Source organism: Calypte anna, chromosome 24 (genome assembly GCF_003957555.1).
Source record: "Calypte anna isolate BGI_N300 chromosome 24, bCalAnn1_v1.p, whole genome shotgun sequence".
Lineage (NCBI taxonomy): Eukaryota > Metazoa > Chordata > Aves > Apodiformes > Trochilidae > Calypte > Calypte anna.
The window spans coordinates 4,635,329-4,769,213 of record NC_044269.1 but is presented as its reverse complement, the minus strand read 5'-3'; the positions used below and the strand labels follow the sequence as shown (position 1 = coordinate 4,769,213).

Sequence of the window (133,885 nt, the reverse complement as noted above, 5' to 3'; positions counted from 1 at the left end):
GTGGGTACCCACCTTTGGGAAGGGCCTGTTTCATGGGAAGGGTTGACATGGAGAGCTGGGGGCAGCCAAAGGACTCAAAATCTGCTCTTCTTGCTCTCCTTACAGCTTCCTCTGGGTAGAGCTAGGCTGCCCAGGGCTGTGGCCAAAGGAGGCTTCCACCCTGGCTGTCTGCTTCCCTTTGCCATCTGTCTGCATCCCTGTGCTCCTTCCAGAAGCTCTGTCACTCCCAAGGCTGTCAACTGAGAGATGTTCTGGACTCTGTCTCGAGGCTGCCTTCCTGCCTGGCCCCATCTTGTGATTCTCCAGTGGCAGGGAAGGCTCTGCTCTCCCTGGTGAGCTCACTGTGCTTTCCCTGGTGAGCAGCAGCAGGCACCAGGGAGCTGCATGTGTTTCCTGCAGTTTGCTCTCAGGAGCTCCCAATCCAGCCCCAAGCTGTTAAGAAAGCTTTGAGCATCCAGGGGGTTCAGTCCCAGCACCAGGGCTGCTTTGTGCTGTGCAGAGTGGGCCTGGGCTGAACCCCCTGGGGATGGGAGTCAACATGCTGAATGATGCAGAGCAAGCTGGCTGTGTCCAGCATGCCTTGTGATCTGGGAGGAGATGACTTAAAGCCTCCATGTGGAACTTGGCTCCATGATTGCCTCCTCTCCCTGCCCCACAGCCTCTCCTCTGGCTGGATCCTCCTCTTCCAAGGAGCAAATCCCTGAGATCCGTCCCAGTCCAACGCTGGCTGTGGGAGGAGAAAGCTCTCCTTAGCTCAGCAGATGGTTTTTTAATTAATACTTTTGTCGGTGCCACTCATTTCCATATGGCTTTCATGTTTAAGTGCAGTGGTGGGTGAGAGGTGTGAGTAACAGGGAGGATGGAGCCAGGCACGGTGCTGCAGGAGGATGGCAGATCCCCCACGGGGAGCTGGGTGTGTGAGGAGTGGGTGCTGGGGACAAAGCTCCAGGAGGGCACCCTCCTATCAGGGCCCTTTGTGGTCAGCTCTGACCCCCCCAGCCCTGGCTCTGGAAGGTTAATATGGGCTCCCCAGGCAGTGCTCAGTGGTGCAGCCCTGGTTTAACCCAGCTTGTGCCCACACAAGGTTGTCCCAGGTTGGGACAGGGCTCAGTAGGAGCCGACTTAGGGGGCATCGGGCTCAGGGGTCTTTGGGCTGGGGTGGCAGCAGAGGGAGCCGCGTTGGGCTCTGCCCTGTGGTTCACAGATTGAGCTGGGTCACCTTACAGCTCTGTTCCTGCCTGCAAGATCCTCTGGGTGAGCAGGCAGGGGGAGGGTGCTGCGGAAGCAGGGTTGGCACTCCCCGGGCTTCTGCGCTGGGGATGCTCAAGGCCTCCTGGTTTGCGGGGAGAGGGAAATAAGGGCCGGTCCCTTTAAGAGGATTTTTTTTTTTCCTCTGCTTGGCAGCGCTGCCTGCCTGGGCTGCCCATCCTGCCACCCCGGGAGGAGGCAGCAGCAGCGGGGACAAAGCTGGCGGAGAAGGGCAGCGCCGGGCAGCCGGGCCCGGGGGGCTGATAGCCACTGCTGGGGTGGCAGAGCCCCCCGCCCTCTCCCTCCGGACAGCTCCCGCCTGGCCCTGCCCTGCCCGCCCACCGCCCAGCCCAGCCCAGCCGAGGGATGGGGAGGAGACCCCGGCTGGGGACCCGCGGGGGCAGCACCCGGCCCGGTTCCGGGCTCTGAGCACCGGACGGGTCTTTCCGAGCCGCTCCCTGCCCGGCGCCGTCCCGCAGCCCCCGCTGCGGGCATCGCCCTTTTGTCTGCGGAGGAAGAAGAGGAGGAGGAAGAGGAGGAGGAGGAGAGGAACCGCCGCTCCCGCAGCTTTCCAGGTGAGCCCGGAGAGGCTGAAGGGGGGTGGTGGAGGGGTCCGGCGGGGAGATGGGGTGATGGAAGAACATCCCCGGCGAGGCTGCCTTCCCCAGCCCTCTTCTCGGGGACGGGCTCAGCCGCGGGATGCAGCGCTCCCTGTACCGCCCAGCCCGGGGGGTCAAGGTGAGCCCGAGGACGCTTCGCTGCCTGGAGCCCCCCGAACCTCCCCGTGGGGATAGGTCTCACGGCGGAGCCGCTGTGCCCAGCGTGTCCCAGCCCTCGCTGATGCTGGGAGGGGGATGTGAGAGCTGGGGTCCCGCAGCCCTTCTTTCCACCTCTCCTTCCCCAGGGTTTGGGGCTGGCTTTCTGCCAGCCCTGTAAAGGATCTCTCCGCAACGGGGTGAGGGTTGGGAAGATCTCGGCGCAGCTCTTGGCGAGGCCGAGCTCCCCTTGCAGGGAAATTTATGTGTGTGTGTGTGTGTGTGTGTGTATGCATTGCAGCTGTGGCAAGGAGCTGCCTGCATCCTGCGCCTCGGCAAGATGGGGATGAGCAAAACGTTTGGAGCCCAGCCCCCCAGGGGTGATGGGCCCTGCCCTGCCTGCTCCGGCACAGCTCAGGCTCCTTTTGACCGTGCTTAGGGGATCCCCTACCCCCCTTCCAGTCTTTGGTGCTAGAGTGGGACCCGGGGTTAGCATGCTCCCCACCCTGCTTGGCTTTAACATCACCCCCAGAACTGCAGAGAGTCCTCAAGCCAAGCAGAGACGCCAGGAGCTTGGCTGTGCTGCAGGCAGCTGTGGGGAGGGCTGCAGGCAGAAGGCACTGCCCAGAAAGAGAGCATTTGGGAAGATGTGTGTATTAGCATCATGCAATGGCCCCAGTTAAGTATTGGCCTGGTTTCTCAGGCTGTGCAGGTAAGAGCAGGAGGGTGAAATGAGCCAAGGGAGGCAGAGAAGGAGTGGCATTAGCAGGACCACTTCCCAGTTCTATTAAATCTGAGGGTCTCATCCAGCCAGAAGTGTTCTGCCCCAGGAGCTGTGGTGAGGCCCAACATGCTTCACCCAAGAAACTGGAATGGTGTTTGCTTTGCACCCCAAACATGTGTCCCCCATGCTCCAGCCTGATCAGGCAGGGATAATTCCTGGTGAGCCCTTGGGGACATCAAGGCACAGCTGGGTGTCCCCCACTGAGGGCAAAAAATTGGCTCTTCCACCTCCCATCCTGCACCCACCATGGTGAACAGGGACCCCAGCAGCAGCAGGGTCTGGGGAGGTGAGCATCCTGCCAGCTTTGCTGCCAGAGCTGGACCCAGCTGCTGGAGGTGCATGAATTATTGACTGTGGAGCTGATCAGCTGCTCCTTGCTGTGAGCCCCTTGGTGCAGGCTCAGCTGTCACATCCAGGTCCATCCTTCCCTCCAGCTGTGGGTGTTAGACTGCAGTTGGGCAATGTCACAGGGCAGAGAGGGGCAGTGAGACCTGAAGCCAGCAGGAAAGGTCTGAAATGACAGCCTTGCTGTGTTCTGGTCCCTGGCCTCTGCAGTCCCTGCTCCTGAGAGAGTGGCCTGAGTCCTGAGTCAATCCCTCTGCCTTTCCTACAGAGCAGCAGGATGGCGGAGAAGGGCATGGATCCTGCCTGTGTCTCCATTGCCCTGGAGGACACGGTGTGCCACGCCAGCCCCCCGGATGCCCCTCTTCTCACCACCCATTTGAAGAAGGTGGAGAACCACATCACAGAGGCTCAGAGGTTTTCCCACCTCCCGAAGCGCTCGGCAGTCAACATTGAGTTCATTGACCTCTCCTACTCTGTGCGGGAAGGCTCCTGGTGGAGGAAGAGAGGTAGGAGCTGCCAGCTGGGGAAAGGCTGGAGGGGACCTCGAGGGATAGCTCAGTCCTTACCCTTTCTGCATGCCATGATCCCACCCAGGTCCCCAGCATCTTCCTCTGTGCTGGGATTCATTGTTTTTCTGCAGATTCCTCTCCCAGGCAGTCCCAACTTCTGCAGCCTCAGCTCTCTGCCTTGCTGGTGGGAGCTTGCCTTGCTGCATGGCAGCAGGGAGCCACAGCAGGAGATGCTGGAGCTGCTCCCTCTGCACTTGCCCTGCTGTCCCCTGCAGCAGTGGGGGCTGGCTGGGTGATCCATCTGTCCAGCCCCGGGGTCTGCTGGAGCTCCGGGTGCAGTTTGCAGCCGTGCTCTGGCTCTCTGTCCTTGCTGGGTAACCGTGGTTGGAGGGCAAGCTCATGTCCTGCAGCAGTTGCTGCTATGCAACACTGGAGGAAAGCAGAGGGTGTCCCGGGAAGGTCTCTGGCCAGGGCTGCATGAGGGAAGTCAGGCAGATTTCCTGGCTCAGGAGCAACCAGGATGGATGGATTTCCTCGGTGCTCTTGTTTGGGGTATGAAGGTTGTGTGGGGCATGTTGGCTGCAGGAGACCCCAAGTGGGGCCTCAGCTCAGAGCCTGGCAAGAGGAGTATGTGTGGTTTGCAGGGGATTTCCTCTCCAGTGACTCCCTGTGCAGCTGAGGCCACGGCCCCTTTGCTGTGTGGGACTCTGGCCGAGAGCTTAGGGAGTGGAGAGGGGATGCAGATGGCAGCTGGTGGGTGGTAGTCTCTTTTAATTAGCTCTCTCAGTTAATGGGATGCCAATCAGGCATCCCTATGAGATGGAAGGGAAGCTGATCTGTAGAAGCTGGAGGCAGGCAGGGATGAGCAGGAACCTGGGGTGAGCAGTCGGAGGGTGCAGGGCTGCTCAGTGGGGTGCCCTGCCAGCCAGCAGTGCTGGATGAGGCCTCTGACTCTGTCCCCAGCCATGCTCTGCAGCTGGGGAAACTGAGGCACTGACAGACAGTGGGAGCAGCCCTGACATCCCCCAGTTTGAGGTGTGCTGGTTAGTTTGGGCTGCTGAGGAAGCACCCCAGGAGGAACCACGGGTTCCCCAGGGCAGAGTTTGCTGTAGCACCCAGGAATCCTGGGGATGGGCTACATGACAGTGCTCTGCAGGGAGGGAGGGAGGGGAAAAGGGTCAGAGAGCCACGTCCCCAGGGGTGCCAGGATGCTGGGGTGACAGAGGGAGAGGCTCCTCACCCCCTGGCCAGGCAGAGGAGCTGGCAGGCTGCTTTAAAAAAAAAAAATTAAATAAATAACTCGGGAGGTTACTGGCAGTCAATGAACGCGAGTAACCGCTGCGCAAGCTGCAGTGGCGCCGACGTGAGCAGCATGCGCGGTGCTGGAGCGGGGTGTGCGGTGCCGGGGGGGCTGCCAGGCATCTCTGCTCTGCTGTCACCATGCACAGCCCCCTGCCCGACCCTCCTGGTCCTCACTGCCCCTGTGCCGAGGAGAAGCTCTCCTGGATGCGGGGTGCCTGACTCGGAGGGGTGCAGAGGAGGGACCGGGGGGTTGCGGTGCTGGAGCCGCTGTCCCGGGACAAACTGGAGGGGCTGCACCATAAACTGGGCTGGTCCTGAGGTTTGCCCCAGCCTGTGACAGGGGAAGGATGTGTTCCCCTCGCCCAACACAGAGTGCCACGGTGGAGTGCAGGGAGGGCGTGTTTCCAGCAGGAAGATGCTGAGGTTTGGTCCGTGGATCAGCGTTGTCCTAGCACCCTGCATACCGCTGCTCGCCTGCCAGGGATGTGTTTTGGGAGCGACTCCTGAGAGCCTGAGGCTGTGCCTGTTCCCTGTCCTGAACACATCATGTTTCTTCTTTGGGAAAATGCTAATCAGCTCCGTTTAAAGCAGAGATAATTCCTGGTCTGATTAGCGCTGCTTGTTGCCAAGTGTCACAGCATGAATGCCAAAGATGGCAACAGCCAGGCAGTCAGTGGGCTTGGGGACTCTGCCTGCCCTTCCCTGCTGGCCCTAGGGATTGGGATCTGACAACGTGGCCAGGACCTGTGTCATAGCCTGGTAATCTTCCTCAGCAGATGATCCTGGTCTTATCCATGATCCAGAGCATGTGCCTCTTTGGTGCATCCAAGTCATCCTAGGAGCAGGGTCAGGGATCATGCTGGAAATGACATCTGCTGTGGCTACAGACCTGGGGGTGCTGACAGACACAGCCTTCAGGCATATGCAGACCTAGATCAGCATGATGCACGAAGGTCCTGAGGTCCCCCAGGGGCTGGGAGAGCATCTCAGTCCCTGGAGTGCTGCTGGTCTGGAAATCTGAACCCGTGATGCTCTGTCCCTCCAGGCTACAAGACTCTCCTCAAATGCCTCTCAGGGAAGTTCTGCCAGAGGGAGCTCATTGGGATCATGGGGCCCTCAGGTGCTGGGAAATCCACCCTCATGAACATCCTGGCTGGCTACAGGTGAGGCTGGGGGGACACCAGCAGGTCTGGGGGGGGGCAGGGGGGGAGGACTGGGGGTCCTGTGCTACAACCCTCCCTCCACACCTCTCCCCTGCAGGGAGACTGGCATGAAGGGACAGATCCTGGTGAACGGCCGCCCCCGGGACCTCCGCACCTTCCGTAAGATGTCCTGTTACATCATGCAGGATGACATGCTCCTGCCACACCTCACCGTGCTGGAGGCTATGATGGTGAGTGAGCTGGGAGCCAGGAAGCCTGCAGGGCACCCTGTGTCCTTGTACACTGAGCCATCAGCCATTTCCAAGGGTTCTGAGCCTGTTGGTTCTGCTCCCTTCATCCTAAGCCATGGATCCCAGTCCTCTGCCAGACAGGGATGGGGTGGAGCTGATTCTGTTCCCTGCATCTGATAGTTGTGTCTCCCTGCCTGTCCTCTCCCTGCAGGTCTCTGCTAACCTGAAGCTGAGTGAGAAGCAGGAGGTGAAGAAGGAGCTGGTAAGTGCAGAGGAAGGTGGTCCCAGGCCCCCTCATCTGTTCACAAGAGAGGGACAGCACAAGTCCTGTGAGGAAGGGCTGAGGGAGCTGGGGGTGTTGAGGCTGGAGAAGAGGAGGCTCAGGGGAGACCTCATCACTCTCTACAACTCCCTGAAAGGAGGTTGGAGCTGGGGGGGGTTGGGCTCTGTCAGTCAGACAAGAGGCCATGGGCTTCAGCTCTGCCCTGGAAGGGTTAGGTTGGAGATTAGGAAGAAATCCTTTCCAGAGAGGGTGCTGAGGCATTGGAATGGGCTGCCCAGGGAGGGGGTGGATTCTCCATCTCTGGAGGTTTTTAAGGAGAGACTGAATGTGGCACTGAGTGCCATGGGCTGGGAACCATGGGGGGAGTAGATCAAGGGTTGGATTTGATGCTCCCAGAGGTCCTTTCCAACCCAGATGGTTCTGGGATTCTGTGTGATTCTGCGACAGTAGGGAAGGGAGAACCCGGGTGGGACCAGGGGATGCTGAAGGGCTCCTGGCGATGGAGGGATCTGAAGGGATGGGGTTGGAGGTCTGTGGGAGCCCGTGGTGAATGATGTTGTCTCACAGGTGAACGAGATCCTGACAGCCCTGGGGCTGCTGGAGTGCTCCTACACCCGCACCATCTCCCTGTCCGGGGGCCAACGCAAGCGCTTGGCCATCGCCCTGGAGCTGGTCAACAACCCTCCGGTCATGTTCTTTGATGAGCCCACCAGGTGAGCCCACAGGGGGGCCAGGACTTCCCCTCCAGCACTGCCTGCCCTTTCCTTGCTGGGGGACACTGAGGTGTAGCCAGCAGCATCTGGAGGGCTGTGAAAGCTGAGGGTGGGATGTGACTCTGCTCACCGGGTCCCCAGGAGGGCTGGGGCTGTGTGGGGATGCTCTCCTTCATTGATCTTCTCATTCTCAGCTCTCCCCTTCTCTCTCTGCTGTCTCTTTTCTCCTCCACCCCATCCTGCGTGGCCACAGTGGTCTGGACAGTGCTTCCTGCTTCCAGGTGGTTTCCCTGATGAGGTCCCTGGCTCAGGGTGGGCGCACCATCATCTGCACCATCCACCAGCCCAGTGCCAAGCTCTTCGAGATGTTCGACAAGGTTTGGGCTGGGACAGAGGATTCTTCAGGGCTTGCAGGGTCCTCCTGGCCCCAAGAGCCAGAAGAGAGGTCATGGGAGGGATGGGCTGCAGTTGTTTGACCTGAGGCTTGTGTGGAACACAGCCCTGACAGCTGAGGTCTGTGAGGGTGCTCGGTGCCACCCTAAGGGCAGGGAGGTGGGTAGGGGCAGGGGAGGGTGCCCCTGGTTGCTCTGCACCTGCATATCTTGGCTTTTTCTTGCAGCTCTACATCCTCAGCCAGGGCCAGTGCATCTTCAAAGGCATCGTAACCAACCTCATCCCCTATCTGAAGGGTCTTGGACTCTACTGCCCCACATACCACAACCCTGCTGACTTCAGTGAGTGTCCCTGCCCCAGCTGGACCTGTGGGTGCAAGCAGAGGGTGGCTTGGAGCTGGTTTGGAGCTGTGAGGTGCAACATCACAGGGTGGGGGTTTTGTTAGGCTCCCCTGCTCCACGGGGTCATGGTATGGACAGGCAGAGTGAAGTGATGCCCAGGGCTTGCTCAGCACCTCTCAAGGGTCCTGTTTCTCTCCACAGTTATCGAGGTGGCCTCAGGAGAGTACGGGGACCTCAACCCTGTCCTGTTCCGTGCTGTCCAGAATGGGATGTGCACCATGGCTGAGAAGAAGAGCAGCCCTGACAAGGCAGATCCATCCTGCCCAGCACACTGCGTGACGGTGAGTGGGGTGGGAGAGGCCTCCTCTGGTGACAGGGAGTAGCAGGGTGACAGGGTGCCCACCCAGGTACACCCCTGCCCCACAGTGCACAGATGTCCTATGATGCCCAAGAACCCCTTGGACACAGGGAGTGCTTGTGACAAACATGTGCGTGTGGCTGGCAGTGCCTGTTCTCACCAGGATGCTCACAAAGGGCACCCTGGGAGCATTTGGGTGCCATCCTAGTAGGGAGCCCATGTTGTGAGCATGACCCCATGTCCCTGACTTGCCCTGTGGCCTTACAGGATGTGGACCACATCGAGAGCCACACGTTTGCCACCAGCACTTCAACTCAGTTCTGCATCCTCTTCAAGAGAACCTTCATCTGCATCCTCAGGGACACGGTGAGGGGATGGGGCCTGGGGGCTGGCAGAGACAAGAGTGGGATAGAATCACCCTTGAGGAGCAAGCAGAGTGTCCTCTGCTCCCCGGGGTGCTCATGGGGTGCAGCTCTGTCTCTCTGAGCCCCTGTACCCTCTCTGCCTGCAGGTGCTGACCCACCTGCGGTTCATGTCCCACATCTGCATCGGGGTGCTGATCGGGCTGCTCTACCTCCACATTGGCAACGATGCAGGCAAAGTCTTCAACAACACTGGCTTTCTCTTCTTCTCCATGCTCTTCCTCATGTTTGCTGCCCTGATGCCCACCATCCTCACCTGTAAGGAGCTCCTGCCCCCAAATCCCATCCGCTGCTCCCAACCCTTGGGGATGCTCCAGCTGGGTGGGAGTGTGTGTTCAGGGCAGTGTGTGGTGGAGCCAGATGAATTCAACAAAAGGGAGGGGGGAAATCAGCAAGGAGAGGGAAAAAATCAAATTAAATGGTGTGAAAACTTCTGTTTGGGTATATTGCAGTTTTGCCCTTTAGTTAATGCTTTTATTTAATTTAATAAGGTACTTGCTGGTTCAAAACAGGATGCTGGATTTTTTTTATTTTTTTTTTTTTGGTGAGGAAAATTTCTGTAAAGCTGAAGCTGCTTCACCTCTCACTTCCTCAAAAAGTTTGCCCCAGCCCAGCTGACATTTCCATGCAGAAAGTTTCTACTGAAATTTCACCAACTCTTTTTTTTTCCTGCTGAAGATTTGAGCTTGTGGGGCAGGCAGGAGGCTGCCTGGTGGTCCGTGCTGGGAGGGGCAGGTGGGAGCAGCTCAGGCCAGGGCACTGCTGGCTGCTAATTCCTTCCTCCCACACAGTCCCCCAGGAGATGTCTGTATTCCTACGAGAACACTTGAACTACTGGTACAGCCTGAAAGCCTATTATCTGGCAAAAACCATGGCAGATGTGCCCTTCCAGGTGAGCTTTTGGCTGGTCCTACTGCTGATATGCCTTCCTTGGCACAGCCAGTGCCCTGCTCTGGCTTTGGAGGGGGCTTCCTGCATCTCCCCATCCCCCAGGCAGGGTCAGCGGGGTGGGGATGCTCAGGGCTGCAGCAGAGCAGTGTCTTTGCTTACCCCTCTGCAGGTGATCTGCCCCATTGCATACTGCAGCATCGTGTACTGGATGACAGGACAGCCACCCGAAGCCACACGCTTCCTCCTCTTCTCTGCTCTGGCCACAGCCACAGCCCTGGTGGCCCAGTCCCTTGGGCTTCTCATTGGAGCTGCTTCCACTTCCCTGCAGGTCAGATGTGGCCCCAGCTTCACCTCTCATGTGGAGACTGAAGGAAAGGGTCAGGGGGTGCATGGCAAGGGGGGCTGGAGGGCAGTGTTGCCCACTGAGAGTGCCTGGGACAGGGATGTGACACCCTGCCAATGCTCCCCAGGTGGCCACCTTTGTGGGACCAGTCACTGCCATCCCTGTCCTGCTCTTCTCGGGCTTCTTTGTCAGCTTCAAGACCATCCCCACCTACCTGCAGTGGAGCTCCTACGTCTCCTATGTCAGGTTTGTAGGGAACCCCTGCTCTGGCCAGAAGCTCCCTGCCCTGGGCTGCCAGGAGCACAGAGTGACTTGTGATGTGCTCTGCCCCAGGTATGGCTTTGAAGGTGTCATCCTCACCATCTATGCCATGGAGCGTGAGGACCTGGAGTGCCTGGAGGACTTCTGCCCTTTCCAAAAACCCATCAAGATTCTGCAGGAGCTGGACGTGGAGGAGGCCAAGCTCTACCTGGACTTCCTCATCCTGGGCATCTTCTTCGTCATCCTGCGGCTCCTGGCTTACCTGGTCCTCAGGTACAAAGTCAAATCAGAGAGATAAAAGGTGCCAGGGGGCCCCGGTGCCATTCCTGGGCCCGACCTGCTGTGAGAGACCATCCTGCAGCTGGACACAGTGCTCCCAGCAGGTCATGGACCACATCGGAGGCGTCGGGAGGTGCCAGCCAGGCCTGGCTCAGTCGAGAAGGGATTTGAGACATCTCGGAACTGTTTTAACCTTTCCACACACTCGTCATTGCGGGAGTTTTGTACAGCCCTGCCGTGTGCCACCCTCTCTTTGAGGACTGCCAAACCCCACTGAGCTTGGGGGTCACCTCCTGTCACCTCTGCATGGCACTGCCCTTCTCCTACTAAACACGTTGGGACACCCAGGACAGTCCCATGGAGGTGGCTGTGTGCTGGGCAAGGAGAGCAGAGCCCTGGGGCTGGAACTGGGAGGAGGCAGAGCAGGGATGGGTGGAGCAGGGATGGGTGGAGCAGGGATGGGAGGAACAGGGATGGGAAGAGCAGGGATGGGCAGTGCAGGGATGGGCAGAGCAGGGATGGGCAGAGCAGGGATAGGAGGAGCAGAGATGGGAAGAGCAAGGATGGGCAGTGCAAGGCTGGATGGAGCAGGGATGGGTGGAACAGGGATGGGTGGAGCAGGGATGGGAAGAGCAGAGATGCGTGGAGCAGTGATGGGAACAGCAGAGCAGGGATGGGAGGAACAGGGATGGGTGGAGCAGAGCAGGGATGAGCAGTGCAGAGCAGAGAGTGGTAGTGCAGAGCACTGCCCCATTGCTTGCCCTGGCCAGCAGCACGTGTGTCAGTGCTAAGAAGAGCCCAAAGATGCAGTAGGCCAAATTGCACAAGGCTTTAGGGTTTCCTGTTGCTGTAGCCACAGAAATTGCTGCATCCCCTTTTTCTTTCTGCAGAATCCTCCCTCTTTTTTCCCTTATTTTTTTTATAAACCCCACTGCTTCCCAGTCTGTGTGGAGGGGAAGGGAGCCAGCAGGCAGAGAAGGACCTGGAGCTCTGTCTCACACTTCTGCTCATCCTCAGAGATGGGATCTTTAGACGTGGGGGTGCAGCAGGGTTTGTGGGAATGGGACAGTGTTCTTGGACCTTAGGGAGTCTCATACTCAGTCCCTGTTGGTCTGAGCCAAGAAGATAACATCAACCAGCATGGAGAAAAGCGCCTGGTCCCTTCAAGTGCTGCGTGGAGAGGGGAGGATTTAGGTTCCTATGCCCTCCCAGTGCCAGATGTCTGCCAAGCAGGGCTGGGCTCAGCCATGCCACCACTGGAACCTCTCCTGCAGAAGAGCTGTCCCTGAGCCCTTCCCTTGCACTGTCTCACTCCTCCTCCCCAGCACAACCGTGGTTGTCTCAGCAGGACAGGGAGGATGAGCACCAGGTCTGCAAGGAGATGCCAGCCCCAGGGATGCTCATCCTCATCCTCCTCACTGTGCAACCTTCCCAGGGTAATGCTGTGCAGAAGGGGATCCCAGCAGTGCCAGAACTGGAGGGCAGCTGAGATCTGAGTGGTTTGGTGTTTGTTTGCACTGGGAAGGGCTTGGTGCTTGGTGACTGGTGTCAGGAAAAGGTCCCTGTTGGAAGGTGTCCCTGGTGGCTCCTCTGAACTCCTCCACTTCTCCACAGCCCTTGCAGGGTGAAGGCGTTTGGGGACTTTGCTGACCCTCCAAATGAACAGAGCTGAGGCTGGAGCCTCATCCTGCTGTGCTGGGAACACAGCACACTGCTCAGCTCCATAGCACAGGGCTGGCACTGGTGTTGCTGGGCTGCACTGGTCACCCATGCACAGGAGAAACTGTATGGGGGTTTGTTTGTTTGTTTGTTTGTTTAGTGAGCATGGACATGGGGAGGGCAGCTCTGCCCCATCCTGGTGTGCTGGACACTGGTTCAAGTGCAGTCTGAGAGATGCTGCTACTGACACTCTCTGAGCAGCAGGGATTGGAGGGCAAATGCCAGAATTCAGCAAAATCTTTTGAGACTGTTCTTTGCTTGTGCTGGCTTGTGTTGAGGCTGCTCCCCAGAGCAGTGTCTGGCTGGCCTGCTGGTGGTGGCACAGGACTGGTGCAGGGCTCTCAGCAAGGCTGGTTTTCCCCTGCCTGGCCAGCAGTGCTGTGGTTGCACATGGGGCTCTTCTGCAGAGCAGCTGGAAGCAGGATGAGCCCTGATTCCCTTTCCATGCTGAGCATTGGGGTTTGCCACAGGCACTCTTGTATGATTGCAGCTCTCCCTCACAGTATTCTCCTCTGCTTCTGGATCATCCTTCCTGGGCAGCCCTGTGCCATGCTCTGGAAGCCATGCCAGCCTGAGGGGCTGCAGTCTCCTGGGCAGGGTGATGCCAACCACAGCTGCAAGGAAGAGCACAGTCGAGAGGGAATGGTCCCCATGTCTCCTCTGTCACAAGGTGGATGGATTTCAAGGGGAGCAGTGGAGCTGTCACCCTTCCCTGTCTCACTGTCACATTGTTGGGACTGATGCCCTTCTTCTGTCTTGCTCCTGGGCTGTGGCTCTTTCAGCCTTGTCCAGGGCAGAGTGTGCACTGCTGGGCTGGGGAGTTTTCCCTGGATGGATCCCCAGGAGTTGGCAGTGGTGCAGCTTTGCTCCATGGCAGGGGGTGGCATAAAGGGTTTGGGTCTGGCAGACCCTGCCCCAGGCTAAGGCACCCTCTGTGGTGGCCGAGGAGTGCCCAAGGAGTGAACTGATCCAAGGTGCCAGAACCAGGCCATCCATTGCCCCTCCCCTCTCAGTGGGGACAATCCCAGAGGTGGTGGAAGGCACAGGGAAATGTGATGGGACTGAGCACGTTGGCATTGAGCCCCAGAGGCTGGCATGGCTGGGCTGAGCACTCAGGGTCTGTTGCTCCTCTCCTGCCCAGGTGTCCCTGCCCCACAGCACTGGGTGAGAGGGGTTGTCTCTGCCTTGTCACGACAGAGGGATGGGGTCTTTAGTGGAGCAAAGCTTGGCTGCTCCAGCCCAGCAGCTCTCTTCAGATGCTGCGTGTCAGAGTGAGCCAGGGCTGTCTGTGCAGGACCCCTTGGCAATAACACTGTCAGGTGTAGGGTCTCGTGAGTGGGTAGTGAGCACCCACGTGCTGGGCTGGCACACAGCAGTGAGGATGCACTTTACCAGAGCAAGGCAGTGGGGCTGTGGGTGCCTCTGGCTACAGGAACCCCACAGGGAAACTTGTCTGGATAATCTGGAGGAGTGTGATGGAGGAGAGCAGGCTTCTTCCTCCACACCTCCTCTGCTCTCCTGCCCCCTGCCTTCCCTTGCAATGCACTTTGAATGGATGAGGATGTGGTTCACACCGTGGCTCCGGCTTACTGGGAGCACTGGTGGGACCTCTAGCCATCTAAAACTGCTTCAGACCCATAGCCTGGCTCTTTCAGTCCACAGGCCTCCCCCTCTGTGCTCTGAATGCTGGCAGGGAAGCAGGGACGTGGCTTCTCACCTCCATGCATGTCCAGGCCACCTTTGTCACACGCACAAGAAAAGCAGAATTCATTGTGACCCAGCTGGTGCCAGGGTTTGCTGGAGGGGAGGTTGGCTGAGTGCAGGGAGGGGATGAGGCTTCTCCCAGGGTTTCACTTCTCTCTCTAATCAGGCAATAAAACAGTGTTTCATTCTCAACGGTGTGTGGACACCATTTATCCTGTTCCTCTGCCCTGGGAGCTCCTGGTGCCAGGGGCAGAGGGGCTGCTTGGGATCTCTTGGTGTGTCCCTGCCACGCTGGACCTCGTGGCTTCCCAGCCTTGCCCCCAGAGGAGGTTGTGCTGTGTCCTGCACACAGGAGACAGGGCAGGGATGGACCATGCAGTGAGATGCAGCTGTTGGGACCTGTGCTCCCACACGACCTGAGCTGAGCTGGGACTTTTTTTTCCTGTGACTCTTTGCTGGAATGAGATGCAGGTAACAGCTCCATGGCTAAGGGATTTTGCTCACCCTTGCCCAGGTCCATCTGCCTTGCCCCCAGCTGCAGCCTGGCAGGAACCAGGCAGGGCAGGGGTGAGTCCCTGGGCTCTGGGGACAGCACAAGGCTGCTGGCAGAGTCCTGCTGGCTCTGGGCTGTGCTGCACAGGTAGGTAAGTGCCCCGCAGGGACAGGGTGCCCTGGTCACAGCTGGCTGCTGGTGTGTCCAGAGCAGGTGTCCAGGAGCTTTTTGAGCAGGTGGAGATGCTGTGGCTTATTTCAGTTGTTCTGAGATGCCAGCTGTACTTGTTGGATGTCACACATCAATAAAACTTATATTTATAGTGTACTGCCCGGGTGCCTTCCATCCCTGAGTGACCAGAGGGCATGCATGCCCAGGGAGATGCATGGGAGGACAACCCCGGGGTGGGTGCTGGGAGGGCTGGGGGCTGCACAGAGAGCAGGAGGAGGGTGCCAAGAGCATGGGAAGGTGTGCAGGTACCCGGGAGCTCTGTGCAGGTACCCGGGAGCTCTGTGCAGGACGTTGTGTGGGCTCTGGGATTATCGGGGTGCAAACCTTTGGGCCCAGCACCCCTGGCTCAGCATCACCTGTGGCTGGCTGGAGGGGGTCAGCACTTGCTGGGACAGCCCCCAGGACCCTGCAGGGCGCACGCAGCCTCGCAGACCCCCCCTGGGTCTGGTTGTTGGGGCAGATCTGCAAGCAGCAAGAGGGGAGGTTTGGTCTGTGTGCCTGCACATGGCCAGGGACGGGTGGTACACAGCAAAACCAGGCGGTGCTGAGCTGCCCTGCCAGCACAGCTCCCTCCAGGCTCTTATCCCTCCGGGATTGCTGTTCTCTCCTTCCCTGCACCGTGCTGGGGGGGGGAGGAGGGGGGTCAGTGGCAGCTGAGCACCGGGGGAGGAGGGATTTTATTCCGGAGGGATTTCATTCTGGAGGAGGGGGCTCTTCCTTCTGCAGAGGCTCCAGCTGGGGATGCGGAGCCGCCAGACGTGTCCAGAGGAAAACCTCTCCTTGCAGCACTGCTGGTAAGACCCCAGGGCTTTCCCCCTCCCCCTCATTACCATTTGTGTCTCTCTCTATATGGGGTACCGGTGTTTTCCTTGAGGGCAGAGCTGTGCGCAGGACAGGATGGGAGAGGACGGCGTTGCAGGAAGTTACAGCTGCGAAACAGCCGCCCCCGAAAAAAAAAAAAAAAAAAAAAAAAAGGAGCTTGTTGCCAAGATAGGGATGGAAGGAGGTGGCTGAGCAGCATCAGGGACACCTCTCCGGACACACAACCCCCCCAGGGCTCAGCGCCTGGCAGCAAGAACACCGGGAGCTAGGGCTGAGCCTCCCCGGCACGGAGTCCCTGCTGGAGGTAACCCCGCGGCTTTCGGGGCAGCCACCCCTCTTGTGGTGACAGCTTCCAGGTCCCTGTGCTGCCAGGGCCGGGGCCACCGTGTCCCTCCGGGCACGGGAGCTGGGAGGAGGGAGGCAGCAGCAAGGAAAAACAAGGGCATCTGAGCCCGGAGTGCACTGGGGGTCCCTGGAGGGGATCCGCAGCAATTGGGCAGCATGGGACGTGTCAGGGTTCACTTGGTGCAAAGGTCCGGAGGTCAGGACACTGCCCTCACCCCCGTGCCTCAGTTTCTCCGTCTGGGTATCACGATGAGGGGCTGCAGGAGGGGTCAGCAAGATGTTGCCCTGCAAACCCTCTCCCGGGTGAAGCCAGATGCAGAGATTTTCTTCCCCTCCCTTCCTGTCTGCTGGGGTTGCTTACACCCTCCCTCTTCTGTGCCTCAGTTTCCCGGGATGTTGGAGAGCTGTGAGCACAAGCTGTTTTCCTGAAGGATCAGCCTGCTGATCTGGGGCGGGAGCCTGAGTCACTCCAGCACAGCTGGTTCTGCTGGACCAGATCAGAACAGGTAAGGCTGGGCAGGGCACTGCTCTGCTGCATCCCTGGGAAGCAGGGCTACTGACCCTGTCCTGCTCTTCTCTCCTGAGCCACATCCAAGCAGGACAGCTGCCCAAGCACTGGGGGGCTGCTGAGCCCCTCATCCATCTCTGGAGATGGGCACTTTTCCCAGGAAATATCACCCTGGGCTGGGGGCAAGTGGCAGATCCAGCACCCAGCCTGCTGACCCAGCCAGCACCCTGACTTACGGGCTGTCCCCTCTCTTTCAGGCAGGGTCCCAGGCCATGCAATGCCAGAGCTGCCTGCCCTGGAGCAGCTGGACACAGCTGCATCGATCCCTGCCAGGGGTCAGGGGGACCCGGAATGTGGTGTATCTGTGTGCTGCTTCAGTGCCAGGTGAGGCTGGGCTCTGTGCCTGTGGGACTCTGACCCTGAATCTGTCCTGTCCCTGGTGGACATCCCTCCCCAGCTGCACAGTGGAGCTTGTGCAGTCTGCGGGTCACCTTTGCAGGACATGAAGCCAGTGAGCTAGATGGTGGTAGCTCTGCTGGGTTGGAGAAGGCCATCCCTGATCATACATGTTCTTTTTTCCTGCTCCATCCCAGGTGCTGCAGGCAGCTACTTCCTCAGGAAGATCCTTGGCACAAGCAGCATCTCCCTCCCCAGGTACAGTGCCATGTAGCTGGGGCCTGGACCTCTGGCTGTTGTCCACGGGACCTGGGTGGCTGAGCTTGGGAGCATCAGGGCTCTGTGGGGAGAGATGCTTCTTTGTTTCCACCTAGAAAACAACCCAGACCTAACTCCCTGCCTGCTCTGAATCCAGCCCAACTCCTCTGCCTTGCCGTGGGTTTGCTTGGGATGCACAGCACATGGCTTCCTCACCTGCCTTCAGTTCCCAGCCATGCCCCTGCCCCAGCCCTGTGTGCTCCCTTGGTGTGGGGTATGGAAGGGGTGAGCTTGGCACTTCTCACAGCACTCATTTGTCATCTGCCCACCCTGCCCCAGGCAGGGCTTGGAGCTGCTGGTCCCTGTCCTCCTTGTTACACTCTCCCTCCTCTTGCAGGGGCTGTGCTCGCTACCAGGGAGGCTCCCAGAGGCACTCTGTCCAGCCCAGCTCCCCTCGCCATGGGCTGTCCCAGCTGAGAAACATGGCCTATTCTGGTAAGCTTCCAGCCTTGTGCTGAAGAGGGTCCTACAGAGCAGGATGGAGGCAGTGAGAAGGTTGGAAAGAGCTGGGTTGGGTCCTTCTCTCTGCAGCCAACCTCACTGCAGTGACTTGGGGCAGGCAGCCTCCCCACTCTGCTGGCAGTGAGGAGCTCTTGACTTGACAAGCACCTTTCTCTTCCCAGATGCCATCAAGAAACACCAGGAGCGCCTGTCCGCCTGGTTCAGCCACCAGCCCAATGAAGAGAGGCAGTTTGGCCCTTCTTTCTCACTGGATGCTGTCCACGTGGACCCAGTGATCCGGGAGAGCTCCCTGGAGGAGGTCCTGAAGCCCTCACCTGACCTAACCATCCAGAATCAGCTCCAGCAGCCCTCCAGCCAGGTGATCACCCTCCAGAACCTTTTTGACGTGGATGCCTGCGGGCGGCAGGTGAAGAACGTGGTTCTGTATGGCACCGTGGGCACGGGGAAGAGCACCCTCATCAAGAAGATGGTGGTGGACTGGTGCCACGGTCTCCTACCCCGCTTTGAGCTGGTCATCCCCTTCTCCTGTGAGGATCTGTCCCATAGCCAAGCTCCCATTTCCCTGCGGCGCCTGATAACCAAGAAGTACCAACACCTCCGGGACGTGGTGCCGGTGCTGGGGGCTTCCAACCTCAAGGTGCTCTTCATCCTCAATGGCCTGGAACGCCTCAACTTGGACTTTCGTCTGGCTGGCACAGAGCTGTGCTGTGACCCCAACGAGGCCGTGCCTGCCTCTGCCATCGTGGTCAACCTGCTGCGAAAATACCTCCTGCCAGAGGTGAGTGTCTCCCTGCAGCTCCTTTGCTGCTAGGTGTGAACCATGGGGTCTTGCAGGCACGGCCATGGTGCTCTTTGTTTGTACCCAGCTTGGCTGTGAGTGAGCAGGTGGTCTCCATTCCTAGAGGGACTTCTCAAGGTCGTTTTGTGTCACTGTTACTGGGTTGTCTCTGAGAAGGCAGCCTGGTGGGCTGTGGTCTTCCAGACCAGGATGGGGAAAACTCTTCTGACCCTTCCACCTGAGACAAATTTGACCCAACACCCTTCGGGCTGCAGCTTCTTGACTGCCAGCCCTGGGTGGCGTGACCCTTGTGCTGTTACATGCTTGGGACCCTGCTGAGGTTCCACCAAAGCCCCAGAGGGAGCAGCTCTGGACTCACCCAGCTCTCTGCTTCCAGGCCAGCATCATCGTCACCACGCGCCCATCGGCGGTGCGCCGGATCCCCGGGAAGTACGTGGGCCGCTATGCTGAGATCTGTGGCTTCTCTGACACCAACCTGCAGAAGCTGTACTTCCAGATGCGCCTCAGCCAGCCCGGCTGCAGTGGAGAGGGCAGCGTGGGCAGAACCTCAGGCGAGAGGGAAAACTTGGTGGAGATGCTGTCGAGGAACCTGGAGCGCCACAACCAAATCGCCGCCGCCTGCTTCTTGCCCTCGTACTGCTGGCTGGTGTGCACCACGCTGCACTTCCTCTACTTCACCAGGACGGTGCCTCCCAGCCAGACCCTGACTGGCATCTACACCAGCTTCCTGAGGCTCAACTTCAGCGGGGAGGTTCTGGACAGCACCGACCCCAGCAACATCTCCATGATGAAGTACGTGGCCAAGATGGTGGGCAAGCTGGCCTACGAAGGGGTGATGTCCCGCAAGACCAGCTTCTCAGAGGATGACCTGCAGCAGTGCTTCGAGGTGGAGATGAAGACTGAAAGCGAGCTCAACCTCCTGGAGGTCTTCCGCAGCGACGTCTTCCGCTTCTTCCTCACTCCGTGTGTGCAGCCAGGCAAGGAGCACACCTTTGTCTTCACCATCCCTGCCATGCAGGAGTACCTGGCAGCCCTGTACGTGGTGCTGGGTGAGAAGAAGACCCTGGCACAGAGAGTGGGGAAGGAGCTGTCAGAAGTCATCGGGAAGGTGAGCGAAGACCTCGCTGTTGTTCTGAGCATCATCTCCAAGGTGCTGCCCTTGCGCTTCCTGCCCGTGCTTTTCAACCTCCTCAAAATCTTCCCTGGCTACTTCTCCCGGATGGGCAGTAAGGACCGGGGTGCTATCGCTCACACCATGGCAGAGGAGCTGTTCAAAGAGGAGGACTACTACAATGATGATGTCTTGGACCAGATCAACTCCAGCATCCTGGGTGTGGAGGGCCCCATGCGTCACCCTGATGAGGCTCCCGACGATGAGGTCTTCGAGCTCTTCCCCATCTTCATGGGTGGCATCCTCTCACGCCGTAACCGTGCCATCCTCGAGCAGCTGGGCTGCTCCATCAAGAACCTGGCGGCCTTTGAGATTGCCAAGGCCATGAAGAAGACAGTCATCAGGAAGAGCAGGAAGGGGCTGCCCCCCTCAGAGCTGCTGGACTACCTCTTCTTCCTCCACGAGTTCCAGAACGAGCGCTTCACAGCCGAGGCCATCCGCTCCCTCCGAGCTGTCAACCTCTCATCCGTCAGGATGACCCCCCTCAAGTGTGCTGTCCTGGCCTCTGTCATGGGGAGCACAAGCCACGAGGTGGAAGAGCTGAACCTGACCTCCTGCAACCTTGATGCAAACAGCTTGAGGATCCTCTTTCCTGTCCTGCTGCGATGCAAAGCCCTCCAGTAAGTGCCACCTTCTTCTGCTCCTGGGCAGTGCTTAAAAATGGGGCTCTCCCTCACCTCTGCCCATCACAGGGATGTCCTGGGAGCCTGAGCATGGCAAAGGCAGGGACAGCCATGTGTGCCCTTAAAGTTCATCCTCCCTGCAGACCCAGGGGACTTACTTCAGCTTTCAGGATGCAGTCCTCACTGGGACACTGCATGCTGGGATTTGCAGTCCACACCAACTGTAGGACTTTTGGGGCAGCTCTCAGCACCTGGTACCACAGCTCTCCTGGCAGACCCAGGGCCCTCCTGCTGCTTGGCCCCTGGAGCCACCCAGCATCCCCGTGTAGTTAGTTCTGGGCAAGAGGTGCACAGCAGCCCAAGGGTGGGAGTCTGGGCTGGGTGAAGGATGGCTTCTGCTCCATTCCTTTTGTGGAACTGCAGTCTTCCTGCTGCCCAGGGGGTGGCGAGCCCTGCTCAGCAGAGATGGACTGGGGTGTGCAGTGGTGTGGTGCAGCATCTCCTTCCTCCAGGTGCACAGGAGGGTCCTGATCCCTCCTCAGACCTTCCCCCACCCCCTGCAGACCCTGCATCCCCTTCCCCTCCCTTGCTTCTGCTGGCACTGGTTCTGCTGGCCGATGGTACCTGAGCCCCAGTGTGGCTTTAGTGCACTCCCCTGTGGAGAGGAAGCCTTGTGTGGCCATGTCTGAGGAGCCCAGGGAGGAAGGTGATGGAAAGGGCCAGGGAAAATGGAGAGAGCAGGGTCTCCAGCCCCACAGGTAACAGCCATTTCCATCCTGCCACCCCCATGACTCGCTCTGCATCAGTCTGCAGCTCAACAGCCTGGGCTCTGATGCCTGCAAGGAGATCCGTGACCTGCTCCTGCATGAGAAGTGTGTGGTGAGCAACCTGCGGTGAGTACTGCCCCTGCTCTGCCATGAATTGGTCTCTGCTGCCCTGGCCCTGGGCCCCCTGCCCACCCTTGGCATTACCCTGAGCTCCTGTGTCCACAGGCTGGCAAATAACCCCGTGGGTGAGCAGGGAGCACAGTACTTGGCTGAGGCACTGGCAGGCAACCACTCGCTGACCCATTTGTCCCTCCTGCACACTGCTCTGGGGGACCGGGGTGCTGAGGTCATTGCTCAGCACCTGGTAGAGAACCAGCACCTCCAGGAGCTCAACTTGGGCTACAACTCCCTGACAGACACAGCAGCCCTGCACGTGGTGGAGGTGGCTAAAAAGCACACGAAGCTGGACAAAGTACAGTGAGTTCACTCTGCCCCTTCCCCCTTGTAGGTGATGCTTCCATCCCCTCTGCAGTGAGCCTGGAGCCCCTCTCTGCCTCCTCTTCTTTTCCCCAGAGCCCTCACAGTCTCTCCTCCTCCTTTTCTCTCAACCTGCAGCCTCTACTTCAACGACATCAGTGAGGATGGCAAGCGGGTGCTTCACAGCCTGCGCATGGACAGGGATGGTGTCAGGGCTCTGGTCTTCCTTACAGTGGGCACCGATGTCTCTGAGTACTGGTCCAACATCCTAAACGTGGTGCAGAAGAATCTGCCTTTTTGGGACCGTGAGCGGGTCCGGCAGCACCTTGCCCTCTTCCTGCAGGACCTGGAGAGCAGCCGGAGACAGACTGCCAACCCCTGGAGGAAAGCCAAGTTCCTACGGGTTGAGAGCGAGGTCAAGAAAATGCTGGGGAAGCTGCAGGATGGGACCCTCTAAGCTGCTGTCCATCCAGATGGTCAGAGAGGTGGAGGAAACACTGGAATGTGCCCTACAGCACATCCACTGCACCTTTATCCAGCTGGAGATGCCCAGTGGTTGGGTGCTACCAAGGCTGTCCCAGGTGCTGGATACGTGGACAAGGCTGAACTGTCCAGAGACCAGCCCAGGAGCAAATGGGACTTGTTCTGGGCTTGTAAAAACCCAGCCCCTGCACACTTGCCTGCTGCTGGCCCAGCCACTATCCACAGCAGTGGCAGAGGAGCAGAACTCAGGCTTGGTTATGAAACCTTTGGTAGCATTAAAGTGCTCTGCTTTGTTTCCACTGAAGCACACTCCTGCCTGGACTCCACCTCCTCTCCAGAGCCATCACTGGGGAGGAATGCAGAGGTGCTGGTGCTGCTGTCCCTCCAGCAGATGGAGTGGGGAGCTCTGGCCCTTTCCCACCTGTCAGGGCTAGGATGGAGCAGCCCACTTCTCCTGCAGCCTGTGCTGGACAAGTTTGTCTTCACCACGGGGGGCTGTCCTTGGGAGCAGCTGGGAGCCAGGACTCCAGGATCTGTTCCCCAAAGTCTCAGGGTGTTGTTGTTGAGGGCTGGCAGTGCTGGGAGGGCAGGGGAGACTTCACACTGTTTAACCATTAAACCTGGGGCATCTTGGAAGAGGCGGGGACGCTGCCTTCCCTGCCACTTCACCCTGTACCTTGCTCCCTCTTGCATTCCCAGCAGCCATGAAGCAAACAAAAGGTAGGTGCCTGGGTAGTGGGGCTGTATCTTGCTGAGACCCTTTGTCACACACATCTCCAGTGCCAGAGCTCACTTAGGCCACAGAAAGGAGTTAGAGCCATCCAGGGAAGTGCAGATGGACATTGTGGGGGTACTTGGCAGGAATCCCCTCTCCTTGGGTTTGGGGGTCCTTGTGCTGGAAGAGATGGGGACTCTTCCCATCCCTCACTCAAAAGCCCTGCAAACCCCCAGGACTGATCTCCATCTGCACACCATTGCCTGCCCCTACTTTGCCCTGGAGCTGCAGGACACTGGGGCTGGGCAGTGGGTGCCCCTTGGACCTGCTGCTTCAAAATGCAAGAGGACACTGGTGGTGGGGCCAAATGCCAGGGGACAGGGGGTTGGGGGGGGCTGCATGGACTCAGCAAACCCACATCACATGGAGTGGCATGCTGAGCCTAGGAAGGGACAAGCCCTGAGTGCTTGAGAGTATGGGGTCTGCTCCAAGCCCACTGCCTTCTGCACTGACCTCTCCTCTCCCTCTGCAGGACTTCAGGGGGACAAGAAGTCCATCATGTAAGTGCTGAGCTCCCCTTGGCCAGGGACTTCCCAGGGCTCATAGCACATCCTCAGCTGAGGTGACGTGGGTCCTGGCTGCCAGTCTTGGCTGCGTGCCCCAGGAAGGTCTTCCCCGAGTTGTTAACTCAGGAGAGATGTGGGGGGACACTCCAACCCCTCCTGGTTTTCTCCAAAGAAAAGGAGGCACTGGAGCTGTGTCCCCAGCTGACCCTTTCTGGGAGGAACGGGAATCCCCATGGCAGGGATGGGGAAAGCAGAGGAAGGCTGTGCAGCTGCACCAATGTGTCCTCTCCTGCCCTTTATCATTTCAGAAAATTTGAATTTAACCCCAAAGATGGGATCGACAACCCTGCCTTGTCACTGGCTGAGGACGTGGGTAAATAACCTGATCTCCCCAGGGCACCCTGGTGTCAGCACAGGGATCTGGCAGATGGGCATTGCTGGGGTCCTGAGCTCCTGGGGAGTTTTTGGGAGGTGAATATGTGAGGCAGCAGGGATGGGGACACCCCAGGCCACCCTCTGTAACTATCTGAAAGGACATTGTAGAGAGGTTGGTGCTGGTCTCACAGGTAATTAGTGATAGAACAAGAGGGAATGGATTCAAGGTGCAACAGGGAAGATTTAGACTGGACATTAGGAAAAAGATTTTCACAGAGTGGTCAGACACTGGAACGGGCTGCCCAGGGAGGTGGTGGAGTCACCACCTCTGGATGTGTTCAGGGGTCATTTAGATGTGGTGTTGGGGGATGTGGTTTAGGGGAGAACTTCACTGTTAAGCAGGGATGGTGGTTGGACTCGATGATCCCAAGGGTCTTTTCCAACCTGCACGATTCTGTGATTCTGTGTTTCTGTGGCTGGGTAGGGGAAGTCATGCTGGGATTCCTGCAGAGCCCTGCTGATGGGCTGTGCCTCATGCAGGTGGCGAGGGCGTGGGGCAGCCCCGGTTCTGCCTCCTGAGCAAGGGCAGCACAGAGACCTTTGGCTTCTGCCTCCATGAGGAGCTGGGCTGCCCGGGCCATATCATCAGGCGGGTGGAACTGGGGGGCCTGGCCCAGCGCAGAGGGCTGCAGGATGGGGACCGGCTCCTCCAGGTCAATGGCCACTTTGTGGATCACATGGACCACCAGAGGGTAAGCCAGCTGGGAGCATCCCGGGGCTGTGGGAAAGCCGAGGATCACAGGGAGCATGTGATCCCTATCCCTGCTTTTCCCCGGGGCTCTGATCCCACAGGCTGCGTGTGGTTGGAGGGGGTGCCTTGCCCAGGGCTCCCAGCTTGGGTTTTTTTCCATCCAGGTGGTACAGAAGATCAAGTCCAGTGGGAACCAGGTCCTGCTGGCAGTGCTGGATGGGGAGTCCTACGAAGCAGCCAGAGCCCTGGGCAAGGACCTGTCCCAGATGCTGCCATCTGACATCCGCCCTCGGCTCTGCCACATCACCCGGGACAAAAGTGGCTTTGGCTTCAGTGTGTCGGGTCTGGAAGGTAAAGTGGGCAAGAGGGATGGCGGTGCCAAGAGCCACCCCGAGGCAGCCCCCGGCTCAGCCCAGACTCTCCCTTCCCTTCCTCTCCCTGCAGGCACCAAGGGGACCTTCCAGCTATCGGTGCGACAGGACGGGCCGGCAGAGAGAGCAGGGGTGCCACCGGGCTCCTGGCTCCTGGAGCTGAACGGAACCAGCGTGAGGAGCTACTCACACATACAGCTCGGCAGAAAGGTGCCTGCTCCCGGCACGGGGTGGCTGCGGGACCGGCACCGGGACCGGCACCGGGACCAGAGGGGTGTCTGAGCACCCTGCTTTCCCCACCCAGCTGAAGCAGAGTGGCAGCAAGGTGACGCTGTTGGTGGCATCCAGTGCTGTGGAGGAGTTTTATCGCCTTCGGGGTCTGCAGGTGCCGGCAGCCTTGGCAGATACCTCCTGGCTCCCTTTCAAGGTCCGAAAGCTGCACATGGTGAAGGGTCCGGCTGGTTATGGCTTTCTGCTGAAGGAGGATGACTGCAGATCAGGGGCCACAGGTGAGGGGGCTGAGGAGGGCAATGCACACCTGAGGAAGGCATCTCTGTGGGTGGGAAAGAGCTGTAAGTCCCGTGCCCACAGTGGGACCCTTTCCCCAGCTGTACCCAGGGCTCAGCAGTGCCAGGTCACCACGGGCTGGATGCCTCTGGGAGCATCTCCACAGCCTCTCCCTGTCTTGCTGGGCAGGCCAGTTCCTGTGGGACGTGGATGCAGGGATGCCAGCAGAGCAGGCAGGGATGAAGGAAGGGGACCGACTCCTGGCTGTGAACGGGGAGAGCATTGAGGGTCTGGATCACTACCAGACAGTGCTCAGGATCCGTGCCCGGGATGACCAAGTGACACTGCTGGTCATTGACCCTGCTGCTGATGAGTTCTACCACTCGGTAGGTTCTGGGGACTCAGAGTGGTCCTGGCTAGGAAGTCCTGGGGTGCTGTGGGGCTGGGATGTGTATCTTGCCTCCAGACCCTCACAGGGAGGTCCTTTCCAGGGGATCTGGAGCACCAGGAGCTGTTCAGCTCTCCCTCTTCTGTTCTTCCAGATTGGGCTGTCCCCTCCGTTGTCCTTTGAGGATGGTGACTCTGCCTCAGGCTCCTGCACACCTTCCCTGCCCTCCCCCAGTGACTCCCCTGGACTCTGTCACGTTGAGGTGGGACCCAAGGAACCTGGTTCCTGGCTGGTGGCTGTTGCCAACAGTATAGAGATCACAAAGGTAACCTCTCTCACGCCAGGCCCTTGGCAGTGCTTCTCACAGCTTGGCACTGCTCTGAGTCCTGCCACCCTCCTGCCCTGCCTGTCCTAACATTTCCCTGGCACCTGTGATGCTGGCAGGAGGGGGCTGTGGGTTCCTCTGGCCACGGGAGCCAGGCAGAAAGACCCCCATGGGGCATGGGTGGGGTGTGTGTGTGTGCTGCCTGTAGTGCCCCTGCTATGTCCCCACAGAGCCCATGCCAGGAGGAGCAGAAGAGGCTGTACCAGGCTTTCTAGTGGCCCAGGGGGGCCGTGCCTCCAGCCAGGATCCCCAGCACAGCACCTTGACCCAGGCCACATCCAGCACATCCTGCTCCCTGGATGCACACACAGCATCACACCTCCCAGGGACTCATCACTACTGGCTGAGGCTGCCTCCAACCTTTTTATTAACCATGGCAGTGCTTTCTTGTAACCTGAGGACAGACCTGTGTCTTTGCCTGCCCAGCTGCCTCCAGAGCTCTCCAGGGCCATTGCACTGATGCACAGCTCCAGGAACTCCAGGGAGAGCTGGGACACTGCCCTCCAAACTGTGGCCCAGGGGACTGGGGAGCTTGAGGCTTGGCTCTGCCTGGGGCTGAACTTCAGGCTGCTGTGAGAAGGAGAAAGGAAGCAGAAGAGGCTGACAGAGCCCCCCACCTCTCAGCCTCTTGGCCCAGGTCTACCCCTGCATGGATATTTCTATTGTGCTCCTCATCTCTTCCTCCCTAAGGAAGGAATCCTCAGGGATGCAGGCAGTGAGCATCCACCACCCAGCACAGCACTGTGCCTGTGTCCCCCATTAGGGGTGTGATTAAAGGACAAACCCAAACACACTGTTGATGTGGGTGATGTTACAGAGAGGACTGAGATTCAGCAGTGCTTCCCAAGGCCTGACAGGACCCATCCTCCTTTACCTATCCCAGGGGATAGTTGGGCAGTGGATGTCAGAAGCTCTCCTTGTGTGCTGCTGAGAGGGAGGTAAGGACTGAGAGCCTGGCAGGAAAGCCACCCACAGCCACGTCCCCACTCACGTGGAGCATCTTCTCATGCTCCCTCTCCTCTCAAGCCTGCAGGCATGGGGGGGCCATGCTGAGCTGCTTCTGCAGGCTTTGCACCTCCAAGTTCTTGCTGTGAGCTGCTCTCTGCAGAGTTCTGAGAGCCATGGAGGTCAGAGGGGGACAAGGTGACTAGAGGAGGGACAGGCAGGTCAGCTCTCTGCTCAGATCCCAGCAGCTGTGACCAGGTAGAGGCTCCAGCAAGGCCTGACCTGAGGGTCCCCCTTGCAGGGTGTCACATAAGAAGCAGCTGTGTGTGCACCCTCTCCTACCTGGCAGGGCTGTGACAGTGCCAGGGGCCCAGGACAGGGCCCTGGAGGGAAAGTTTTACCTCTCTATAGAGCGTGGGAGAGTGAAAATGAGCACCAAGTTTTGCATGTGGCAAAGACCACAAACCTCTGGCTGAGGTTTTACCTCTGCTCAGATCAGCCCCTTCTTGAGCACTAATGGAAACAGTGAGACTTTTGCAGTCTCTGCCTTTGCTTTCTACAGCCAGAGGGAAGAAGGAAGGGACAGAGTCAAGAGCAACACTTGAAAGGGGTTTGGCCCAGGGGCATCAAGAGGTGTGAAATGGCCCAGGGGAAGCCTGCCTGGGGATGCTTGCCCCAGGAATACTTGGCTGGGACACTCCTCCAGCTGGAGCACCAGCACCAGGGCAGGATTTGTGCAGACTCCTGTCAGACAGACAGTCAAGGTGTAGCTGGTTTTTCTTGAAGTGGCCGTGGCTGGAGAGACACACACTTATTTGTGGCTGAGGGCTGGGATTTTGCACGGAAGATGGGGCACCAGCCCTGGTGCACAGAGGCTTGGAACATGGTGAGGAGTGTGTGACTGTCCCAGGTCACAACCTGAAAAGACACCGTTGTCTTCTTTCCTTCCTGCCCTGGCTCTCCCCTCCTGCACACTGCGAGTTTTTCCCAGGGGACTGTGAGTGGATTTGGATCTTGATAAAATAGGAGAGGAATGGAGTGACTCTTCTTGGAGGGAAGAGTCCCAAGAGAAGGTAACCTGTGCTTGAAGTCTCACACATAAATACAGCTACGACTTGGAGTGAATCATGGCCAGAGAAGCAGATAGTTAGGAATGCAATTGCTGAAGCATGTTCCCTGATCTCTTTGGACTGGGGCCACAGTGATTTTTATATTTGGCTCTACAGAGCAGGTATAACCCTCCCCAGCCCTCTTCCCAGGTACTTGTGGTATCCTGGAGCTGGCCAGGGCACCCTCCGGTGGTCAATCCGGCTTGACTATTAGCCAGAATCCATTAACATCTAATGGGAAAAGCCTCAGGAACACGGCCTCAATAAATGTTGACATATTTGAGGTCAATGTAATCGTTAGGAAAATTTGCCCAGGTAATTAAAGCCAGACAAGGAGCTGCCTGTCCCAGAAATATTTACTAAGCTTTTTCTGAAGGCAGCACAATCAAAACCCAGTTTTATAACCAATCTGTGCAGGGCTCCCTTCCTACATCTGGTGCCCTGCTCACCTGATGCCTCAGCACATCGGGTACCCTGCAGGAACTCCTGAGACAGCCCTGGGCCCAGGCAGAACCTCATGGGTACCACGGGGAAGCAAAGGAGTGAGTTCTGCTGTGGATTTGGACCTCTGCTCCCCAGAGGCTGAAGCCCCAGACTCTGGGCACTCCTGCTCTCCAAAGTGATGCTGGCCAAACTGCAGCATTTGCTGTTTTCTTTTCTTTTCTTTCCTCCTTGAAGCTGCTGCTGTGAGACTGACACCGTGCAGCACCAACCTCAGCTCTATTTGGGTTTTTGTTTTGCAAGGGAAGTGTTGTTCTGCCCAGGAAAGGAGGCTGAAGAAAAAGATCTAAAGGCAGAGGAGAACCAGAGCTGAACTTACTTTCCTAGAATCATAGGAAGTCAGGGGTTGGAAGGGAAAGATTGAGTCCCAATCCCCCCCTTCCAGAGCAGGGTCACCTACACCAGGTCCCATAGGAACACATCCAGGTGGGTTCCTGGGGCTTCTGAGCCCCTGTTGCAATTCCTGAAGGTCTGGGTCTCTGCCAGAACATGGACCTACCCTCTGCTTCCTTCCCTCCTCATGTTCTGCCCACTCAGACCCCCAGGGAGCTGGGCTGCAGGTAACCAGCTCCAGAGGGCTCCTCCTTCCCTGTTTTTCCATGGGAAGAACCCTCAGAGACCCCCACAGCATCCTCGGTGCCTTCCACCTGCCCCCCAGCTCTGCCCAGGGAGCTTTTGGGTCGGATCCCTGTGCTGGCACCTCCTGCCCGGCACTGGGCATGCTCGGGGCTGGGGTTTGGGGTGGGTTCTGCTGCCTTGGGGAGGGGGATGCTCACATTTGGGGTTCTGTCCCCTTCCAGGGCCGGGATGAGTCCCCGCTTCTGCTTTCCCACGGCCGAACCCAACGCAGCCCAGCAGGGCGAGCCCAGGACCGGGGCGGAGGCCGCGGGGCAGTGTCCCCACGCGGTTACCGGGGCCGCTTCCCCGTTTTCGGGCTTCCCGTCGGCCTTTCCAAGAAAAGGGAAGCCGGCAGCCGGCAAGGGGAACCGAGCCCGTTTTGTAACCTCCGATACCACCGCGGCCTTGTCGGGAGGAGCCAACCGCGGCGTTCCCCGCTGGCCGGGCCCGGCTCCGTCCCGGGAAGGTGACAGCGGTACCGGTACCGGTACCGGGGGGAGGTGGTAGGGGGGTTCCGGAGCGGCCCTCGCCGTTGCCATGGTGACCCCGCCCCGCCCCTAGCATGGCCGCCGCGCCGCCCCCGCCTCCCCGTGCGCCTGCCCCAGCGCCAAGGGCGGGGCCGCTCCGCTCCCCCTTCCCGCGGGCTCTTGGCCAATCAGCGACGGAGCCGCCCCGGGGAAGGGGGCGTTCCCAGGCGCGCGGGGGGCGGAGCCCACCAATCAGCGCCCGGCGTGCCCGGGGCGGAGCGGAGCCGGAGCCGGGAGCCCCCAGCGCTGCCGCCGCCGCCACCGCCCGCGGCTCCCGCTGCCTGCCCGGTCCGGTCCGGTGCGGCCCGCTGGAGCGACCTGAAGCTCGGTTAACCTGCAGGCCCGTGGCTCGGTACCGGACGGGGGCGACGGAGTGGGCGAGAGCGCGCTCGCCGCCGCCCCCGCGCCGCCCTGATGTCGGCGCCGCTGAAGAAGGGCCCCGGGGGGCTGATCGGGCTGATGAAGGACGCGTTCCAACCCCACCACCATCACCTCGGCCCCCACCAGCCCGGCACCGTGGATAAGAAGATGGTGGAGAAGTGCTGGAAGCTCATGGACAAGGTGGGCCCGGCGGGAGGGAGGGAGGGAAGGGGGGGGCTGGGGCGGAAGCGGGGCTTGGGGGGGTCCGGGAGGGGCTGTGGGGTTAAAGACAGAGAAGGGAGATTTGGGGTGGAACAGGTTAAAGAAAAAGAGGGGGATTTAGAGGGGAGGGTGTGGAAGTGCGGTGGAGCATCTGGGGTTTGTAGGGGGGGGTTGGGGGGGGCTGCAGGGGTCGTGAGTGGATCTCCCACCCGTGTGGAATTGCAAAGGGAGGCACCTGGGAGCTGCGTGTCTGGAAGGTGGGACCTGGGCTGGGGTGGTGCAGGGTGTGTGAGGCAGAGCATCAGCTTTGTGGCAGTTCTGATGAGCAGGGACAGGGTCCTGAGCTCCTTTTCCTTAAAACTGGGAGCCTGGTAAAAAAAAAAAACAGGAGTCTTGAGGATAACCCTGTACACTAAATGCCTGTGTTTACAGAAGGATATGGAGGATGAATGTTGATGTTGCAGACAGAAAGCTGGGGTGTGGGAATGGGGAAGGGCATCTTCCAGTCCCATGCCACTCTTCAGGCCACTGCACTCTGGGGTCAGTAGGATCCTCCCCTCCTCCACCTTTAAAAACGCCAGGAAATGGCTTTTGCTGGAGGCAGGAGAGCAGAGACCCTGTGGCCTGATGGTGTGGTTGGGTATGGCAAGTGATTTACTGGCCCAGGTAGGTGAGTTGGTAAATCCATTGGTGTAAGAAATCCTGGTGAGTTGTTAGGGGATGCTGGCATTGCTTATGGAATGAGGGAGACACTGAGCACAGGCATCCAGAAGTGGGTATAAAGCAAACATGTAACACTTTTTCCTGGGATTTAGGTTGATTTTGTGATGTTGTTGATGTTCAGCTCTGAGAATCAAGAGCAGGCTTGATGTGGTGGGGTCTGCAATGTGCAGTGCATCTTATAATGTTGGGTTTGGGGCCCTAAAAGTAGTGCAGGGTAAGAGCATTGCCTGCAGTCCTTAGGGAGCATCACCTCACTCACTGCCTTCTTCCCTTCTGGGAGCTGATGGGCATCTCTCACCCAAGTGCCCTGCAGGCATCTGCATTTCAGCTTTTCTTTCTCTTTTCCCTGCATTGCTTATGCATGCAGTGTCTGCATCTCCTGCAGTAAATGCTAAAGCAGGCAGAGTAGGTGACTTTTTAAAAGATGTATTAAATTATCTCCCTGCCAAGAAATCACTTTGTGCTGGCTGGCTCAACAAAAGACATGCTTTGTAGTTGTGCTTGTGATGAGCTTAGATCACCTTCTGCAGAGCCTGGGATAAAGAGAAAAAAGTCCTTTGAGAAGTTCCAGTGGCTCCCTTACAAAGGTTGAGGGCATGCATAAGTGCAAGGAGTGGGAGAGGTGCTGCTTTTAGAAGATGAGTTTGACCCACAGACACAGCTTGTAAAAGTGCAGTTGTTCTTGTGGATGGGTTATAGATGTGTCTCTCAGCTGTGTTTGACCTCCTGACCTGGTCTGCTCCGAGGAGGACTTTGATTACCTTGGCATTTTGAATTGCAGTGGGATGGTGGTGTTGGTTGTGGGTTTGTTTTGGGGTGTTTTTTTTTTTTTTTGGGGGGGGGGTGGGTTCTTCCACATCTTCAGATTACAGGTGCAGGTTAAAAAACAAATAAAAATAGTTGTGTCCATGTTTAATAGATGATGTGTGGTTATAATAATGTGTGATTCTGTGTGTTTGCCTCTCAGAAATGTGTGTGCTGTGTCTGTGTGTGCACACAGAGCATCCAGGACCTGGTTTGTCAGGCTGCATAATCAGCTGCTGTTGTCATAGCATTGGTGCATTTCTGTTTTCAGATGTGACTGATGAATTTCCTATGCAAGCTGATTCTTGTCCAAATATTTTCCCCATAATGCTCTCCATAAGGTGCCTGACAGATTCCTCTCGTTTCAGATTCTTTTGCTTGAAGTTCTAATTCTTGTCAGCACTCCTCCTACAGCTGCACGTGGTCACACACAGTATGGACATAAAGCAGCTCTGTTCAGCACTGTGCAGCAGAATGTTCAGCTGAATTAGGTGACATTTTGGTGTTGATCTCCAGAGCAGAGGTTTAAGTGTGTCTTTGGAAGCTGCTCATGTTCTGAGGGGTCTTGTGAACCTGCAGGCTTGCAGTGAGGAACACCACAGGAAGCCACACACCAATTTTCTTGCATTTTCTCAAACCTAGTGAAGTGAATAGAATGGTTCCATTGGGAGGGGGCTGCTGGTGATGTGGATTCACCATGCTTGCTCATTTTATCAGTGTCTTGATTAAATAAAGCAGTGCTTAGTATGTGAAAATGTATTATTTGTTGGCTGGTGAAAGCAGTTTGTGTTTTTTCACACCAAGGGAATGAATGAATCAGTTCTGATGATGAATCAGTTCTTCCAGATGGGATCTGGGCAGCAGGTAATGCAGGCAGCCTGGGTTCCCTGCTGTGGATGGGGTTTGAAGAGGAGGTGGTGCAGGCATCAGCTGCTTAGGATGAAGTGTAAGGGATGCAGCAGAAGAATGGTAGAGTGCAGGGAGTAAGATATGGAGGAGGAAGGTGAGCTTTGAGATAAAGCCTCTCTGAACAGCATCCTGATGCCATTCAGCTTCTAAAACTGATAGAGGCAAATGCCACTCTAGGTCACCTTTGCTGGAGGTAGAAAGAGAAGCCAATACCAGCTCAGCAGGAGATAAGAGAAGTTTGAGGAGGCTTTCTTTTGCTGCTGATTTCAGTGAAGTTATCTATTCAGCTCTTACAGGAAGGAAGGGAGGAGCTGTGGCTTTTCAGAGCTACATTGGAGGTGGGCTGAGCTGAAAGGGAAAACCTGGTACCTGGCAGAGTAGCACCTGGGTGGTTTTGGAACTCTGAGCTGGGGACTTGGTGCCAGCACAAGAAGTGAGGTGCTGTAGCAGTGGCTGCAGCAGACAGGTTGGCATCAGCTGGTTTTGTGGGGATGAGCAGGATGAGAAAGTCATGGACCAAGAGGATGGGATGTGTAGAAAACTGAGAGAGGGGAAATTTGGGCTTCATTGGAGGAAAAAAGCTGCTATTTTGGCAGCTGGGGAGTCTGCCTTGAGGGGCTACAATTTGTACAGGTTTGTGTCCTCTTTGGCCTTCTTGACAAACAGTGTGTATTGTAAAAGGAGTGCATTTGCTTAGGTATTTAATTTTTTTTCTGAGTGCTTCTTCTTTGCTTCTGCTAACATACACCTAACCCAGCTATGTGACCTGACTGCAGCATTTCAAGAAGCTCACAGCTCCTGCTGTGTTTTTCCCAGGTTATCTCTGCATTGTGCCTGTGACAGCACTGTCACTGCTTTGCTATGCTTCTTACCCACTTCCTTTATTTGTGAAAGTTTAATGAAGCAGTGCTAAAGAGAAATAATATTTTACATCCAGAGATCAGCCAAGGCAAGCTGCAGAATCCTGGGGGAGGACATTCAGTTCAGGCCTTTTCCTCAAATGAGCAGGGAATAGATTCTTCCTTCGTAGAAGGAAACAGTTTTTATTTTCTGTACTCGAGTCTGGAAAAAGAAAAAATCTGTGGAGTCAATTTTAGGGTTATTCACAGGCCAAACTCTTTGTGCTCTGCTTGAACTGCTTTGGTTCTTCAGAAAAACCCCAAACCATCTATGTTGAAGGCTTATTTCTTAGAGTGGCATAAGCCAGGTAAACTTGGATGAGTTTGGGTGGTAGTTTAACAACACAGGTTGCTTGTGTTGGTTGCTGTCAGACCTACTAAAAAATATTTGCCACTTTTTATCCAGTTTCCCTCCCCATTGCTGGTCCCTGTGGAAGGCAGGGTAGCTTGCTGAGGGGCAGCTGTTCCCAGGGCTGGGAACATTCCTTTTGTGGTTGTCACCATGCTGCAAGTGCACATGGAAAGAAACAAGCAAAATGCAACTGCTTTTCTTGCTGCTGTCTTAGAAAATAACCGAGTTTGCTCAAGAGGCAGCAGTTCCTACTTGTGTAGCTTTGCTTAAATGCTTATCTTAACTAATTCCTGTCTACTCTGTAAATAAAGAAACCCATTTAATAATAAAATCACAGCGTTTTTGGCCTTTCTGTTAACTGTTTGAGGTATCTTTCCAAGTAATTTCTTGAGGAAGTGTTTTCCAGAGGCTGTGGGAATGGCTGTTTGCAGAACTTGCTTCTGCTGGGAGGAAATTTTTCCAAGTGATGTGAAGTTTGTTTCACTCCTGGCACCCAGTGGGTCTCTTGCTGGGTATGGAGTGACAGCCAAACTCTTTTCTACTACAGACAACTCAAAGAGGTGCATAATCTGATTTATATGCTTGCTTAATGTGGCTTCCTCAGAAGAGGTGACTTTTTATGAAGGTTTAAACCCAGTTTATAATAGACAATTTCTGTTGAGGAAAAGGTTTTGCTGTCTGTAGTACAAATCAGTTGTGCCTGAAAGCATATTTAGAACCTGCTCATTCTGCTTAGTGAAACTGGTTTTATTCAGAGGACAAACGTGCTGACTCAATTTGTTGATATGGTTCATTGTACAATTTTCACAGGCTCCAAGGAAGCAGCAGTTGAGGCATCAGAATCAATTGGATAAGTCAGTTGTCTGACCACCCATCTCCTTATCCAGACCTCATAATCCTTGGCAGCCTCTTCAAAATGGAGGGAGAAATTTGGTGCTTGTTTTCCTGTGTATTGCAGAGGTTTTTTTTAGGCATATGATGCTTTTAATTGCACAGATTTTTTATCTGTTTGAGTTTTGATACACTGGGTGCCTTTCAGTTCACTGGAACTGAGTCTTTCTCAGCTCTTATTTGAGGCATTACTGTAAGTCAGATATAGCTGGGGATCTCACTTAGATTTTTGCATAGACCCAGGGGCTGAGCTAAATGCTACAGCCCAGTTTCAGAATAAATGATTTTTACCTTCATAGTTCAAAGGAAGTAGGCATTTAAGTGTGCATTGCAGGAACTAGTTAATTCCTCTTGAAGGTTTCACAAAGTTTTCTAAACATGATGCACTGCAAAAGAAGGTGAGGTTGTTCTTTTATGTTTTCTTATCCTCTTTATTTAAGCTTTGTGTTCTGCAGTGCTGTGTTTGATACCTGTAATCAGGTATCACAGTCCATCACCTGGCAGTGTCATTAGTTTAGATCTCATATCTCAGCTTTGAGATAAATGGCAGAACCTGGAAGCTGTTAGCAAGAGGGCATTATGACCATACCAGCTGCTGAGATTGTAAACTTTGCTTGAGATTAATCTTGCCACCTCTGGTTTTGGCTGTTTTTATGACTGGACTTAAACCAACAAATTGATTTTGTGAATGCTTCGGTGTCTCGTGCTTGTAAGTTGCACTGCATTGTGTTTAAGGAAGTGATCATTACTTACTGGATTAAAAATGGTGCTTTCTTCATTAACCACAGGTGGTACGTTTGTGTCAGAACCCAAAACTGGCTTTGAAGAACAGCCCTCCCTACATCCTGGATCTGCTACCTGATACCTACCAGCACCTGAGGACCATCCTGTCGCGCTACGAAGGGAAGATGGAGACCTTGGGAGAGAACGAGTATTTCCGTGTGTTCATGGAGAACCTGATGAAGAAAACCAAGCAGACCATCAGCCTTTTCAAGGAGGGAAAGGAACGGATGTATGAGGAGAACTCTCAGCCTAGGTAATGGAGAGAAATGTTTTCAAATATTTATGATAGGAATTTGCTTTAGGGAACAGGAGCTTGAGCACACGTCTGCTGGTGGATGTGTTGCCTTGGCATGAAAACAAACTGAAGAGATGCAAGTCTGAGAGTTTTTTGGAAGATGCTGAACTCTGTGTGGTTTGGTTCACTGCTCTGGATGTGTTTAGGCTGTGTGGGAGTACAGCATAGATGCTGTTTGCAGCTTGAATTGTACAAAGTGAGGCTGCAGTTGCAGATTGAGCATTTCAAGGTGTGTTTGTCAAGAGAACACGAGCCTTGGTGTAGTCAGGGAGCAGAGATGCTGTGAACTTGGTTACAGGATGCTTGTGTGGAAACTTGATGTGCTTACCCATGGGGTGAGTGTTCTTTCAGTTCTAACCCAGTTGCAGTCCTAGAGCTGGGTCAGACCTTAACATCAGCGTGCAGGAAGCATCCTGCTGGTGTGGCTACACCACGGGTACTCTGACATCCAAGGCTCTGAGCACTCAGTGGCTTCCTTCTTAGGGCTGTAATGGCTGTTTTTTTCCCCTTGTAATGCTGTGGTTTAGATGTGTAGTCATTCAGATGAATTTTTTTACTCTCTTGCATAAAGTTATTCTGCGAATTTGTGAAGAGGACTCATTTTATTAGGAGAGCTTTAAAGCCACTCTTTAAATTCTGCTTTAGCTCACTTCCATTTCTGTTGAAAAATTAATGCTGCTGAAGATGTTTTTAAAGCTTTGTGTGCACTTCCTGACCAATCAGTACGTGCAATAACTTCTAGTTACTGTTTAAGACATGAGTTTTAGCAAGTAGATCTGATCCAGCTTGGTGACTTCTGAGTTGGTGTGGGGTTTTTTAGTGGAAATGCTATTTTTTTTACTGCTTAGGAGCTTATTTGGGTTGTCTCTGCTTAGTCGGTAGGTTGGTGTCTAAAACCAAATCATGAGTTTGAAACAATGATGGAAATATCTTCAGGCTTTGATCCTGGCACCAAATAGCATTTTCAGGAGTTCCTAATTCTGAATCTTTTGTCATACTGTGTCAGTAAGGTAAAGGGAAGTCAGTCAGGAATTCATTAGCTGTGCTACAATAATTAGCAGGTGTTCCTGAGGCTGTACACATTTCCAGAGCTGTTGCTCCTTATTCTTTATAGATCCACAGTGCTTTCTGATGCAAAAGGCACTGGAGACTTGTCACTTTAAATTTTAAAAACAAAACACAACCTTCACTCAGAGGTGAAGTTTGTGGCCTCCAGAGCTGAGACAGTGCAATAAAAGCAATTCTGTAGAGGGTACTCAGCAGGTCATTATGCAAAGGGAAAAGGTACAGCTGCCTATAGTGATAAATATATGACTTTTCTGACTGTAAATATTATTTATTGGGTTACTTTGTAACTAGTGATAACAAAAGCTGGTTAAACATATATTTTTTTTTTCTGCACTGTGGTTGTTCCACTGGTTGATAGTGCCAGTAATGCTGTCTCAGCTGCTCTGAACATGCCAAAGTTGCCTAAGCTCTTATTACAGTTTAATTTAGTGATTATGTTGGTGTATTTTTTGTTTCTGTAGCAGAAAGCTTTTCCTTCTCCTGACCCCCTACTTGCACAAAGGGGCTGCCATTCATCAGCCTTCCCTGCTACATAAATTACTTGTTGTAGCAGCTTTTTTGCTAGATTATTTTAACTAGATTGTGCTTCATTAAAAGATCCTGCTCATCAATAGGCAGGGACAGGAATTATCAGTTCCTTGGGAAAGGATGAATTAGGTTGAAGAGTCTCATTTTTCACCAGTGAATCAAATGTACTGGTTATGTTAAAACAGTCTGTTAAGAGGGAGAATTCAGAAGACTTAATTTCATAATAAAATCAGACCACTGCAAATGTTTCCACACTAGAATGCAGTTCTCTGGAGGGTGAGGATTAGGTGGAAGGCTGAAGAGAAATAATTTCTCAGGTTGGGGATTGGATGTGTAAGAAAAAGCACAAGTTATATTACCAGCTCAGCTTGCAAACTGTGGAAGAAGAACTCTTAACAAACCTGGCTAAGAAACCTGACAGTTCTCCTCCTCAGGTATGTGGTTAGGCTTATCATAAGCTTTCTTCATGTAACATGGAGTTGCAGAAAATGTCTGGGAAATGAGACCATATTTAACTGTCATCTCTCTGACAATACCCTTATGGGATGCTGGCTCAGCAGGATTTCAGATTATTCTCTAGCTCCAGAGTAAAGACTTACTGATTTACACAGGAAAACTGCCAATAATTAATGTCTACTGGAAATAACCATGCATATCTCTAAAGGGGAAGGAAATGCAGAAAGAATGACTTGGGGAAAAAAAAAAAAAGTTGGATTATAAAGAGGAAAAAGTTGGAAAACTCTTGTGCTATGAAGCAGAAGAGCCCATTGGGGGGGAGGAGGCAGTGTTCAGTGCTTTAATCTCATATTTTAGAGCTTGTACACACTCCTGTTCAGTGAAAAAAGAGAGTATAAAATGTGGAACTCAAATGGTGCATGTTATGTGTGAGTCCTCCTTCTGTCACTTCCTTCTACAGCTAAGACTTTTTTTTTTTAACAAAACCCACTAGTGTGAAGTCTACATCTGCATTTAAATTAGAACATCTTAAAGAAAAGAACAGGCTCCAAAGCTACCCACAAGAAAGGTTTCCTTGCCAGGCTCCAGCATATGAACACTAAGTAACTGCTTATTACCCAAGAAGAAATTCATTATCATTTAAATGTTGTTGGAGAGAAGAATGTGAATGATCTCTCTTTAATTTGGCTTTAAATTGCTAGTTTAGGTCTGAGTTGTGGAACTTCAGTAATGCTTAACACAGTTGGCAAGAGTTGCATTTATTTTAGCTTTTTGTCCAAAAGTGGAGTCTTGGAGCTGGCTTTAGAGATCTACAAAGATTGAAACAGTGAAGTATTTAATGGCAAAGCATGTTTGGAGCCAGCCTTTTATTCACAAGAGGGGCTAAACATGTTTCCTTTTTATCCAAAGAGTTCTGGGATGCAGGAGGCTACAAAACCAAGGCAGCATTACCTATAAAATCCTGTAGCACAAGCATTTAATTTGCTGGCCCTGAAATTGCTGCTACACGAGTCCTCCTGTGGAAACACTGAGTCTGTTAGAGAGCAGTGGCCCAGCACAGCTTCTGTAAGGTAACTTCTGTCGAGCCAGTAATAGTTAAATGGAATTTCATTCACTTCCTGTGCTGCAAGTTTCGTTGAAAGTAGTTCCGCTGTTTCTATTTTTAAAACTGATTACTGTGTGTAGAGGGCTCTGAAGCTGTCTCACACTCAGAACAGACATGCTGGAGTCACCTTCCACTTTCTGCCTATGTGCTGTGTGTTTTATGCTAAGAGACAGCACCCAGAACACTTCTGGTTAGTGTGGTGTAGCTGGTAAGATGCAGTTGTTCTTTCTGCAGAGGTTGCAGCTCACTCCTCATGTGGGGTGAATGTGAAAAGCACATTACATGCAAACCTCACATCTTTGTGGTTTCTGAAAGGTGCATTTTACATGTTGGAGGCTCAGGTTTGGTTTTCTTTTTTTTTTTTTGTTGTTTCTTTTTTTTTAAGCTCTTAAATCTTCAGTGCATCAGATTTTAAGACGTGAAGTTGTTACAGGAAAAAGATGTTTGCCTGTTAGCAGGACCCAAAAAACAGGTTTGGGGGTTGTTTTTTTTACTCTAAGCTTCTGTTCAGCTGTAGGGGATGCTAACCCTATCACCTAAATGTCATCTGGTTGAAAGTGGGGAATCCCAAAGTAACCACAGGGAGATGGTAAGAAATTTGTGTTTCTTTAGTTAGTATTTCTGGCAGTAGTGCCTAAGACCTGGACAGTATTCTGCAATAATGAGCATGAGATGAGGAATTAGAAGTTTCCAAACTGTAATTATAGTTTCCAGCATTTTGTCTCTCTGTCTTTTAGCTGACTCACCTGTAAAATGGGGTAAAAAAGGAAGTAATATGGTGTGCTTGTAGCTCTGCGTGTCAGAAACTAACATGGAGAGCCACTGGAGACATAAGGCTGCAATACCACAGAAGCCATTCTGGCCTGTGAGTTGTTTGAAAAAAATTTATTTGAAAAAATGCAAGTTTTCAGCAGTAGCAGTGAATAGATAGTGACTGGAGTGTGTTTTCCCTCTGTTGAGCTGAGCAGTCGTCTCACTTCCAAGCCACCAGTTTGTAATTCTTTCACCAAATAAACAGAATTTATGGAGAAAGGAAGTGGTACATCTGAGTTGTCCTGGGTGGATGTGGTGTTAATTGTGCAGTTCTGTGAGGACAGAAGGAATCAGAAACTCTGTCATCTGTTCCAGCAGCTTTCAGTCGATGAATATAGTGGTAAAGGTGTCAAATACTCACACATCACCTGTAATGCTTTTCCCCTAAATTTTCCATTAGAATAAATAGATACACTTCCAAAAATGCCCAGGTGGCCAAGAAGGCCAATGGCATCCTGGGCTGGCTCAGGAACAGCGTGGCCAGCAGGTCCAGGGAAGGGATTCTGCCCCTGTGCTCAGCCCTGGTGAGGCCACAGCTTGAGTCCTGTGTCCAGTTCTGGGCCCCTCAGCTCAGGAAGGAGATTGAGGTGCTGGAGCAGGTCCAGAGAAGAGCAAGGAGGCTGTGAAGGGATCCAGCAGAATTCCTGTGAGGAGAGGCTGAGGGAGCTGGGGGTGTTGAGGCTGGAGAAGAGGAGGCTCAGGGGAGACCTCATCACTCTCTGCAACTCCCTGAAAGGAGGTTGGAGCCAGGGGGGGGTTGGGCTCTTTTCCCAGGCAACTCTCAGCAAGACAAGAGGGCAGGGTCTCAAGTTGTGCCAGGGGAGGTTTAGGTTGGAGATGAGAAAGAATTTCTTTCTGGAGAGGGTGATCAGGCATTGGAATGGGCTGCCCAGGGAAGTAGTGGATTCTCCGTGTCTGGAGATCTTTCCAAAGAGCCTGGATGTGGCACTGAGTGCCATGGGCTGGGAACCACGGGGGGAGTGGATCAAGGGTTGGACTTGATGATCTCTGAGGTCCCTTCCAACCCAACCAATTCTATGATTCTATGATTCTTTGTAGTGTACTGAGATGGCATTCCTTGTTCTGAGCTACATTTTTAGGTCATGTTCCTTCAAAAGCCAAGTTGACAACTAGAGAGAGCCTTTCCATGAGCTTTGAGCAGGATGGGTTTACAGTAACTTAGGTTTCCTGATTTGAATTCTTTTTACCCTCTTCAGTCTTCATTGTTCCTTCAACATAAGAAGCTTTACATGTGTGACAGTGTGGATATGAAACTACAGCATTTGAGCACAATATTGTGACTAATCATCCAGTGGAGCACTCTTGTTATGTGAGGAACAAAATTACACTGTGTCAGATGCTTAGCTGTGAAGTAGTTGAGAAACATTGGAAGAAAATTAAAATTAAAAAAAAAAAATCTAGCTGGCAGTGTCAGAAATGGTGGTATTACATTAACATTGCCTTGGGGGAAGAAAAGCATTTTAGTTAGGAAGTGCAATAGGTGCTGTTTGAGTTTGTAACTTGGATTAATTCAATCGCATCCATGGAGCTGAAAGAGACAACGCTGGTTAAAATGTTAGGAAAAAAAAAAAAGTCTATAGGGTGGAAAAATCCTTTTGTCCAGCAAACAGGAAACTGGATAAGAAAAATCTGCCCTGGATCTGGAGCAGGCAGCAGCCCCAGAAAATCTCTCTGGGGCCCAGAGGGGCTGCAGCAAAGAGCCACAGAGCGACGGGAAGCGCCCGCTCGACCTCTTGGCTTCCCCCAAGATGCGTGGAGCAGAATCAGGTTTGGGGCAGGAAGGAAGCAGCACAGGCACAGCCAAGGGGGCAGGAGAGAGGAACATGTCTGCTCATCCCACAGAGCCTCTGGCAGGCCTGGCTCGACCTTGGGGAGCCAGCTGATGAATAAGCAGTGAGTAAGTGAAGAAGCAGGCTTGCCGCACGCTGGGTTTTGTTCCCCCCAAAAAGATTGCTTCAGACCTGTGTGCCCAGAGCCCTGCCAAGGTAGCAGAGTTTTACAGAGTTTAAGTGCAGCTAAACAGGCTCTGGTGATATTTCTGGATTGTTAAAGAAAGAGTTCTCTGCTCATATTGTGTCTGTGGAAGGAATAATGCCTCCACACTAGAGCTGAAGATGTTTCTTAATAAAATATTTGCTTACTGTCTAGAGTGGAACAACATTTGGCTTTCTGAGCTTTCCCTTTATTATGTTTGTCATTGATTTGCTATCTAACAATAATAAACAGAAGATTTCACATGTCTGAAGGCACTGGCAGGAACAGGAACTCCTACCTAACCTGTAGCTGTGGCTCTGTCTCTGGACCCAACCACCGAACAGAAACAGGCAGTGGGTTTTTGTTTGAAGCTGCCTTCAGCTCAGTTGCAGACAGGATGGTTTCTGTGGTCCCTGTGTGATGTTTCCAAAAGTGCTTGTATGAGAGGTGTTTAAATTCCACTGCCTGTCACTGGGATTTAGGAGCCAAAGTCAGCGATTCCCAAGCTGCAGTTGCCATCCCTCTGGTGCAACTCTTGGGAATGGTGTTTGTGTTCATTACCATGTTCAGCTAAAAGTTGGGAAGGGAGCCATAATAATCTACAAGAAACACAGAAGACTGTGGCCAAAAATCCTTGGGAATCTCTGGTTTAATTCACTTAAGTCTTCTTTGGCAATATTACCTTTCTTCTGGGAGATCCCTTGCTTCTGTGTAGTTGAAGCAGTGGAGATGGGGCAGTTGGTGATGTTACTAAAATATAATCACTAACCTGTGATATGCCCACCCAAGAAGTTCACTGGAACAGCAAGGATTTATTTGGTCTGTACTAATTTACAGATGTGTACCTTGGCTTGTTAAAATAAAGGAGTGCACTCCTGAAATGTTTGTTCCTTTCGTACAGGATCCAAAACCAGTTGCTGGATGTAAAAGCTGGTTGCTAAAATAAAATATTCTGCAATTTGGTACATCATAGGCACTTCCTGTGTTCTCCCTGTTACTTATCTGAGATACAGCTGAACTTGTGTAAAAAACAGTGATGAAGCCAGGGATTGAAAACGTTCAGGTATCAGAAACTTCTTTGGGAAAAAGAGCCTTTCAGTGTCTGTGTGTGGGGGTAAAATCATTTGTTTATCTCTCCCTAAGCCTGCGGAAGTTCTTGCTTCTCTCACTGCAATGATGAGCTTCCTGAAACTCCCCAAAGGGAAAAGGCTCTGAGGGAGCAGTGATGGGCAGCAGGACACAGGAAGATTCCTCGTCCCCTTGCACTGTGAATTGTCACTTTGCACGAGCAGTAGTTTTTGTTCAAGCCTCCGTTTTTGTAAACTTAATAAAAACAAAGAGCACCTCTTTTTGCCTGAGTGCTGGCTGGATTAAATGATTTGTAATAGCACAGTGTCACAGTGTGTTTGCTTTTTTTTTTTTTTTTTTGCCTTGCACTGCCATAAACCATCTTATTTTCTGTCATTTTGTGGAAGTGAGGGCTTTCAGAAGCCCTGGGGAACAAGGTCTTGCAGCTACAGCCTCTGATTTGTGGTTTTTCTAGTATTTGTCACCTTCTACAGGGATGTGGGGGGAACCTGCCCTCCCTAGGGACAGAGCTGGGGTGGGAGTGTGCAGTTAAATCATCACCTCTGTAGCATTGCCCAATGGCTGTGCCTCAAATCTGAGCTTTCCCCGGGTAAATGCAAGTGGTAAATGCAAGAAATGGACAAGTTTGACTTAGAGCAGAGGGGGGAGATGGACGAGCAGGTACTGATGTGGTAACAGCCTGGGTTTGCACTGCTGCAGCTACTCTCTGTAGCCACTCATCTTCATAAGTGTGATGGTGCTCATGTGGGGAGCCATGACTTGGCTGTTCTGAGACAGCTTTGTGTAAACTACTGAGGATCCTCTACAGTTTAAGACATGCTTCATAAACCTCCCTAAATGTAGGAGGTGAGGAGCAGCAGTAGCACTCCAAAGACAGCAAGGTGACTTGGAACTGTGATGCACTGACAAGGCAAGGGGACTTTCTGAGAGCCCCTCTCTGTGGAGGGCAATTAAATGACAAAGAGTCAAGACCAACAAAGGTTTCCAGTCTGTGGAGTTGTACACACAACCACATTGTATGGCTGCTTGAAAATACACAGAGTTTGAACGTGCAATGCACCCAGTAGACAGCTGCTAAATGAAAAAACCTCTGGAAGAGCATCTGGGTGGTTTTGCATCTGACAATCTGAAGCACCTGTTGTTATCAGCTATGTATGAAAACCAGAATCCTTTGCTGTACAGCTGGCATCTTCTCTAAATGCTTTCAGCAGCTTTCACTGCTGAGATGCAAATTAAAATGTTGTTGAATTAAATAGGGGTAAGAGAGAACTCTGTCCAAAGAAGTTTTATAGTTTTGAGTACCACAGACCTTCTGGTCTACCCAGACTATCCTGTTCTTTGAAACCTTTCACACCTTGACTTAACCAGGAAAATAACCTCTTCTCCTCTGCTCCAAGTTTCCAGTGTAGGAAAGGGCATATCCTGATGGACTAGAGCACTCCTGGTCCATGGATGTCAGCAGGCAGAGGGGGAAGCTGGGGTACCAAGATGTAGTTCAGACTGGATGGTTACACAGTGTGCCCTGACTGCCAAGTTATTACCATTTTAGAAAAAAACCTGCAGGTGTTTTGACTTCCCCTTCAGAGCTGGGCCTGATATTATTGGTTAGATGATCTCTGAATGAATCTGCTGTGTTGGAAACCTCTGGAGACTTGGAAATACATTCAGTTTACATGGTCTGAGGATTAATAGTTATGGGTGCTCTCGTCAGGAATTTTCAGACCCAAGAGCAAAGGAAGCTGAGGAGGGTTTGGCTCCAATTCTGCTGTTTCTTAAGAGTTCATGCCTGAAAGTTGGGTTTTGGACATCTGTGAATGCATTGCCTTCAGGGGTTTGCCTTGGAAACAACCTGCCCACCTCAGAGAGGTTATGCAGAGTTCATCAGTATGGAAAATGTCTTGACAAACGCTGCCCTTGCTGATAAGTGGTTGATGTATTCTGCATGCTGGGTAATACCCTTGAAAGGAAGTCCCAAATAAGAACAGGTTTTTAGGCTATGATACTTCTTGAATAGTGATAGGTACTGTTTGTGTTTTGTACTAAACCAGGTCTGTGGTTTCTAAAAGAAATGTTTGTTTTTGTGGTTCCTTGTAGGCGTAACCTGACAAAGTTATCCCTGATATTCAGCCACATGCTGGCAGAACTCAAAGGTATTTTCCCAAGTGGCCTCTTCCAGGGAGATACATTCCGGATCACCAAGGCAGATGCTGCAGAGTTTTGGAGAAAGGCTTTTGGTGAAAAGTAAGTTTCTAACTGTGCTTAAAAGTAGAGATGTGGGAACAAGTTGCATGCAGCACTGACTACAGTTCAGTCTTTGAATTTGATTCCTTCACACAATTTAAAAGTTCAGTTTTGCACTTCAAAAAGGTCTCTGTCAGGTTAAAATGAATGATAGGAGAGACCTGCTGATCATTTGCTCCATTCACTGGCTCAAAATACAGGATTGTTCCTACATTATTTTTCCCAGTTCTTTGTCCAGTGTGTGTTAAGTGTGTCAAGTGATGGGGCTTTCCCCACTTTTCCTAGGAGACTCTTGTGCTGTCACAGAGTTTCCTTGAATTGTTCAGCTTAAATTTTCCTCTCTGATTCCTTAACATGTAAGTAAACTCCACAGACTATCCATAATAATCTTTCTTATGAAGGTTACCATGCCCCTGGTATTAGTTGTCCTTCAGCTAAGCCATTATATTAAATTCTTTTCATCATCTTAAGTCTTCCCAGTCACTTAGTCACCTTTCTTCTGGCTTCTCTGAACTTTTGTCAGTTTGTGTGATGGTTTTGTTAAGATAGAATGAAGGAGAAAGTGAATTGCAATCTTTGTGTGTCAGTTTTAGGTTTTGTCTCTAATAGAATGTTTGCTAAATGAACTGTAGAGGTGTCCACAGCAACACTTGAGGGTTAAAGTTAATGGAATTGGGTGCTGCTTTCCAGCTAGGGTAACTAAGTTACTTCACCTAAAGAGTCTAATTAGTAGCTGTCAGACAAAAAGCAATAATATATTAGTTATGAATAACACAGTTGTCTGAATCCAGACACGTTCTTTCAGTGTTTCCATTCCACTTGATCTTTTAAAAGAAGGAAAATATTCCTTTAAACAGGATACTCTGTTTTTGGCTTCTGATTATCTTACCTTTCTAGGTCATTCCTCTTCAGAGAATTGTTTGCAGCTTTTTTGTAAAAAAAATACCTAACCCTCTATTATAAACTTGCTGCTAACTCCTTCTCTACCAGATTATGGAATTCTGACCAAGTGATGGTGTGGATATACAGCCCAAGGTACACACAAACATTGACATGACTGCAGAAAGAGGGAAAGGAGGAAGCAGAACTGAACTTTAGGTTCCAAAGGTTTGCATATGCAGTGAAAATTATCTGAAGTTCATTTGGCTGCTGATTTCCTTCAGTCCTAAGAAATTCAGTGCTTGCACAATGGGAACAAATATCTTGTGGCTCAGTGGGTTTTTCTCTCTGCCATTATATTTCTCACATACAAGAAAGAACGTGGAAGATCTGTAGATGGTAGTGGGCTTCAGACACTGCTTACAGGTGGTTTGGTTTTCCCTAGGACTATTGTTCCCTGGAAAAGCTTCCGTCAGGCCCTGCATGAAGTGCATCCCATCAGCTCAGGGCTGGAAGCCATGGCTCTGAAATCAACGATTGACTTGACTTGCAATGACTACATTTCAGTGTTTGAATTTGATATCTTCACACGACTTTTCCAGGTAAGGATTGAGGATCATCAATCACTTAAAATGTGTCCTAATGCTTCGAGTTAGACTCTTCTCCCAGGACAAACTAAAATGACATTATTTATGCTGTAAGGGATTTAATCATCTTGTCTTTCATCCTCTAAACATCTCTAGCAATACTTAGGACCCTGTATTGCAGTAAAACTGGGTGTTCCTTTTGGTTATAGAAGATTAAAATGCCTAAATATATACTGCAACTGTAAGGCACATTCAGTATTCTCAGTTTTTCCCTTTCAAAGGTCACTTTAAGTTCTGGCACAACTTCTGTTAGCCAGAAAATGTGAAGCTAAGTTTATCAGTCTTTCTTTCCATGTCAGATTTATTTTCCATAGGGGGGTTGTTCAGGATGAAGCAGAAGCATGGAAATTTGGGGTTCCTAGCTTTGAACTAACTCAGCCAGGACATTGTGGGCACGAGAAATAATTTGTTTTTGAAGTAGTATTAATAGTAGTTAAATTCTAACCCACAGTCTTTAGTACCAAACAGAAGAGCACAGCTTCTGATGGTGCAATTGGATATTTACAGGAACTAGCACTTACTTCTTTGGCTCTGACTTGTCTTTTCCCATGTGATAGGGTGGGCTGTAATTAAGATGTGTCTAGATGAAAAATTCCCATGTTTGGTGTTGCAGTGACTGATCTTATTCATCACTTTTCCCAATTATTGTACCTGAAGAGCAAGTTAAGAGCTGCTGCAGTTTCCAAGAGCTGCAGAGTACTCGGGGAGAACATTCAAATGGTTGTTATGCCTTTTTGTGCATAATTTTAAGGAATATTTAACATCTGTGTCCTGGCTGATTTATTCAACTCTTAGACTAGCCAGTAATCCTTGCCACACCCAAATGAGGTTAGGTGGCTGAGGAGTCACAAGCATCTTACACACAGTGAAACTGAGACAAAGAGGATAAGTCATTTTTCTGAGCCATGTAGGAAGCTGGTGTTAAGGATCAGATCAGTCCTGGTTCCTGGTCCTTCACATAATCTGTTTGAACTCCTGTCTTTATCCCAGGAATGAGTCATTTTCTCTGCAGAAGCAGCAAAAGTTGGTAGGTATTCTTGAGCTGTTTTTTAATGACCTCAGTGACTTCTCCCTTGGCATTTATTAAAGGAGCTTTGATTTAAGTCTCTCTTGTGTGGTGTTTTTATCACTGACAAGAAAGGAGCTCAAATGCTGAGGCCACTGCATGAGAATGGAGTTTTCAGCTCCTCTGCTGGATTTATGGTGGGATAAGAAACCTGCTGCTTAAACTGAAGAACCAAGCCCTTTGATTCTATGTGTTGCTACCTTTTAGAAGTGCCTGGTTAATCCATTTCTTTGTTGTCTCTCTAGCCATGGTCCTCTTTGCTCAGGAACTGGAATAGCCTAGCAGTGACTCACCCTGGTTATATGGCATTCCTGACCTATGATGAGGTGAAAGCCAGGCTTCAGAAGTTCATTCACAAACCTGGCAGGTCAGTGGCTTTTTTGGTTCTTCTTGCTAACATTGCTGATTGTTGCAATGACTATGGAGGTTCCATTTTGCCTTCTTCCTCCTTCCTCTGAGATTTAAAGTGTGGAAAAGCCATGTTTGCCCTGTATTTTGAGATGCCCCTCCCTGTGGTGACTTTCCTCCTGCCTACTCCCACAGCATCTCCCACTGGCATGAGCAGGATGCAGAGATGCTCACCCCCAGAGGGAGCCTATATACCACAGGCTCAGTTCAGGAAATTTGGACCACAAATAAGATGTATCTACAGGTCCCATCACTTTCTGGTACAGATACATAACAGCAGGAGAGCTGAGCAGATGGCAGTGTGTAGTTTGGGAGCCAGCTTCAGGCAGACAAGGCAGCTGAGCAGAATTTGCAGTGTCAGAAAGCAGAGCTGGCTGCAAGGGGATTCTGGATGGACTTCAGGGGTGGATGAGCACTTTTGGGCTACCTAATGTCCTCAGGTGGAGCCCAGTGCTACAGGGCTAACAGATTTCTCTTTATGCAGGAAGGACCAAGTGTTCATTCCTGCAGGTTGTTACTATGCTGCTAGCTCTGTGCTGGCTTTAAAAATGGAAGCCTTTTATAGCCTACTTGTTGGGTTTGTTGATTGGTGTTTTTTTTTAAAGTTTCATTTGAAAGAAATATTTTAATGGTGCTGACTTTTCTTGCTCTGGATTCTGGGTTTAATTGTACCTGGAGGCCAGTGCTTGGATGCTTTTCTCACTTATATCAAATTGCAAGGTTCTCCTTTGATCTGCCTGGGGGAAATTTGAGGGAAGCTGGTATAAATCATCTAGTTGTTCCTACAACTGCTTGCTGGCTTGAGATAGCCAGACAAAGACTGCCTACTTGAAATGTAATCTTTTCCCTCTGTTCCTGTCCAAGCTGAAGTTTCTTTTCCTTCCTGTTTTTAGTTACATTTTCCGACTGAGCTGCACACGACTGGGTCAGTGGGCCATTGGCTATGTCACTGCAGATGGGAACATTCTTCAGACAATCCCCCACAACAAACCTCTTTTTCAAGCACTGATTGATGGCTTCAGGGAAGGCTTGTAAGTAACTTCACCAAAATTAAGTTTTTTGCCCTTTTTCACCTTGTGTTTGTTTTACACATTTTGATCCTGTGGTGAGGTCTTAAAGAATGGTAAAACCTGCCCTCTGGGTCCTTCACACATTGTCTGCTTCACAGGAGAGGCAGCATGTTGCAGAGGTCAAGCAATCACACTTGACATCTCTCAACCCCTTTTGGACATCTCGCAGCTCTTCCTTTTTATTTAGACCTTGATTCAGCAAAGCAGCTCAATCATATGAATAGTCCCATTGATGTCAGTGGAATAATTCATATGCTTAACTGTTTTGGCACTTGAGACTCCTCAGATGGCTGTCTCTTGCACTGGAGAGCTGTGCAGTCCTTTGCAAAAGCAGATGATAAATGTGCATCAGTGTTTCCCTTCATAGGTTCTTTCCCAGTCAAGTCCTGAATTTGAACCACCACGACTGCTGTAATGACATCAGCTTTCTTTCTCTGGATTTTACAGTTTCACTACAGGATGATTTAAGAAGAGTGGTTTGGGACCATAGCATCCTATTTAAATAAAAATTGCTGCCAGGGTGAAAGACAAGCTTATTTTTCTTTTTAAGAATATGTTTAGGTTTTGTCTGATAGTAAACTTGTTCCAGAACTTCTTCTGAATTTGGAATACCTTGAATTTCCACCCCTCACTTCTCACCCTCTTCTTTCTTTCCACCACCATTGCCAAAGAAACATTTTACATGTGTTCATGTGTGTGTATGTATATGAACATATATAGAGAGAGGTCTTTTTTTTCCTTTTCCCCCAACTGCTTACAGTTATTTATTTCCTGATGGCCGGAATCAGAATCCTGACTTGACTGGCTTGTGTGAGCCCACACCTCAGGACCACATTAAAGTTACACAGGTGAGCAAAGTATTCCATCCCATCAAACTCACTTCCTTTCTTCCTAATTTCTAGCCTCCTTAGCTGTTTATACAATTCAGTCATACTTGGTGCCCCTAAGGCTTCTTTTTGAGGTCTATGCATTGTATTTTACAGGAGTTGCAGAACTCATTGAATTGGAGGAAGGGGCAGAGGAGAGTGCAAAGGTTAGGTACAGCTCTGTGCAGGGCTAGCAGATTTTAAGATAGATAATTTTTAGGATGTTGTGCCAAATATTCATTCTTTTACACCATCCAGCATGTTTTGAGCCCTGCTTTCCCAGGCTCTTCTTGGGACACCTGAATGGAAATTGAAGGCCACTTTTTTTCAGAGAAAATCTTTGCAGACTTCTGTTCTCCTTTGCACTGTGTTCTCACACTTGGAATTTATTTATTTCCTGCAAATCTTGTGCTGGGTTTCTTGTAGCTATGACAAATCATACTTCTTATTTCACAGTTATCAACCATCTCTGTCTGTTTCTCCCCAAGGAACAATATGAACTCTACTGTGAGATGGGCTCCACCTTTCAGCTGTGCAAAATCTGTGCTGAAAATGACAAGGATGTGAAGATTGAACCATGTGGCCATCTGATGTGCACGTCCTGTCTCACTGCATGGCAGGTGAGGGATTGCTTCTTGTTCATCTCACTGACTGGAGTGAGTTGCTCCTTTATGGAAGTGATATAATCTCTGCTTAAAACCATGCAGTTTCCTTCAGGTATGGAGATAAGAGGGCATAACTGAGGACATAGGTTCATAGTTCAGTGTTACCATGCCAGCTTCACAAGGAGCAGCTGGTTAGGTGCCTGATCTCTTTATTTGGGAACAGGCAAGAAGTGCAAGGACTTGCTAAAAATCTTCACAGGGAAAACAGTCCCCATTACTGCAGCACATGTTGCCTTCCAGTCTTCCCCTCTGTTGAAAGATACCTGCCAAAAAGCAGGGTTTAAAGCTCTTTGTATGTTAAGTCTGTGTTTAATTTCTGCATCCCAGTGACTATTATAACAGATCTCTTCTCTTCCCTGAAGGAATCAGAAGGCCAGGGGTGTCCTTTTTGCCGCTGTGAAATCAAAGGCACAGAGCCAATTGTAGTTGACCCCTTTGACCCCAGAGGAGGAGGAGGATTACCAAGGCAAGGGGCAGAAGGAACTCCCTCACCCAATTATGATGATGATGACGATGACAGAGCTGATGACTCCCTCTTCATGATGAAAGAACTCGCTGGTGCCAAAGTAAGGTCATGGGGAGATGTGGCAGTATGGACACAGACTGCATCTTCCCCATAGTTTTCTGTGGTCCCAATGGTTTGTGCATGTGAGGGTTGTCAGACCTCATAACAGGAAGGATTTTACTCAGGATGGAAAATGGGGATTTAGGTTCAGTTTGGTCAGTTCAGTTGACACTGTCAGTTTTACTAGGCAATGTTGGTCACGCTTTGAAATCCTTGATCTTTTGTGGATTGTCTTGAAAGAGTCCTTAGAAGGGTGAAAATGCTGTCTTGATCTGCTGGAATGTAAGGTTTGTAACACTTCTCTGCATGCTTAGCAATTCTGGTTTTGATTTACAGCCATACTTCACCCATATCAGCAAAAATTCACCCATTCTGCCCAGTGATCAATACAGCCAACCAGATAGAGTCTTCCCAAGGTCCTTGTGACTAACTGGGTAGAGGGCAGGTTATTTTGCTGAGGAAGTCAGTTTGACTGTGTTCTGATAAATTTGTATAATAAAGGTGTGGTAAATCTGCCAGGAGATGTGTACAAGACAGGCATTCTTTAAGGGGCTCTGCATATTTTCTTTTCTAAAAGCTCATTGCTGATCTTGCACATCAGGTTTTAATTTAGCTAACTTATAATAGTTGAATTCACTAAAAAATAATCTGCCTTTCCTGGTCAGAAAGAATCCTCTACACTGTTTGACCTGCAGTCATATTTCTCTTTAGCTTCCACCCTGTGAAACTGTGTTCTGAACCCTGTTCCTGAAGGAGGTTTCTGTACACATAGCTTGGGGAAGCAGAGGGTTTTCCTCAGTGTTCCATCCTGCCATGGGCTGTGGTAGGTTAGTACTGAGGAGCTTTTGGCATTAGTGAGTTCAGACCTGTATAAAGCTTTTTAAAGTAAGAGAACACTAAGCCTTACTTGCCAAATAAACTCTGTGAAAAAGAGAACAAGTGCTGGAATGATTTGTTAGGTTGGCAAACAGCTTTCCAGGGACAGAACCTGAGGTTTTGGTGCACACTGCCTGTAACACTGTAGTTCAGGCACTTTGCGGAGTGATCAGGAGGTTTTGCAGCAGATTGTGCCCTCTGGTGTTGAAAGGGAAACAAAGTTTGGTGCTGCAGAACAGAACAGCTTGGCTTTTCTGTTATGAATTGCATTTTTAGTTGTGTGCCTCAGCCCCTTGGTGATCTTCAGGGCTTCCTGGAAGCCAAATGATGTTGTGCTGTGAAAGTGCCTTCATTTAATCATTCGTTTACATTTGTAATTTGTGATCCTGAAGCCAGGGAGCTGGCAAGCCTCTCAGGTGGGAAGGAATTCTGTTGGATTTTACCATTTGGTGATTTTCCCATTGTTTTTTTCCCTTCAGGTTGAACGTCCTCCTTCCCCATTCTCAGTAGCTCCCCAAGCCACCCTTCCCCCTGTGCCACCACGACTGGACCTGCTGCAGCAGCGAGTGGCCAATCCTCCTGGAGCTTCCAGTCCTGGCACCACTTCAAAGGTCAGCATTTCAGTTCTGATCTTGGGGGGCAGATGGGAACCCAAAGTATTCGCTGTGACATCCCTAAGTACTTCCCCAGATTTTTTTCTTCTTCCTTTTCTGTAGTTTTTTTAGGTCAGTTTCTTTCCATTCTCCACACCAGTTGGTCCCAAAAGCAAATGGAATTCATGGGGTGAAAATCCCCTTTTTTGCTGTTTGAAGAGCTTGTCTTTTCTTCAGAATTGTCCATGCAGTTGCTAGAAAGAGGCTGGTCTTAAGGTGACTAACAGAGGCAGTGATCCTGGTGACATTTGGTCATTGGCTACTGAGATAATCAGAAGTTCTTCATCTGGTTTGGATGAAGTAATGAAATTATACTTGTATATTCAAGCAGAAGAAAATACTCATTTCTGTGAGTATTCATTCCTGGCTGGTGAATGTTACTTCTATTAAAAAAGCCAGAACTGAGTATTTTTTTTAAAATTATATGTAGCCTTTGTTTGGAATCCAATCCAATGCTGCTCTAAGCCTTTTTTTTTTTTTCCTCTGGTGTGTTTAGTGCCTTGCTGTAGCTCTGCAAGGCTGTAGAGAAGGCATTTTGGGAGGGTTAACTTGTGGAGACATGGGGAGTTATCTCCAGATGATTTATTGTCAAAACAAATAAAACTAAAACCACAACTCAACCCTTCTCCCACCTCCCTTCTCATGTTTTCATGGCCAGAATGCCTCTGTTAAGCAACATTTTGCATTCTTCTGCATTCCAGGCTGCACCTGGCACTCTTCACAAGGATAAACCTTTGCCGATCCCACCCACGCTCCGGGATCTCCCACCACCCCCTCCTCCAGACAGACCACATTCCATTGGGACTGAAGGGAGACCCCAGAGACGTCCCCTGCCCTGCACTCCAGGAGATTGTCCTGCCAGAGAAAAGCCACCCCCAGTGCCCTCCACCCGTCAGGGGGATCCGTGGCCATCCAGACCCATTCCTAAAGCCCCATCTGCAGCTGTCAGCCCTGCCGACCCTTGGGCTGGGAGGGAGCTGTCAAACAGGCACTCTCTGCCCTTTTCCTTGCCCTCCCAGATGGACTCCAGGGCTGACAGCCATCGGCTTGGGAGCACCCTCAGCCTGGACAACCCAGTGGTGAGTAGAGCTGTTGGAGAGGAAGGTAATCTGTAAGGAGTGAAGTCTCCCCAAGTGCCCTCTTCTTATCTCTGAATTGGGTGATCTGATGGAAAGGAGCTGGTGAGTGCCAGGCAGAGGGGAATTATGTGAGGACTTCTTCTTCCAGAAGGATTCCCAGGCCTCTTGGGAGCAAGGCTGAAATCCCACTTAGTGTAGTCATCAGCCACCATTTCATAACCCACTATTCACCATTAAAAACTGAGAATGGTTTTGTACTGGGAGCCACTATCCTGAAAAAGTGCAGTTGACTCTTCTCAGTCCTTTAAAACTCACACAGGAGCTTTAGTTATTTAAACACAGTAAAACCTGAGTTGAAGTTGGATCTGTTACTTTTACCAGTGTCATTATGTGTGACTCAGTAGTCCAACATACTGTGCTCTAAAAGAAATCACAGGCAATTTTGCTTTCTTTGATTCCATTTCCCTCATTTTTCCTTTTAAAACCTTCAGCCTTCTAGAATTGAAAACAAGTAAATTTTTAGCCAGATTGTCTAGGAAAACTATACTTGGGCAGTTGTCATTCTGTCTCCCTATGCATCTGCTTGTCTGCATCCTTCTTTTCTCTTGTTCCCCATTAACAGTTTGCCCAATTTTGGCTGAATTTACCAAAGCTGTTGTAGTCTCAAAAGATCTGAAATTCCTGCAGTTTTTGTAAACAGGCTACAGGAGAAAAACCTCACGGAGGGAAAATTGTCACAGAGCTCCTAAGGTGTCAATAAATGCTTTTTTGGTATAAATGCAGAGGCTTCATTCCCCAAGAGCACATGTGGAATGACTGACTGAAAGCTTTGCAACTGCAATATATATGTAGTGAGTGTTTCTGATTCCTGCTTTTGGAATTTTTTCTTTCAGAGCTTGAACAGTGTCCAACAACAACCTCAGAGTGTGAACACCCCAAAATTAAACCCTCCTCATCTGCCAATGCCATCTACTCCTTAGCTGCCAGGTCTGTTGTTTTCTAGCAAAAATGCTCTTTTATAACTTACAGGATGGTAATTGTAGGGCTCTCTTTGTGCTGGTGCCAGGGACAGAGTTTGACACAACTCTCGTCAGCCTTGGTTTCAGTCTCTGAGAGATTCAAAATACAGTCTTTGTGGGAAGTAGGTGATGTACAATGTGTGTGGTATTCACACCTTCCTTTTGCTTAATGGCCTTGTGCCAGTGTACCCTTGCAGCTGGTCTGCTGAGAATCCTCAAAGCCAGGTTATTTCTTTAGACAGAATCACTATAAAATAACTGCTTGTTACTTCCACTGTGGATTTGAAAGGTTTCTTTGATATTCATTAGATTTTGGCAGAAATGTTTTTCTGATGTTTGTATCTTGTTGCTTCTGCCCCAGACCTCTTGCCTGTACCTAAAACTGCCTACTGGGGAACAGTCTGAAAGTGATGAAGGACACTGAATACATGTCACCATCCCTCTCTGCCTGTGGTGCCTCCAGGTCCTGCTGTACAAAAACCAGAGATGAAATGCCTTTGGAAAATGACCCAGAGTTTACGGTGAGGCTCTGCTTGGGTGACCTGGGGTTCCTCCTCACAGCTCTGCGGGACAGCTTAGTTGTTTGTGAGGGTGGAGATTTTGCTTGTTGGGTTTGCTGAATTCCCCCAGTGATATTCCCCAGGTCTGGACTCACAAAGCTAACTGCAAATAAAATGTTATTTGTAGAATCTTTATTCAGTGTTAAAAGGACCAGGTAACCACCCCCCCCTCTTTCTGCTGGGACCTTTTGAGACTAGCAGCAGCAAACTGATGTTCAAAATTCTTTTTGAAGTTTAATATCAATTAAACTCTTTTTAATCTGGTGTCCTACATTGCAACAGACATTGCTAGAGAATTTGTGGAGCAAATATTCCTTCACAGAAACAGTGATGATTCACTTTGAAGCAGGGATCTGTGTAATACAGGGAGTAGGTGGTGGTTGTTGACCACTGTCACTTGTCTGAAGGGAAATATGTGTCTCTCCAACAGAGTTTTAGGACTGTGACCAGCAGATGGATGGCTGTATGTATGAAGCAATGTACAACATTCACTCCCAAGCAGCAATCCTCTGCTTCTGAGACTGCCAACACTTCTGGTGAGTGGGTGTGCTAAAAAAAAAAACCACTGCGAGAAACTGAGGTACAATGAACTGGTCACAGCTCCAGTTGAAACAGCATTTTAGGCTAAAACTGAATGTTACTTGCTTTCACTGTTAAAATAAACTAGGATGTATGTGGAAATATCTGGGTCTGTCTTACTGCAGGCTGCATGTAGGGATCTTCATGGAGAAGCCTAGTTTGGAATGCACTGCACAAATACTCCTGGTTAAAAAATCTTGCTGTTTTGAAGACTGTAAGCCCACCTCTATCATAAGTATTTTAATCTATTACTACCTCCTGGGAAAGAGCTTTCACTGAATGTTGGGGGTTTGGCAGCAAAACCTTAGCTCTGTGGTGTCCTGTCAGTTTGTGGGCTAACAGGGGCACTGAGGCTCTGTTCAGCCCCAGAGCTCAGACTGTGAATCTCTTTCCTCTAGATGAAGGGGATCTGGCAGCAGCCACTGCCAGCAATGGTCCTGAAGAGTCAGAAAATGAAGAAGATGGCTATGATGTCCCCAAAGCACCACTCCCAGTTGCTAATTGCTCGTCGCACGCTGTCTGATATCTCCCAATGCCACCCCTTGCCTTCAGCGGAATGTCCTTTGGGAAAAAGTGATCCTTTAACAGGTTAGAGAACAGGTCATTGCTCTTCAGCTTTTGGGTGGGAATCTATTGGCTCGCTGTGCATGTTTCAGATTTGTTCCACACACTCAGGGCTTTGTACAGTGGAGCTGCAGTTCAGGGTTTTCAAAGGCAGGAGTTTACAGCTGGTTCTTTAGGCTTTGCGGGTTTGGATTTACAACCTGGAATGCCACTGCCTGGTCACATATGTAGCTGGAGCTAGCAAATCCCATTTAAATTCACAGCTCAGAAAACCTTCCCTCAGCTGAAAGGATATGTCCTTAAGCTGCGTGTTTCCTACAGAGGCATGGGCAGTACTTTTTGTACCAAGCCATAGCAGGACATGAAACAGAACTTGAGAACGATGACTGCTAATCACTGCTCCAAGCAGATGAAACATTCCCAGCTTGCCTGGGCTCAGTTCAGCTGTTCCCACCAGATGGCACAAGTGTGTGCTGGTCAGTGCGTCAGTTCCTCTGAGCAGGGTGACCTTGTGTCTCAGCAAGGTCAGCTTTTTGTTCCCTGTGGAGAGCAGGACATCTTGTCCTTCAAGGCACATTCCTCTGAGGCAAAGAGCCTGGGCTGAGATAGTGCTTGGTTTATTCCCAAGCAGCTCAAAAGGAGCTCTGAAACTCTTCCTGTTGAGGGGCTTTCAGCATTTCTGAACACCCCTGATGATTTGCCAAGTAGTGATTTATGGTTCTTGTTTCTTCTGGAAGTAGATGTGAGGCACCACCTCCTCTACCCAGGGCCAGTTGCCCTCAGTGAGTCTTCTCTTCACCTGCTTCACCACTTCCCTTTCCCTGTGTTTTTCCTCTTCTAGGTGCAGTGGAGAGTTCATTAGTTTTACAAGTTCATTACCTTTCACCACTCCTCCTGCCTTGATCCTTTAAGTCTGTCACTGCCTGTAGGATGTGGCTGAAGGGGAGAAGAATGGACAGAGAAAGCTCCCATCCTCCTCCCAGATGAAGTACTGGAGCTTCATCATTGACACTTCCTTGGTTCTAACAGCCCTGCAATAACACTGCTGCTGGTCCTGTTTTGTAATGTCAGGAGGTCTGCTAATGAAAAATGCTATCAAAATGCTGATTCTACTGCTCTGGGAAGCAATAGGGTGGTTTTCTTTAAAGCAGGCTGGATAGTATGGGATACATTTTGCACATTGTGTGGGTGCCCCTAGAGTTCAGTTTCTTATCATTTACCAGATAACTGTGCTGGGTAGTTGCCCTCTGAATTGACCGTGCGGTCTCTGAAATTTGATCCAGTTTAAGCTGAAACAGCTATTTCAAAAGACAGTTTTGGGGGAGAGAAGTGGGTCCATTCTTTTTTCTCAAGTGTGCAAAAAGCCTCTTATGTGTAAGAAACTTCTCCTTCTTACAGAAGATTAGGGAGTTGAACTGCATTGTGGTTGGTGAGGGAAGCTTCAGTGAGTGTTTTCCTGAAGAGCCTTCTCTATCTTAGTGCTTTTGGGGACAAGTTTTTCAAAAAGCTCAGTCACTGCTTCTTTTACAACCAGTGCTGCAGTGCCCACTCTAAAAGGGATTGGCTGGACATTTTTAGTTCTTATGGATTTGTCTGTTGTACACCCAGTACCACTGCCAGAAAAACTCTTATCTTAAAAGTGCCTTGAGGAGTTTCTCCAGAAGACAAAATAAAAAGCTTTTTTTTTAAGGTGATGTCAAATACTCATGCCACAAAAGTTTCCAGTTGATTTGCAAAGTCAGGGAAAAAAAATGCTCCCTATTTATTAGCACTCAGAAATTGTCAGGTGCTGGATTAACACATTAAGCAATGTGTTTTTTCTCCAAGCATTAGCTAAATCCTTGAAGTGCTTGAAGCCTTAGGAGGTTTATTTGCTATTCCTTTTTCTTCCCAGGAGCAGTGCATGATGTAACACATCTGAATGACTTAAGAGGAGAGGCAGAAACAGGCTGAACTTATTGATCTGCCATAGCTCTTGGAGATGGCCCTGGGCTGCTGATGGGCTGGCAGAGGAGCAGAGCCTTCAGAGAAACATAATTCAGTTGCTGGAGTGAGATGTGGTGGGATGAGGTGTAACCAAGAGGTCTTGTTTTGTGCACACACTCCCTCAGCAGGGCAGGCAAGAGTTCTGTGAGAGAGCTCAGCATCTGAAGAGTTAAACTGGAGGTTGCTGCCTGATTCCAGAAGGAAATTGGATGTTTGATAAAGTTGCTCATTCTCTGTGTCATGTTCCCAGCTGCTCTCGTGCCTTCTTATTCCAAGGCTGAGATCTGAAGCTCTCTTCACACACACACATACATTCCCTGGCCATTTTTTTCTCTAGTTATGTGATCTTATCTTAATAAATGAGTCTGATGTGGCATTCTAAATTATAAAACCTTCCTTAACCACTTCTGCATATGAAGAGGGAAGCTGAACTAATCTGTACCATTGTGTGAGAGGGATGGGCTGTTGGGCAAAGTGACGTTTTGAAGCCGTTTATCAGCCCCGGTGTCATTCCTGGCTTTGTTCCAAGCAAGAATCACATGCGGTTTGGGTTTTTTTTTTGGAAGTGACATATTTGTTTCTCCTTCCAGGTTTTCAGACAGCTCTCAAGTTCCAGAAAGGCCACCAAAGCACTACCAGGAGAATAAATTCGGAGCGAAGGCAGGGAGCTGCCAAGCAGGGAGGAGCCAGCGGTGGGACGGGTGCATCCCTGCCAGCTCTCCAGTGAGATTGAGAATTTAATGAGCCAAGGCTACTCATATCAGGACATCCAGAAAGCACTTGCTCATTGCACATAACAATATTGAAATGGCCAAGAATATTCTCCGGGAGTTTGTATTCCATTTCCTCCCCTGCACACGTGGCCACATAGCACATTACCTCCACACCTACAGCTTCTGTGAACAGCTGCCTGGGCAGCCTCAGCCCAGCTACTCACCCAAAGGGGAAGGGGATTCCTTTAGAGACTTTGTGCTGAAGTCAGTCCTGCCTCTTAAGGGGAATCAGTCACCGGGTTTTTGTGGTTCCAGATTTCAAAGCAGTGGGAGTGAAAAATGGAAGCAGAGTGGTGTTTATACAGTGTGTGTCTTGGGAGTCCTTACCCCTACCTCTGGTTTGAGAGAACAGATTTATTTCTAGGGTGTTGCAGGGAAAGGTTCACAAGAAAGGATCCCTGAGCTGATGCCCTGAAGGCTGGGGGGAGTGTTTGTGCTGTGAATTCTAGTGAGTGCTCTGAGAAACAAAGTCTGAGGTCGGGTGTGCTGTGGTCCTGTGGTTCATGGTACTGGGTTGATCTGTTTGCTGCTGTGGTCTGGCCTCAGCTTTTTAAAGCAGCAGGGAGGTCACTTTCTGCTGGGAATAAATAGGAGACCTTGGAAGAATCCTTCGATTGCTTCCTGTTGCCACAGCCTTCCCTCCTTTCTGGAATAATAAGCATTTATTGCTTATGATTCGTGTCCTCCCTTTTTTTGCCTGGAGGGCCTGGGAGGATTTGCTTCTGTGTCCTCTTGCTGGCAGTGCCAGTTCCAGGCAGCTCAACACGCTGAAAGTTGTTGCTTGTTTTTGAGAGGGTGGGAAGAATCCTGAATGAGAGCAAAGAACTGGCTGCTGCTCCTCAGTTTTTAAGCCTTGAGCATTTTGTGCTTCAGTTGCTCAGAGTTGGTTATGGCCCTGATGGGTCTGTGCAGCAGTTGCCAGACACTTCCACATGCCCTTTCCTTAGGAGTGTTGCACCTGGTAAATATGTGTTTTATTTATCTTAATGCTATGGTGGCTGTTGCAGAGTAGTGCATTCACACACATTCCATCATCTCCTTCAGAGAGCTTTTGTGGGAGTCAGCTGTCTTTGTGCCAGGGTGTTTTGTGGAATTGGGTAGATGCAGCTGATTGTATTTGTTGGTATCTTACCTGCTTTGCAGTAAAAGAGAAGCAGCAGTTCTCTGCATGGCTATCAGAACAAACACTGGGGGCTCTTCTTTCCATTTCCATTACTCTTAAGATATTGCCAGAGCTTGTGTTAAAAGAGATCTGGGGAGTTTCTGTATTTGTAAAACAATCACACAGCTTTAAAACTGTTACTTTGAAGAAAACAAAAAAAACAAAACCTGACTAGCAAACTCACCTACCTAACTCTGTTCAGATACCCTTGGTGTGCAGGAAGTTTATGGTTTCTTTTGAGAGGATTTGAAGCATCCTGACAGATGAACAAGTGCTCTGTGAACACCGAGAGGCTCTGTTGGGGACAAGCCTGGCATTATTTACCTTTCTTTAATGACTGGGCAAAGAGCTGCAAGTTGAATTATTGTTGGAGTGCTGATGGCAGTCAGGTGCAGTTTGGCCTTTTAAAGAACCCAGTAGCTGGGCCCAGATCTCAGAGAAATGGTTTGCAGTTGGCAGAGAGGATTTAACAAGTGTTAGCAAAGGGAGCTGAGCATAAAACGTTTGTTTTATGTGGAGTATAAGTTTCTCTCTAGAGCTACAAAGCTTTATAAACTGATGCACTGGGTTCCAAGCAGTTTCAAAGCCTCAGCTGTCTCTCTTCCCTCCCTTCTTGCCCGTAGTAAAGAAATATTCTTTGGAAGAGTAACAAGATCTCCTGCACCACTCAGGGGCCATCACCACCCTGGTTATTTTGGGCCAGGGCTGGAGCTTGCAAATGCAGCAGAATGATGATGAGATTGGTGTCAGTGGGCAGGGTGCTGGGCAGTGGTGCAGGGACCCTTGGGTGCATCCCAGAGCAGGGTCTGTCCTTGCTGAAGGTGCTCTCAGTCTGCATTGCACTCAGGGAAGAAGAAATTTCCTTTTTCCTCTGCCCAGGTGTGCAGCAGTCAGTGGTGCCATGAACCACTCCTGCTCTTTCTGGGGGAAGTTCTCTGCCTGCTCTGCTCAGCACCTTTGCTCAGTGTGTCTCTGGGAGCTTCTGGAGCAGGATTTGTGCTGCTGGGCAGGAACCTGGGGAGCTCTGCACATTGCTGAGCCTCAGCAATCAGTCCTAGCATCTGATCTGCCTCTGTCCTGGAGCACCAGGTGAAATTCTTCTGTGAGGAGAGCACCACAGTTTTCTTTTCCTCTTTTTCTTGGTCTCTTCAGCACTGCCACTGGCTCTGGGTTGGGTTTGGAGCCACTTCAGTTCTGGCTTGCTGTGTAAACTCAGTCTAAGTGTCTTCAAGTGTGGTGTGTGACTCCTGCCTGCTGCCAAGGCTGTGTGAGAGCCAAGTCCAGGCAGTGAGAAAGCCTTAAACTCATCTTGCAGAGTGTGTGAGCAGAGTGGTGATGCCTGTCCCATTGCAAACCCTTTCTTACAGCCTTGTTGTAATGTTAAATTAAATCACACCTAGCAGAGCTATTGCAGGGCTGTCTTGGGCGTTTCTGTGCCAAGAGACACTGCTGTGGCTGGTGTTCCAAGTAGTAGAGATTAGAGAGAGCCATCTCTTGTGGCATGGATCAGTGATTTTTCTGCATGTGTCCTTTTCTGTGCACTGTCTGTGTCTCAGCTGATTTTAGCAACTGAAGTCAGAGCTTTTCTTCCTCAGATCTGTCAGCATTTGCCACTGAAGTGCAGCAGAGCCCTGGCCATGCCTCATGGCTGAGCTCTGTGAAGTCAGTCCAGGCACTGCTCAGTCTCTTTTTTTCTTGTCATTCTTTCAGAAACCTAAGCCTAAAATTGTTTTCTCTGTTATTTTTATTTTTTTTCCTCTTCACATCCTTGATCTTTATTCTTAAGAAGTTAAACTTTGTGATGCTACTTTTTAAAAAAAAAAAAAAAAAAAAAAGCAAAAAAGGAAACCCAGCTGTCTAGTGCCTTTCTTAAGGGACTGCTGCCTTGCTAGCCTGGATCTCAGCATCCACCCCTCTCTGAAAATGAAAAGCCCAAACCAGGCAAGCTGAAAATGCTGCTGGGAGCTTGAGACTGCTTTAAAAGGGGTGAAAAAAAGAGGCAAGGAAGATGGGCAATTGTCACTTCAACTGGGACACTGTGTTTTTGTAGCATTTCAGCTGTGGAGGTTTCTTCTTTTACCTCTTCCTAACACTGAACTTGTCTGGGCTGGTGCTGAGCTGAGCTTGGTGTGAAGACAGAAGTGGAGAGAACAGGGTTGGGTTTGTTTTCTACCAAAAGATGAGTTCTGCTCATGGAAAATGCTGATTTTTCCCCCCTGCCTGGCCACAAACCAAACCTGGGCTACAGCTTCTTGCTTCCTGCACTGGGCTGGTGCTTTCCTGTAGCATCCTGAGGCAGGGTCCATACTGTCCAATATTTTGGTTTTGGTGGTTTTTTTTTTTTCAGTTGAGCAAATAAAAAAAAAAAAGCAACTCCCAGGGCACCAACTTGAGAAATTGGTGGGGAATAAAGATGTTTCTTATTGGGGGAGTTCCTCATGGAAATCTTTTTGAAATTCCCAGTGGGGAGAAGAGTTTTTTTTTTTTTTTTCCTCTGGAATGGCAAATACCAATTTGTATAATGTCAGTGTTAAAAGTGTTGAGATTTTCATGGAATATTTTAAAAAAAAAAAAAAAGTATAATAGTGTCATTAATATAAAAATATAATAGCAGTATTTAATCCTTTCAGATCTGTAAAGAATAAGGAAAAAAAAAAACAGAAGGTAAATATTCTTACAGAGAGTAGCTGAGCTTTAAGGTTCACTTGGTTTAAAGTCCTCATTTTGTTTGCAAATGCATTGTTAATGTGTAGAGGTTATACTAATGTTATTATTAATTCTTTTCCATTCTTCTACCTGCCCACTAAGAGCTTCTGTTTGGGATTCCAGTCACCTGTGTCAATAAAAGGAAAAAAAGAAACAAAAGTTTTATTTTTAAATAAAATTCCCTTTTGTTGTAGCACGTGGTGTCTGTGTGCTGCTGGCTCTGAGAGTCCTGGGGAAAAAAATAAAAAAAGGGAATTTCCAAAATAAAACTTGGGGTATTTCAGTTTGTGGCTCAGCAAAACACAACCCAGGGGGAGGCTGGGGGGGTCTGGAGGTCAAATGAGCCCCAAAAGTCACAATCATGGGGTTGCTATGGGTTAGTTTGGGTTAAAATAGGTCAAATGTACCCCAAAATCAGCATCTTAGGGTTACTATAGGGTCACAGGGGTTACTTGAGGTTATTTGGGGGTTACTATAGGACAAAAAATACCCCAAAAACACAACTCAGGGGTTACTATAGGTCACAGGGGTTACTTTAGGTTAGTTGAGAGGTTACTATAGGTCAAAGTAACCCCAAAACACCACTCAGGGGTTACTTTAGGTCACAGGGGTTACTTGAGGTTAATTGAGGGTTACTATAGGTCAAAGTAACCCCCAAAACACCACTCAGGGGTTACTTTAGGTCACAGGGGTTACTTGAGGTTAATTGGGGGTTACTAGGTCAAAATACCCCCAAAACACCACCCAGGGTTACTTTAGGTCACAGGGGTTACTTAGGTTAATTGAGAGGTTACTTTAGGTCAAATACCCCAAACACCATCCAGAGGTTACTTTAAGTCACAGGGGTTACTTTAGGTTAATTGAGGGGTTACTTTAGGTCAAATGAACCCCAAAACAGCATCCAGGGGTTACTATAGGTCACAGGGGTTACTTGAGGTTAATTGAGGGGTTACCATAGGTCAAAGTACCCTAAAAACAGCATCCAGGGTTACTATTGGTCAAAGGGGTTACTTAGGTTAATTGGGGGTTACTAGGTCAAATGTACCCCAAAACACCACCAGGGGTTACTTTAGGTCACAGGGGTTACTTGAGGTTAATTGGGGGTTACTTTAGGTCAATATACCCCAAAACACCACTCCAGGGGTTACTTAGGTCACAGGGTTACTTTAGGTTAATTGGGGGGTTACTATAGGTCAAAGTACCCCAAAAACAGCATCCAGGGGTTACTTTAGGTCACAGGGGTTACTATAGGTCAAAGTACCCCAAAAACACCAGGGTTACTTTAGGTCACAGGGGTTACTTGAGGTTAATTGAGGGGTTACCATAGGTCAAAAAGTACCCAAAAACAGCATCCAGGGGTTACTATTGGTCAAAGGGGTTACTATAGGTTAATTGGGGGGTTACTTTAGGTCAAATATACCCCAAAACCACTACCCAGGGTTACTTTAGGTCACAGGGGTTACTTGAGGTTAATTGGGGGTTACTTTAGGTCAAATATACCCAAAACACATCCCAGGGGTTACTTTAGGTCACAGGGGTTACTTAGGTTAATTGGGGGTTACTATAGGTCAAAGTAACCCCAAAAACAGCATCCAGGGGTTACTTAGGTCACAGGGGTTACTTAGGTTAATTGAGGGTTACTTTAGGTCAAATGAACCCCAAAACACATCCAGGGGTTACTTTAGGTCACAGGGGTTACTAGGTTAATTGAGAGGTTACTTAGGTCAAATATACCCCAAAACACACTCAGGGGTTACTATTGGTCACAGGGGTTACTTAGGTTAATTGGGGGTTACTTAGGTCAAATGTACCCCAAAACAGCATCCAGGGGTTACTTAGGTCACAGGGGTTACTATAGGTTAAGAGGTTACTATAGGTCAAAGTAACCCCCAAAACACACTCAGGGGTTACTTTAGGTCACAGGGGTTACTATAGGTTAATTGAGGGTTACCATAGGTCAATACCCCAAAACACCACCAGGGGTTACTTAGGTCACAGGGGTTACTTTAGGTTAATTGGGGGTTACTATAGGTCAAATGAACCTCCAAAACACCACCAGGGGTTACTTTAGGTCACAGAGGATTACTAGGTTAATTGGAGGTTACTATAGGTCAAAGTACCCCAAAAACACTATCCAGGGGTTACTAGGTCACAGGGGTTACTTGAGGTTATTGGGGGTTACTATAGCAAAATACCCCAAACACAACTCAGGGGTTACTATAGGTCACAGGGGTTACTTGAGGTTAATTGGGGTTACTTTAGGTCAAATATACCCCAAAACCACTACCCAGGGGTTACTTTAGGTCACAGGGGTTACTTGAGGTTAATTGGGGGTTACTATAGGTCAATGAACCCCAATTGGGTTCATTTGGGGATTAACCCCTAGATTGAGTTTTTGGGTACATACCTGTAGTAACCCCCAATTAACCTCAAGTAACCCCTGTGACCTAGTAACCCCTGGATGTGTTTTGGGTTTTTGACCTTTGACCTAAAGTAACCCCTAAGTGTGTTTGGGGTTACTTTGACCTATAGTAACCCCAATTAACCTCAAGTAACCCCTGTGACCTAAAGTAACCCCTGGATGCTGATTTTGGGGTTCATTTGACCTATAGTAACCCCTCGATTAACCCAAGTAACCCCTGTGACCGATAGTAACCCCTGGGTGGTGTTTTTGGGGTATATTTGACCTATAGTAACCTCTCAATTAACCTAAAGTAACCCCTGTGACCTATAGTAACCCCTGGATGCTGATTTTGGGGTTCATTTGACCTATAGTAACCCCCCAATTAACCCAAAGTAACCCCTGTGACCTAAAGTAACCCCTGAGTGGTTTTGGGGTATATTCGACCTATAGTAACCCCCAATTAACCTAAAGTAACCCCTGTGACCTAAAGTAACCCTGGATGCTGTTTTTGGGGTTCATTTGACCTATAGTAACCCTATTCCTAAGTAACCCTTTGACCAATAGTAACCCTGGAGCTGTTTTTGGGGTATATTCGACCTATGTAACCTAACCATAGTAACCCTGAATAACCCCTGTTTTTTTGGGGGTTCATTTGACCTATAGTAACCCCCTAATTAACCTCAAGTAACCCTGTGACCTAAAGTAACCCCTGGGTGTTTTTTGGGGTATATTTGACCTATAGTAACCCTCAATTAACCTAAGTAACCCCTGTGACCTAAAGTAACCCCTGAGTGGTGTTTTTGGGGGTTATTTGACCTATAGTAACCCCAATTAACCTATAGTAACCCCTGTGACCTAAGTAACCCCTGAGTGGTTTTTGGGGTTCATTTGACCTATAGTAACCTCCCAATTAACCTATAGTAACCCCTGTGACCTAAAGTAACCCCTGAGTGGTGTTTTTGGGGTATATTTGACCTATAGTAACCCCCAATTAACCTATAGTAACCCCTGTGACCTAGAGTAACCCCACAGAGCCTTGGTTTGGGGGCTCCCTGTACCTCTACTCCCCCCTGTGCCCTCAAGTGATCCCAATTTGGGGTCCCAGTTCCTCAGGAGGGTCAGAGGGGTGAGTGAGGTGCTCCCTGAGCAGTGCCAGGTGTAAGGTTGGTGTAACTTCAGTGTCACTCTGTGTTAGTGCCAGGGGGGTCCCCTCTGTCCCCCCCTCTGGGCTCCATCCTGTGCCTGGTGCTGTGTGGGGTGGGTGGGTTGCTAATTATGGAGTTCTTAATCAGGAGGTGAGAGACCCCAAACCCTGTGATGATGGGTGAGGAACTGGGGGTAGCTCCAGCCATAATTACTACGAGTTGTTGGTACCCACTGGAAACCACTCCAGAGGTGGGGTTATCAGTGTTCATCTTGAGATAATTCTGCTTCTGGGCAAGAAGACTTCAGCTCTCAGGTGACTCTTGGTGCCTCCAGCAGCTCTTCTTAACAATAATTCAGTTTTCAGAGCTGATTTTATTGGAAAAAAAATCCCTGGAAGTGATGAACACTCCAAGAGGGAGCAGCAAAGTTGTCTCCTGGATTCCAGGAATAGAACTGTCCCATAATACCCAGAGCAGGGCACAATGCACACAGCTATCTCAGCCTGCAGAGTCTCTGTGAGAACCAAAAAGAGTTATCTGTGAGTCCTAAAGATCTCTACCAGAGTTCCTCAGGCTGTATTTGTACAGTTAGTAACAACTGGGAGTCACATTTTCTTTTCTGATCTATCAGTCCCTATTTAATTAAGTAGTTATTAGCATCTCTATCAGCTGGAATCACAAGTGCAGTGCAACCTCCAACAATAATCTCTTTATAGAGTGATCAATAGGAGTCAGTAATTCAAATATTAAAATAAATGGAGTTTTTTCTTGGTATTTTTCCTTGCTAGCCTCATAATCTGTGAGAATCTTTGAAGTATCCATTCCAAGCTGCCTTAGTATTACTGCAGTTGTCTGCTAAAAGCTATCACTAGCAGCACTCATTAATTAACCTCCTATTTGTATTTAGCAGCTCCAGCAGCTATTACAACAATTACTAATTAATATGTGTTAGAATGTATCACTAATATTTATGGATTGGGATCTAGAGTAGCTACTTGTTATATGTATTTATCAGAATTAAGGGAAAAATCAGTTTATCTCTCATCATTCCCATAGTACCAACCAACACAAGCATCTACTCAGAGCCCAGCTTTGAACCTTGTACTTTATTGTCACATATATATATAAAAACAAAAAAAAAAAAACCACAAAAAAACCCCCTTGCAAGTTATCAGACAAAACTGATGGAAATTTACACACAATCCAACAAAAAATATATATATATATCTATATAAACCAAAGCTTCTGCTTGGATAACACTCCAGCTCAGGGGCATGGCTCACCACTGGCTCCCAGGGGAGGGGACACCAGGGGACATCTCTCCTGTGGCTGGGGACACCAGGGGACATCTCTCCTCTCACCCAGGGTGATCCAAAGGGCTGTGCACAGCAGAGCACTGAGTAGATGGTTTGGAGCAGGGGGAGGCAGAGCCACGTTTGCAGGTGGGGGTTGTGACAGGCTGTGACATCAGGATTTCCAGGCAGGATGCTTCCCCACCTTCCCCTCTCCACCTTTTCAGCTGCTGTGGGGACAGAGGTGCCCCCCGAGCACAGGAATCAAACAGTTTGACCTGGGGCTGGGGACTGTTCAGCACACACCAAAAAAAAAAAAAAAAAAAAGCAAAAAACAAAAAAACAACCCCAAAAAAAAAACCCCAAAACCTCAAAACCCTGAGACATTGCTGACTGGCCCTGGCCTAATCCTCCTTGGGTTTCAATTTGGGTGGGGGGTTTCAGGGACTCGCTGTCGCCAGCAGCTCTGCAGTCCCTCTGGAAGCAGAGAATCCAATTCCCTGGGAATGGGAGAAGCCCCTCACACCTTGAAGCTGAGTGAGGGACCCTCTCCTGGCTCTGCCTGGCACTCACCAGGACACCTGGGTGAAACCAACACAAGAAGAGTCCAAAAAGGCAAACCCAAAGCACCAACACCTCCCCAGCAGCTGGGAAACGAGTGCCACTCGTTAACATCCCACTCCCATCCTTTCCTTGTCCAACCTGCACACCCCAACCACCTCTAAGGTGCCTGGGACATCCCAAAAGTGAGATTCCCCAGCGTGTCTGAGCAAGTTTGGGGGTAAAACACATCAAAGCTTTCCCACATACAGACAAGACAGATTTCCTGAAACAAAAAAAAAAACAAAAAAAAAAGAAAAAGCCTCAAAAATCCTTCCTCCAGGTAGCCCAATGGGATCTTTCTTACGGATATTGCTGTTGGCTTCTCTGTAGTAGTGAGCGAGTCTGGCTTTGCTGCTGCTAAGCTGACAACCTGCAAGCCCAGGGTTGAGGTAAGAGAGAGGTGAGCCAGGAGGGGGTACCCTGTGTGCTCAGCACCACGATGCAGGAATTGTCTCTGGCTGTGCTCCCCAGGTACTGACTGCTGCAGGGGTGGACAAGGCAATCCAAGAGCAGGAAAGGTTTTGAAGGAAGAAAGCACTTAGTAGGCACCCTCTCTAGTTCCTCAGATCGATGTATTTCTCGCTCTTCAGTCCAGCAAAACGGAAAGAGAAGGGAAAAAAAATAAAAATTAGGAGTGAACATAAAACCAGAGTCTCTACTGCAGGCAGCAGCACCAGGGGGGTGGAATATCTCCTGGGCTAAGCCAAATAAAACTGTAGCAGGATGAGGTGCCACATTCTATGGCTTGCAGGACACGCAGGCATAGCAAGCCCTGCCCCAGCACCCATACTGCAGATTTGTGGTCCAGCACCCACACTTCAAATCTGTGGTCCAGCACCCATACTGTAAATTCATGCTCCAGCACCCATACTGCAAATACATCCAGCACCCACACTGCAAATACATCCAGCACCCATACTGTAAATTTGTGGTCCCTGGTGGCTCTTGATCCCAAGGGAGAAATAAGCAGGAGTCTCCCTCATCCTGCCCCAAGAGCTTTGGCTCGGAAATTCCAGAGCCTATTCCTGCATCCTCTGCTCTGCCTCCTGGCCAGGGATGCTTCCATGGCTGCTTCTCCCAGAGGTCCCCAGGAGCCTGACTTGCTGGGGAAGCAGGGGAGGCAAGCAGTACCGAGCAAGAGCAGGCAGTGGGCAGTGTGCTTCCACCCAGGAGATGCCTCGGGCTGGTATGGAGCAGAGCTGCTCCTACCTCCTTGGAGCAGAGCCAGCCTTTTGTTACCTCCCCTCCCTCCATCCCTCCCTCCATCCCTCCCTCCTTCCCTCCCTTCCTCCCTCCCTTCCTCCCTCCCAGCAGCCTCCTGAGCGCTTGATGATGGATGATGGAGCCCAAGCAGCGTGGGGAGTTGCTGGAGAAGAGCTCGCTGAGAGGAAACCAGCAAGTACCTTGAATGCACCCCAGGTCTCTCCTCACCTCTGCCCCCAGCCCTGGGAGCAGCCCTGGCCCTGGGGAAGGGCAGTGCCCGACGCTCTGTCCTACCTGGTCAGTGGCAGCTCTCTTCTCCCCGTTGGCACCCTGCAGGAGCCCCGCCTCTTCGGAAAGTTTATCTGACTTAACTTCAACTACAATCTTGTCTTTACGTGCCTCTGGCTTTGTGCTAAGGGAGGGAGGTGACAATTTTGAGACATGTATGTGATACCAGAGAGGGCACGTGGCTGCTTGAACAAGGCCAAGCCCTGGGGCTCCGTCTCGGGGGGGATGCGCTGGAGTGGGGCCAGGGCAGAGGAAGTAAAAACCTCCAGATTGGGCAAAGCTTGAGGCTGCCCACCCCCTCCTCGCTCAGGGGTGGGTTGGCTGCTCTACCACTCTGCTGATCTCCTCATCACCTCCCTGAGCAGGCAGGGTGAGCAGTGCAGAACTGTGGGAAGCTGGAAGTGCTGCTGAGACCCCCAGCCTGCTGTGTCCCCCCCCCCAAGGCTGCACTGTTGCCTCCCCCACGCTGGGCAGGGAGCAGCTGGTGCAATGAGATGGGAAGCATGAGTGATGGCCAAGCAACCCTGACCCCAAGGGCTCCCGGGGAGGCAGGGAGGGTGGCAGTGCTTACATGTCCTGTTTCCCAGCACGGCCACAGGGGATCTTGCCTTTCTTGTGCAGGAAGTAGATGACAGACCCCAGCACAGCCACCACCAGGATGCAGACAATGATGGCCACGATGATCACCCCTTTGCTCTCGGGTGTCTTTTGATCTAAAATGCCACGGGAGACAGAGAAGTTAAAACAGTTAATGGCTGCCCCACCGTGATGCTCTCCAGCTTCTGGCCTTGCTGAAACCTGTTGTGGGCAAGGAAAGGACCCTGTTCCCCTAGGAAGCATCACAGGGACTGGCTTCTCCAGCTCCCTGAGGATGCAGGTGTCAGTACAAAACCAACTCCTGTAGGGCAGTTTCTGTACAAACACACTTTGCATCCAGCTGCCATACCTCTGCATGCCATAGGAGGATGGCTGATGGGGTTTGCTGCAAGACATCAGGCCAGCCCTTTGCCTCCTTGTGCAAGCTGGCCTGGGCTGCAGCAAGCTGCACTTGAAGGTCTTGCTGGGCTACAGGCTAAGGAGAAGCAGGGAGAGCTCTCACCCCCCTGCAGACACAGCTTGGAGCCAAAGCCTCCACTGCCCTCACATCACAGCAGGGAAAAGCAGCAGTGAGAAATGCAGTGCAAGACCAGCAGCTAGCAAGCTCTGTCCTCAGGGTAGTAGATGAGTGTGACTCCACCAGAGGCACACTCCCACCAGAGCCTGGGCTGATGGGTGCTCACACCCCAGGCAGTGCTGGACTGACCTTTTTGATGGACTCCACTGGGTAGAGCAGGAAGGGAGGAAAGAGACAGAGCTGAGCCATGGCACAGCTGGCACCTGTACCAGGAGGGACAAGTGCTTCCCTGGGATCCCAGGGCAGGCAGAAGGCAGTGGGCCCCAGACTCACCCAGCAGTTGGATGTGTTTCCTCATGACACCAGCCTCATGACACCCTGCACGATGCGCTCCTGCCCGCAGCAGCTCGTGGCTGACCCGCCACCGTCAGGTTGCTGGCCACGCGCCGGTTTTCCACGTACTCTATGAGTCTGCTCATGGGGGGGGGGAAAAGGCAGTGAAGGATTCAGTGCAGCCCCCCCGAGAGCCCATGCATCCCCCAGGACCCAGCACCCTCCCCAGCTCTCACCGTCCCGTTGATGCTCCAGTGGACAGAAGGTGGGGGGTAGGCGATGGCTTTGCAGGTCAGGGTCACCATCTCGTCCTGCCGCACAAACAGCGGGGAGCATGACAGCAACAATCCGTGGCTTCCCTGTGGGAAGGGCACATCAAACACTGGTGGCTCTTGGAGGGAGAAGAAAGGCTGCTGGGTGGCTGGCTGGCCGGGCAGCAGGTCTGCACTCACCCCGAACAGCCACGGGCACCTGCTTGCTCTGGTTCAGCCCCGGCACGGTCGGTGCCATCACTCTGCAGCTGTTAGTTGCTGGAGGTTTCGAAGGTGAGGTTGTTCAGGCGGAGCTGGTTCCCGTCAGCAACCTTCCTGCCCTGTTGGGAAGGGGATGCCCCCAGCTTGAGTACCCATCACCAGAACCTTCTGCACCTTCTGAAGGCTCTGAGGGTGTCCCAGAGGGGCTCGGTCCTCCCTTCTACACACAACAAAGGAGTGTGCGAGCACGGGACCTTTCTGCAGGTGAAGAGGTGGAGATGGACAAAGGTCCATGCGAGGGGGAATCCTACCCTTGGCCTCTCTCAGGAGAGATGGAGCAAGCTCCTGGCTCCTGGTGACAACACCCAAATGCCTGCTCACCTTCTCATTCCATCCACTGGAAGACCAGGTCCACAGGGCTGCGGGCACTGCAGCTCAGCCTCACACTATCCCCTTCCCAAAGGGGTGAGGATGGCTCCATCTCCACATGGACCCCTTCGATGTCTAGGAGAGTAACAGAGACAAGGGCAGGATGAGCAGGAGGCATTGGGGACCCACCACGAGGTCTGTGGGATCCCAGCCCCTTGTCTTACAGTTCACAAAGAGCTCCACGTCCTCCTCCAGCTCTCTCAGATCATCCAAGTCCAGGGTTCGGCACCTGTAGAAGCCACTGCTGTTCTTGTTCACATCGTGCAGGTCCAGCACCCCCGAGTTGGTGTCAGCCAGTGAGGAGAGGTCCTGCCAGTTGCCCTCCAGCTGCAGGCAGTGGAGAGAAAGCAGAGCCCTTAGCCCCACGCAGGCATCCTCCATCCCAACCTCCGCATCCCACTCCCCAGGGTGCAAGGAGCAGGCAGGACACCAGCTGCCTGCCAGGGGAGAGGTGCCCAGGTGCCCCCCAGCCCAGGGTTGGCCTCACCTCTCTCTTGTAGAAGCTGAAGACGGGTGCTGGGTTCCCATCAGCCTCACAGACCAACTGCACATCGTCCCCTTCCTTCACGGGGTTTGAGGATGACACCACCTGGAGCTTCACGTGCTCCGCGGGGTCTGAGGGAGGAAGGAGCGGGGAGGGTCAATGCGGGGACCCCTAAACCCCCCACCTGGGCTGGGCAGCAGGCACAGCCCCATCCCCTGACTCACAGAAGACAGTGATGTTGACTCGGGGTGACTCCAGGGCACGCTGCTGTCCCTGCAGGTGGTAGTGCACCGTGCAGTGGTACAGGGAGTGGCGGTCCTCACGGGTGACGTGGGCAAAGAGGGTGCTGCTCACCGTGTACAGCCCACTCGACTCCCGGGTCCGCGTGGCCGTGATCTTCACCGCTGTGGGGGACACAGCTGCTGTGCCCAGCCCGTGGAGGCAGGGAGGGCTCCCATGGGAGCACACAGCTCCTCTGGGTGGCCATGGGCTGCCAGTCCCCAACTAATGAGGCTCTGGATAGCACAAGTGCCTCTTCCCCATCCCCATCCAACTCACTCTTCCCCTTCCCCATCCCCATCCAACTCACTCTTCCTCATCCCCCCCATTCAACTCACTCCTCTCCATTCCCATCCAACTTGCTCATCTCTATCCAACTCACTCTTCTCCAACCTCATCCCACTCACTCTTCTCCATCCCCATCCAACTCATTCTTCTCCATCCCCATCCAACTCACTCTTCCCCATCCCCATCCAACTCTTCTCCAACCCCATCCAAATCCCTCTTCCCTATCCCCATCCAACTCGCTCTTCTCCATCCCCATGCAACTCTTCTCCATCCCCATCCAACTCATTCTTCTCCAACCCCATCCAACTCCCTCTTCCCTATCCCCATCCAACTCTTCCCCATCCCCATCCAACTCACTCTTCTCCTCTGCCTGCAGTTGCTCCCCATTCTTGTGCCACGTGATGTTGGGGGCTGGAAAACTGTTCCTGCTCACACACTGGGCAATCTGGGATGGCAGAGAGAGCCTTGAGCATGGGATGCCCCCCTGGGGAGAGGAGACTGGGGAGCCTGACACGGCTGGGAGCCCCCCCCCCAGGGTGGGGGAATCTCTTCACCTCTGAGATGTCACTGCTCTGCACAGAGATGCCTCCTGAGCTGGCCACGATCTCGGGGATTTGGGGGACCTCTGGAAAGAGAAGTCATTCTACATGTATAAGGAGGGATGGGATGGGATGGGATGGGATGGGATGGGATGGGATACCCTCCAGCCCCACGGAGCAGCTGCACAGCCCCGCTGCTCTCCTGCCCCACCACTCACTGTAGACACGGAGCTCGGTGTGGCTCTCGCCCACCTCGTGGCTTCCCACCACAACCTGGCACAGGAAGGTCCTGGCATCCTGCACTGTCACCCGACTGATGGAGAGGGCCTTGTCCTCCCCCACCTGCAGCCTCCCCTTGTAGTCAGAGTTCTCCTCCAGGATCTCGGTGCCCGTGACGCGGCACAGCTCAACCCGGTTGTTGCGGTTCATCTGCAAGGCAAGGGGCCGAGGCTGGGCTAGCAGACAGCTCAGGAGAAAGCCCCAGGCTAGCTGCTGCTGCAGCCCATCACCCACTGCTCCTCTCTCAGGTCAGCACTCACATAGAACCAGTCGATGTAGGTGTAGGAACCATTCCCAGGGATGTCAACGTTGCACTCGATCCTGGCTGTGCCCCCACTCTCCACTTCCACCACCTCTGGCTTGCTGGCTGCAGCTGCAGGATAGAGCCCATCAGGGGAGGGAAGCCTGGGGAAGCTCTGCAAGGAGCTGAGCCCAGCCCTATCCCCATCTCCATCCCCTGAAGGACACAGAGCTGTGCCCAGCACCACCATCCCCCAGGCATCACATCCCAGAAGCCAGCCAGGAGCACAGCCCTGCTCCTGCCACCACGCTCCCCAGGCAAGCTCCCACGCACCTCAGTGACCCCAAAGGCCAAGCATGGAGTGCCAGGAGGTTAGCAGAGGCAGGGGGAGGGTGCTGGGAGCCCGAAGCTGGCAGCACAAAGGCTGCACCTTCCTGTAGCCCAGGACCAGAGCCCTGACGTCAGCCTGCACGGCCCCCGCAGTGGCCCTGGGAGCAGGGGTATGAATGAAGCACTGTGTTCCTTCACTGCAGGACGGGGCACACAGGGCAGGAGCTCAGGAGAAGTGCACCAGCCAGCTGCAGCTGCCTGCTGCTCCCTTTCCCACTCCATAGGGAGACGACCCATCAGGGATGCAGCATGGCCCTGACCACCATGGCTGGGGCAACGGATGGAACTCCCAGGTCCCTTCCCGAGCTCAACCCTGCCACCCAGGCAGGAAACCACAACCCAGCACTCAGAGCATCCACCCCCGCTGCACATCCCAAGCAGGTCCCATTGCTGCTCCTCTGCTTCCTGTCCACAAAGCAAACTCACCCATAGCACGGGTGGCACCAGGAACCCAAACGCCCCCCGAGCTGATCCTGCTCACTTCAGCACCCTATCTTGCCTCCCAGTCCGGATGCCTGCTCACCCACAGCAGTAATGGAGCTGCTGGCCACGCTCCAGGGGAGCAGGGGAAAGTAATGGCTATTGATTCCCGGACAGGGAACAGAGCATCTTCCGGAGGGGCTGGGGCAGAGCAGCCCAGCAGAGACAAGAGCTGTGTCACAGCAAGGTTGTGAGGGCCACTGCCACCAGCCCTGCAGGTGCCAAACAAAGGGAGGAGAGCTGCACGCCCTGGGCTGGCTCACAGCCCTGCAGAAGGGGACAGAAATCTGTCCCCAAGCAACAGGGCCAGCTGAGTGACCCAGCCCAGGTATGAGAGCAGGGGACAACAGGCTGGAGGAAGCCAGCTGAGTCAACAGCTCCCCTGATAATGCCACTCAGTAACAGCCACGAAGCAGTGCAAGGGAGGCAACTTCAAAGGGCAATGCTGTGCCCAACAAAACATTCTTTGTCTGGAGCAGGTATGTGGTGGCACAGCCCCAGAACACAGCCAGGAGCCCTGCTGCCACAACAAAGGCACCCCAGGACACCCCAACAGCGAGCTTTTGGCCCTCACCCATCCCCCTGGCACAGTGCAGCTGGCACAAAGCAAAGAGGAAAGCACTGCACAGGAAAGGAGGTGCTGGAAAAACAGGTGAAAGCCCCAAAGAAAAGAAGAAAGGATTGGGTTCAGGATACTGGACCAAGCATACACACCAAAGATAACTTTCCACCAAAGGCACCTGCACAGCTACACCTTGGCTGCCTGGTACAGCTGTACACCCACAGACTGAGGCAAGCCTGGGGCTGGGGTGTGTCCCCCCAAAATATATACCCACCCCTCAAAATCTTCAGGGCTGCAGGCTGCCAAGCCAGACCCCATCATTTTCAGACTTCTAGCATGGGCCCTGTGCAGAATCAGCCCCTGGGAGAGGCAGAGCTGCTGAGCCACCCCAGTGACCCCCTCGGCATGAGAGCCCTCATCCAGGCAGCAAAGCAGCCGAAACCATGAGCTCAGAGCTGGAGAATGGCTGGCATCTGGGACTGGCATGAGGCACAGATCCCTCCCACCCATCCACTGCCCTTGAGGAGGTGGATATGGACACTGCAGCCCCCACCTTGCCTGGAACAAGGGCTCAGAGCTCCCCATCTATCCATGCTGGATACAACCTCTCCCGCAGGCTGCAAGGAGCACCCAGCAGGGACAAAAGTCCCCCCACAAGGCCGGGGACACAAAGCTTCCTCCTGCAGCCTGTTACGTGCGTGGGCAGGGTAGAAAGGCACTGGGCAGAGGAACCCTGGCATGGCAGGCTCTGGGGACCTGGCAATCCTTCCCTTGTGCCCAGCATGGGAACTTGGAGCAGGGCTGGAGATCCATCGGGCAGGCATGGAGCAGCCCAGCTGCTGAGTTCCAGCCTGCACCGAGCACCCCAAGAGCCTGGCACAGCTCCAGAGGGAGACCTGGAGATGTGGAGAGGCCGTCTGCAGCGAGCAAGAAGGGAAGGGAAGGGAGGAGAGCCCCCGTGCCTTTCCATCTGGCTGGCGGACAGCCGGCCGGCAGCCAGAGCTCCACAAGAACAAAGATTTGCTTTTAGAAGCAGGGGAAGGGGGTGGGGAGAAGCACAGCCCCTCCGCCAACCTCCTGCGGAGCCGAGGTGTGTGGGGAAGCAGGCAGCAGCCCCACGGCACAGCCCCCAGCGTGGAGCTGCGAGAAAAGGGAGCACCACGGGGGTCTGGAGCCACACGTGGGATGCTGGTGGTTTCCGGGGGTTTCTATTCCCCTCTCGGGCAAACCAGCTGCGGGCAGATCGTGCCTGTTCCTAGCACATACACACATGCTGTCCTCCTCTGCCTCGGCAAGGCCCCCCTTCCTGCACAAATCCCGGAGCCAGGGTACCCCAGATCCCATAGTGAGGGATCACTTGAGCCCCTTCTTCCCCACAAAAGGGAGAAACCGGTTGCAAAGCCCTGGCCCTATCACAAGCAGCATCACGCCCAGTGCCCATCAGGCTGCACCCCAGCCCAGCCCTGTCTGTGTTTAGGATGAGGAGGGCTTGAAGTGGGGACCAGCACCTTGAACCCACAAATCCCACCAGGCTGTCTGGCACCAGGAGAAGGAAAAGCTCACAAACCTGCAGCCGGGTGACAGCACCCACAGAGACCAACCCAACAGCTGGAGATGGCAGTGCAGGAGGGGACACGGTGGCACTGACAGCTCAAGTGGGGATTCAGCCCCTCACCCCAGCGAGCCCCCCAGCCTGCCTGAGAGCAGCTTGGCAGGGGCCTCTCAAGCTTCTGGGAAACATCAACACTTTCCCCGTGGCTGGGCCTGCAAACACACCGGTGCGGCCAACCAATACAGTCCTTGCTCGGTACATGTGCTGTGAGGAAGGGGATCCCAGCACGGGACGAGACGGGACGAGACGAGACGGGGCGGGGGGGAAGCCTTTGGCTCAGGCTTTCAGCCGCCCTGGCCAGAGCAGGATTCCCCAGCGCCTGGGGCCACCTCCGCAGCGTGGCTGGGGAGGGATAAGGCGAGAAGGGAGTAGGCAGCACACCGGGACCACTCCCTGGCCCGAAGGGAGGGTATGCTGCGGGGAGCTGGGAAGGGCCGGAAACGCAACCTCCCCCCTCGAGGGTGAAAATGGACTGGAAAGAGGATAAAAAAAGAAAGCGTGAAAAAAAGCCAAGAGAAACACAGTGCTCAGGGGAAAACTCCTTAGAAGGAGGGGTGGATGCTTCCTGATAACCAATTCACCCTGCTGCACATCGAACACACGTGGGGGCATTCTGCCCCAGGGAGCGCGGCCCCAGGAGCCGCCCTTGCTCCAGCCATTTTGTCTGGGCAGCCCCCCCAGGGACGCACAGGACACCCCTCACCCTGCCCTGCCTTGGGAGGGGACGATGGGGGGGGGGGGGGGCTACAAAAGGGTACCCAGAGCGGAATGCGGCGCTCCCGGTTCCCCACACCCAGACCCGCCTCCCCGGAGCCCTCGAACGTGCAGGCGAGAACAGAGGCTCGAGGGGGCTGCTCCCACCCAGACTCCCCCGGCACAATTTTAGCATTCCTGGCCCCAAGCCCGGCAGCGCCCCAAGGGCGTCAGCTCTGCTGCCTGCCTTAGGCTGATCCCTGAGCGGCCCTGGGGGGAAAGACCCCTCCGGCTGCCTCCCCTCGCCCCCTCGGAGCGCGCATCCCCAGCGTTGGGAAGGGGCCGGGCAGTGGCCGACAGAACCCCGGTACCGCACGGGGTGCGGGGTCTCGCTGCAGCGCGGCGCTCCCGGAGCAGTGGGACCGTGTCCTGCTTTGAGCCAAGGCAGAACCAGAATTTCTTTCCAGCAGCACGGGGCGAAGGGACATCCCTGCCCGCAGACGGCGGGGCCCTGCGTCCCGTCCCGTCCCGCCCCGCCCTACCACCCCGGAGCGCTCCGCAGGTGCTCCCGTCCGTCCGTCCGTCTGTCCGCCCCTCCGTCCGTTCCCGTCCGTCGCCTCCCGTCCCTGTGCCCGTCCCCGGTCCTGTCCCATCCCCACTCACCGCAGCAGAGCAGGAGGCAGCAGCCCCAGCTCAGGGCAAGCTCGCTCGCCCACCGCCCCCCAGCCATGCCCGCCGCCGGCCGCCCGCGACTGAGCGGGGCCGCGGGCTGACGTCAGGCGCAGGAGGAGGAGGAGGAGGAGGAAGGCGCCGAGCCTGCCCACCGCCCGCGGCCCCTTACCACCCCCCAGTGGCAGCCGACCGAGCCCCGCAGCGCCCAGCCCGGCCCGGTGGGATGCAGCGGTTCCCCCAGACGGCCCCGCAAGTGCGAGCCCCCAGCACATGCTCCCCACCCCCGCCCCGGTCGGTGTCAGGCATTTCCAGAGCTGCTGGAGGGGATGGTTCCAGCTTGGCTCGCAGAGCTGCAGTCTGGCAGGTCCTGCCTGCCTGGGCTCGCACAGGCTGAGCGGAGCAGACCGACGGGCGCTGGAGGTGGAAGGCAAGAAAAAAAAAAAAAAAAAAAAAACACACACACAAAAAACAAAACAAACAAAAATAAAACAAACGAAACAAATAAATCAAACAAACAAAAAACCAAACAAAAACAAACAAGAAAATAAAAGAGGAGGGGTCAGGCAGGTTTCCACAGTGGATTGGGGAATGCTGGAAAGGGGGGGACTGTCCCCAAGAGTCTCACTTCCAGGCGTCACTGAATCCATCTCTCCTGCTTGGCCTCTGCCCCAAAGCCCAGCCACAGCTTCGGTGTTGCCCCTGAACCTAGAAAAGCAGACTCTAAAACAGGGAGACCAAACCCCTCTGTACCATTGCCTGGGTCCTGAGAGACACCTGAGGGGACAGTGGGGTCCTCGGGGAGCAGCAGGGACACCAGAGGATGGTGCCACCTCAGGAAGGGCATCGAAGTCTGCAGGGTCTGCACTGTGGGCCCTGCTCAGCCCCCAGCGTGCAGGGAGACCCTGCCAAGCCCCTTGCCCCCCCCCAGCAGGGCCCCCAAGCTGGGGGGGGGGGCACAGCAAGCTGTGCCTGAAGCCCCTGTGTTGAAGGGGGTGGCTGTGGAAAAGCCATTGGTTGTGGTGGGGGGGATGGCAGCACCCAGTGGGGCTCTCAGGGCTGGGTAATGCCCAGGGACAGACCCCCACACAGGCCTGGGGAGGGCACAACAAACCTCCCAGGTGCTGCAAGTTGCCCACAGTCAACCAGGAAGGACACCTGGGTCCAATGCACCTGGCCTATCACAGCCTGGCTCTGTGCCTCAGTTTCCCCCTGGGTCAATCAGAGCCAGAGGGACTGTGATGGAGGATAAAGCACTGGTGTTCTCTTCTGCCTTAGGGCTGCCCCAGCATCTCCCAAGAGCAATGAGAGTGCTCTCCTTCCAGCTCTGGGTGCAGAGGGCTCTGAACCATTGCATATCTTTTCCTCCACTTGGTTTTCCTGCAGCATGAGCTGCACTCCAAGCCCCTGGGCAGCATGGGTTGCAGCTGTCCCAACTCCTTGTGCTACTCTGGGGCCAAGCTGCAGGTTCTCCTGAGCTTTAGCATCCCTTCCTGGGCATCACCAAGCACCTCTCACACCAGCAGCACCTCCAGCCCCAGCAACCTTGTGCTGGTGCCCCAGCCCAGCTCTCCCACTGGTGCCATGCAGCAGCCCTTCCCATGCCCTCCTCCTGCCTCAGCTCCATGCCTGACCAGCCCTTCCCCACCCCCCACAATACTTTCTCAGCCAAATAGACTTGATGACTCATCAGAAATTATTAAATTTTTTTGCCCCATGAAATTAGCTGCTTTAAATGGCAGTGCTGGGCAGTGATAAGGCTCTGAGTCCTTGCAGAGGGGAAGCCTCCTCCCAGGCAGCACGTTCCCTGGGAGACAAGTGCAAGGGAGCTGTGCCATCATGGACAGGCTTCTGGTGACTGCAGTGTGGGGATGCTCCTGCAGCTGACAGGGGCAGAAGTGCCCTGTCTGCCATGGGAACAGACATTGGAGACCCCCTGCCAACAGGCTCACACTTTCCTCTCCCTCCAAAGGGCAGGATGCAGCACCAGAGGAGCCTCAAGCTCTGTTCCCCTTGAAAGAGGGGAAGCAATCTTCCCTTTTGTACAAAATGCTGTGATTTAAGCCCCGCAAATGTCACCCTGTGAGAGAACAGAGCCCCGAGGGGGGTCCTGCTTTCCCCTGGGAAACCATCCACGAGGTCAAACAAACAAGGAGGAGAACACTGCTGGTGCATTTTGTTCCGGTGCTAACTTCTATCCCGCGTTAAAAATAAAGCAAAATGTTGCTAATAAAACCTCTGCAGAAAATTCCCAGCATTTGGAAAGGGCAACGCTGCTCCCTGGAGAAAACAGGCCAGCCAGTTCCTGTGCAGGGACTCTGCCACCCTGAGACAGCCTTCCATGGGTACTGCCATGGCTGTGCCTTCAGCTGGTTGGACTTGGGCTTTTCAGAGCGTTTCACTGCAAAGAAAACCTATTTTTCTCCCCCTACCAGACTAATGGCTCTGGAGAAGATGGGCAGGAGTTGAAAGCAAGGCCCCAATGCCCTCACAGCTAGCATGAAATCACCCTGCCACACTTTGAGCAGCACCCACTGTGCTCAGGGTGCCTGCCTGGGGAGCACAGCAGGCTGCCCACCCTTCATCTTCCCTCTCTACTGCCTCATCTCACGCCTTTTATTTTCTTTTTTTTTTTTTTTCGCTTGCTTAATGGATTTGGCTCCAGCCTCCACTCACTGCTATGCAAACAAACAGTGTGGATTAGGCTCCCGTGTCGCAGTCCCACGCACAAAGCCAGGCTGGGAAGGTCAGGGCACACAGGTCCTGCCCCAGCAGCTCACACTCCCTCTCAGCCAAGGGAAGCCACAAGCTCCCTGTGCTCTCCTCCTCCTCCTCCTGCCACCTCTGGGGTGTGAGGATGGGCTGGGCCAGGAGGTTCTGCTCCTGGGTTCAGCTCCTCTCTGCTGGAAACCCGGGGAGAGCAGGAGAGCACAGCCTGCCCAGGGTAGGGTTGCTCACCCGTGCATTATCATCTGAGCATCACAAGTTGCAGGAACAATCTGGAAGTAATTGCATTTGCCTTTCTCCTCTGGCTCCTGCCAAGCCTGGCTCCCTGCAGCCAGAGGGGAGCAATAACCAGAACCTGGGGCTGGACACAGGCTGCATCCCAACACACACCTTAACCCCTTCCACCTTCCTCTGCCCTCCTCCCCGGGGCTTGGCTGGGTCCAGCGATGCTCTTAGAGGGAGCAGCACTCTGCACTGCACACCCTGCATGCCCCAGGTGGGGTTGGGGGGCTTTGTGCCTTCACCAGCCCCTCCTCCCCCCTGACCATGCTGATGGGGCTCAGAAGGGGTCTGTGGGGTGCCCAGGGTGCTCTGTGCCACATTTCCTGCGTGGCTCCGGGGTGGATGAAAGGCAGGGGTGCAGGGCAGCAGACGGGTACTGTGTCTGCCCTGACCCTGCATCTCCTCACACAACCCCATCAGGGCACAGAGGGAAGGAGGGGGGAATCCCCACCCTAAGGAAGGGAGAGGATGTGGGACACTGCCCACCACCAGCCCTCCAGCTCCCTGCCACAGGGTTAAGGATCACTGCCTCTGGGCAGTAACCACTAGGGCACCTTCCCACCAGCTCCTGATACTGCATTTTGGGGTGCTTTAAGGTTCAGGCAACTCATTGCAGTCTGGGGTTAGTAAAGGGACTTGCCTGGGCTGTCTGACCTCTGGCTCCCTGTTCCCAGGGGGAATGACCACGAGGGACAGGGCATCACGAGTGCCACAAGGGCACAGCTGCCTTGGGGAACCCTCCAGCCCACCTCTCCGAGCTCTATTCCACACTCCTGTCCTACGGCTCCGGAAAACTCCTTCTTCCAGACACCACCCCCTCCCTCTTCCTCGGCTGGGATCCCAGCAGCTTCTTTGTGTCTCCCTTCTCCTTCCTCTCCCTTTTCTATGGGGATTATTAACCATGGCTACGGGGCCTTTGTTTAGGAGGGGCCTGGAGGGGGAGCTGGGTGAGGGGCTGGGCGGGCGGACAGAGAGAGGGAGGAAGGAAGGAAGGAAGGAAGGACATGAGTGGAAGGGGGGAAGGAAGGTGACATCTGGATTTCTGTGCTGGAGGAGCACAATCTCCCGGAGCAGCTGCACAGAGACTGCCAGGAGCTCGGCGGATGCTGAGTAATGGCAAAAATCCCCAAGAAAAGCCAAGATGGTGAGGGTCACCCAGCCCCAGGTCACCCAGCCCCCAGCATCTGCCCCGGTGATGGTTGGAGGATGGACCCAAGAGCCCCAGGGCTGTGCTTGTGGTGGTGCCAGTGACTTGGGCTCGGTCACACTGCACAAGGAGCAGTGCAGGGGTGGCAGGGAAGGCTGTGGAGCTGAGCTGTGGATGGACAAGGACAGCTGGGAGAGGAAAAAACTCCTGGGGAAACCTTAGCCAGCCAAGGGCCACCACCAAGGAAGGGAAGGAGCCCTGTGCTGTCACTCAACATCCTGGGGGTTGAGATGGAGCAGGTGCAGCCCTGGCACAGCATGCAGCACATTGCCACCCTCTGCCCTCCTGCTCACACCTCTGGGTGCTCAGGTTGGTCACCTAGGTGCCCTAGGCTCCTCTCCCAGCCCCAGTGCACGGTGTGTGTGTGTGTCCCCAGGGTGCAAGGGGCAGACTTGGGGGGCTGGAGGGGCAGCAGGGGGAATCTGGGAGCCCAGGGATGGCTATTTATAACCCAGGCTTTTTCCTTCGGAAGACTTCTGAGCTCATCAACCCCCCGGTGCCGGCCCGGAAAAAGGCCCCATTGTCTCGGCGCCAGATGGGCTGGGGCTGGGTACTCACCCACACAATGGGGTGGATTATGCACCCAGGGTCCTGCAATGGGATGCCCGGGGAGGGAGCAGCTGCTGCCAGCACCCATGTGTCAACCCCACAGCCCCAGCACGGGCTGCCAGGACAAGACCAAAGCGGGGAGGGTCACCCCTTCCTGACACCACAGCTCTGACACCACAGCTCTGTCACCACGGCTCTGTCACCACGGCTCCCTGGAGGGATGGGGAGCAAGAACACCCCTCCCACGTGCTCCATGTCACCCAAGTTTCCTGGCTCCCTGCTGACAAGGAAAATAGGAGAAGCCAGCCTGGGGTCCCAGCATTACCTACCCCCTGTGCTGGGCTGCAGTGAAGTCTTCATCCCCACTTCATCTGCAGGGCCTGAGGCTCCCCCAGGACAGCTCGTTAGAAGCAACTGGAAGAAAAGTTAATGAGAGATTAGTCCCAGGCAAGTGGTGAGGCCAGCCCCAGCTTTGGGGGAGACCCTCTTGCACCCGTGGATCCCTTTGGGAAAGGCTTTGGCTCCCTGATGTGGTGAGGACACAAGGCATGGGGCGAGGTGGCAGTGAGCAGGACCCAGTCCTCATGCCACCCCCTGGCCCTGCACCCTGCTCAGCCCCACAGCATCAGGGACACACCAGAGCTCCAGGGCCCAGGGGAGCTGTGGGGCTGGCTGGGCTGAGCAGGGATTTCTCCTTGCAGGACTTTCCCATGGAAGACAACTTGCTTTTCCCAGGGCCATCTGGCCAGGCTCCAAGAGAAGAGAGATATCCCAGCTCCCTTCCAGAAGGAGCCACACAGCCCTCCAGAAACACAGCGGGCAGACCTTGTGCTCCCACTTTTCCACCCATCTGCAGGGCAAACAAAGGCAGGGAAGGTGCCCACTGCCTGGGACACTGGGAAAGACAGGAGACTCCAGCTCCGAGCCTTCCACGGGCTCTCCCTGGCCACGCAGCAGGCAGGGTGGATGCCCACTGTCATTCCTTGCTGAGGGGGGATGTGTGTGCTGGGGAACACCATCACTTGCACCCCCAAGGCATGGGGGAAGGCAAGAGGAAGAGTGAGCCACACCATCCTGGAGCTGAGCCCAAGTGGGGATGTGGGATTTTCCCGGAGCGGATGCAGGGAATGAGCTATTGTTCCAGCCTGGGCTGTGAGCTGCATCACCCATCACTGCTGAGGCACCTTTGGGCAAGGGCAGCTTGAGGGGAGCTGAGGTAAGGCTGCTGGTGACCATGCTGGCTGGCTTGTCCCTGGCACTGGGGATGCCACACGGGCAGGGAGGGAACCCTGGGGATGGTCCCAGTTGCCCATCCATCCACCAGGATGTTGGGAGCACTGGTCTGATGCCAACAGGACCCAGACCTTCAGGTGCCCAGACAGCAAATGGCTAAGGAGGCAGCAGGAGATGCTGGGGAAGCTGCTTGTCCTCCCCATGTGGAGCCAGGCTTGGAGGGAGCCATGGTGATCCCCAGCACTGACTTCCAACCCTGCAGCTGCAGGCTGAGCTGACAGCCCTTTGTCTGCCTCATTTTTCCCATTCCTCTGCCACCTCCAGCCAGCTTGCTGGGACCTGCTCAGAGAGAGTGATTGGAGCTGCTAAGCCCGGCCACAGGCTCCACAAAGTCTGGACCCCAGACACAAGCCCTTATTCCCCCCCTAAAGCACACCGGGTTCCAGCAAGCTCCTCAAACACTGTGACACCCAGCCCCGGGGGGTTGCTCCTAACCAGCTAAAAGCCCCAAGAACAAGGAGGCCGAGGCTTTGTCAGGTTGCTCCGTTTCCCTGCCAGCCTGCAGTGAGCTCAGCACCGGGAAGGCAGCTCCCAGGCATGATGCAGCAGCAGCCCCGTGGCCAGGCTGGGTGCCAGCACTGGGTCCTTTCCAGGCAGAGCTGTTGAGCTCACCTCCGGGGCTCCTGCACCCTTTGGTGGTCCCACATCGCACCAGTGCAGCCCAGTTTGCAGAGCCCTGTCTATCCAGTGCCAAAGGAACGCTGAGGGGGTGAGCATCCCATCCCTGCTGCCAGCAGCTGTCACAGGCACAGCTGGGAGCGTGGTGGCATCATGCCTGGACCTCCAGCAAGTGCAGGGACAGCTGAGGGGGGGACCCTCCTCACAAAGAGGGTGTCCTGGCCATGGCCCAGCTGCTTGGCACCCTGGCAGGGACCTTCATCCCCTCCTCAGGCCCCCAGGGGGTTGTTTTCTTCCCCTGCACCCTCGACTCTCAGCCTCTGCACTGGAACCATGCTCACTCTGCTCCCCAAAAATCACTCTTCCAGCCTGAACCCATTCCCTGGGTGCTCCCAGCACCCTTCCTCACCCCATGTTGGGGTGCCCGAGCCCTGCGTGTCTCTCTCCAGGTCTGGGTGCTGCAGAACTGCACAACCTCCAGCTCGAACCCCCCCCTCCCCAAAACACAGAGCAAGAACACAGAATTCCTTCTGCAGAGCAAGGACCTCCCCAGCGTGAAGCCCCTGCAGCAGGGAGACCCCCGGAGCAGGGGCTCTGTGATCAGGGAGAGAGGGAAGCAGGTGCAGGGCTGGAGGTCGGGAATGATCGGGGCACACCCAGAGGTTGAGCTCAGCTCTTTTTTTTTTTCCCTCATCTCCTGTTTGGCAAAGCAACGAGAAATCCAAACATGACCATAAATGCCGAAAGCATCTTGGCTCTGTCACGTGGGCACAGGCACAAACCCCACTGGGGGATGCGGGGAACCCACAGCACACACTGACCAGGAGGGGACAGGGAGGGGACTGGGAAGGGAGGGGACAGGGCTGGCAAGCAGCCAGATGAGGAAGGGGAAAGGGACCTTCCTCCTGCTCCCTCGCTCCCCAGGAGTGCATCACTTCCCTCCTTGGCCGGTGCCTCCAAGGGCTGAAGATACCTTCCACGTGGGTCATCTGCTCCGCTTCTCTCCCCTTCCTTAAAAAGCCTCGGGCTCCAGGATTTTCCTGAGCTCGTCATCACCATCAGGGCCAAACCATCTCCTGGGGCACCTCGGAGTGAAGGCCAGGACGCTGGCAACACCCTGCCCGGGATCCGGCAGGGAGGGCAGGAGCGGCTCTGGGGCTGTAACCTTGGGCGAGGCCATGACCATGGATTTATTCTGGGATCTGCCGCAGGAAACTGCTTGGTGGGGTGCGAGCAGCGCTTGGACCTTGGGCTCAACAACCCTGCCCGTGCGGGGCTGAGGCTGACACCAACTCATCACACGAGTGACCCCAGCGACGCTGCGGTCCCCACCCCTCCTCCTGTCCCCCGCCATCGCCCTTTAAAGATTCGTCATAGGCGGCTCCCAGCGCCCGCAGCCAATCGGAGCCGCTCTTCGGGCAGAGGCCCCTCCCCTATGCCTCTCGCCCCGCCCCGCATCCTCCGAACCGCCCAATGGGAGGCGGGGTGAGGCGCTGCCCTCGCCGCTGATTGGCCCGGGCCTCCCGCGGGCAGCCGGAGCCAACATGGCGGCGCCCAGCGCCGGGGGGCCCCGTCCGGGCCGCGGGTGACGGAGCGGCTGTGGCCCCGCCGGGGCGGCCCCGGTGCCGGTGGTCCCGGTGGTCCCGGTGGTGCCGGTACCGGTCGCGGTCGCTATGGACCTCCTGTTCGTGCTGCTGCGCGGGCTGCGGCTGGCCCTGGATCTGCTGGTCCTGGTGCTGGACGTCAACTTCTTCCTGGTGTCCTCGCTGGTCTCTGCGCTGCTCTGGCTCCTCGCCGCCGCCTGCAGCCTCGCAGCCGCCGCCGCCGCCGGGGTTGTGGCGTGCTGGGACGGGCTGCTCCTCGGGCTGAGCTCCGTAGCCCGGGCAGCCGGCTGCCTGGCGACGGGCGGGCTGCAGGGGCTGGCGGGGCTGCTGCGCGGTTGCTGCTGCGGCCTGGAGGGGCTGAAGGTGGCCGGGCACCTCCTGTCGCACCTGGGGCTGCGGGGCAGGGAGCTGCTGCACCGCGGGTTCTGCGGGCTCCTGGGCTGCGGGCAAGCCCTGGCCCGGCAGGTCTGCGAGGGCCTGGCCATCGGCACCAGCCTGCTGGCTTACCTGGTCAACAGCCTGGTCAACGTCTGCCTCATCGGCACGCAGAACCTCTTCACGCTGCTGGTGGCTCTCTGGGACTCCCTGGCCGGCCCTTTCCTCAGGGTCACCGACCTGCTGGCCGCTTTCCTCGCCCACGTCTCCAGCGGCACCATCGCCATCTCCATCCTCCTCTGGTCACCTTGCCAGTTGGCCTTGGAGCTCTTGGCTGCCGGCGCCGAGCTCTTCGTCAGCATCTTCTTCGTCAACGTCTACGGCCTGGGCTTGCTCCTCCTCATCGTCGCCGTCGGAGCTTTCATTTTCAACCCTGGGTTGCTCTGGACTCTGACGGGCTACGTGCTGGGCTACTTCCAAACCTTGCCTTCCTACCACCGCCTGCAGAGGGACGTCTGGAGGCTCTACCAGGTGGCAGTCCTCACCCTGGGCATGGCCGTCACCTCCCAGGCCTGGCGCAGGTTGGTGGATTGGAGCCTGCAGGTGACCGACTGGAGCCGGGGAGGGGACAGCGACCGAGGGGGGCAGGCGGCCCCGAGGGCCATGGGTCCCGGCAGGCTGGCGGTGGAAGGGGTCTGGCAACTGCCAGCCCAGCAGGAGGACCAGCAGATGGGTGCCGGGCAGGTACCACAGCCACGTCCTGCTCTCAGCCGAAGTGCTGGGGTGGGACAACGTCCCCAGACAGCCAGGGAGGAACCGAGCACCTCCCGGGGAAGAGCTCCCCGGAGGCAGGAGCTGAACGCGGCGGATGGGGATGGAGAGGGTGCTCCGGATGATGACCCTTGGATGCTGCTGAAAGAACAAGAGGAACGTAAGAAATGCGTCATCTGTCAAGACCAAACCAAGACAGTTCTGCTTCTGCCCTGCAGGCACCTCTGCCTCTGTCAGGACTGCACAGAAGTCCTGCTCCAGCAGGCCATTTACCAACGCAACTGCCCGCTGTGCCGCCAGATGATCCTCCAGACCCTCAATGTCTACCTGTGAACCCCAAAGGGAGGGGGTGGCTTGGGTCATTCTCACAGAAAGTCGAGGGCAACCCTGTTTCTGCCTCTTCCCAGGAAGCAGAACTTCCCAGGGCTGCCTCAAGCAGCTTCAAAAGAACTAAGGATGGTGCTGAAAGGGCCAAAGGCTGCTGGGGGTGTTTGCCAGCCACGTTTCATCTGTATCTAGGTTGTAGCTCTTGCTAGCAAGCACAATAACTGATCTCTGCATCAGGCTGAAAGAGTCACCTTTGTTTTTGTCAACAACTTCTGTTTCAGGGCCTGTTGCCTCGAGCCTGCAGCAGTCTGAGATCCAAAGCAGAGTGCAGGAAGATGCTCTGGCCCCTCCTAGCCAAAGCCAAGGGGAAGGTTAAAGGCTTTGTTCTCCTGGGAATCACAGGGGCTGGTGCAAGACAGGTTGTTGTTTTTTTTTTCCTGATCATAATGCCACCTGGCAGACTGCATTCAGACCTGTTCCCTTCTCCTGCCACCTAAGTGGGGGAGCTCCCTGGGAAGGAAAGGAGAGCAATGAGCACACTTATATTTTTTAGGCTTTGCTCCCAGAGGGCTGAACCTGGCTCTCAACTGGAGAAGAGCAGGTTTTCTGAGGTACTTCAGTATCCCAGTCACCATGGCATTGGATTTTGAGCTTCCTGTGAAGTCCTGAGCTGTGGTGACTGCAGGCTCCCTGGTGCAGAGCTCAGTGTTGCTTCTGCTTCCACACATCACCTATGCAAGTCCTGCAAGCACACACCAGGTTATTCACACGAGGAGGCTGGAGGGACTCAGACACTCTGCAAGGGGCAGTGGTGCTGCTTAGGGAACCCACAGGGTGCTCACAGCCCTGGCAGCAGCAGCAACAAATGTCTGAGCTGCTGCTGAAGGATCCTCTCTAGATAATGCACATTTTTTTCCAGGCTTGGTGTGCTATGGAGCTGGATGGTTGACACCAGTGCTGCTTCCCAGGCTAGCTGGAGTGACTCTGGGAGGAGAGGGGACCACAAAGCTCCTGAGACATTCCAGCTCCAGGCACAAGTTCTCCATATCTTCTGCTGATCTGCAGCAGTGTGCCTGGAGCAGTACCAGGACCATGGCTTTCTTTGATTAGGGCAGGGTTACACTGTTGTTCTGTCTTACTGTTTGTCAGAAACGTAGTTAGTCTTATTTAAAAGTGTCCCCTGGAGTCTAAAAAGAGTATTGAATCTTGGCTGGGGAGGGCCTGAGATGGCTCATCCCAGCTTGATCAACCAGCACCATTCCAAGAAACGTCTGGGCTGCAAGAGGACCTTGCACTAAAAAGCTTTTCCTTTTCCAGCTGCTTGCCTGAGCTCAGCCACTCACCACAGCCAACTTTGGCTGGAGCCAGACTGGAAAAAATCTTGTCTCCTGGACTGCAAGCCAAGAGCCTGAGGCTGGCTGGCATGGTCTTCCTTCTCTATTCTCCTTCTTCCCCAGTGATTTAAGCCAAAACAGAGGCAGAAGAGAGGCCAGGCCATCTGGGAGTTGCTTCTGCTCTGCAAACCTGAGCTGTGGGAAGACAGGATCTTGTTGGAGAGTGGCTTTGCTCTGGGAGGCACTGAAGGTGCTGTTGATGGGTTGGGACCAGCTCATAGATCTCGGGGTGCAACATTTCCTATGTGAATTGCAGGGGGGAAGGGCACCTCCCCAGCCCTGCAGTTTCTCCCTCAAACCCTTTTTCTATTCCAGCAGTCACGCTTATTGTTTTAGGGCCTGTATGTTTGCTGCCTGTTTATACGAAAAGAGAAAGCTTTGCCTTAAGTTTAACTCTTTGCACTATGGACTAGATACTGAGCAGATTAAAGTCTCCTTTACCAAAAGCTGCCTGATGCCTCGTTCTTGGGAAGGGTTTTTTGGGGGGAGGTGGGTTCTCCTTTTCCCCAAGGAGGGAGCAACACAATGCTGCTTGGTTAGTCCAATTTAGGAGGACAGCTTGCTAAAAGCATCCCCCACCCCACTGCTGGGAAAATCCCTGGCATCCCTTTGTCATCCCAGCTGCAAACCCCCACCCCCCAGCCCTCCTGCTACAGGCAGAGCCCTCGGGGACTACAGCCATCGTCTGCCTGACAGCAGGGAGCAGGCAGGACAGACGCTCGGCTCATGATCACAGCCCAAGAGGGAGGGAGCAGGTGCCGAGCAGCAGCCGAACCACAGGGGGGCTTTGGGCTGCTCCTCGGCACCAGATTTGCTCTCTCATTAGTGGTGGGGCAAAGGGAGCCAGCCTGGCAGCCCGAACACAGGATCAATCACATCTAAGCCACCGTGCTGAGGCTGGGAGGGTCCTCAGATGGCCCCTCCCTCCCTCCCAGCCCCTTTGCTCAGGCAGGGTCCAGTCAGGTTCTGAGTATCTCCATGGATGGAGACCCCACTGCCTCTCTGAGCAGCCTGTGCTAGGGTTTGGTCACACACAGAGCAGCAGATGGAAAGTCCTCTGTTGTCCCAGCCTCAGTAAAGGTTGTCCCCTCCCCTGCCATTCCCAAATTCAAGGTCTCCTTACCATGTCAGCTGGCAGAGGTCACCTGAAGATGTCTGGAGAGTGCTCCCTGCATCTCTTTAGCACTGAGAGTGCTGAACCTGTGCCATAGCCACAAGCTTTTAGGTGGAGCAGGAGGCATCCTGCTGCTGCCAGGGGTCACCAGGACAACCTTCACCATTGGGCACTTCCACCTCCAAGCCTGGCAGGCACAGACTCTGCCACCACACCTGAAGGTTTCAGCTCTTGTAGCTGTAGGGACTCAGAGATGATCAGTTGGTCTCTTTCATGCCCTCTCTGATGCCATGCAGCCTGCTCACTTCTTCCAGCAGCTCCTCCACTCAGCAGCACACCTCCCAAGACATCCAAAACCCTCCATACCTTTTGCAGGCTGCCAGCCAGGTGCACCAGCGCCAGCAAGAGGCTCTGCACACTCTCTGCAGCTCAGGGGCAGCCAGGATGTGTCCTCCAGATTGCAGGAAGAGTTGCTGGAATGGCTTCTGGGGACTGTGACCTTGGTGTGCCAAGGATTTGCATATGCTGCTCTGAGAAGAGGTGCTGGGACTTTAAAAAAAAAAAAAAAAAAAAAAAAAAAGTACCCAATACAAACCCCAAAACAACAGTTCCCCTTTTTTCACAAACCACTGCCCCTGCCAGATGCCCTACAGAAGCTGGGTGCTGAGCCTGCCTCCTATATATATAGACTTCCCCTCACACTGGCTAAGTGATCAGGATCAGGAGCAGCTGACAGAGTTTGTCAGAAGCAGCTGGAGCTTTCTAGAAATTTGCCAGAAGTTAAGGTCTCCTTGAGCTCTGCCACCAGGCACAGCAAGTCCTTCACCTGCTGGCATCACACACAGACCCCACACTGTCCTCTGGTGCTAACACCAGGCTCAGACACCCTACACAGCCAGAGGCCTGAACAGCTACATCCCTCTTGCTGTCCCTCTTAAGGATGTCTGCATCTTAACAGCACCAGGTTTTGCTTTTTTGGAGACCATTGCTCCTTCAAGAGAGCTGGGAGATGGCTGTGCCCCTCCTGCTTGCCCTGCCTGCACAAACTGCCTCGCCTGTTCCTGTTTGCCTGTTCCTGCTTGTCTGCCCCTGTTTGTCTGCTCCTGTTTTTGCCTGTTCCTGTTCACCACTCTCTGGGTTGCTGCCACTCCTCGCAGCCCTTTCTATCCCTCAGGGCAGTGCTGGGTGCCACCCCCTTACCAGCTGATTGGCCTCGCCCGAGACCACCAGCAGAAGGTTGTCTTGGGCTGCCTCTGTTTGTTGTGCTCACCCACATCGTGATAGGGACCAAAAGATACTCCCAGCCCCCATACACCTCCCCTGGCTTTGTCTCTAGAAGAAAGACAGCTCCCAAAATAGACAGTGCCATCCATCGATCTGCTCTGCAGTGCTGTTTGCCCCTGGGTGGCTCTGCTTACAGAAGAGGCAATCTCAACCCAAACAGAAGCTTCAGCTGTAACCCAATCCTGGGGCTGGGGCTGGGAAGAGGAGCCTGCGAGATGGCTGTCTGAGTCCCTCTGTCCCTCAGGGCCCATCGAGACCTCACCCCTGCTCCCAGCATCCCCACGAGCCTCTGTAGGCTGGAGGTGGCCCTTGGCACCACTTGTCTTGTGCATCATCCCCCCCATTGCCACACAGCCAAGCAGGTTCTAGTGACATGCCCTTGGTCACAGGTCCAGTGTGGTCCCCAGTTCCAGGATGGGGGGTTTTGGCAGCCCTTTTTGCAGGTGGTGGTGACCGCCAACTGGGGCACACAGGCTGGCCCCACTGCTGCCATCCCATCTTGTTCATCCCAGCTGGGCATGGCTATAGCCCAGCGGGATCGCAGCAGCATGGCCTGAGGGGGCAGCAGGGCAGGCAGATTGGAGCAGAGGCATCTGTTCAGCCGTGGGAGGGGGGTCCCGGGCTGCTGAGAACCTTGCGGGGTCCTGCTGGCATGGCCAGGAGAGGAGCCCACCCCAGGTGCCACCCCACGGCCGGGCAGAGCATCTCTCCCCATCCCTCCCCATCCCGCTCCGGCAACGGGGCCCCGGAGTGAGTTGGGCCCCTGGCCAGCAGCCCCTTTCCCGGCAGGTCCCCGCAGGGACCTATTTTGGGCAGGAATGAGGAAGCTCTTCATTCCCCTGCTAAAAATAGGGACCTTTCTCAGCGGCGGGTCACCGCGCTCACACTGCAGCGCGGGGCTGGCAGGGGGGCGGGCAAGGGCCCCGCAAGCTTCGTGCCCAACCCCCTGCGGGGCCAGGGCCCCCTCTTCGTCCCGGGCAAGCTCTGTCCCAGCGGGGTGGCCATGGAGGCAACGAGACCCTCCCGTCCTGCAGGGCGCCGGTCCGGTCCCCGCCGTCGCGCCGTAGGGAACCCGGGCACCTTGGGGTGGGAGGGGGACATCTCCCCTGACCCCGTTCCCACGCCGAGGCTCCTGGAAGGATTGTTGCAGCCGCGGGTGTCCCTCGCTAAAGGGAGGCCGATGCTTCCATCTAGTGGCTCCCGCTGGCCCTGCTGCCGCGGGAGGTGGCCCAGGACCGTCCCTTCCCGTGGCCGGGACCCACAGGCAGCAGGCATAGGGGTGTCTGAGAGCCCTTTATTGAGGGTGACGGAGGGAGGGAAGGGGCCGGGGTGGCCGCCTTGCCCACCAAACGGGTGTGCCCGAGATAATACTCAGCTCTTCTACAGCGCAGCTGACGGGGTGCTGCCCACCGCCCCCGGGGCGGCAGAGGGGGCCCCATTCCTGCCCTGCACCGTGGGCAGCGGAGCAAAGTGGGGGTCCTGGGGTCCTGGCTCCCACACAGCCCAACCCCGGCACTGTTTGGCCCCCCGGGGAGGGGACAGTGTCAGGGAAGGGGCATGTGCTCCATCCCCGGCTGCACCGAGGGCAGGCTCAGGCGAAGACGGCGGAGTTATGCCAGTAGGAGTAGACGAGGAAGCCGGTGAAGGTGCTGTCCGTCTTGACGCTGGCGTAGAAGCCGATGTAGTCCCCTACGCCCACCTGCACCCACACCTCGTCCTCGGGCTCTAGGCGGACCAGAGCCCCCCCCGAGAGCGAGGTGGGCTTGGGCCAGTTCCCGTAGTACTGGAAGAAGGAGGCGACGGACTGCCCGTTCTTCATGATGTCAAACTGGAGGCTGGCGCGGTAGACCGTGGCGTGGACGGCGAAGTAGTAGAGGCCGGGCACCTCACAGGTGAACTTGCCCGTGGTGGGGTCATAGTGGCCCTGCTCGTTGATGAGCACCACGTCGAAGCGGATGGGCTGGTCGGGCAGCGGGGGGCTGCGGGACTCGGAGCGTTTGGCGCTGAAGGCTGAGCGGGGGGCGACCGCACAGGCTCCCTGAGCACCCTTCTCACCGTGTGCTCCGTCCATGCCGGGGCTGCCCACCTCCCCACGGGGACCGGGGGGTCCTGGGGCAAGGAGGAAGGGGACAGAGTCACCTCTGAGTCACTCAAACCATCATGCCCCCCTCATCATCCATCCCCATCCATCCCTCCGGGATTACAAGCCTCCCATGGGTGGTGAATGGCCACCGTGGCCAATGCTCTGCCTGGGGAAGAAGCACAAGCAGGGAGGGCCAGAGCTTGGCTAACTGGGAACAGCAGCAGGCTAGAGAAAGCCCAACAGGCTGGGAGAAACCCTAGTCCAGGAGCCAGGGCAGGGATTGATATAGCCATGTTCTGGGGACAATTTGGTGAACCCTCCTAAAGCAGGAGGTGGAAGAGAGGAATGGCAGTGGGGATGGGGAGAAATGCAGCTTTGTCAGTGACAGGGAGAACAGGGTCATCACAGGCAGAACAGAGGGGCAGTGGTGGCATGAAAGGGGCACTTCTGCAGGATTTGCTGTGCCAGCACCCAGGTCTCACCCCATGGCATGAGGGCATCCCCCACAGGAAGTGCACAGCAGGTCCCCCCTTCCCAAGCCAGGATGTCTCCTTTCTTACCAGGTGGGCCCATCTCGCCCTTCTCCCCTGGCATTCCCATAGCCCCATCCCGGCCATCTCGTCCATCTCTGCCTGGCAGGCCCTGGCCCCCATGCAGGCCTGGGGTCCCTGGGATGCCCGGCTGCCCTGAGCACAGCCCAGGGATCTTGTTGTCTTCAATCTGCAAGGAGCTGCCGATGAGTCCAAGGAGGAAGAAGAACTGCTTCATCTCGTCTGCCACGGAGGGGCTGGAAGGGGGCAGAGAGGTGTAATGGCTCTGGGGACCTCAGTGAAGAGGGCTGGGAAACAGGCTGGCAGCACCCTGGCAGGGAGGGGGTCTGGGGGTTGGCAGGGGGCTCTCGGCAGGCAGTGCGTGGCCGGGCAGCAGCTCAGGGAGCGTGGGGCTGTGCCGTGGCCCAGCCCTTGGCACCATCCCTGCTGCTGGAGGCTCTGCTCCAAACCCTGCTGGCTCCCCGGAGCACGGCTGTCTGGGGCTGCAGCATCCCCAGACCACCCCGGTGCCGGGGACCACCCTGGGTCGCCCCCAACCCGTCCCATGGCAGCCCAGTGAGAGCAGAGCCCCGTGGCCAGCGTTAGCCCCCTCCCCGTGGCCTTGCTCCGGGAGAGCTGCTCTCTTCCCCCTCCTGGATGTAGCTGCAACAAAGAGGAAAAGGAGGAGAAAAGTGTCTCTCCTCCTCCCAGGCACCGGAGCCGGGACCCCAGCGAGTCCCAGTTCGCCCCCGGGCATGTGCCAGACGGAGCTGGGTAGCCTCACCCACTGCGATCCCCACGGCTCCTGCCCCAGTGCCTCGCTGTTCTTCGGTGTGGAAGGGCTGCAGCTCCTCCTGACCACTTCTCTCTGCCGAAGGCCCTAGGAAAAGCAGCCTCTCCACCCCACCCCCCTCCTCCTCCTCACATCTCTCCTCCCCAAATCCAAAGGAAATCAAGGGCCTTGGGAGCCAAAAGCTACAAGACAAGGGGAAAAAGAAAAATAATCCCATGGTGTCAGAAGTGCTGTAAGAAGGGGGAAGGGAGAGTCAGACAAACAGCCCGGCAGAGGGAGAGGAGGAGGCTGGGGAGCACCTCGGCTGGACACGTCTGGGCACCCTGGCAGAGGGACACAGGGAAAGGGAAGGAGAGAAAAGAGGCAGCAGAATCAAAGTGAAGCAACAGAAGGGCCGAGGGAGGGAAACCCGGCAAAAGGCAGGCAAGGGGAGAAGGAAGAGGGGAGTGCAGGTCCCTATTTTCACAGCCTGGGGACTGTCCCAGGCAGCGGGGCTGGAGCAGGGAGAGTGTCAGGGTGCACACAGGCTGGCAGTGCCCACACCCAGAACACCCCCGGGGAGCCACGGGAGCCATCCGGGGGATGCTGTGCCAGGCTGAGCGGGCAGGAGTGTGCCAGGCAGCAGCAGCAGCAGCAGGAAGGTGGAAATGGCCGTGCCGGGATGCAGGGATAGCCCGAGGGGACCGCAGGCACGCGGCAAAACTGGGACCGTGCTGGGCTTTCGAAGGACTCCCGGCTTCCTTTTAACCGGTTCCAGGACTAAGTGCATCCAAGGGACAGCGTCAGAGGCCGAGTGGTGGGGCAGTCCCGGGGCTGAGGGGTGTCCCCCTGTCCTGCAGGCAGCCTTTGGCAGCTGGGACAAGCAGGGAACAAAGGAGCTGGGTGGGCTTGAACCTCCCACTCCCCCCATCAGAGGGGGCTGTGTGGGAACAGCAGTGCTGCAGAGTGGGTCCTGCTCCCAGCCACCCAGGCAAGGGAATTCCTCACACACCCAGGGTGGGTGGGGGCAATGGGAAGCATGCTGGCACTGCTGCCTTTCTCCTCCCTTGGGGGGTGACCACAGCACAGTGTGTGTGACACTGCCAGCTGAGCTTTCCTGTCCTGGATGCCAGGGCCAGGCTGGGTGCTGGCAAGGAAGCTGCCTGGCTCCTCTGTCCCAAGGTGTGAAGGGGCTGTTTTTGTTGGCCAGCTGGGAGCTGGTTTGTGGTTGTGGGGTGTTGCCAAGCTTGTGGCCATCAGGGTGGCCTGAAGCCAGCACAGCCAGCTCAGCCAGCAGGGTCACAGACCTTGCTGGGACAGGATCCTCCCTCTGCACCATGCAGCTGCCAGCCTCACCCCCTTGACACCTATCCATCTCCCTAAGGCCCTGCAAGTTCCACAGCCCATCCAAGGCAGGGCCAGCAGCCTGTAGGGCCCTGCAGCCAGGCAGCCTCCCCTGTGCCACTCCATTCCTGCTCAGATCCCACACCCCAGCCCTGCCTTCCTTCCCTTGGCCCACATCTCAGTTTCTCCTGGATTCCAGCAGGACTCACCTCCCCAAATGAGCCACCTGCTCCATCAGGTTTGTCAGCTGGTGACACTGTTTATTCTGCTGGCTTTGGGGCTGTGGGACACAGCCAGCCCTGGGCCCTTCTGCCTGCAGCCTGGTTCACCCTGGCCCATCCTTGCTCCCTTTGGGGAGCATTAACCCTTCCCCTGCTAGGCTATAGCAGCTGCCTGAGGGCTGCAGGAAAGAGGCTGTGCACAGCCTGGAGAGGCTGAAAGAGAGAAGTGAGCTGGGAACCATGCACAGCTCTGACTAACACCCCTGGGATTGGCTGAGGAAGGGGAGAGAGTGTCCAACCCTCTTGCCTCCAGGAGGAGGATGAGAGGGGCATTTGGGGTGGGAAAGCAGCTCTGGGCACGCCACTTCAGCCCCTACTCCTTTTCCCTTGCCGGGTCAGGGCTGGAAGCACTCTACAGGATCACTGGAGTCAGGCAGGATGTTGCAGTTGATGGGCCAGAGGATGCCAAGGAGGCTGAAGGACTGCTGGCACCGCATCTCAGCAGCCAGGCAGACAGCTCTGCAGGGCTGCAGGACACCCCCATCAGGGGTGCACTTGGGCACAAAGAGGCTGCAGATGAGGAGACGGAGGTGCTGGTAGCAGGCAAGTTCCATCAGCGTCTGCAAGAGGGTGGCAATGAGCATGGCACAGTGTGGTTTGGTGCTGGCAGCCCCCCGGGCAGCCTCTGGGCAGCTCACCTGATAGTCCTGCAGCACCTCAGCAGCTCCCTCCTGGTCGGGGATGGTCAGCCAGATGTTGGGAAAGGAGGTGGCATTATAGCCCAGCCCCAGGCACATCTCCACTTCCACAGGCTCACAGACAGACCCTGTCCCGGGGAGAGGTGCTTCCCTTCTGACAGCAGCAGTGGTGCCCACAAGGTGTGCCTCAGGCAGATGTAAGCCATGGGGCAGCTCCAAGGACTCGGGGGGAGGAGGTGAGTGCCCAGTGGAGCACCCCAGGGTGGTACTCACCAAAGGATGGGTAGGAGACCCCAGTGCAGTTCAGCTCATCGGTGCCATCGGGACAGTCGTGCCACCCATCACACACAGACTCCAGTGCCTGGCACTCACCATTTCCACAGGAGAACTCTGTGGGGCTGCAGGTCTCTGTAAGATGTTTTTTCCAGGGTTTTACCCAGTCTGGCCTTGAAACCCCCCAAGGATGGTGACTGCAGAGTCCCTCTGCTGGGCTACCTACTCTCTGTGGCATTGCGGGCTTGGTAGGTGGCAAAGAACCCATCATCTGCTACTCCCTCATCTGCCACGAAGAGGACAGTCATGACATGGCGTGAGGAGGTCAGGGTGGGTGGCAGCTGGTGGCCACAGAACCTGCCAGGTCACAGGGGTGAGTGCTAGGGATCAGGGCGGGATGCAGGGCTGACCAGTATCTCCCCAAACCCTGTCCTCTGGTGGCTTCACCCCAGCAGTCTGCCCTGTGCCCCAGTTTCCCAGCTGAGCCACAGGAGCCCGGTGTCCCCAGGCTGGTGCAGCAGTGCAGGAGATGTCAGGGGTGTGTCTGTACCTGCCCATGAGGCTGGCAGCCCCCGTGCCTGCGCTGTCGTGCACCTCCACGAAGTCGTAGCTGCAGTCCTCGTGATGCTCCAGGCTGAAGTTGTGGAAGTGCAGGTCGATGACGTGGCCCGGGAGCACTGAGATCTGCCAGAGGCACAGCTGCAGGGCAGGGGGCAGCCGGTGACCCCTGTGAAACAGGGCAGAGACACCCCCAGCTCTCCCTGCTGGGAGGGTGCCTCCCACTCCCACCCCTCACCCTTCCTCCCACCTCTCACCTGCTGGTGTGGGTATGGCTGGGGATGGTTCGGGGTGGAGAAGTGCCCCTCCAAGGTGGTCAGTGGCCCCCCACACTCTGAAGGGACACACATACAGCTCTACCCCCTCTCCCCAGCCCTCCACCCCCGCGTCCCACCGCCCATCACTGGTGGCCTCCAGCCAGGTGCCACGGGGGACACTGGCACACCTTTGTGTTTCAGGCTGCAGTTGGCCTCATCGCTCCTGTCCCTGCAGTCGTGAAAACCGTCGCAGACAAAGCCCAGGTGGAGGCAGCGCCCCTGGTCACACAAATGCTCATCCCAGGCACAGGTCCCTGCAGAGCAGGCAGTGACAGCCAGGCTGGCTGTGGTGTCCCCCCCCAAGGGCACCCTCAGTGAGAACCCCCCTGAAATGAGGAGTCCCTGCAGTGCCCTGGGGGGGGGTACTCACTCACTCTCAGTGCCCTGGGGGGGGTTACTCACTCTCAGTGGGAAGCACAGCTCGGTAGTGAGCACTGAAGCCCGGGGCACCCACGCTGCTGTCAGAGATGAAGGTGACACGCAGGTGGTTGGAGTTAGTGTTAAAAGTCGGGGGGGCCACGTTGCCACAAAACCTGGGGGCACAAGGAGCGGTGAGAGGTGCTGCCAGCACACTGGACCCCCCTGCCTGCAAGGGCCCTACCTACCTGGCCGGGTTCCCCCGAGCTGGGGCAGGGTCCATGCCACCATCCCCCTGCTCCTCATAGACCTCCAGGCGGTCGAAGAGGCAGGAGGCAGTGCTCTCCACGCTGAACGTCTCCATCTTCAGCTGGATGGCCAGGCCAGGGCTCACCTCGATGTGCCAGATGCAGAGGGTGTCGGGTGGGTAGGGGCCGGGGTGGTTGGGAGAGCTGAAGGAGCCCTCAGGGCCCCTCAGGGTCCCACCACAGGCTGCACAGGGCAATAGCGTGGGCATGAGCTGGTGCTGGGGGTGCTGGGGGGGCACCCCTGCCCTGGCACACCCTGCCCTGCCTGCCACTTACCTGCTGCTGGCGTGCTGGAGGTGGGCAGCCAGCTCTGCCTTGGGGTGGCAGCTGTCTTGGGGGCTGGGAAGTCCCTTTGGGTGGGTGCTGTGGTGGTGGTGGTGCCACGGGCAGGTAGGGCACTGGGTGGCTGGGAGGATGTCAGCTCTGTGCTCAGGGAAGAACAGGGAGAGCTCAGAACCAGGCAGGGAGGAATGGCTGCAGAGTGGGGAAAGGGCTCGGGAAGCCCACCCAGCCCCATGTCCGGTGCTCCCACTCTGTCCCACTCGTGTGCATGTCCCAGGGAATCCCACGTGTCTCTCATAGGGCCCAGTGACCTTGTCACATTCCAGGGAGGTGGATGAGGGCTTGCTCCTGGGCAATGGGCACTGTCTCCTCACAATGGGCAGGTCCCGTGTAGGAGGGATGCTCTCGCTGTGCCCCTCTCCCCCTCTGGTTCTGTGTCCCTCACCCCACGGTCCCAGCTGTCCCCCCAGCACTCACGGTGGATGACGATGCCCAGCAGGAGGGCGATGAGGAAGACGAGGACGGTGCTCATCAGAGCCACGCAGAGCCAGGTGAACTTGAAGTCAGCACGGTACCGCCAGTCTGCCCGGCGCCAGAGCTGCTGCCCTGCGGGAGGGTGAGGAAAGGGGGCAGAGCTTCGGTGCCATTACCCATTCCCCCCCATCCTCCCACCCCCCTGCACGGCCAGCAGAGCCCCGGCTGGACATGTCCCGACTGCTTGTCCCCAGGGTGCTAGAGGGTCCCCTAAGTGGTCCCGGAGCCCAGTGGGGAGCATGAAGGGGATAAACCATCCCCCTGCTCCTGGCAGCCCTGTGGAAACGGGCTCGCATACAAACCCCCAGGCTGGTACCGATTCCATCCGGAGGTGATGTTGGGCTGGTCCCATCCTCCTCTGCTGGGTGCTCAGCGTTTGGTGCTGCCTGGGGCTCCTCGCCCTCGAAGACAGGGTTGCAGAACTCCGTCTGCAGGAGAGCAAGTGCGGGTGGCAGCGCGGGGAAGGTGCTGCGGGGACCCGCGGGTGCCACCCCGAGCCCTACCTTGCTGTGGTCCAGACCGTCGGAGCAAAGCGTGATTTCGGTGAAGTCTTTCATTGCGGCGGGGGGAATTCCCACTGCAGCCTGGCTAAAATCCTCCCCAGAGCACTCTGCCCCCCCGGCACAGCCGCCTTCCCCATCACCCTCTCCTCCCCAGCTGCCTCCATGGAGGGGTCCCCCGGGGCAGCGTGGGGACCCCCGCTCCTCACACCAGTGACAGTGCCAGCCGTGCCTACTCCAGCCACCCCACCGCTGGACCCCGTGGAGCCCGAGGGCCATTCCTGCCGCTCCCCAGTCCCCTCTGCAGGCCCCTTCCCCTCGCCCCGTTAATCCAGCTCAGCTGAGGATGCCGAGGTCAGGCTCTGGCACAGAGAACCGGCGTCTTAAAGGGGAAGGTGTGCTTGCACCCGCCTGCTGGGAGCCTGTTCCTCCCCCAGCACCCTGATTTTGGGTGCAAGGGACACGGTTTGCCTGCTGCCTCCGGGCACCCCACTGATCACCCAGGAGCTGTGTTGGGGAGCCTAAGACAAACGTGTCCCAGGTTCCCTTCCACCTCCCCGGCACCGGGTGTCCTGAGCTCTGCCACCTGCTCTGCCCCTTAATGCCTCAGTCCCTAAGCAGGGGAGAAAAGGACCATTGTTCAGGGGCTTTGAGCAACAGGGGAGCTCCTCAGGACTGGAGGAGGAGGAGGAGGAAAGGCTCTCTCTGCCTCCAGGCACTACAGGCCCCTGCACCCTGTCTCCCTTGCTCCAGGCCATGGGTGCTCCAGGGATGGATGCTCCTGGACCTCTGGAGCCACACAGGGTGCCCCCTCACCGGGGGTCTCCATCCTGCTGCTGGAGCCACAGGTCTTCATCTGCCCACCCCGAAACAAGCAGAGACAAACACGTGTACACAGCACTCTTCTGTTCAAGCTAAAATTTATTCCTGCACAAGTCTCCCTTGTACAAGACACTTCCCACCCACCTTGCTTACACAGTAAACAAGCCACCTGCCAAGCAGCAACACTGCCCCAGTCCGGTACCTGCCGTGGGCAGCCCCTCCATCCTGCTCTGCCCTCTCCTGAGCCCCCCAGTATGGCCCAGCCTGGGTGGGATGCTGGAGAGTGCTCAGCCTGTGCCCACAGGGCCAGAAAGGGGGGAGCAGGATGGGTTGCTGGGTTGGACATAGCTGCCTTGCGGGCTGGGGCTGGGATTCTGCTGGGTCGGGCCCATCTCTCCTCCTGTTGCACCTCAGGCAAGGCAGGATGGGGAGGAGAATAAATTAGAGAAAAGGCTAAAAAGGCCACTGGCATTTGCTAGCTGTAGGACAGAGCAGCAGGGCAGGTGGGGATGTGCATCCCCAGGCACCCAGGGGGGCTCCTGATCGCAGGGGGAAGAAAACCCCAATTGCAGATGGTCCTGGAAAGCCACTGTCCTCCTTTTCCTCCACAGGACAGACGTTCCTGGGCAACCCCCATGGCCTCCCGCTCCCCTAAATGGTTTAAGGCACCGTCGTATGAGGAGGGAGGTAAAAACCTACCCAAAGCATCCCCCGGCACAAGTCCTTGGAGAGCCAGGAAGCAGTGAGGTGCTCCAGGCTGAGCAAAGTCCACTATAAATACAAATAAATTCCAGAAAATGTTCTCCTTCCTCGTGTCCGTGAGTCTGGGCCTGAACTCAGGCTGCTTTGAGGCGTGTGCATGGGGCAGCTACTGGGGACGTGCTGCCTGAGATGGGACGGAGGAAACTGAAGGGCCAGGGTCCTTAGCAAGGAGGTTCAGAAGTGCCAGGAGGAGGCCAGGAGCAGTTCTTGAATCCTCTGGGATGGCCAAGCAGAATGGGAGTGCCAAGAAGCCAGGAGTGATGAGGGAGGCTCTCCTGGGTCCCCAGCTCAGGGTGCTCCCCCAGGGGAGAAGAGGTCCTGGCTGAGTCAGTGGGACAGGCAGACCCATGCCCCCCCCAGAGTCCCTCGCTCAGCGTTTTTATTACACACCAACAAAAACCAAAACAAAATTAAAGGAAACAAACAAAAACAAAACAAAACAAAAACAAACAAAAAAAAAACCCCACAAAAAAAATAGAAAAGAAACAAAATAATAATAAAAAAGAAGCTAGAACATACTCTAAGGTAAAAACCAAATGCCAGTGACCAGGAGGTGCCTGAGCTGCCTGGGCCCTGCCCCACCACAGGCTGCCCTCCTCACTTGGGAGCTGGGGTGTCCTTGCCTGGGTTCTGCTCCCAGCCACCTCCAGCCTCCCACTGCAGCCACCTCGGGGTCTCTCCTCTTCACCTCCCTCTTGCACCTGGGTGGCAAAAGGCTGAAACCTGTAGGGGCTGGATCTGAGGGATGACACAGGGGTCCCCTGGGGAGGCCGGGCTGGCTACATGCGGGAGGAGGGGTTGGCCAGCTCATAGAAGAGCAGGTAGGCATCACTGCTGCGGACGTGGCTGGATGACATGGGGGTGACGCTGCAGAGATGGGGAGATTGTGCTGTCAGCAACGGGGAGGAGGCACCGGGATGCTCTGGGCAGGGTCTCCCCTCTTCCCCCACCCTTCAGCCACCCCTCAGCCTCACCGGGAGTCGTTGAAGCTGTGCCACTCGCTGGAGATGGGGCTCTTGCAGTAGGCGGTGTAGTGTCCCCCCATGGTGGTGCCCGAATGGTTGGAGACAGCGTAGAGGTTGTAAACAGCATGGTCTGCAGGGAGCAAAGGCAGTGCTCAGCCCTGCCCCACTCTTACCCCTCCTACCACCCCAGCATTGCACAGGGACCCATGAGGGACCCAGCCTGGAGCCCAGCAGGGAGGGCTCAGCACTCACTGCAGCTCTGCGAGGCAAATTCCCGGAGGTCGAGATCCTTCAGCTGGAAGTTGACAAAAGTGGTGAGCTTGCTCGCTCGTATCCTGGCCTCTGAGAAGCGTTTCAGGTCTTGGGGTGCGTGTCAAGGAGAAGAGAGACAAAGGAGAGCTTGCCAAGAACTGCCAGTCCCACCCCCACCCCAGCACCCCTTGGCCCCATCTCTCTGCCTGAAGGATACGAAGCACCAGGATCTTGGGGAACTTCTGGATGCTGAATTTCTTCGTGCACCTCGTCCTGGCTTTGCAGCGACAACACGTCTGTGGGACACAAAAAAGCATGGGAAGGAGGAAGAGGGCAGAGGTCAGCCCCACCAGGCACAGAGCCCACGGTCCTGGCAAAACAGGCGTGGAGGGAAAAGGGACCCATCCTGCACCAGGCCATGCCCACGTGGAACCATGCCCCAAACCCCGTACCGGTTTCTCGTCCCCGTCCAGCACATCCTCTTTGGTGAAGAGCCGTAGGCAGTCCATGAGGGTCACCTCCCCATAGCCTTTCTGTAGAAGTTCAGTGAACAGAGTGTCACTCTGTCAGGGACAAAGTGTGTGGGGCAAGGGTCTGGGGGGTTGCTGGGGACCCCTTACCTTGGGGATGGGGAGGGACAGGTCCCAGAAGGGATCAAAGGCTGTGGAGCAGTAGCCGCACTCACTGCAGGTCAGCGAACTCTTCAGCTGCCCCACGAAGAGGTCTGGGTGGAGGTGGGACAAAGCAGGGTGAGACCCCCAGGTGCCAAGCTGACCCCCAGCCCTTCCCTTGCCTCCTCTCTCCACAGCCCTGCTCACCACTTATGCGGCTGTCCTCCCTCTCCTGGTACCTCCTCCACATCTGACGGCTCTTCTCGTCATCACTGCAAGAGATGGAGTGGTCCTGAGTGTGGCCCCCATGACCCAGTCCCTAGGGACCCACATGGTCACTGGTAGTCCCCGGGCCAGGCTTGTCCATGGGGATTTTCCACTGTCTCCATCCCCACCAGCACTTACGGGAGGTGGTCCAGGGTGTCCGTGTTGGGCCGTGGCCGCACCAGCACCCGGTTCACCTCGCTGTGGAGCCCATCAAGGAGGAACCGCAGGAATTCCTGTGCATCCTGCTGGCTGCAAGACACGGGGCAGGGCTGGTGAGCAGAGGCAGGGGCTCAGCTCCCCCCTGCCAGCCCCACACTGACACCTCTTACTTGTATCCGACGAAGCGGGGAGCGTATCTCTGGATCTGGGTCTTGAACTCGGAGGGGCTCACGCTGTCGTTGGGGGATGAGGTCCAGAGCAGCTGCATAAGCTTTGCAAACTCTGTGTGTAGAGAGGGAGCTCAGTGGCACAGATAACCTTGGCCAGCTCTGGTGGCACAGCTCAGCACCCCACCTTCGGGTCCCCACGGTTGGTGCCATCCCCTCTGGTGACTTCCCACTGGCTGGTCACCCGCACACAAGTGGGTGGGAGTGCCCCAGGACGTGGGGGTGGCCCAGGGAGCAAGGAAATGCTGCAGGGAGGTGGTGTAGGGCTGACACGCTGCAGGGAGGGGGTGACTGAGGGTTACCTGACATGAGCGCAGTGCGCATGCGGCTGTTGTTGTTGAGGTCCCGCAGGTACTGGTTCTGCAGGCAGTAATCCCGCAGCTCCTTGGTGTTGCTCAGGCACTGCAGGATGGAGTTCATGAAGCACTGGGGGAGGCAGAAGAGAAAACCATGGCAACGGGAGGCAGAGGAGGCAGGCGGTGGCAGGGGGACACCTGGGGTGGGTGGGCAGAGGATAAGGATGAAGCAGTGTGGAGCATGGGAACCCCTTCCTCAGCCAGCACTGCTGGGAAGGGGGTGCAGGGAGGTGCTGGGGTGAGAGCGTGGTTGTGGGGGCGAGGAGAAGGGACAGGGGTTCTCACCACCCCAGAGACGTGCCTGCAGAAGAGCTCAGTGTGAGTTGGGGCCACAACTGGGGTAAGCACTCACCGTATTGCCAAGGTTTCGCAGACCAGTCAGCCCCTGCACTGCCTTGGAGCTCTGCAGAGAGAGGGAACAGGGCTCAGATAGTGCCTGGCACGGGGTGGCCATGCCTGTGGGCAGCTCACTGAGGCCACGGTGCCACTGGCATCCACCAACAGCCAACCCTCAAGTGCAAGCAGAGGCCTCATCCCTCTGTGGGTACCATGGGCAGAGCCAGCACCTCAGCTGCTCTCTGCACCAGTTGCATGCAGAACCATGGCCAAGGAGCCTGCAGGAAGCCATGGCTGGCCTGCCCCATACTGCTCACCCGGCTGCTGCTGCTCAGCTCCGTGGCCCAGGCCATGCACAGAGCTCAAAGTCCTCCCAGGCTGATGACACTGCTGCCCCATGCCCTGGGTGCGGGCCCCCCCACCCCTGCTCCCTCCCCTTGCCAGCCCTGCACCCCAGGCAGCAGGGGGGTGGCAGAGCCCCACGCCTGCCCCATGGCATCAGGAGATACACAGCACCCCATTGTTGTGTACCCCGCTGGGTGTTCCTTCCAGGACACCCTTTAAAAGCACAGCCCAGACTTTGGCACAGCAGCTTTGTGGGATGAAGTCCACCTGGGAAAGCCAGGCCCCAGGCATTGCCACTCTTTGCTGGAGAGATCAAGAGCACCGAGGGGTCTGGGGGGGACACACAGGGTTACCCCTCCTTCACCTAGTGCAGGACACTGGCTGCGGATGGGGGTGAGTGGTGGGAGCACAGCGATCTGCAGGCAAGCCTGGTGCAGAGGGTAGTGGTGGGGCAAAGCTCCTCAGAGCCCTGCGTAGAGCAGGGGTGGGGGGCAATGGGGTTTGTGAGGTCAGAACGCTGATCATGCCCCCTCAGCCTGAGCAGGTTTTTAGGACCCTCAGGCAAACACCTCAGTGGTGAAGAGGGGGAGGAGGAGAGGAGGGGAGGGGGCTCAGCAGCTCCAAAATAGCAGCAGCTGGTGTGTGTGTGTGTGGGAGGTGCTGAGCACCCAGCCCTGACAGCAGCCCAAAATAACCCAGATCCAGTTACACGTGCTCCTTAGCGACGGTGCAGACATCACCCACCACAGGGGGGACCCTCACCAGAGGGAACTCAACCACCTTGTGTGGGAACATGTGGCTCTGCTGGACTGACCCCTGAGTGCCACGCAAGTGTCCCCTCAGTGCTCAGCACACAGGGATGCCCCCAGCTGTGGCTTCTGTGGCTATCAGTGCTGGGGGGTGGCTGTGCAAAAGTGCCAGGCAACCACACTGCTTATCCCTGGGTGAGGACCCCCAAGCCAAGATCCAGGCTCAGCTGGGCAAGGGATGCCAGCAGATCCCTGTGGCAGGGAGGGTAGCAGCAACTCCAGGGAGCTGCCCCAGTGTGCTCCAGACAACCCCAGCAGACGCTGCTCATCCAGTTGCCCTAGCTGGGCAGCTCCCACCATGTGCCACGAGGGACCAGAGAGTCCTGCCAATGTGGGTGCAAACCTCCCCAGGGACCTGGCATTGTCTCCGTGACTGCCTGACCAGGCCAGGACCTGGGCTGCCCTCCCAGAGCCCAGAACACCCTCAGGGGAGGGCTGAGGCTGAGAGGGAGGGAGTCCGGGTGCTCCCACACCAAGCCTGTGTGCACTGAGGTCTTTTTCCCCCCCTGGTTTTCCCTTCCCTGGGTGACTCAACTCCAGCTAATCCCCCTCGCCCATCCAGGGCTTTATCTAGGACACGACACTGCTCAGAGGCGGCGAAGGAGAGATGGCTCACGCGGCGGTGGCTGGGGAGTCCCTGAGACTGCGCTGCAGGAGGGGGGGACAGGGGATGGGGACAAGGGACAAGATCGGTACTGTCGTGCCCCACCCGGGTCCCCCATGCCAGGTGCCAGTTGGGGCAGGAGAAGAGCTGAAGCAACCAGAATTACATAAGTGCAAAGATCCTGCCCTCCCTGCCACCTCCCCCTCACCCCCCGGCAGAGATCTGCCCCTGTGGCTCTGGGGACAGCCAAGCTCAGGCTGGTGACACTGCCAAGGGGCTAGCGTGGCCAGGAGCCCTTTCCTTGCAGCTGGTAGGCTGGGGCACCGGGACTTGGCCAAGGTCACCGCAGGGGCAGGGCTGGGAGAGAAACCCAGGTGTCCCGACACGTGCTAAGCCCTCTCCCTGCCCCTCCTGCAGGACACCGGGGCACCCCGGCCCCAGGGCCAGCCAGGACGGGCACCCCCCCCAGGCACCCCCTGGGATGTCGAGGGGGACCCCATCGCTGGCCAGGTGAGAGGGCAGGCGCTGCCCCTTCCCCACGCCCCCTCCTCTGCCCCCAGGTCGGAGGGCAGGGGCTGCGGGGAGCCGCGGGGCTCCTACCTTGGTCTTGTTGAGGACCAACCCGACGAAGGTGGAAACCAAGAGGGACCCCGGCATGGAGGTGCGAGGACGCAGGTCCTTGTGAAGGTCGGGGAGCGCGGGGGGCTCCTCGGGCAGCGTCACTGTGTAGGAGTCCCTCATGATGGCCCCGGTGGGCACGGCGAGAGGACGAGGGACAGAAACGGACGGGGGGCTGCTGGAGGGTGTCGAGGGGACACCCCTCGCCCAGGGCCAGCTGGTGCCTGGGGCACGGGGTCAGGCACACCGGCGCTCCGCTAGCGTTCGGCAGGGCAATGCCGGAGCCGGTGCCGGCTGCGGGGCTGACGGCACCTGAGCGGCTCTGACATCAAATGGGAGGAGAGGCGGCAGTCGGGTTCCGTGACGGCCAACCCCCGCCGCACCGCGTGGTACGGCCCAGCCGGCAGCCAGGGGGGCCCTCGAGGGGCGGCCGTGCCCGCTGGACGAGCTGCCGGCACACGGAGCCCGGCACCAGGGTCTGGGGGGGCTGCAGCCCCGGACCCCTCCTCTCCATCTCGGCAGCGGCGCTCCCCCCCTTTCCCCGGGACCGTCATCCCCCAGAATCGCGTTGGCATCACGGGGGTGGCAGCACCGTGCTCCCCCCCCCGGCTCCCGGGAATGGGGCTGCTGGGATCGGCCCCACGCCCCACGCGAAATATCGGTGGGCGCTGGGCAGGGAGCAGGTCTGGTCCAGCCGGGGGTCGTTCACTAAATCTGTCTGGGTAAAACTGCGATGCCTCACAGCGTGTGGGCGGCTGTGCCCAGCGAGGGGTCCGAGAGGGTTGGGGGGCTCCCGGGCATGACTCAGTGCCAGGCTGCCAGGCAGTGTCATTTGGGGGAACTGAGCAATGGCAGACAGTGCACACCTCCCCTCTTTGGGGGCTGCATTAGCACCAAGCTGGGAGGGGATGTCAGTGCCTTTCTTCTTTCCTGTGTGCCCTGTGAATAGCAAAGACCCCCACCTGGAGTCTTGCCTCTGAGCACTGGGTAAACTGAGGCACAGAGCAAGCAGGGCTCTGTCTTTTCTCCTGCGTCAAGGGCAGATGCGGAGGTTGGCAGGGAGCCCGGGTGTCCCCTGCATCCCAGTCCTGCATCTCCCTCTGCTTCACCTCTCTGACCGCAGAAGGGCGAGCAGCTGAGGCTTGCGACTGCTGCTGCTGGTGCCCCGGTGTCTTACCTACCCGCCCCGGGAAATTTCCACCTACAGCTGAGGCAGGCAGCAGAGCCGAGCTGCTCTGAGGACAGCCAGACTCCCCAGCCTCACCGGCGGTGTTGGAAGCACCAAGCAGAGCCTGCTTTCCTCTCATGCCAGCCCTCACCAATATATACCCCAAGCCAGAACCAGAGCCTGATGTTTGAATCTAATTGCTGCCAATGCAGCCTCTCCTGGCCGCGGTGAGAGCTCGGCACAGCCAGTGGAGGGGCTGGCGGTGGGGGGGGGAGGGATGGAGACTATTTTTGGCACCAGCAAAAAATATCTGAGGAGGCATCTTGCAGCGTTATTCATCTGCAGGGCCAGGGCTTTTTGCATCACAACAGGATGCTTGTCGTAATCCCTGCTTGCGTGTGCGTGTGTGTGTGTATATATATACACACCCTGTGGTGTGTACACCATACACAGGCAGGGACACAACGTGCACAGGGGGCTGCACACCCCCCTCAGCCTCACACGGACTGTGTGGGTGCCCTGCAGCACACTCCCACAGCCTAGCAGCCTGGGCCCCAGGGCCATGGCACAAACCTCTGTACTCATGCCAGCCAGGGCTCCTGCCACCCTGCCCTGCAGCATGCAGCCCGTGAGCAGGATCTGGCCCAGTGCACACCTTGCCCCAAGAACCATGCAAGGTGCTGGTACAGCACCCTCCCTGGGGATGTGCTGTGCTGGCAGAGCCCGTTCATTGCTCACCCCGTGTCCTGGTGACATCAGGCACCCAGAGCCAAGGACCAAATTCCCCTGGAGCTGGAGCAGCACGCAGGGCTCTTGGGGCAAAGCTGGAGCAGCAAAGAGAAGGATGACCCCATCAAGGAGGCATCACTCAGAACCAGCTCCTTGCCCTCAGCTGTTCTTTCTGCAGTAGTGACCTTCTGCCATGGGCAGAGGTTGCCATGGGCTGGGCTGGCACCAGCAAGGCAGGCAGGGTGAGGATTGGCTGCAGGCCAAAGGTGTCAGCTGCTCAGGATGGGACTGCAGGGAGCTGCTGGCGATTTTGTGGGTGGCTCTGGCCTTCTGACCCTATGTTCACCCAGGGTGGTTAATGGGGCGGCACAGCCGGGAGCCAAGCGTGGCCCTGCGTGGCACTGGTGGCTCAGCAGGCACAGACACTCACTGCAGCTGCACACAACCTCCCTTGGCCCTGCAGGATGGTAAACTGAGGCACAAAGTGATGATGTGAGTAGGCGCAGATGGGGGCATCCTCCTCCCTGGCTGCAAGCTCATCCGGATGGTGATGCAGAGGCAGGAAGTGGCTGTGGAAGAAGGGATGGGAGATGGCTCTGTGAGAGCCCTGCCATGCCCTGGCTCCGGTGGGAACAGGTGCTGCTGGCACTGCCCTCGGGGCTGGGTAATGGGGCAGAACCAATGGTAGTGCCAAGGCATCAACAGGTGCCCGAGTCTGGTTTATGATCGGTACATTTGCTTCCCAGCTTGGGAAAGGGAGGAAAAAAAGCAAAGGAGTGGAAAATGGCAGGTGTGCCCATCAAAACACCAAGGAAACCTAAGCCAGTGTCACTGATCCAGCTTCCCGGACTGTCCTGGCACAGATGCCCACCCCAGCACCTTGTGCAATCTCCCAACCCCTGCTCACCTTTGCCACCTGTCAGCTCTGTCTTGGCAGCATTTTCCTGCAGCCCACAAGACCAACTCAGACCCTGCTGCCCCATGGTGTGTGGTGCAGCTGGCTCTGGGGTGGAGAGTGCTGCTTATCCTCCTGACTTGGCAGATGACAGTGGGGCAGAGCCACAGGGAAGCAAAGGGCAGGTCAGACTCTGCACTGGGGCAGATCAGCCTCTACCATGAGTGAATGAAGGCCAACTGGAAAGAGAGCAGGAGACAACACGGGCAGAGCCCGACCAGATCTTGGAAGGAAACCTGAGTGGAAAATTACCAGGCTGCTCCCCTGTGCACCCAAGCTGGTCTGTGTGCGTGATGCCTGCTCCTGGCCCGGGCTGAGGCTCTGGGGATGGTGCAGCACCAATTGCTGGTGCACCCCAACACCTGGGGCACCAAGTGCCTGCCCCTGTGAATGATGCAGCCACTGCCACACAGAATCTGCTGCTTCCCTGGCTGCCATGGCCCGTGCTGGGGCACAGATCCCCAAGATGGCAGCAGCAAACCATGCCAAGGATCAGGCATCAAAGGGCATGGGGACGGATGGGAAAACCTGACCAGCAGTTGGGCACCAAGTCACTCTGCTAGAGCCAGCACCAGCAAAACCTGCCTTACCCAGCTGGGTGAGCAGCTAGCCCTCTCATGTCACCTTCTCTAGCTGGGACAAGGCAGCAGGACACCCTCTTCAGCCCCACACTGGGCTGGGAGGGAGCAGAGGACGGGGAACATGGGCAGAGTCATCTGCGTGGGGACAATGTGCCACCATGGTGTACATATGTGATCACACACAGATGTGTGCACCCATTTTGCATGCAGGAGGGTGTGAGCACTCCCATGTGTGCCACCACCCACTGTCACACACACGTACAGAAAGGTCCTGCCAGCACGGGGGCACCCTCAGCCTCACAGCACCCATGTGGAGCCCTGTGAGCTGTGCTCCCAGCAGTGCTGGGGAGTGAAGAACACAGCCCCACAGAGGACACCTGCCTGCCCACACAGGGCTGTCTCAGCAGCTCTGGCCAGGAGTGCTGTGCCAGCAAGGGCAGCTTGGAGAGTCAGCAGCATGGCACAGACACAGAAACTGAGGCACAGAGCAGTGCATCGAGATCCCCAGGGAGAGCCCACGAGATGCACCCCCCCCCATCCCTGGCTCAGCACTGACCAGATACCCCACCACAGCCTGGATTCATCCCCCACCCCATCAGGCACCACGTACCATGGGGTCCCGGGCGGGTGCGTCACTGTAGCCATCACTCCTCTCGCAGGGCTGGCTGGTGCAGCGGGGGCCCGAGGGGGGCAGGACAGAGCCCAGGGGGGCCTGCGAGGGGCTGAGGGGGCCCGTGGAGAAGCTGCTTTTCCTCCCGTAGCTCTCCAGGTATCCACGGACATAGTCAGAGTGAGCAGCAGCCTGGTAGAGACCCTGCAGGGGGCCGAGCTCCTGGTGGCCCCTGGTGGGCGAGTAGGCACTGTCCGAGGTGTGCAGCCCCGAAAATTCCCGTGCCAGGTCTGAGTGGCTGATGGATTTGTGACGGCTGAGAGGTGACGTGGTGGGCAGATAGGCTGGGAGGCTGCTGGGCCCCCCCGTGAAGGTGTAACAGGCACCCCCACTCAGCCCACCCCCGGGTGAGCGGGGCTGGGTGCGGATGTACGTGGGGCTCAGGCGGATGCTGGAGTCGGGGTAGAGGGGCAGTCGGCTGCTGTCATAGCCACTGGTTGGGGACAGCCCCATGTGGTGGTACCGGGGGGAGCCCAGGTAGCTGGATTTGAAGCCAATTTTGCTGCTGTCTGCATAGGAAGTGGACACGGTAGATCCATAGGAGGTGTAGGAGCTGTGGGCACTGGGCACCTTGCTGTAGGTGGTCTCGGCATAGCGGGATGAGTCCACGTATCGCTTCAGGGTGGAGGAGAGCTGGGACATGCTGGAGGATGGGGTGCAGAGGGCTCTCCGGGAGGCATCGACTGCAAGCAAAGAAGCCCACGGTCAGCTTCCACATCCCAAAGTCAGCAGAATGTGACACTGATCACCAGCATCCACCCCGTAGCTCATGGCTGAGACAGGCAGGGGTAACTGACTGATCAAGCCAGCCCAGCACCTTCCTCTGCTCATCCTCTGCCAAGCATCAGGGCTTGGCAGGGTGCTGGCCTTTTCCACCTTTTCACTGCTAACACACACCATGTGTGGCTGAGAGGTAAACTGAGGCAAGGTCAGGAAATGAGTGCTGGAGTCCTGGCCATCCACCCCTTGGTGCCCAACACCAGGCAGTGGCTGAAGACTTTGATGCAGCCACAACCACTCAGGGGCCTTCAGGGGCTGTGGGGACAGCTGGGGATGCCCTCATTCAGGAACCTGGCCACCCAAGCACCCTGCTCCTCTCCCTGCCAGCCCCCCATCAGTCATTCAAGCTGAACAAGTGGGCTCTGTGCCCGCCCCCAGCCAGGCAGAGCCAGTCCACAGGGTGGGAAACAGCCCAGCACTCAGCCTTGAGAGGGAGCTGGTGGCTTCTTCCCCATGACACCTACATGGGACAGGAGAGGAGCATAGGAGGGACAGGAACAGTGTCCCCCAGAGCACATCGGAGCCAGCCCAGAGCTGGGAGAGGGCAGCGTGGTAGCCAACAGCTTCCTGCACCTGGAAACGCAGACTGTCCGGGGATGGAGGGAAGTTTTCTGTCGGCACACAGGCTGATGGGCTGATGGCTGCTCCCCTACCTGTCCTGGGGCTGCTGCTGGTACCGGGGTGGGCAGGACCCCCGCCGGGATCCTCTGTCCTGGAATTGCCGGCGCTCAGCTCCCCGGGTGCCTGGCGTTCTTTCCCTGGCAGGACAGTGGCTCATGTGGCTCGGAGAGTCTCCAATCACCCGGGAGATGACCCTGATTCAGAGGCTTTTCCCAGCCCAGCCGGGGCGGGCTCTGGCCCTGCTCCAAGCCAGGAGGTGACGGAGACCGTGCCTGGCCCGGCCCTTGCGCAGCTCCGGCAGCACGCAGGGGGCAGCCAGCCTTGGGGTGCCGGATCCCCAGCCAGAGGAGTCACCACAGCATCCTGATCAGAGCTCAGGACTCCCCGGGGATGTCTATCACCTGTCCGGAACCTCCCTGCCTCGGCCAGGACGTGCGTGCCCTGCATTTTTCATGTCAGGCATCCAAAAGCCATCCCCGTGACACCGGAGCAGCAGGAAGGAGCCGTGCAGAGCAGGGATGAGTCCCGTGGCTCCACAGACCCTGGGGGTGATGGGTGAGGTGGCTGTGCTGTCAGCCACCCCTGGCCATCTAGTCCCAGGGTGGAAATGCCCTGGGACTGCTTTTAGGAGGTGGTGGTGAGAAGCACCATCCAGTCACCGTGGCCTCCTGGCTGGCAGCCTGGCTTTTTGGCCATCTGGCTGCATCCTGGTTGCTGTTGTTATTGCCCAGGGAGCAATCGTCCCACAGAGGAGAGGAAACTATTTACAAGCAAGAGCAAGGTGGAGTGCACAGACCTGTTTGGGAACAGAGGCTGAGAGGTGAATAATCAGCTCCCAGGCAAGTTCTCCACAAAACACCCAACTCCTCTTGGCCAGGCAGTGGCCACCCTCGCCTTCACGAAGAGGGCCCAGAAGTGGTTCTGCCAGCCAGGATTCAACATGAATGTGGAGAATTTCACTCCAGAGGGATGTGGGACCCCAGCCAAGGAACTGGCACCCCCCACAGGCACCAGTGTGAGAGCAATGGAGGCCCTGGGCTCCCAGGGAGCCAGCCCATGCCTGGCTGCCTGCCTTGCTGGTATGTGGAGCAGCTAGGCATGGGGGGGACCTCTCCCAGCTGCCTCTGTTCCTTATCCCTTTATCCAGGAGATACGATCTGGGCTTCAGACAGGTGCCTCAGTGCCAGTTCAGCCCCATGCCATCACCCAGTGCCAGCCATGCCAGCTATTTCTGATAGTACCCTGGGCCATCACCCAGTGCCAGAGATGCCTGTCCCCTCCTGCTGTGCCGGGCCAGCACCAGCACCACACCAGGAGCAGTTTCCCATGGGTGTGCACAGGGTGCATCTGACCCGGGAGAGCCACTGTCTCGGGACTGGGAGGGCAGCAGGTGCTTTCTGGCAGCAGGACAGAGCAAACATGTGCCCTGGAGATGCTGGGGATCCGATGGCAGGATGTGGGGGTCAGGAGGAGGAGTCTGCCCCAGGTACCGCAGCTCTCCCATTGGCGTTGTGGGAATGAAGGGAATTGAATACTTACCATGGAGCAACGTCGCATCTGCTAGGACTGCCTGCGCTGCCGAGTCCTCAGAGTCCCCATGTCACATCAGAGACGACCCCAGGGCTGTGGGTGAGCAGAACGTGCCAGGACCCAGAGGAGCCGAGGGAGTGTGAGAAAACCCCGGTTCCTCCCAGCGCTTCCTGGCCCCTCCCTGCCCGTAATAGTGCTGAGTTTTCCTGCTGCCTGGCGAAGCCCTGGGGCTGGCACGGCTGAGTCAGGCTTTCTGCACCCTCATCATCCTCCCAGGGATGTCTGTCAGGGGAAGCTGAGGCACAGGAATGTCCGGTCAACCCTCACGTGGACCGCTGGCACCCAGCACCAGGGACCCGGGTGCCAGGGCACCTTGGGGTTGCTGGGGTGTCATGCCAATGGGGAGCTCATCCCAAAGCTGGGAGGCAATCCCTGGAAGCAGACACTCTGTTCCTTCTCTGGCCTCTGTAGCCCCCCTGTTTGTGGCCCTGTGGCCCGGTGGCCCGGTGGCAGCTGTCCCCCTTGGTGGCCCTGGAGCCCCAGGGCAGGCTCAGCTTACACAGCACTGGCTCCATCCAAGGTGTTGCAGCACAGCTGCTTCTCGTTTACGCAGGCTTGGAGCTGTGTCCTCTCTCCTCTGAGACACAATGTCCCAGCCCGGAGGTTACATGGGAGCTCGCAACCCACAACAACAGAGAACAGGAGAGGGGGAGGACTCTGTAAGAAGCACTTTGTTTGGTCCAATCTGCAAGTGGCCTGGGGTGGAGGGGCTCTGTGTCCACCTGGCAGGCAAGGGATCCCTTTGGGGTGTCTGCATTTCCCTCTAGGATGGCTGTCTGTGAGCAGCCCTGGGGTGAATGTGCTGCAAAGCATTTCCTCCTTGCACGGGGCTGGAGTCACTAAGGAGTGCCCTGAGTCAGCAGATAGAGACCCTAGTGCCCTGGCTGCCTGGCAGCCCTTCTCCCAGCCCTGCTGCAGTACTTGGGGAGAAGCCCCCCTGGCTCCAGCACTGCCCCCCCCCCTCTCTTTTTTGTTTGCACACCCCAGAGAGACAGGACCTGCTCAAGGTCATGCATGTAGCTGGGGCCATCCTGGACAGGGCCCTTCCCCTACAAGCCACTGGGCCTGAGAATCCTCCAAATTCACCCCACATGTGCTGGGCAAGGAGTCATCACCCTGGGCTCACTCTGTGCTGCTGACACATACCCACTCGGCTGCAGAACCTGCTACTCACAGCTCCTGGGCTACCCCCCAGGCAGTAAAACCCCAAACCCATGGGGGAACCTTGATGTAAGACCCAGGGCATGTGTTGCTTTGAGGTCTGCGGGTGGAAAAAAAGGGACCCCAGGGAAGCATCTGAGCAAAGGGCTCTGCCCATGCTGGGGGAAAAGGAGAGTGCCAGGGAGAGCAGTTTGTTGGAGGAGAGCTGCCAAGCTCTCGTGTGTGAACTCTGAACCTGCTCTCCAGAGATGCAGAGACTGTAAACCTCTCCCCCCATGGTTTTACCCAGCCAGAGGACATAGGGAGCAGTTTTGCCAGCACCTCGGGGTCTCTGATGTTGCAGCCCCCCTCCCCAGGGCACCCCCTCTACTCACCTGCTTGTGGGTCGGGTGCGAGGCACGGCGGGGGGCAAGCAGCGGGTGGTGGGATGATGCCCACAGGGCTGAATGTGGGGAGAGGATCCTGGCTCCTCCGAGCTCTTCCTTTGGGGCTGGAGGAGAGTGAGGGATGTGGAGGGGCTGGCAGCACCCAGCCCTTGGCAAGGGGATAGACCACCCCCCAGCTCAGCTCCTCCACCCTGCAGGGAGTGGATGCGATGGCCGGAGGGGGCTGAGCCGAAGGGCTGTGGGGCCACATAAAAACACCACCACAGATATTCATGGCTCAGGTTACCAGCTAGATAAATATAGTGACTTTATCTGACCTCACAGGGCGTTGAAATGCTCCTCTCGCATTCCAGCTTCTGGAGGCTTAAAGGGGACGTCAGCCTCAGGGGACTGGTGGCCCATGGCAAGGGGTGTGCTGGCAGAGGGGCTGTGGGAATGGAGAAGGATGACTGAGAGTCAGAGTGGGAAGGGGAGAGGCTTGGGAGGGTGATGGGAGTCCAGGAGGGAAAGAATGGATGGAGGGTTCATAGAGGGAGCAACTTGATGTGGCAAGGGAGGCAGAAAGAGGGGATGTCCATGGCTGCCAGTAGGGTCTGGAGCAGAACATCAAGGTGAAGGGAAGAGGTGGTCTGGGTTTTGCCCCCCTTGAGGCAAGACTTAGGGAAAAGAGCCCCTTAAGATGGAGCTGGCATCACCTAAGATGGTGATGCAGGCACAGGAGCACCCACCCCTCATGCCTGACCCACCCAGGACAGCGTGGCCTGGCTGTACACGGCACCTGGGCGGCTGTGACTCAGTGAGCACCTGCCAAGGATAATTAGGAGGGATGCAATTAGGGTGGCATTTTCCTCCCTCCTGCCTGGCTCCAGCCCTTAAACAGGGAGGGCCACGCGTCTGGGTGTTACTCTGGGAGGCTGCTGCAGGGTGGTGTTAGGGGATGGTGAAGAGGCCCCACTCCCAAATCCATGGGTGAGTGTGTCCTGCAGTCCCCACCTCTCAGGATGGAATGTTGGTCCTGGGCAGGGAGCAGGACATGGCTGCTCCAGATGCTCTGGAGGATGTGGGAGCCCCTGGCACCCTCAGAGGTAGTACTCAGGAATGGGCATGCAGGAAGGACCTTAGCATGACAGGCACACCACCCCAGGGGCAGGAGAACACTCAGCCCCTCTCCCACATGTGCTCCCACCCCAGCAATTCCCACCCTGGAGGATGGCTGGGCCAGGACCAGCCCATGATGCTCAGTTGTACCTACCTTGCTTTGCCATGGGTGGCTCTGGGAGCAAGAGGGGATAGGGATGGGGGCAAAAGCCTTGGGTCTGTGCTCCAGGAGGGGTTCACCCTCCCCAGGAAAGGCAAGTCTGGCCTCTGCTTGCTTCACTCCACAGGGTCCAGGCTGCTGGAGGCCTGGAGGGGGGCACGGTGGGAGCTGCTTGGGAAGGATGTTCCCCCCTATCCAGGGGGTGAGGACAAAAGCTGTCCCTGCCCTCACTGCCCTGCCATGGCCCCTTGCCCCACCGCCTCACACACGGCTCCAACACACAACCTAGGGTTTTATTGTGCAGACAGAGGAACACTCCTGGAGGAAAGGGATTTTTTTGTTGTCATTGTTGCTTTTTGTAGGGTTCTATATTTTTTTCTTTTTTTTTTTTTTCTTTTTCTTTCCCCCCCCCTTCCCCTTAACAGAATTTCTTTTACGACAAGCTGTGGAAACAACTACAAATGTTCACCAGAAAAAAAAAAATAATAATGAGACTCGAGCTCTGCCGGCTGAGCTCTGCACCTGCCCCAGTGCTCACCAGCAAGCCCAGGGAGCTGGGTGACGCCAGACCTCAGCTATACATGGCCTCAGCAGCACTAGACAGCAAGCAAGCAGGCAGGGAAGGGCAGGGAACAGGCAGGGGAGCAGGAGGCAGCTCAAGGAGTCTGGAGAAGAGTGAGGAGAGGGGGGAAGCTGCTGCTGTGGATGGCGCTCTGCGGCGGTGGCACAGCTCAGGTGGGGCTGGTGTTCACCCCAGGGACAAGGAGGGTCCTGCCTGCATCTTCCCCTACCCCTGTGCCACACCCCGGGGTCCCCAGGGCCATGGGGACAGGGCTGGGTTGGCAGAGGTGAGCTGTGCATCCTTCTCCCAGCTCTTGACGACCCCTGGGAAGGTACTGGACTTGGGGAGGCAGTGGCCAAGAGCTGGGCTGCCCTCAGGCACTCTTCTGCTCTTAAATGGGACAGGGAAATGCTGAAACAGGGGAGAGAGAAGAGAGGGGGCACATGGGCTTCTCCCAGGGACTGGTGGAAGACTGCACTGGAGGAAGGCTGCTAAGCCTCCCTGGGTCCAGGCACTGGGATGTGTGCCATGAGGAAGGATCCAGAGCTCCCAGATGTTTCCTTCGGGAAGACAGAGTGAGAGATCCCTGCAGTGACCTTGGGATCACACTCTCGTAAGGAAGACCCATCCCCATCAGCCTGCCTGGATGTAGCTCTGAGAGCCCCTGGGGTGAAGGTGGGGCTGTGGCTAGCTCAGAGAGGCTCTGCTTGCCTCCACTGTGAGCGGGTGCTGGCAGCTCTCGTCACAGCTAAGGGCTGGTCCCCAGGGAGATCAAGTAGTGTCTTGGGCTCAGGCAACCCAAAGGTACCTGGTGATGTCTGGAGGAGGCCTCACTTCCAGCTCAGCTGTAAAAAAACAGATTAGGAAAAACTTGCTGCCAAAGCACACTTCCAAGGAGCTCCCTCCCAGTGTCCTAGAAGATCCTGAAGGAGGCAGGGGCATTTGTTGGGTGCCTCCTGGACCTTCTCTCCTTCCAACTTGCCCAGGTCCAGTATCATACCATGCCTCCCCTGCTCATTCTGTCTCCTCCCTGCTTAATTTAAGACAGGACTTGCCTAGTGTCCCCTCCCAGTCACGGCAGCTTGGGGTGACTCAGGGCGAGGAGGCAGGCTGAGAAATCAGTAAGCCATGTGGTTAGAGGGCAGGGTGGGCTGGGGATGCTGGCAGCCCCATCTCCTCCAGGGGCTGTGGGCACAGCACCCAGCAAGGGGACCCCTCACACCCTCTCGCATCACCTCTCTCTCTCTTCTTACCTGCCAATCCAGCTGGGTGTTTTTCCCCCATTTGAGAACAGGCAAACCCCCAAAATTAAAGGGTCGGGAGAAGCGTGTGGGGCCGAGTCTCCAGTATTCCCAACAGGAGCAAAGCAGCCAGCCTGCCCAGCGGGGAGGTGTGATGGGGAAGCAGTGCTGCCTAGCAGAGCCACCATGCTTCGGAGCGGGGCAGGTGTGCGTGTGATGCACAGGACAGTGGTCAGCGTTAGATATACGGCTTATATAGAGATAACACAGAGAGAGAGGTTCCCCTTGTTCCAAATGGTTCAGCTTCTCTTCCCCAGGGTTGCGTTCTGGCGGGGGGAGGCGGGTGGGCTGGGGTACCGGGTGTGTGCGTGCGTGCGCCTGAGTGCGTGCGGGTGCCTGCGGGTGCGCGCTCCTCGTTTCACAGGGACACGAAGTCCACGGCTTGCAGGAGAGGCAGGGAAAGGAGAAGCAGCAGCAGCCACGAAGTGTTCTGGATCAAGAGGCTGAAGCCGGCGCATTTCTCCAGTTTGTCTGTGAAGGAGACAAGAGACAGAGTGAAATCCCTCAGGAACAGGGAACGCTTCAGGCTGGGTGTTCCAAGGGTAACGGGGACTCAGCTTCTTGCCTTTGCTCTGACACCCAAGTGCAGCAAGTCCCATCCCGGCCCCTTGCCTGTTTCCCCTCCTTCCTCGTGCCCTTGTAGTGGCAAAGCTTTTGGGGGCACAGAGACTCCAGGAAGCATCACCCTGCTCGTGCCTCACCAAGGTTACAAGGGGATGGGCACAAGAGAAGACAAAGGGCTCTGCCTCTAGAGGACTGCTGAGGGATGCATGTGGAAAATCCCCACTGTGCTCCTGCTCCAGACCAGATGCCTCTTCAGTCCTTCACCAGCAGACTTGTCCCCTCTGCTGGGACTGACTATGAAGCATCACCTATGGGATGACACCAGGGCAATGTGTCCAAGGCAGGGCCCAAGGGATATAAGGGGAAGCAATCTGAGATGGGGCAGATTGAGGGTATCTGTGTGTCTGGCTGCTCTCCTGGCAGTAGGAAGGACATGTAAGGGTTGGGAAACATTTATGGCTCTCAGGAAGGGTTTTGGGACACCAGAGGGGTCACAGTTTCCTCTGCTGGACCCGTGAAGTCAAGAAGCAGGTGGGAAGGAGGGACTGAGGCCAGGTAGCACATCTCACCTTTGATAACAGTGATGTTCTTTATCTGGTTGCCAGTGTAATCGTTGGTAGCCTTCAGCTCACACATGTAGACCCCCTCATCACTGGTGGTGAAGCCCTGCAGGTAGAGGCACACCAGGTTCTTGTGCATGGTGACGTTGGCTCGGCTGCGGTAGATGTTCTCGGAGACGCTGATGGTGCTGTGGATGACATGCTTCCTGTTGTCCTTGGTGATGCTGAACTCGTAGGTCAGGGGGTTGCTGGTTTTGTTCTCATAATGGCAGTCCACCCGGAGGCTCTGGCCCAGCAAGCAGGCACTCAGGTCCTTGATCATCTGGCAGTTGGCAGCCTGGAGAACTAGGGAGAGACAAACAGGGATTAGAGAGGGAACAGTGGGCACTGAGGGTGCCTGTGCACCTGGCCCTTGTCTGGCTGCTCTGGGCTGGAGAGCAGGGAGGTGATGTGTGTGTGCCAGCTGTACCTGTCAGGATGACAGCAATGCCCACGGTGGGGTTCATCTTTCCACTGAGGTGCCCAGCTGTAGCTGTCGCTGAGAAGGGAGCCTGGACAGGGAGAAAGAGAGGTGGTTAGGCACACATGGGTGGGCACTTGGTGGTGCAGACATGGGCACACGGGGCACAGGTGGGCAGGTGGCCTCTCCTTGCACAGATGATGCTCTACAGCCTGCTCCTCATCGTGATGTCTGAGTCACTGCATAGGGACCAGCTGGCCCTGTGACACGCTAGGGATCCAGGCAGTGTGTGTCAGGCCAGCTCTCTCTCCCCTGTCTCTGTCTGGATCCCCCACATTAAAAGAGCATGACACAGACCTTCAGCTGCCTGCCATGGGGCCTTCCCCTCCTTCTGACCCACGCCCAGGCTGGGTGCCCAAACAAAGGACAGGCAGGAGAAATCAGGATGCACTCTGCTGCTTGCCCACCGTGCCCAGAGGGCTGTGGCTCATGGTGATTGTGCTGCCAGGTGAGGGACCCTCCCTTGGCACCAGTGGGTGCCCATCCTGCCAGCCCCCCTGCAGCTCCAGCGGGTGAGCTCAGCAAAGATGACTCATTGCAGTGCAGTGAGGGAAAGGGGCCAAGAGCATCGAGAAGGAGGGAGGACACAGCAGCTGGACAGAGAGCCAAGACTGCTGAAGGATGGCACTGGGTCTCCAGGGGCTGAGCTGAGCTTCCCCAGCCACAGGGTGGAAGGTTTTTGGGGTTGTAGAGTCCCCCCTCAGAGTGCCCAGCCCTGTGCCCCCCTCCTTTTAGGCTGCCTCCTGGTCTGTGTGGGTACAGGGATGGAAGATGTGCTGTCAGAACCCCAGGGGTGCTGACAGTCCAATCCAGCTGAGAGGAATCAGTTAAATGTTTGCAGCCCAACCAAGCAGCCACATGGGGAATCCAGCTGCAGACATGCGGAATGGAAGGAGAGGGTGGGGGAGCAGCAAAGCAGACACCAGGGCTGAAGGACACCCTGAGCACTCTGCAGTCAGTCCTGCAGACTGGGGAGGGATGTGGGGCCAGGTCCAACAGCAGAGGTGAATTACCCTCCCCTTGGGTCTCCAGGCTGGCAGAGGGGACAGCAGACCCACAATTTGAGCCTGGCTAAGCATCCAGAGAAGAGCCGGGAAGTGCCTGCACCGCAGCCAACTGGAATGTCTTTTAAGCATTTTTTTGGTCTTTCATATAACATTTTAAGAGGAAATACCAAAACTGTTTGCTCACTCTGAAGCTGTGGAAGATGACTGTGTCCGCAACCCTGAACCCTAGCCAGGAAAAAATTTCCCTTCTGTTTGGTCTTCCCAACCAAGAGGTTGTGAACGGGGGCAAAGGCTTGATGGAGGTCATCCTGAGTCTCCTCTGGGGTCCTAGAAACTGGTCTCTCTACCTTTCTTTGTCATTTCTCGGCTCCACCTCATCTTTTTTTAATGTCCTGGGACACCATCTAGGTCACAGTCAAGCTTTCCTCCAGAAAATCAGTGCAAATGAGCTCCCAGAGATGGTGGGCTTCCTCCCATCGATGTATAAAAACATTCTTATCTCCTAAGCTCTGAGTTCACAAGCCCCTGGATCCCTCGTAGCCCTCCTCTCCTCCTGACAGTGGTGCCAGGAGCAGAACTAACCAGGTAATTCGTGATCCCAGGGGCTTTGTGAAGGGACCCGAGGATGGCTCCAGCCCTCGCAGATCAAAGCTTTCTTGTGAGGGCTCTACCACCCGCCCAGGGCCACCCCAATGTGCCCACCAGGGTGACAAACAGGCCGTGGAGAGAGGCTGGCGTCGGGGAAGAGGAGAGCCAGACGAACGGGCTGAGCCCCTGGCTGCGCTCGGGAGCGGCTGCAAAAAGGGGGGATGTGCATGCTGCGTGCGGGTGTGCAAGGAAAAGCAGCAAGGCAGGATGAGGATGCACCTCTGCCCGGGCTCTGCGAGGGGCAGGAGGGGTCGGGGCTCCAGCTGCCCCCCGCGAAGGGCGCGGGCACGCGTGTGGCACCGCGTGGCAACCAGAGGAGCGGGACGAGGCTTGCGGCACAAGCGTGCGCACAGGCGTGCCCAGGGAGGAATGCCGCAGTCCCCATCCTCCAGGGGAGGGGAGCAGGGGAGCATCGGCTACCAACGCCAAAACGCTCAGATCATCTCCCTTGGTGACCGCAACCCTCCACACCCAGCCCCTCCCCGGCGGCCAGGCTCGGGCAGAGCATCCCGCCAGCCGGGCAGGAACAAGAGGCTACCCCGGCCCCGCCGACCCCCCCGGGATGCTTCGGACCCTCCTCCCCGCGTCGTCCCGCAGGGTCGCGTCAACCCCCGGGGGACCCCCGGTCGGCGGAGCCGCAGCGCGGAGCCGGGATGCTGGGGCTGGGGGCTGCCCGGGGCGGGGGGCTGCCGGGGCAGGGGGCTGCCCGGGGTGGGGGTCGGTGCCTACCTGCCCGGCGCTGTCCGGTGCTGCCCGTTGCCGCCGGGGCTTTCAGCGCTGTCCGGTGCTGCCCGCGCTGCCCGGCGGGGCTGTGGGCGGTGCGGCGATCCCGCAGTTTGGGAAGGGATGGGCGGGCGGCCCCAGCAAATCAGTGCCGGGCGGCGTCACGCAGGGTCGGCCCCCGGCCCTGCGGTGTGGGGGGAGGTGGAGGTGGGGGGTAGAGGGGGGGCTCTGTCTCTGCGGGGCTGCCCCTGCCCCGGGATGCGGCTGTCACGTCCCCGGGGGGCTCGGTCCAAGCCTGGGGCACGGGTGGGGTGTGGAGTCCCGGAGGAGGGAAGCCCCTCGGGCGGGGATGGGGGCACCGGCAGGACGACCCCTCAGCCTGGCGGGGCTGGGGCACACACCCATGTAGGGGGTCCCGTTTGGTCCCCTTTTCACTCCCTTTCTCCTCTTTCTGTGAACTAGAAAGGGCAAAAGATCCCCACTGCCATGAGAACTTGGTGTTTTGCAGATGAGCTGCCAAGCCCTGTCTGCCCCCTGCAACGTAGAAGTTGTTTTGCTGGGAAAGATGGATTCACTGGAAGTGGAAAGAACGAGTTTGGCTTGGGCTTTGCTGAGGAGGGAGGGAGCATCCCCTCTCCCCAGATGTGTAATGCCCAATGAAGTCAGTCTACACCAAGCCACCAAAGACCCAAGCAACACAGGTCTCCTTCAGGTGGGAAACGGTGGCTGGAATTGCAGCTCTGCCTGTGATGCCATTGGCCACAAGCCTTAAGTTTTAGGCCCAGGGGTGGTGGCAGTGAGGACACAACCAAGGGCTTACCCCCCACAGGCTCCCATCACTGTGTGGTTGGGAAGGGGCTAAGCAGAACTGCTTTCTGCACAGGCAAAACATGTTTGGACTCAGAGAGCAGCTTGGCTAAAGATCTCTTCCCTATTCTTGGGACAAGGTTGAGGTGACAGAAGGGTAGCACTGGGGAGATGTTCTCCCTGTGGGTTTGGGTCCCAAGGCACTTCAAGAAGGAGCAGAGGCATTCAGGATAACCTGCTCTGTCCTCACCTTCTCCCACACCCTGAGGCTGGGCTCTGTAAAAAGGGATGGCTCTGTGAAAGATGATATGAAAAGTCATATTCTGCTCCAGCAGAAACTGATCCCAGGTGACATTTGAGTGCTGAGGTTTTGGAAGGTGGCTGTGCAACAGAGTTTTGCTAACCCTACCAAATCTGGGCTCTGGCCTCTCACTCACCATGTGGGCTGCAGAGCCAGACACCCAGGCTAGCTAAGGGGGGCTGTGTGATGCCCAGGGGGTGTGCAGCAGGGTTCCCAGTGTGCTGCCATGAGGAGACCAAAGGCCTGACCCCATCAGGTGTGGAATGGACCCTGACTGTGGGGTCATACAGAGCTGCATGTGCACTGCAACACAACCACACCAGAGACCCAGGATGGTACAGACTGACAGTGCTGGCTAACGATAAGGTTAAAGGAATGGCAAACTGACAAAGAAATCCACCACAAGCATGACTGGAAGCAGGTCAATGCAATGCCAGCAGACAAACACAAGAAATGTTGTTGCTATGTTGTCAGGCTGTAAAAAAACAGCAAGCAGGCAGTCTGCATCCCACCTCAGCTCACGTAACCATGTGCACACATGTGCAAACACACAGGTTCCTTTTCCATCTAGCCTCACATCCCCACAACCTTTTCCACATCCCCACCCTCACCCTCAGATATGTGAGCACAGACAGCCAGGGAATTCAAGCTCAGAGAACTGGCTTTTTAAGGCATGCAGTTGCCCAAGCCCCATTGCAAAGAGATTTCATCTCCCTTTAAGTTCCTGGCTGGTGGTGCTGTGGAGGCAGGTGTGATTGTGCAGTTTCTGGGCAGTGCTGGCAGTGAGCATCCTGCCTAGGTATTTGCAGGAGGCTCCTTGCAGAGGTTCTCCAGCTGGATCGTCCCTTCACTGCAGATTGCAGTCTGGCTGCCTTCCACAAACCAGAGAAAATCAGTCCCCAAGTCACACCTAATGCACTGACCTCTGAGTAGTGGCTGAAAGAAAAGACAGGGGGTGGGAAGGAGCAAATCTAATAATGACAGAGAGACAAATGGAGAGGGGGACAGGCAGCCATTTGCAATGGAAGGTTTTGGGCAGAGAAACAGCCAGCCAAGCACAAACACCAGGGTAGCCAAACAGACTTAGTGCAGTACAGCAGCTGTGGGTCGATGCAGCAGGACAGACAGACAGGAAGATACAGGCAGGGCACAGACAGCCCTCCTAGGAGCTCAGATCAGCCAGACTGCTCCTGTCTGGAGAGAAAGCCAGGATATGTGGAAAGTCAGCTGGAGTGTGTCAGGGACATCACTGCTCTCAGTAGCTGCAAGAGGCAGGTTGGGAGCAGAGGGACTGACGGGGACCACGACTCTGGTGTCCGGTGCTGCTGCAGCAATTGAAACCTGGCCTTGCCGCAAGGACATCCTGCTGCAGGGGATGCCCTTCTTCTAGGGGAAAGGCAGGTGCACATCCTTACTAAGAGGAATCTCTCTCCCTTTCCTCCAGCCTACCCCCAAACACGGGAAGCAGAGTCCCTCCCTCTCCCTCCTGCTCAGAAATCACCACGCAGCAGTGCACTCCAGGTCCTGCTGCAAGACGTGGCAGCAGGATGCCCAGGCAGCAGCCATTCCCTGCCAGCAGCCATTTGCTCCCCCACTGCTCATTGCTGAGGAGAGAGGACATGAGGCCCCCAGCTACCAGGATCTGAGGGCTGTGTTCCTGAGGACAGACCCTTGGCACCTTCTCTGAGGCCATTAGAGCTGGCAGAAGGAGGAGTGAGGGAGGACAGCCGAGAATCTGTGCTATTGATCTGGCTTGGCTGATAGAAATGCTCCCCTGCCTCGCGGTGCAGTGCTTGCCCCTGCATTTCCCCACTCCTCCTGGCACACTGGTCAGGCCTCAGAGCTCCAGGATGGCTTCAGAGAATTCATGCTTCTCAGTACTCTAAATCAAACCCTGCTGCTTCCCACCCTATCTTTGAGGGACAAGAAAGGGAGGCTGCAGAAGAGCTTTGCCCTTGATTTGAGACAAAATGGCTCTTGGGAGCCCCGTGAGGCTCCATGGATGCTATATGTAGCATGGCCCAGATACGAAGCCCGTGGGCTTTGTGGCATTACTGCGTAGAGCAGGGGTGGAGGAGACTGTGCTCCCCTCCTTCCTGCATGCAGCACACAGACACGGAAAACAGGGGCAAGCAGGGATCCTGCTGCAGCACCAGGCTGGGGTCTGCTGTGCTTCAAGCAGCCACAATAGCCTAGCAAAGGAGATGTCTGGCTGGCACAAAGCCCCAGCTCTGCTAGGGAGTTTTGTCTGCAATGGGCCAGGCTTCTCTTTGATAGCCTCTACCTGTTTTATGGCTGTGTCTTGGGTACAAAAAGGCCCCAGAGACTCAAGACCTCAGTCTAATGGTGATGCAGGGTTAGGAGGTGCCTGTGAGGAATCAGCTCCAGGCCCTGCATCGACAGACTTGTCAGCAGTAACGTGCCTCACTTCCTTCCATTCCTCCCTCTTTGCTTGCCCACCATGGCTGGCAGAAAATCCTGGCTCTGTGCTCACACCTAGTTGTGGAGAAGTGCCCCAGCCTGGGGGTGTTGTGCCCTCCTGCTCATCGTGGTGGCTTGCCTGCACAGGAGGCTTCTCTAGAAGGCTGCTAGCAATGAGTATTTACTGCAGTGTAGGATCCCCAGTAATAAATCCCTGCTTTATCTGGTACTGCTGACTTCCACAGAATCCCAGAATCATCCGGGTTGGAAAGCACCTCTGAGATCATCAAGTCCAACCCTTGATCCACTCCCCCCTGTGGTTTCCAGCCCATGACACTCAGTGCCACATTCAGTCTCTTCTTAAAAACCTCCAGGGATGGAGAATCCACCCCCTCCTTGGGCAGCCCATTCCAATGCCTGATCATCCTCTCTGGAAACAATTTCTTCCTAATATCCAACCTAAACCTCTCCTTGTCTTACTGAAAGCTGCCTGGGAGAAGAGACCAACCCCACCCCTGGCTCCAACCTCCTTTCAGGGAGTTGTAGAGAATGATGAGGTCTCCCCTAAGACCTCTCTCTCCACCCTGCTGGCTCTAGCAGCAGCCAGACAAAATCCCAGCAGGGAATCTCTCCAGCCCAAGCAGAGCAGAGCAATTCCCCTGGCTGTTTGGTGTCCATCCACAGGAGTGGGTGACCATCTCCACATGCCTCTTGCCCTTCCTGCCCGGGGACACTAAAACTTTCCTGGAAGAGATTTGGAAATCCTTGTGGGAGCCAGCCAGGACACTAGGAGCCAGCTCAGACTGGAAGAGGGTGTTGACTGAAGCACACTGCTTGCTCGATTTGCTCCCCAGACTGAGTGGGAGCAGCACTTTGCTGCCTCTTCCAGCTTTCTCTTTGCTGCCTCCCAGTGCAGCCAGCTCTCAGCAAGGGCTCATTTTTTTTGTCCCTCCCCACACTACTGGGATAGGAGAACTGCTTTCTGCACCATGCCCTGCAAATCTGATCTCTGCTGAGCTTGGAGGGAGATTTGTCCCCGGGGAAAGAAGAATCATCTCTGCCAACTGAAGCAGGCAGGCTCAGCAGAGAACTCAGCTCCCAGCTCAGACCTTACAGATTCACATCTCTTACCTGCAGAGGAAGTGTTCAGAGAGCCTGTATGCAGCTTCTTCACAAAGGGGCCATGTCCCATGGGTTCTTCATGAGAGAGGTAACATGGACAGAGCTTGAACTGGGAGAAGATGTCAATTCAGAGGGTGAAACTCCCCCTGTACCATCTGAACACCTTACCCTGTGACACACCACCTGCCTCCCCTTAAGACAGCAATCAAAGGGAGTTCCCATGGGGGCTAATACCAGGTTGTGCAGCTTTAGAAGCCCAAGACAGGCAGCTGACTGCCAGAGCAATTTTAGGCCCCTTTGTTTTGGGGAAATTTACCTGTGTGGAAAAGAAGCCTCCTAGAAATATGCTGGAGAAAGGGGTGTAGAGCACAGCAGTGATGCTGCTTCCCATCCCTAGCCTGGCTTCCTCCTTTCTTGTCTCAGGAGATGAATAATGCAAGATACAGAACACGGAAATAGCTTCCCTGGATTTTCTCCTCCTACTTACTGGGCCTTAAGGAATGGAAACTGTTTCTTAGCATTCCTTATTTATGAAGAAACTGCCAGGCCAGGATGGTTAACTCTCCCCAGGCAGGTGTCTGCAGATTGTTCCAGGGAAGAGCCACTGGAAGGGCCTCCCTGTGCTCCAAGCCAGCCAGGAAGCTCCTCACTCTGGAAAGACAGAGGTTAAATAAAAGCAGGCAGGCTTCTAGAAGATTTTTTTTCACCGAGGCTGCAGACTCTCAGGTCAGAAGGATGCCCAAGCCCAGCTCTCCCTCTGGCAGGACTGGAAGGGCAGGGGCAGTGGCTGCAGCACACACAGTGCAGCCCTTTAGCAGCCACACAGCTGCTCCCTGCACTAGGGTTTGTGTCATCGGCTCCAGCACTCTCATCTCCCCCATTGTTAGCCAGGACAAAGGGAGCATGGAGCAGAGCTGATCCAGGAAGGGCTTCCCCCTGCTCCCTGCAGCAGACAGAAACCAGAAATCCCACACTGTCCCTCAGCCCTCCTAACCCCAAGGACACCCTGGACAAAGGGGGAAGAGAGCACTGCCTGCCCCACACCTGATTCCAGCTCTATGCAGGGCAAGTCCTGCTCTGTGTTACCCTTCTCAGCATCAAGCCACAAAAACAGCAGCAGCCTCCCAGCCACATCTGGCCAGGCAACCAGATCTGTGTTGTCCTGGTTTGCTCTGTGATTCCTGCCAGTTTGCAATGACACATTGGAGCAAAGGGAAAAATTCAAGCACTTACCAAATAGTTTTTTAACCCACTGTTATCTCTCTTGGCTTAGAAGATTGGAGAGCCTTCTGTTTATGGAGGCAGATAGAAGTCCAAGTACCCCATCCCCACATCTATAGTCTCTTTCAGGTGCAGGAAATTTATCAATTCTTCCCTCTGTGAATCAGTTTCACCACAGAAGAGATGCTGAAGAAATTCCTTTTCTTTTTTTTTTGGCCTCTGATTTCAAATACTGATCTCTAAAACATATTGTCAGTAAAACAGCATAGTAAAAAATGATCACTGTGCTTTTGTAAAGAGAAACCCAAAGACAGGGAAAAAGTTAGAAATTAGAGGGAAAGGGAAAAAAATACCAACTTAGATAATAGTAGTGGAGTTACCCAAGCACCCACCCAAATGTCCAGAGCTGAATTGTCAGTAACAAAAAGGTTTGGGGAAAATTTAGTTGGAGACTTGGCCCAAGCCTGATTCATAAATGTTAGCAACCTTAAACTTTGAAAACTAGCTCCAAAGTGAACTTTTATTGGTATCTTCTAGAAGATTTCAAGCATATTCCCTCCAAGACCCCCTTTTGCATTGAGTGTACGTTGTAAATTGCATGCACAAGTTGGCAGTTAAGTTCCTTAACTGAGCTCCACACAATCACCACCGTTCCCTTAGGAAGATTAAAACCTTAAATGCAGTTTTGGGTTGTGGGTTGAAGAGAAAAAAAACCCCATCATGATAGTCACCTTTCTGCTTTAGATAAGGTGCTAGAAGCTGAACAGGACCTTCCATTTAAAACACACTTTAAGTTTGACCTCACTGACAGAAAGCCCCCTTTGTCAGCATATTAACATGAAAAATGTCATTTTCACAGAACACTGGGTTTATTCCCAACACCAGACACTGGGATAACCTCTGCTCAAAGGTCCTCTTCTATGGTACTGAGATCTGGGAGTGTAGAGTTGTGTACCCACATCCAGAACTACCCAAAAATACACTTAAAAGAAGTTTTTATTGCAAAAACTGAACATGAACTGAAAGAGAGCTTTCTATGTAGCTTCAGAGAGGTTGAACAACCCCAGGCTCTGAAGTTACACAGCACTTGATTAAACATGCATTGCAAAAGCAGTCTGGGAATAGGCTAGTTAGAACTTAATTACAATTTACTTACTCTCCTGCTCTTCTAAGACAATTTACATACTTTATTACTCCGTATTGCTCTCAAAGACTTAACGTAGTGTTGGATAAGTGCATAGAGCAGTCAGACAGGAGAACCAGAATATAGACTGGAGCTCCTTCAGAGAGGTAGAAGCTGGCCCAGATCTGTGGTCACTAATTGCCCCTACACTACTGCAATATCAGCTACATGGACACCACCTTCTGACACACAGAAATACATGGGACATAAAAAAAACCATTGATATAAATAACTGCAAAGTTAAAAGGATGCAGAAAAATGGTAACAGTATGAGAAAGAAAAACGTGAAATATGGATAACACCAAAACAACGACTTTCAAAAAATACCTTTTATTAAACACACATCATTACACCTGCTGCTCTGGGAACACGGTGACAAAGAACTTCCAGAAGGTTAAATCCTGCTGTTACCTTCCCTTTAAAAAGGCTGCAATAAAAACATAAAAAAAAAAGCAGACATTCCTAAAATAAACCAAGACAAGAATCTTCAGCACTAAAAATGTAAAAGACTGACAGAAAACTTATGAAAGGGAAAAAAAGCTCCAACGAATTATATTAAACCAAACCTGAAAGCTTAACAGGAGGTGCAGAAAAAACTTAAAAACCAAACTCTAAAAAAAAATACCAATAAGAAAATAAAATATAAAAACTCCAAAACATCCTCTCCCCCTTCACCTCAGCTCACCAAAGCGGCGCTCCATCGAGGTCCAGCTGGGCCTGGAGGGGGGCTCGGAGGCGGGAACCCTGGGCAAATGCAGCTGGGCACGCAAAGAAGCAGCCGCCAAGGAGTCTGCACTCCCCGCCTTACGGGGCTCTCCCACCGCTGCCTCCATCTCAAAGCGCCCGGGACGTCAGGGCATTGGCCAGGCCCTCACTTACAGGCCAGCCCTGCTCCCAAGGGCCAAACACAGGCTCCTTCCCAAGTTCTCTCTCTTTCTGCTAACGGGGCGCTAGCCCCACACAGGCTGCCTGCTGCTGAGCACAAAGGCTCCCACACCCAGAGCCTGCTTACAGGCGTGTGGACGCACACCCAGGGAGCCAGGGAGCTTGCCTTTCCCCACGCTAACAGGAACGAGACTCTACAGCAACGCACTCCAGCTTCACGGCCAAAGGCCTGGGGAACGATGCCCCACACCCCCTGGCCCCACGCCTATGAAAGGCCGGGCACAGGGGCACCCGCCTGCTTACAGGGGGTCCCTCCAAACACCTCCCGCCGAGCACAGAGGGCACGCACAGCCCTGATTACAGGGTGCTCCCCCTCACCTCAGCACACCCAAAAAGCCCCACGCAGGAGCAACAGCTTCCGGCCGACACCCGACTCACAGGCTGGCCCTCCTGCCTGCACCACCACCACACCACCTCTTCAGTACTCTGCAGCCCAGGCAGAGACCTAAACCCCGACTGCGGGGAGCTCACCCCAGCCAAAAGCAGCAGCGTCCAAGGCGGGACGACCGCGCCCTCCGGCACAGCGCTTCTTCCTCAACCTGCACCCGCTAAAGGGACAGGGAGGGCTCGTTCCTGGCGGATGCATAAAAGCAGCCTCCCCAGCCCTGCTTACAGGCACCTGGGGCTGCTCTGGGGACACAGGGCTCCACAACTTGGGACACACACCCCAACTAGGGGGCTGGCAGCTCAGCAGCAGGACAGGCAGCCACACAGGCAGAGACTCCAAGCCCTGACTACAGGTGGGTCACCTTGCCTGCGCCACAAGCTAGCGCCTTTGCTCTGTCCTTCCAATTAAAGGGGCAAGCCTGGACCCTCCCTCCGGTCACGGGCTCAGAGGGGACCCCCCTGTTACTGCACAGAGCCCTGGCTCTCCCCGCAGGGAAGTTCAGGCTAAGTACGCTGCAGTCATTTTAAGGGGCCTAAACAAGAATCTCAATCATGCTCTCATACCAACACAGACGTGGACAAACACACACAGACACACACACACACACACACAGGGGAAAAAAGAAGTTCCCATAAGGGAGAACGAGCCCGGTGCAGCCAATGTCTGGGGAGCCAACCCTCACACCGATCAGGAGAGGAGAGCCTCAGAGCTGCTATAGGGCCTGCATGGAAGCCAAAGGGCCTCAACATGCAAAGGGCATACACTGATTCCACCAAGGGAAAAAGGCTGTGACCCACACTGACTCCAGGGGGTCAAACTGGCCAGGCCACCAGCAGGCACAAAGCCATACTGAGCCAGAAGAGGGGGACAGGGAAAGGACCCTCCCCACCTTACGGGGGGCCCTGGGGGTCCGGCAAGCTCCCTTTCTCCCCCTCGGGTGCAGAGGCCGTGGCTCTCTCCCTCCTTACAGGGTTGCCACTCGCTCCGCACAGCCAAAGGAGCAAGAGGCCAAAAAGGCCAACAACAGCAAAAGCAAAGACCCAGCCCTGCTTACAGGGAGGTCGCCCAGCACAAAGGCGGCCAGGGCACCTCAAAGGTGCCCACCA

The 133,885-nt window shown here is 55.0% G+C and overlaps 10 protein-coding genes and 1 pseudogene across 17 annotated transcripts; 6 read left to right on the top strand and 5 right to left on the bottom strand.

Moving 5' to 3' along the window:
* The first annotated feature begins 1,568 nt into the window (after positions 1-1,568).
* On the top strand, positions 1,569-14,233 carry ABCG4 (ATP binding cassette subfamily G member 4). Of its 2 annotated transcripts, XM_030464900.1 has the most exons (15): positions 1,569-1,823; positions 3,401-3,638; positions 5,989-6,106; positions 6,204-6,336; positions 6,548-6,598; positions 7,187-7,332; positions 7,586-7,709; positions 7,952-8,066; positions 8,268-8,407; positions 8,692-8,790; positions 8,936-9,104; positions 9,638-9,738; positions 9,907-10,065; positions 10,208-10,326; positions 10,414-10,639. In XM_030464900.1, the coding sequence occupies exons 2-15, from the start codon at positions 3,410-3,412 to the stop codon at positions 10,637-10,639; spliced, it is 1,929 nt and encodes a 642-aa protein (XP_030320760.1). In that variant the 5' UTR covers positions 1,569-1,823; positions 3,401-3,409. The 2 variants fall into 2 exon arrangements, with proteins under 2 accessions (XP_030320760.1, XP_030320759.1); XM_030464899.1 differs by lacking the exons at positions 1,569-1,823; positions 3,401-3,638 and adding an exon at positions 5,096-5,154 and having other exon boundaries at positions 10,414-14,233.
* A 1,534-nt stretch (positions 14,234-15,767) lies between these two features.
* Positions 15,768-22,391, top strand: NLRX1 (NLR family member X1). 5 transcript variants are annotated; one of them, XM_030464674.1, is made up of 11 exons: positions 15,768-15,893; positions 16,319-16,440; positions 16,700-16,826; positions 17,036-17,096; positions 17,254-17,381; positions 17,494-17,591; positions 17,780-18,396; positions 18,794-20,208; positions 21,018-21,104; positions 21,204-21,455; positions 21,799-22,391. In XM_030464674.1, the coding sequence occupies exons 3-11, from the start codon at positions 16,720-16,722 to the stop codon at positions 22,370-22,372; spliced, it is 3,339 nt and encodes a 1,112-aa protein (XP_030320534.1). In that variant the 5' UTR covers positions 15,768-15,893; positions 16,319-16,440; positions 16,700-16,719; the 3' UTR covers positions 22,373-22,391. The 5 variants fall into 5 exon arrangements, with proteins under 5 accessions (XP_030320534.1, XP_030320537.1, XP_030320535.1 ...); XM_030464677.1 differs by having other exon boundaries at positions 21,594-22,002; XM_030464675.1 differs by lacking the exon at positions 17,254-17,381.
* A 661-nt stretch (positions 22,392-23,052) lies between these two features.
* On the top strand, positions 23,053-26,722 carry PDZD3 (PDZ domain containing 3). Its single transcript, XM_030464680.1, is given in 9 exon segments — positions 23,053-23,213; positions 23,528-23,592; positions 24,135-24,346; positions 24,510-24,696; positions 24,790-24,926; positions 25,021-25,225; positions 25,413-25,609; positions 25,766-25,936; positions 26,167-26,722. Coding segments are annotated over 9 exon segments (1,380 nt in total). The 3' UTR covers positions 26,212-26,722.
* Positions 26,723-29,923: 3,201 nt separating this feature from the next.
* On the top strand, positions 29,924-55,505 carry CBL (Cbl proto-oncogene). The gene is made up of 13 exons (XM_030464679.1): positions 29,924-30,257; positions 35,645-35,892; positions 45,083-45,229; positions 46,554-46,710; positions 48,067-48,188; positions 49,123-49,260; positions 50,060-50,147; positions 50,654-50,785; positions 51,193-51,396; positions 52,751-52,882; positions 53,626-54,003; positions 54,897-54,990; positions 55,384-55,505. The coding sequence occupies exons 1-12, from the start codon at positions 30,111-30,113 to the stop codon at positions 54,981-54,983; spliced, it is 1,980 nt and encodes a 659-aa protein (XP_030320539.1). The 5' UTR covers positions 29,924-30,110; the 3' UTR covers positions 54,984-54,990; positions 55,384-55,505.
* An 8-nt stretch (positions 55,506-55,513) lies between these two features.
* Positions 55,514-59,664, top strand: LOC115599601 (annotated as a pseudogene).
* Positions 59,665-68,750: 9,086 nt separating this feature from the next.
* Positions 68,751-79,247, bottom strand: MCAM (melanoma cell adhesion molecule). Its single transcript, XM_030464807.1, is given in 18 exon segments — positions 68,751-69,380; positions 70,294-70,411; positions 70,859-71,000; positions 71,735-71,822; positions 71,824-71,864; positions 71,955-72,069; positions 72,071-72,093; positions 72,187-72,262; positions 72,264-72,321; positions 72,585-72,711; positions 72,801-72,963; positions 73,124-73,251; positions 73,345-73,524; positions 74,045-74,132; positions 74,242-74,312; positions 74,445-74,655; positions 74,766-74,878; positions 79,147-79,247. Coding segments are annotated over 18 exon segments (1,839 nt in total). The 5' UTR covers positions 79,214-79,247; the 3' UTR covers positions 68,751-69,350.
* An 8,123-nt stretch (positions 79,248-87,370) lies between these two features.
* RNF26 (ring finger protein 26) lies at positions 87,371-90,734 on the top strand. Its single transcript, XM_030464914.1, has one exon. The coding sequence runs from the start codon at positions 87,502-87,504 to the stop codon at positions 88,909-88,911; it is 1,410 nt and encodes a 469-aa protein (XP_030320774.1). The 5' UTR covers positions 87,371-87,501; the 3' UTR covers positions 88,912-90,734.
* Positions 90,735-93,981: 3,247 nt separating this feature from the next.
* C1QTNF5 (C1q and TNF related 5) lies at positions 93,982-96,148 on the bottom strand. The gene is made up of 3 exons (XM_008498434.2): positions 96,095-96,148; positions 95,341-95,567; positions 93,982-94,806 (listed from the first exon to the last, which is right to left on the bottom strand). Exons 2-3 carry the CDS (start codon positions 95,546-95,548, stop codon positions 94,289-94,291), a joined length of 726 nt encoding a protein of 241 aa, XP_008496656.2. The 5' UTR covers positions 95,549-95,567; positions 96,095-96,148; the 3' UTR covers positions 93,982-94,288.
* Positions 96,149-98,042: 1,894 nt separating this feature from the next.
* On the bottom strand, positions 98,043-101,531 carry MFRP (membrane frizzled-related protein). Its single transcript, XM_030464641.1, has 13 exons — positions 101,478-101,531; positions 101,291-101,402; positions 100,918-101,046; positions 100,435-100,581; positions 100,099-100,342; positions 99,896-100,026; positions 99,622-99,747; positions 99,434-99,510; positions 99,169-99,317; positions 98,845-98,975; positions 98,619-98,753; positions 98,346-98,473; positions 98,043-98,267 (listed from the first exon to the last, which is right to left on the bottom strand). Exons 1-13 carry the CDS (start codon positions 101,529-101,531, stop codon positions 98,043-98,045), a joined length of 1,788 nt encoding a protein of 595 aa, XP_030320501.1.
* An 846-nt stretch (positions 101,532-102,377) lies between these two features.
* Positions 102,378-117,517, bottom strand: USP2 (ubiquitin specific peptidase 2). 2 transcript variants are annotated; one of them, XM_008498403.2, is made up of 13 exons: positions 117,237-117,517; positions 112,651-113,393; positions 106,248-106,298; positions 105,842-105,965; positions 105,483-105,594; positions 105,292-105,402; positions 105,094-105,158; positions 104,896-104,999; positions 104,728-104,808; positions 104,493-104,571; positions 104,276-104,383; positions 104,033-104,153; positions 102,378-103,925 (listed from the first exon to the last, which is right to left on the bottom strand). In XM_008498403.2, exons 1-13 carry the CDS (start codon positions 117,496-117,498, stop codon positions 103,838-103,840), a joined length of 2,049 nt encoding a protein of 682 aa, XP_008496625.2. In that variant the 5' UTR covers positions 117,499-117,517; the 3' UTR covers positions 102,378-103,837. The 2 variants fall into 2 exon arrangements, with proteins under 2 accessions (XP_008496625.2, XP_008496633.1); XM_008498411.2 differs by lacking the exons at positions 112,651-113,393; positions 117,237-117,517 and adding an exon at positions 108,590-108,928.
* A 1,268-nt stretch (positions 117,518-118,785) lies between these two features.
* THY1 (Thy-1 cell surface antigen) lies at positions 118,786-124,507 on the bottom strand. 2 transcript variants are annotated; one of them, XR_003988542.1, is made up of 5 exons: positions 124,398-124,507; positions 121,963-122,044; positions 121,503-121,838; positions 120,322-120,840; positions 118,878-119,913 (listed from the first exon to the last, which is right to left on the bottom strand). XR_003988542.1 is itself a non-coding variant. In XM_030464866.1 (4 exons), the coding sequence occupies exons 2-4, from the start codon at positions 121,997-121,999 to the stop codon at positions 120,728-120,730; spliced, it is 486 nt and encodes a 161-aa protein (XP_030320726.1). In that variant the 5' UTR covers positions 122,000-122,044; positions 124,398-124,506; the 3' UTR covers positions 118,786-120,727. The 2 variants fall into 2 exon arrangements, 1 of the variants encoding a protein (XP_030320726.1); XM_030464866.1 differs by having other exon boundaries at positions 118,786-120,840; positions 124,398-124,506.
* Between the last annotated feature and the right edge of the window lie 9,378 nt (positions 124,508-133,885).

Excerpts from the sequence above, each read along its gene's own strand:
- ABCG4 (XM_030464900.1), top strand. The coding sequence starts at position 3,410 with ATGGCGGAGAAGGGCATGGATCCTGCCTGTGTCTCCATTGCCCTGGAG. Across the intron at positions 6,599-7,186 it reads AGGAGGTGAAGAAGGAGCTG|GTGAACGAGATCCTGACAGC; the intron begins GTAAGTGCAGAG and ends GTTGTCTCACAG. Across the intron at positions 8,408-8,691 it reads GCCCAGCACACTGCGTGACG|GATGTGGACCACATCGAGAG; the intron begins GTGAGTGGGGTG and ends GTGGCCTTACAG.
- NLRX1 (XM_030464674.1), top strand. The coding sequence starts at position 16,720 with ATGCCAGAGCTGCCTGCCCTGGAGCAGCTGGACACAGCTGCATCGATC. Across the intron at positions 17,097-17,253 it reads AGCAGCATCTCCCTCCCCAG|CCCAACTCCTCTGCCTTGCC; the intron begins GTACAGTGCCAT and ends CTCTGAATCCAG. Across the intron at positions 17,592-17,779 it reads GAGAAACATGGCCTATTCTG|ATGCCATCAAGAAACACCAG; the intron begins GTAAGCTTCCAG and ends TTCTCTTCCCAG.
- CBL (XM_030464679.1), top strand. The coding sequence starts at position 30,111 with ATGTCGGCGCCGCTGAAGAAGGGCCCCGGGGGGCTGATCGGGCTGATG. Across the intron at positions 35,893-45,082 it reads GAGGAGAACTCTCAGCCTAG|GCGTAACCTGACAAAGTTAT; the intron begins GTAATGGAGAGA and ends GGTTCCTTGTAG. Across the intron at positions 46,711-48,066 it reads TCTTCACACGACTTTTCCAG|CCATGGTCCTCTTTGCTCAG; the intron begins GTAAGGATTGAG and ends TTGTCTCTCTAG.
- RNF26 (XM_030464914.1), top strand. The coding sequence starts at position 87,502 with ATGGACCTCCTGTTCGTGCTGCTGCGCGGGCTGCGGCTGGCCCTGGAT.
- C1QTNF5 (XM_008498434.2), bottom strand. The coding sequence starts at position 95,548 with ATGAAGCAGTTCTTCTTCCTCCTTGGACTCATCGGCAGCTCCTTGCAG. Across the intron at positions 94,807-95,340 it reads GGGCGAGATGGGCCCACCTG|GACCCCCCGGTCCCCGTGGG; the intron begins GTAAGAAAGGAG and ends TCCTTGCCCCAG.
- MFRP (XM_030464641.1), bottom strand. The coding sequence starts at position 101,531 with ATGAAAGACTTCACCGAAATCACGCTTTGCTCCGACGGTCTGGACCAC. Across the intron at positions 100,582-100,917 it reads GCTGGGCATCGTCATCCACC|AGCTGACATCCTCCCAGCCA; the intron begins GTGAGTGCTGGG and ends CCCTGAGCACAG. Across the intron at positions 100,343-100,434 it reads CTCCAGCACGCCAGCAGCAG|CCTGTGGTGGGACCCTGAGG; the intron begins GTAAGTGGCAGG and ends TGCCCTGTGCAG.
- USP2 (XM_008498403.2), bottom strand. The coding sequence starts at position 117,498 with ATGTGGCCCCACAGCCCTTCGGCTCAGCCCCCTCCGGCCATCGCATCC. Across the intron at positions 105,595-105,841 it reads GCGCACTGCGCTCATGTCAG|AGTTTGCAAAGCTTATGCAG; the intron begins GTAACCCTCAGT and ends CTCTACACACAG. Across the intron at positions 104,809-104,895 it reads TGTCCCTCCCCATCCCCAAG|AAAGGCTATGGGGAGGTGAC; the intron begins GTAAGGGGTCCC and ends GAACTTCTACAG.
- THY1 (XM_030464866.1), bottom strand. The coding sequence starts at position 121,999 with ATGAACCCCACCGTGGGCATTGCTGTCATCCTGACAG. Across the intron at positions 121,839-121,962 it reads CATTGCTGTCATCCTGACAG|TTCTCCAGGCTGCCAACTGC; the intron begins GTACAGCTGGCA and ends GTCTCTCCCTAG. Across the intron at positions 120,841-121,502 it reads GAACATCACTGTTATCAAAG|ACAAACTGGAGAAATGCGCC; the intron begins GTGAGATGTGCT and ends TCTCCTTCACAG.